The sequence below is a fragment of the Rhinoderma darwinii genome, chromosome 4 (genome assembly GCF_050947455.1).
Source record: "Rhinoderma darwinii isolate aRhiDar2 chromosome 4, aRhiDar2.hap1, whole genome shotgun sequence".
NCBI classification, from domain to species: Eukaryota; Metazoa; Chordata; class Amphibia; order Anura; family Rhinodermatidae; genus Rhinoderma; species Rhinoderma darwinii.
This window is the reverse complement of record NC_134690.1, coordinates 123,687,159-123,831,337: the sequence shown is the minus strand read 5'-3', so window position 1 is coordinate 123,831,337 and position 144,179 is coordinate 123,687,159. Positions and strand designations below refer to the sequence as shown.

The window sequence follows — 144,179 nt, the reverse complement described above, 5'->3', positions numbered from 1 at the left end:
TAGCACCCTGGTAGGTTCAGGCTTCGCACTCCCAATCTGGTATTTTCTTCAAAACCACAACACCAACATGCTCTCTGGCAGTCTTCTTTATTAGTCTCTCTGTGGACACACCTGGACTCCAGGTTCATGTAGATAACACCAGGAATGGAGTGACCTTCCTATACAATATCTTCCGTCACCCCTAAAGCCCGGACCCAAACTCCAGTTACATACACAACTGAGGCAAGATGCCTCAATTACACATATCTGCCATCAACCACTTTGCCCACTGATTATTTACAATATATATATAAATAAATATATACACATATATATATATATATATATATATATATATATATATATATATATATATATATATATATATATATATATATATATACAGCCTGGAGGATATAATAAAGCATTAATGAGCACTTTAGCTGAGAATCCAGCACTGGGGTAAAATATAACTTTTACCATCAGCCTGTGTCTCCTCTCTCTCTCTCTCTCTCTTTCTCTGTCTCTCTTTCTCTGCTCCTCCTCTTGCTACCCCATATTCTCTCCATAGACTTCTGTGGGCAGCAGCGTCTGTGTGTGTGTGTGTGTCTCTCTCTTTCTCTGCTCCCTCCTCCTGCTCTCTCCTCTCTATAGACTTCTATGGGCAGCAACTATGATAAAACTTTAGTGGGATTATTTTTTTTAAACATTTTTATGTTTATGTGGGAAAATTTGTCAGGTTATTTACTAAATTTTGGTGGATGATAATTAAACTTGAATTTTATATCTTTTAACCTCAACGTGTGCTATACTTTTCTTGAAAAATGTCCCTTTTTTCTTTTTTAGTAATATGGGTCCCCACTCAATTAACATTGCCACCATTTTTCCCCTGGTAATAGCACCCCCTTTGTTCACCAGAAAAAAAATAAAACATAATTACCCAGACTGACTGATCCCTCGATGAGTGGGGTGGCTGAAGCCTCTTCTGGCGTCACTGTGCTGCCAGTTCCGGGATACTGACATCCTGTAAGTGATCCTTGCGACTTGTAGACCACAGGCCTACAGTGACCTGAGGCCTACAAGACAGATAATGGCAAGGCAGGGAGCCTATGGTTGTAGGTTTCAACTGTATCCGCATCCTTAGGATGCATCGCCTGGGGATCCGGGCCTGGGCTGTCCACTGACCAGCCAGGTCCACTGGGAATCTGACCGGTTGGGCAGATTACCAGTCCGGGCCTGCTGCTGCTCAGCCTATGGACTTATTGTGTGGGGCAGGCCTGGAGCTGTTGCTCCATCCTCTTCATTATTAATCCGGTCCTGGTCCAAAACTGCATCCAAGCTGCATGTGTCATCCTGGCCTTACGGTGTCCATCCCATATTGTATCCAAATAATTACTGGTCTGCATTAGATGTATGCCTTGTCTCTACTAGCTAGAGCAGATAACTGCTACAAACCACAAAGAAAACCATTGCACGGATGTCCAATTGATTTCAACGGATGCTGAGTAACGTGGTAGAAAGGAACACTGGCAGAATACATTACCTGGCCATAGCATATGATTGCAGCGGTCTTAGCAGAGACCTTAAAGAGGCTCTGTCACCACATTGTGCAACCCCCATCTGCTATTGCAGCAGATAGGCGCTGCAATGTAGATTACAGTAACGTTTTTATTTTTAAAAAACGAGCATTTTTGGCCAAGTTATGACCATTTTTGTAGTTATGCAAATGAGGCTTGCAAAAGTCCAAGTGGGTGTGTTTAAAAGTAAAAGCCCAAGTGGGCGTGTATTATGTGCGTACATCGGGGCGTGTTTACTACTTTTACTAGCTGGGCGTTCTGATGAGAAGTATCATCCACTTCTCTTCAGAACGCCCAGCTTCTGGCAGTGCAGATCTGTGACGTCACTCACAGGTCCTGCATCGTGTCGGCACCAGAGGCTACAGATGATTCTGCAGCAGCATCGGCGTTTGCAGGTAAGTCGATGTAGCTACTTACCTGCAAACGCTGATGCTGCTGCAGAATCAACTGTAGCCTCTGGTGCCGACACGATGCAGGACCTGTGAGTGACGTCACAGATCTGCACTGCTAGAAGCTGGGCGTTCTGAAGAGAAGTGGATGATACTTCTCTTCAGAAAGCCCAGCTAGTAAAAGTAGTAAACACGCCCCGATGTACGCACATAATACACGCCCAGTTGTACTTTTACTTTTCAACACGCCCAGTTGTACTTTTGCAAGCCTCATTTGCATAAATACGAAAATGGTCATAACTTGGCCAAAAATGCTCGTTTTTTAAAAATAAAAACGTTACTGTAATCTACATTGCAGCGCCTATCTGCTGCAATAGCAGATAGGGGTTGCACAATCTGGTGACAGAGCCTCTTTAATATCTCAATTTGCAATAATAGATGATTAATAGAATCAAAAACCATGCTTTTCAGGGTTTAATTACGATTATTTGCAAAGCTAGTTGGCTAGTATTAAACTCTATGAATTCTATGATTAATGCCAGGACTCTATGGCGAAAATAGATCTTCGCGTGTCACCGCAAAATCATGACATTACCGCAAATTGAGCACAATGTTATGTGGAGTTCTAGCCTAAGAGCATGTGTTGCAGAAACATGTATTTGAACTTGTCGTATGGTGTGCATTTTAATGTGATACCTAAATAATTTTTCACATATTTAACTTCTCATCCGAATATACTTAATAATTGAAAACGATCAGATAATAGAGCCGGGAAGCTGCTGGAAAATCATATTAAGTCCTGTCAGACTCTTAGTAGATACATGCAGTTCTATGAAAGCCTGGCAGCCTTCATTCTGCTGCTGGATTTGCAGGTCATCTCCAATTTTTGGATTCCCCCTCCACTGTCCTGTTGTCTTATTGGATTTCTCCTGCTGATAAAAGTATGATTCACATAATAAAATTATATTCAGAAATTGCTATATAAAAATAAAGTGCAAAGTAGTTATCACGCGGTCAGAAATCATTCTGGACTTCCTGTCAGTCAACTTCATTGAAGAACATTACAGTCAGACTCTCTTTGGCATGAAATGGCTGGAAACAGGGAACAATAGTTTATATTTAACTTCACTTATAGAATGTAACTTTTAACCTCTTAATACCATAAATTTTTTTGGACTTTAAATTACACATTCCAGCGTTTTTTTCTTTTTATTATTATTATTATTGCTACCATTTGTACAGTAAGAAAGAGACTTCCGGTTCCGCATTTTAAACAATTAGAGCATACCTTACCCCTTCGCGGGGTTATAGAATGGGACTATACTTTACCTCTATGTACAAGTTTGAGAGGGGATTACTGTGTATCTAACTGAGGGTAGAGAATGGAGAGATTGGTCAATAAACTTGAGGATAACAATGGGAGTGAGTTCTGATTCTTCCAGGTACCATTTGTTTAAGGTAAACTGGGTTTTAGAATAATCAAATGAAGCGTGGAGGTACCTGTAAAATTGTGTGATAAGTCCTTTACGTGATGAGGTAGTTAAGAAAAGGGAACAGAAAGGAGAAGTTTAGTCCAAGTCAGACAGATTACGAAGCACTTTCCCCATTTAACTTTGCGTTTGGAGAAATTAGAAAAAGGGAAAGTGAGATTTAGTGAATTTATCCTGTTGTTCAGAACGTGTGGGGGTTTTAAGAGTGGTTTATCAGTTGGTGTATGAGGACAATTCCTTGTCGTTTCCATATGTGGAATATATGATGGTAGTCACCCTGTTGAAATTGTGGATTATTTGTCAGCGAGAGTAACGTGGAATAGTGTGGATTAAAGTGTTTGAGAGTTTTTATTTTGTGCCATTCTCGCCACGTAGTGATCAGTAGAGGGTTTGAACACACCACTTCAGAAAACAAAGCATAAAACGTGTGTAATAAATTTGGAAACAAGATCCTTGGTAAGAAGATTTGGTCAAGGGTGGCATCAGTATGAAAAGAAGTTAAAGGGTATGTACATCTTTGAAAACATTTTTTTTTATTATTATTTTTAATAAAAATGTGTATCAGTGTGATTGGTGTAACTTTGTAATTACATTTTATTAAAAATTATTTTAACTTTTTAAGATACAGCTGCTTTGTATTCTGTTTAAAGAGCAGCTGTATCTTGCGCTGAGACTGTCAGGGTAGCTTCCTTCTCCCTGATATTTTACACCGAATAACCACCTCCGTAAATTGGAATCTGAGAGCATGCGTGGAAAAAATATACCAGGAGACAAGTTGGTACAGATCCTACCTCAGTGAAGTATGAAGTGAACTGAACTTTTTATTGAACAAAGAAACAGAAAAGTTTTCATCCCTAGAGATGTGGGACGTGCTTAAGCCCCATTGGCTCTATTCAGCTGTAAGTTCTTCTGTACACTCCTCTTGCATTCCAGGGGCGGTGTCTTCCATAGGCGTGTCCCTCATACAGCCTCCATTGTTCCATAGATCCAATCTCTTTGTGTAATATACTGATATATATATATATATGTGTAAGGATAATATTTTTGCAAACAATATACATGGTAATGATCCCTGACAAGACCTGAATCCGTCAGTTCAGCGGCACTGACGGGTTCAGTGATATCGGGTCCTGCATGTCTCTGACATGCAGGATACATCTGTTATTGATCACATCTAAGTTACGAACTTAGATGTGATCGATAACAGGAGGATCACGCAGGACACACTGTCATTGAACCCGTCAGTCATGAACTTAGATGTGATCGATAACAGGTGGATCCCGCGTGTCGGGGACCCGGCTGTCCCGCTGAACTGACGGATACAGGTTTCAGCGCTAGATACATCTGCTCTGTATACAGGATACAAAGCCGCTGTATCTTAAAAAATAAAAATATTTTCTAATAAAATGCCATTACAAATTTGCACCAATTACACTGATACACATCTTTTTTATTTTTATTTTTTTTAAAACACACGTTTTCAAAGGTGTACATAGCCTTTAATTGTATCTACTCTGTAATATAGTGTAATATTGGGTAAGTTAACACCTCCCTAAAATCTGGGTTGTTGGAGTATATGATAGGATATCCTAGCTTGCCTACCCCCCAAATATATGTCCGGCATAGGTGATTAAATCGTTCTTCATCTTGTGGAAAGTAACATATTGATCAGTTACACCATATGACGGGAAAGGTGGAAGACCAATCGGGGTTAGAGGGCCCTTTCAATAATAAGACTTTGCATTTATTCAAATTCATTGTAAAACCTGAGAGGGCGCCTAAGGATTTGATTTTAGATAAAAGACAGTCCAAGTGTTGATTTGGGTTTTTCCATAAATTGTTTATTTTTTCGTTGATGTAGCTGTATGGGGGCTTGTTTTTTGCAGTACGAATTGTATTTATAATGCCATATTTTGAGATACATTTAGTTAATTGATAAGCTTTTTTTTTTTTGCGGGGATGTAAAAACATTAAAACCACCATTTATTTTTTTTACGCTGATTACAAAGCGGTAAAAATATCAAGTTTATGTTATTCCATAGATCGTACAAATCCAGCGATACCAAATAAGTATTGTTTTTTTATGTTTTTAATGTTTATTTTGGAAACAAGTTGTTTTTGTGTTGCTGCATTCTGAGATCCCTATTTTTATATTGTCTTTCTACAAAGTAGCCGTATGAGGGCTTGTTTCATGCAGAAAGGGTGAAAGCTTTTATTGGTTTTATTTTGGAGAACATATAATTTGATTAATTTGGGGGGGGGGGGGTGAAAAAAAAGCCGCAATTCAGCCATTGTTTTTTCGATTTTTTTTCCACTGTTTAGCGCACAGTAAAAATAAGTTAACTTTATTTTACAGGTCATTAACCGGTTCAGGACTTTTGAGCCTTCAGGACCAGACACCGTTTAGACATTTTTAACACGTGTTAGTTAAACGGCTATAACTTTTTTGATTGTTGGGCTAACGACGTGATTTCTGCAATGTTTTTTCTGTACACAACGCAGGTTTTGTTTTTTTTTAATCATTTTTATATACATCCTTTTTGCTATTTTAGAATTTTTAGGCTTAAAGTTTGAAAATAATAGTAAAAAAATAACCTTTTTTACATTTTAGCTATTTATTTCTGGTAATAACATAGTTTTACCCCAAAATAGACCTTTTATTTGTGATCATCATTGTCTACCGTAAATTTTTATATATTAGATGTCTATTTTAGGGTAATTGGCTCAGGGCCAGCGTTACGACAATGATTGGCGGTGGGGAAATTTTTTTGGGGGGGTGGGTATTTTTTGTATATATATATTATACTTTTTTTCACTTTATTTTACTTTTATTTTTTTATTATTATGGTCTGTTTCCTAAAAGGTCAGACTTTATATATTTTTTTTTACTTTCTTCTTTTACACCATGATTACCGGGACCAATAGAGGTATTCATATACACAGCGCTCAGCGAGAGCTGCTTCTATCTTCTCCTCCGTGTCCTCGGGCGTCACTGACTGCCGGAAACCCGACATTCAGCTGCCTGATTGCTCGGGCAGCAAGCTAAAACCCGTGCCGTAAATAGTCTATGGCGCGGCTTTTAACCCCTTAGTGACCAGCCTATTTTAAACCTTGATGACCAAGCTATTTTTTACGTTTTTCCACCGTCGCATTCTATAACTATAGCTATAACTTTTTTATTTTTGCGTCGACATAGCTGTATAAGTACTTTTTTTTACGGGACAAGTTGTATTTTTTAATAGACCATTTTGGGGTACATAAAATTTATTGATTAACTTTTATTAACTTTTTTTGGAGCGTAAAATAAAAAAACAGCAATTTCACCAATTTTTGCGTCTTTAATTTACGCCGTTTACAGTGTGGTATAAATAACATAATACATTTATTCAGTGGGTCGTTACGATTGCGACGATACCAAATTTATATGGTTTTCTTATGTTTTACTACTTTTACACAGTAAAAACACTTTTTTTTTTTTCAAAATTAGGTTTTTGTGTCTCCATATTTGAAGAGCCATAACTTTTTTATTTTCCTGCTGATGCAGCTGTATGAGGGCTTTTTTTGCGAGACGACTTGTAGTTTCTATCAGTACCATATTGGAGTACTTGCGACTTTTTGATCACTTTTTATCACATTTTTTGAAGGCAGGATGAACAAAAAAACAGCAATTCTGGCAATATTTTTTATTTTATTTTTTACAGCATTCGCTGAGCGGCTTAAATAACATAATAGCTTTACAGTTGGGGTCGTTACAGACGCGGTGATATCAAATATGCGCAACTTTTAAACTTTTTCTTTTTTTCATAATAAAGCATTTTGTAAGGGGGAAAAGTGTGTTTTTAATTTTTTTTCACTTATTTATTTATTAATAACTTTATTCAACTTTTTTTTGACTAGTCCCTCTAGGGGAGTTCACTATGCGATTGTCCGGTCGCTTTTATAATACACTGCAATACTTCTGTATTGCAGTGTATTACTGCCTGTCCGTTTTCAACAGACAGGCATCTGCTAGGACATGCCAGAGGCATGGCCTAGCAGGCACCCACTACAGGCAGACCTGGGGGCCTTTATTAGGCCACTGGCCGTTATAGAAGACACTGGCACCCTGTGATCTCATATCAGGGTGCCAGTGGGGTGAGAGAGGGAGCTCCCTCCCTCGCTCCAAAACCACTTAGATGCGGCGCTCGCTATTGAGCGCCGCATCTAAGGGGTTAAATGGGCAATTTCGATGTGCCCGCTCGAGCAACGATGCCCCAAGTTCTCGGCTACCGGAGGTAGCTGAGAACAGGGAGTTTTAACTGCTCCCGGCGCCGCAGATTTATTCTGAGGCAGTGCTGTGAAAAGGCGTATGCATCAGAATAAAGCCCGTTCGTTAGTGGCCACCGTGAAAAGGCGTATTGGCGGTCACTAACGAGATAAGGACCCCGACCGCCGGCTGTAAATACCCAGCCAGCGGTCGGCAACTAGTTAAGATTGCAGCGATACCTAATATATATATATATATATATATATATATATATTTTATTATGGTGAACTATTTAAAAAACAGGAGGTTAATGTCCCTTTAAATTAGGCTTGCACCTTTTCCACCCAATGTGTAAATACACGGGTGTGGTTTTGGGATTGTGACTTCACACGGAGTGGGATTGGCCACTTAGTTTAGGGAGCCTCAGACAGACAATGACTACAGTATAACTTAGACTCTGTTTAGATCTCAATATTTGAATATGTTCGAAATATGCCCAAAACATAGTTGCCAATATTTTTTCCAGGGACACATAGGGTGTGGCATCTTTGGTGGTGTGTGTTATGGGGGCATGGCTTATCTGGTGGGTGTCGCTGGTGGGGCGTGGCTTTATTTCCAGAATTTCTGCATACAATGGACAACAATTCAATTTCTGTTCTCGTTCGGCTGACAACTACTATGGTCGCCGGTATCTCTCTCTGGTTATCCGGTTGTTTACAGGCAGGTGATGTCTCACTTTATCACTAGGGCTTGGCGATATGTGCTGAGCGCTACTGGTAGTGTAAAAACCAGCGTAGATAGTGCCACACTCAGTGCTCCTTGTAGATGGTGGTCCACACCGCCCCTAGTAGATAGTGCCACTCTCTGCTTCCTGTAGATAATGCCACATGGCCCCCTTGTAAATAGTGCCACAGTGCCCCCAGTAGATATTGCCACAGTGCCCTCTGTAGATAGTGCCACAGTGCCCCTTGTAGCTGGTGCCACACAGCCCCAAGTAACTGGTGCCACACAGCCCCCCTGTAGCTGGTGCCACACAGCCCCCCTGTAGCTGGTGTCACATAGCCCCCGGTAGCTGGTGCCACACAGCCCATCCTGTTACTGGTGCCACACAGCCCCCCTTGTGGCTGTGTGACACAGCCCCCCTGTAGCTGGTGCCACATCCTCTCGCCCCTGTAGATGGTGCCCACATCCCTGTAGATAGAGCCATTGTCGCTCCCTCTAGGAGGGGAATCCCCAACCACAGCGTTGCCGACGCTCTAGTCGGGGATTCCTCTCCTGGAGAAGCCCCTGTCGTCACTGTCCATACATGGACAGTGATACCAAGGGCTCCTCCAGTAGTCGGCAATGCTCTGGTCGGGGATTCCGGTGCTCCAGGAGAAGCCCCTGACTCCACTGTCCATATATGGACGGTGACGTCATCAGGGGGTTACCTCTATGAGCGGAATCGGCATCGCTCTGGCCGAGGATTGCACTGCAGGAGGAGCTGCTGTCTTCACTGTCCACATAAGTACAGTAACGTCATCAGGAGTTTGCACTATGAAGTCAGGGGCTTCTCTTGGAGTGCCGGAATACTCGGCCAGAGAGTTGTCGATGCTCTGGCCGGGGATTCCGCTCCAGGAGGAGTGAATGGCAGAGCAGGAAGCAGATAGTTTCCTGCTCTGCCATAGTATTCAATTGTATCTGTGTCTTGAGGAAGCAGATACAATTGAATGTGGCAGTTGCCAGGACATGTCCCGGGACAGTAATTTGTCGGGACTGTCTCTGTAAATTTGGGACAGTCCCGGCAAATTCGGGAGTGTTAGCAGCTATGCAAAAAAGTGTATTTTCTCATGCGCCTGGCTAGTCGGCATACCTTTACTGCATTGGAAAGTGTAGTCTGCTGCACTTTTCTATACAAAAGAATACAGTAAAAAAAAAAAATATGCGGTACACATTCTTTTACAATGTCAATAGGCGACATATGCCACTGAATGCCTAAACAATGGCATACATCACATCCTTCTGTCGGAGGTAACCTCCCGATGTATACATTCAACTGAAGAGAAACGCAAGATGTGAAGAGAAACTGTGAGTTTCTTCCCCTGACCTCCGCTCTTGACTCTAAGGGGCTGCGCAGGCAGACGGTTGGCACATGTGCGGCTGCTGAATGTGAATGTCCCTGGCTGTCTGCTTCCTTGCCTGCTGCAATCTCACACTTGACTTAGTCCTGAGGATGCTGCATTCCTAGGGCTGTGTGGTGAGGCAATGCAGTAGTACCAAATCCAAATAGGCAGTAATTTGTTTTACTTTGCAAAAATACAGGCACTTGCTATTGCATGTAAAAATATGTCAAATTAACTGGCCCCTCAATGTAAATACCTGCTGCAATCTACAATCTTATTATTTCAAGAAGGAAAATATTCCAAGTACAAATGACTATAGCAGTTTGGACACTGCCAGCACTATTGGCTAATAGAAATCCATATAACACCACCTCCCCCACCGCTTAGCTCAAGATGGCCTAAAATAAAAGTGGAAACCCCTTTAAAAAACAAGCTGGATGGGAGCATATGTAATATGTTACCTTTAGACTTAGGGCTCATGCACACGACCGTAGTGGTATGTCCCGTGATTTGCAACTCGGACGACCGCAAAGTCTCACCTGTGTGCCGCCCGCAAATCATGGGCAATGCACCTGGCCGTGTACATTCATTTCAATGAGCATGGACCGCAAAATGCGTCCGTAATGAGACATGTCCTACCTTTTTGCGGTCCGGGCTCCTGGGCAATGCACGGACCGTGGAAACCACGGTCGTGTGCATTGGCCCATAGAAATGAATGGGACCGCAATTCACCCGTAGATTTGCGGTTGAATTGCGGCCACAAAAACACGTAGGCCCCATGCACACGAACGTGTTTTTGCAGCCGCAATTCACAAAAACACCAGCATGCCGTTATGCACCTGGGGTTTCGTTTTCCAAACAGGCCTACCTCTAAAACAGACATTTTGCAAATTCTTAGGCCTCATGCACAGGATCCTAGTCAAGTGCACGGCCGTGATTTTCGGGTCGGATGGCCGCGGAGTGTCACCCGTGGGCCGCTCGCAATTCGCGGACCGTGCACATGGCCGCGTGCATTAATTTCTATGAGCCTGGACCGCAAAACACGGCCGTAATAAGACATGTCCATTCTTTTTGCGGTCCAGGCTCCTGGGCCATGCGCGGACCGTGGAAACCGCGGTCGTGTGCATGGGCCCATTGAAATGAATGGGGCCGCAATTCACTCGCAGATTTGCGGGTGAATTGCGGCCGCAAAAATACGTTAGTGTGCATGGGGCCTTAGTTAATTAAGTTACAACTTACTGAGGCGGAGCCTGGTGCGGCATTAGATGTATGCGCATTGCACACATGAAGCCAAGGACGCAGTGAAGGGAGGTGTACTAACCTGATTTAATGCGCACGATGCTGCCGGATTTCTTACCCAGACTTTTGGTAAGTTCTAACTTACATTACTAACTTTTCCCTAAATGCCAGTTTTAGGGCGGATTCAGACGAACGTGATTTTCGTCCATGCAGCCCGCGTGGTATTCACGCGGGTCGCACGGACCTAAACAAGTCTATGGGGCAGTGCAGACAGTCCGTGAGTTTTGCGTAAAACACACGACATGTTCTATATTTAGGCGTTTTTCGCGCATCACGCACCCATTGAAGTCAATGGGTGCGTGAAAATCACTCACGCCCCACGGAAGCACTTCCGTGAGACAAGCGTTATTCGCGCAACAGCAGTAAAAGAATGAATGTAAACAGAAAAGCACCACGTGCTTTTCTGTTTACAAACATCCAGAGTGTCATCATGATGGCGGCTGCGCGAAAAGCACGCAGCCGCGCATCCATATGAACAGGACACACGGAGCGGACACGCTGCTGCCACGCGCGCAAAACACTCACGTTCGTCTGAATCCGCCCTTAGAGGTATGCATGTTTGGAACATGTATGGATGTATAACGGCATGCTGATGGTTTAGTGGCTACAGACGTACTGACAGGCTCCCTTTAAGGTGACATATATATTAATAAATTTGTACAAAGGAAATTTCTCCAAATAGAATATTTTAATTCTCTGCTTATAATGTTTTAAAACTGTGGCAATCCCAGTTTTATAGCTTCTAAGACATCTCTGTTTGCCCCTTGCCTGGATAATTATGTCAATACGCTTGATATTTCCTTCACAGCTGTGCCCAGGGCCCAGAGTAGATGTTGGATGGAAATTCTATTGCATATGAATGGGATTCTGAAATCATCTTTTTTAAGTCCGATCTCCTTAGGTCAGCGTCCAGGAACTTAAAAGCAGCTTTCTATAAGTCACACTGTACTTGCGTGCAGTCTGCTTGGCTTGTAAATAACAAAAGGAGTCCTGTTTCCACTACTCATGCAATGCTTCCAACCATGACATATTACCCCGCCGTTAAAAACAAGTCAACTTTGCCCTTTTAAATATAGCTTTATGAGTGGTCAATAGTCTTGTTTACTATAGATATCTTGTAATTTGGTTTCGATATAAGGAATTGCAATCTTGCTTTTCATAACAGTAAAATTGCAGATTATGGTTTATAGAAGTTACTTTTTAAAGGGCCATTAAACATTAAGTTTCATGTATGCAGGCGAATACAATATATTGTTTTTGACTCTATGATTACTATTTTATCTCACATACTAGTCCTTCTCAATGAATTAGAATATCATCAAAAGTTTATTTATTTCAGTAATACAATTCAAAAAGTGAAACTCATATTCTATAGATTCATTACACACAGAGTGATCTGTTTCCAGCATTATTTTATTTTAATGTTGATGATTATGGCTAACCGTTAATTAAAACCCAATATGTAGTCTCTCAGAAAATTAGAATATTATATAAGCCCAATTTCAAAAATGATTTTTAATACCGAAATGTAGGCCTACTGAAAAGTATCAATACCTATACCAAACTAGGCCAAAAGAATATATATAATGATCTGCGTATATCAAAGCATAAACACAGTACCTATAGTATATACGTAGACACTACCATATAAAGACTGAAATATACCTTTTAATAGTAACTCGTTTTAAAAACAGGGGTAACACACCACTGTGAAATGAGCCCCACCGTGAAAATTAAAAAATGTATTAAACAAAAAACACTGAGTCATTATGATAAATATATCTCAATGTTTGTAACAATATTTTTCTGGAACCAGCATTTATCCTGGGCACAACAATAGTACAATCCCCAAAAGAAGCACCAGTGTCCGAAATAAATCACCGGATCTCCTAGCGCTGGGTGTAACACAATGCTACTGTCCCCTATGCAGACATTCCATATACAATAAACGACCCTACGCGTTTCAGATACTCATCCTCAGGGGTCCGTATCTTGGTAACTCTGGCCTCATCACCAGCGATAATAATATTCAACAGCAGATATTCTGCTGTGCGTCACGGGAAGATGCTCGTATCGATGTCAACGGCATACTTCATTGCAGGCGCTGGGTTACTATAAACACCAAAACTCCACCCCTCGTATTTGGCGGCGATACATGAACTGACCAATCACAACACCCTCTCGATTCGTGACACCTGCCCATGTGACCCCCCGCCGTCAGCTGACAGCCAGGGGTCATCATCGACCGCATCATGCCGAACGCGCAGGCGCAGTAGAAGCCAAGGACGTGTCGCCCGGACTGCCAAGTTAGAGGAAGGTAAGAGTAAACCGATAATTTATTTTGTAAGTATGTCTTGCGGGACAGTTACCCACCGCAAGTGGACTACCTCACAAAGCAACTCTTAAGTTAATAAACACATATTAGGTGGACAAGATTACTGAGTCCCTCCCATTTGGAAAATCTGACAAAAGATCTCTTTATATGTTTGCTGGCCAATATGGCCATATCGAACATAGTGCACTATGCAAATGGAACCCACCCACCCAAAAAAAAGGCAACCCAAGGTGAATATTAGCCACCTTAAGGGGAATGGTATTGCATATTAAATAAAACACGTATAATTAGTCTGCTCGTTTAAACCCGCTGGTTGTATGCATGCCAGTCTATGGATCCATTGGGCTTCTTTGCGTAGAATTAGGTTGTCCCAGTCACCTCCTCTTTTTGGGGGTCTAATGAGTTCAATTGCTTGAAACTTTAAACATGCTGCATGGCCTTGGTGTTTAGCATGCACATGCTTAGATATTGGGGTGTCCCTAACATGGATAATATCTCCAACATGTTCCCTTATCCGGCGCCGAAATTGTCGTGCTGTTTTGCCCACATAATTTAGGGGGCATGGGCATGTGATAAGGTAAACCACCCCCGCTGTTTTGCAATTGACAAAATCCCGAATGTTGTATTTTTCCTGTGTTGCAACACTGGTGAAGCTATTCCCTTTGAGAATGAAATCACAAGCTTTACAGCTACCACATCTAAAAGTGCCTGGTATTTGTCTATCCAGCCACGTACCCCTAGGTGTAATGGGGTCAAAACAACTGTGCATGACTCTGTCCCTAATGTTTTTCCCTCTCCGATACGTGACAGAAGGCCACTGTGTGATCTGATCTACTAAATCTATATCAGAACTGAGAATACGCCAGTACCTTTTCAGGATCTGCATAATATCATTTTGTTTAGAATCATAGGTGCCTATGAGTCTCGTAACTTGTTCTTCTTTACGTTTTTTAGGAACCAGGAGACATTGCCTGTCTGCCTCCCTTGCTCCCTCATAGGCCTTCCTGATTACACTCTTGGGGAAACCTCTATCCTTCAATCTTGTTTTGAGTTCCTGGGCCTGGCACTCAAAATCACCCATAGAGCTACAATTCCTACGTACTCTCATAAATTGGCCTTTCGGAATGCCACGTTTGAGGGGATAAGGATGACAACTGTTCCATTGCAAGAAACTATTGGTTGCTGTTTCTTTCCGGTGTACCTTGGTACGAATTGTGCATTCTTCTGTTTTTATAATTTTCAAATCCAGAAAAGACAATTCTTTTTCACTGATCTCACATGTGAACTTTAGCCCTACATCATTTGTATTGAGGGCTGCTACAAAACTATGGAAATCCTCTGCTGTAGAGTTCCAGAGAAGCAGCACGTCATCAATATATCTAATCCATAATCCAACGGATGAAGTCCATTTGGCAAAGTTGTCCCCAAAGACAATTGTCTCCTCCCACCAGCCAAGAAATAAATTTGCATAGGTGGGAGCAGCAGGACTCCCCATTGCAGTGCCACATTGCTGATGAAAGATCTTGTCTTCAAAGATAAATATATTTTTTTCAAGAACAAATTGTAATAACTGCAAAACAAATTGGTTATGGGCTGCAAACTGAGTGCCCCTTGATCCAAGGAAGTACTCGATCGCCTTATAACCCAATTTGTGAGGTATGGATGAATACAACGCCTCAACATCCAGGCTAGCCAGGAGTGTGTCTTTCTCCAAAGAAATACCGTCAATCTGTTTCAAGACATCCATAGTGTCACGTACATATGATGTGAGACTCAAGACAAAAGGGCGCAACACCTGATCAACATATGTACTCACATTTTGAGTTAAATTATTAATGCCTGAAACAATGGGTCTGCCACGTAAGGGGGGATACCCTTTGTGGATTTTGGGCAGGCTATAAAAACACGCCATGATGGGAAATTGTGGGAACAGGAACCCAAACTCACTCTCACTAATCAAAGATCTGCTCTTTGCATCACTCAGAATGCCCAGCAACTCTTTCTTGAATAGTGCTGTGGGGTTGTCCTTTAAAATGGTGTAACAGTCAGGGTTGAGTAAAATGTCCTCACACATTTTTTTATAATCATCCCTACTCATGACCACGATGTTCCCACCTTTATCAGATGCCTTTAGAACAATATTTTGTTTTTTCTCTAAAGTGGTCAGAGCTACTCGTTCGGACCAAGACAAGTTGTTATCTATGCCCCTAATGTCCTGACTAAGATTTTTGATCTCATCTCCCACCATCTCCACAAATAAATCCACATTGGTAAAGTCTCCTATAGGTGGCAACTTTCTACTCTTCATTTTAAGATTGGTGAAAGGACCTAGACCTGGGGTTCTACCAGATTCCTCTAGCAACCCCTCTAAGGCCACAAGGCCTTCCATATCAGATTCTTCTAACCCCAATTCCATGCATTTTTTCCTATTATGGTGTTTGAAGAATTTTATCCATTTGAGCTTGCGAGCAAACAAATTAAGATCCTTTATCCAAGAAAATGAGTCAAATTTAACTGTGGGGACAAAAGAAAGTCCCTTTTCTAATAACGTACTCTCTGATGCACTCAAAATGTATTCAGATAGGTTTATGATTTGTAGCCTATCCATATTACTTCCCTTCACTAATCCTTTTGTCCCCTCAGCATGTAGCGGGAAATGGGGGGATTGTTGGCTAAAAAATTATTGCCACTATTAGAAGAGGCTCTAGCACGGCCTCTATTTCTACCTCTAGCTCCTCCCCTATATTTTTGTTTCCCACCACTACCACCAAAGAAAGGGCCCACTCTTTCAGAGTCTGTTGTTTCACTCTCTGATGTGAAAGGGTCAGATTCCCTCGGCCCCCTATTGGTCTGTTGATATTGCTGTTGTTGGGTATTAACAAAGTCGTAAGCTTTTTTCTCCCTAAATTCCTGTAGGTCTCTCTGGAATTGGAAGTGTTTACGTTCCTTCAAATGATTAGTAAACCTTTCTAGAGTTTGTTGTAGGATTTTGTCTTTTTTATCAAAACCAGGGGTATCTACCAAAGACTTAGCTGCCTCAATTTCTTTTTTAAGCTCAGCACTAATGGAGTCAAACTGGACTTTCTCTTCCTCCACTAAAATCTGCATCAGCCTAAGTGAACTCCCTGTGATCTCCTGTTCCCACCTTTCTTTTATATTAGTGGTTTTTAATCTTGATGCTGGAACAATGGGGACCCTAAGGCCTCTGGGAACTATATTGTTCTTTTTTTTTTCATTATCAAGATTTTTATTTTGTAGCAACAAAATTACAGCATATATACATAACACAGTTTTGGCAGAAAAATTTGTATCATGTATAAAATACAGATTATAACAGTTTATAAACATTATGAAGATGCATAAACCCAAATAAGTGGTAACCTCCCACTCATCTAAAGAGCATATGAATTAAAGTACAGTAGAACTAACTGTACCCCATATACAGTAATATAATACCATAGCCAAGAGGACCAGGCCTCAATAAAGTAAACATTGGTACATATAAGTGCCACAGAAAAATTATAACAACAACACAAGACACCAGACAACAAAGGGAAACACAAACACACATAGCGCATAGAGAAAAAGATCACATAATTTGCTCAGAACCTACCATCAAGCCATAGAGGTAGATCAGTACCACCCCGGAATCCAGACCATACTGCCCAAGTTTGGACAAAGAGCACAGACTTGCCCCTGTCTGCTGACAGTAATTCCTCCATTCTCATTATCCCGTTCACCTCTGTCACCCATTCCGTCAAAGAGGGAACCGTATGAGATTTCCAGTGCCTAGGTATCACCGTTCTCGCCGCAGTCAGAAAATGTCGAAAGATACCCCTTTTGAGGTGTGTGAGAGATCCAGGAACCATGGAGAGTAACCCAATAGATGCCGAAGTCGGAACTTCAATGTGCAAGAGCTTCTTGCCCAAATCAAAAATCTTCCCCCAAAAGGTACGTATCCTGGGACAGTCCCACCAAATATGCAACATGGTTCCAGGAGCTTCCCCACACCTCCAACAATCAGCAGACACATCCGGAAATATCTTATGCAGCAAAGCAGGGCAACGATACCACCTAGTGAGTATTTTGTAGTTTTTTTCCTGGGCAAAACAAGACATTGGCAATTTATGGGCTAACAGGAAGGCAGTACCCCATTCCTCTTCAGTATGTTGAACCCCCAACTCTTCGTCCCATGCATTGGTGAAAGACAGTTGAGAAAAAGAACAGCTGGGCAGAAGAACTCCATGCAAATAGGACAAAACATGCGAAGGGGCCGTTGGTAAAGATAAATACTTTTCTAAAGGAGTCTTATCCTGTAATAACACCAGACAGTCCCCCAAAGAAGAGAGATAAGAACGCAGCTGTAAGTATGACCACCAGGTTGATCTTCTCCCCGGGCAAACCTCAGAGACTGCATTCATTGACAACATGACACCTTCAGAAGTAAGGGTCTCAGACAGATATCCACCTTTTCTTCTCTCCCAGCAGAGGAATGTATCCATACCCAACGCTGGAGGGAACGAGGGGTTGTCGAAAAGAGGAGTCATAGGACCCGGCCGATTCACCAGGCACGCAGCACCCATGATACGCTCCCATACCACAAGAAACTGATGTGTGAGGAAAGGCAGAGATAGACTATGGCGCTGTAGGACAGTCAACCACGGCAAAGAGGTCAATGCAAGAGGAGACATATCTCTTTCGATACGCACCCATTGCTTACCTGTTTCCGAGCGGAACCAATCCACTACCCTCATAATCAGTGCGGCTTGATGGTATCTTTTAAAGTCTGGAAGACCCGCGCCCCCGTCTATTTTTGGGCGACTAAGGACAGCAAAACGAATGCGAGGCTTAGAGGAACCCCATACAAATTTGGTTATAGCCCTATGTAAGGTCTTGAAAAAACCCGCTGGTATTACAATAGGGACAGTCTGGAAAAGGTATAAGAATTTGGGCAAAATATCCATTTTGACCGCATTAATTCGCCCAAACCATGACATGCGGTTCCCTCCATATTCTGCCAACTCCTTCAAAGTACGTTGAAGAATAGGTGTGTAATTCAACGCGAACAAATCTGCCTGTTGCGTGGGCACCTGCACCCCCAAGTATTTTAAGGATGTAGATTGCCATTTGAATGGGAAAACCCGAGCGAGATGGGCAGCCATAGAAGCATCCAGAGATATATTCAAGGCCTCCGATTTGGAGTAATTAACTTTAAAATTGCTTAGATGACCAAAACGCTCAAATTCCTCAGTCAGAGATGGCAAAGAGATCATGGGAGTTGTTATAAATACCAGGAGATCGTCTGCATAAAGCGCTAATTTATGATGCTGTGATCCCACCCGTACACCATTAACATCAGGGTTGCCCCGCAGTGCCACTGCCAGGTGTTCCATAACCAGAACATATAATAGAGGCGATAGTGGGCACCCCTGTCTCGTGCCATTAGCAATAGACAAGGAATCAGATAGGAGTCCATTAACACGAACCCGAGCCGTAGGCCTATGGTATAATGCCATTATCCTATCCACCATAGTAGTGCCAAGGCCTACCTGTTTTAGGACACTGCGGAGGAACACCCAATGCACTCTGTCAAAAGCCTTCTCGGCATCAACTGACAGCAAGCACATCGGTATCTTACGGGATTGGCAAAATGAAGTTAAAAGGAGAGTTTTGTTGGTGTTATCCCGTGCCTCCCGACCACATACAAACCCCACCTGATCATCCCGTATCAATCCAGGTAACAACGGTGACAAACGAGATGCAAGCAACTTCGCGAAAAATTTTACATCTACATTAATTAATGAGATGGGTCTGAAGTTAGCGCAAGAGGTTGGGTCCTTGCCAGGCTTTGGTAACAGAGTAATGTGAGCCTCGAGGGACTGGGGTGCAAAGGGACACAAGGAAGACACGGAGTTAAAGACTTTCGTCAAAAAGGGAACCAGTTGAGCCTTAAATGTTTTATAAAATTTGTTGTTAAATCCATCAGGCCCTGGACTCTTGCCCAAGGGTGATTCCTTAATAACATGTTCCACTTCTGATTCCACAAAATCCTCCTCGAGTCCCGAAGCCTCCCCCTCCTCTAAAGGCGGTAAAGCCGTACTATTTACATAATGATCTATTTTGTCCCGCAATGCCCCAGCCTGCATATCGTGAAATTGCCCCTTGATGTTATATAAAGTCGAGTAATACTGTTTAAAGCACTCTGTAAGGGTATGTTCACACGCTGAGAGGCAGTTACGTGTGAAAAGACAGACTGTTAACAGCTGCCTCGTTTCACACGTAAAAGCTCCTCCTCGTAATTTACGAGGCATCTGAGACGCTCGTAAACCTTGAGCCGTGCTTCATTGATTTCAATGAAGAACGGCTCAAATTACGTGGCAAAGAAGTGCCCTGCACTTCTTTGCCGAGGCAGTAAATTTACGGGTCGTCGTTTGACAGCTGTCAAACGACGACTCGTAAATAACAGGTCGTCTGCACAGTACGTCGGCAAACCCATTCAAATGAATGGGCAGATGTTTGCCGACGTATTGTAGCCATATTTTCAGACGTAAAACGAGGCATAATACGCCTCGTATACGTCTGAAATTTGGCCGTGTGAACATACCCTAATACCCACCGGGTCATGAACTTCGCCCCCCGAAGAAGATAGTATTTTAGGGATGTAGGACGCTTGCGTTCGGGGATGTAACATACGCGCTAAAGATCTACCGCACTTGTCTGCAAATTCATATGAGTGTTTTCTCATCCTATCTCTAAACCGGGCGTGTGATTGATCTATAAGAGATCGCAAGGACTCCCTTGCTGTGGTAAGATCTGCAAAAACCTGTGAAGATGGAATTTGTTTATGACATGATTCCAACTCCCTTATCTGAGTCAGGAGACGTGCAATAGAAATCCCTTTCTCTCGCTTCAAACGTGCCCCGTGCTGTATTAGGACTCCTCTAATGACACATTTCAGCGCCTCCCATTGGAGTGGTAAGGAGGTAGGGTCATGCTCATGTACTGCAATAAACCCATCAAGAGCGTCCTTGAGAGCCGACACACATACTGTATCCTTCAATAAATTATCATTAAGTTTCCAAGACCGAAAATTCGGTACCGAGTCAGGAAACGAAAGGGTCAGGAACACTGGGGCATGATCTGACCAGATCATGGGGCCCACATTAGTACTAGGATGCCAGGTAAGCAAATGGTGACTGATCAAAAAAGCATCTATCCGACTGTACATGTTATGCAAGGGGGAAAAGTACATATACTCTCTTACCTGAGGGTGCAGAATCCTCCACACGTCAATCAATTGCATGGAATGCAACATAGCCTTTAGTGCCCCCAACTGTGATTTAGGAACAGCAGACCTGCCCGAGGAGGTATCAAGCCTAGGATCAAAGGTCAAGTTAAGATCTCCACCCACAATTAAGACGCCCTCTGTAAACTCTTCCAATTTCTTCAAGAACACTCGCCCCACTCTAGCCTGATCCTGATTGGGAAGGTACAAGTTAGCCAGTGTAAGAATCTTATTGCGCATAGACAATTTTAGAAAGACATATCGACCTCCCGGGTCAACCAAAACATCAATGATTTTATGAGAAAGTGACTTGTGGATACCTATGCTAGCCCCTTTGGACTTGGATTCCGGGTTGGCACTGTGAAACCAAGACGGGAAGTATCTATTCGTAAATTGTGGCATATGGCCCACCTGAAAGTGAGTCTCCTGTAGGAACAAGATGTGTACTCGTTCTTTATGCATGTTATATAAAATTTGTGAGCGTTTTTCCGGGACATTGAGCCCCCTAGCATTGAAGGTACAGACCTTCAATTGCGCCATCAGAATATTTACCCCGAGGAGCTCAACAAACGAATGCACTAAGGCAGAGGTGAATAGGACAAGACAGACGAGGAGGGGATATACAACAACAAAGACAAACGAACAGGCGAACTAATCGCCCACTCCTTGAGCTACTCAAGGAGAAACACAATAACAGACACCGGAATCAACCAGTGAGTCCCTAAGAGGAGAAGTGTCAGGACACAGACTAGCCAGTGCCCCGCACCCCCCCCCCAACCCAGCAATTATAGTCAAGCAAGTAATAATATATTATTACAGTTAGGAAAACCAAGGCACTTTGCATAACACCCAATAGTAATGAGACAAAAGTATGCAGCATTAATATACACCTAGAAATACCTCAAAGGAGCATATTCCTATATACATTCAATGTTATCAAAAGTGCATATACTTGCAAGAGGTACAAGGGATTTTAGAAAACCTTAAGCATTCACGTCTGAAGAACAATGACATTAATCGAACAATACCAATAGACCCGCAGTGTCCAGCAAAAATAAAATCAGTTGCAACGAGCGGTAACACCAATGTGAGTGGCTATAAGAATACAGACTATATTTGCTTTAAATGAGAAACCTCAGAAATATTGCATTGAACTCTGATAACAGAACACAGAAAAGGATATCAGATCGGTTCAGCTAGGCGCCCCTCATGCCTACGACCAGGAGAAGCAGGAGATCGACCTCGCCTACGCGCCCGTGGACGCGGCGGCGGGAAGGGAACATAAGGCCAATCGGGGATGGAGACTCGAGGCACACGGAGAGCAGCGCAGAAGTCCGGAACATCCCCTGGGTCCCGAACACTCAATAATGACCCATCTCTGCGGACCTGTAGCTGAAAGGGGTGACCCCAAGAATAAGAAATCTCATGCTCCCTCAATACATCCAACAGAGGACGAAGCACTCTGCGCTTATCCAGAGTCATTTTGGACAAATCCGATAGCAGTTGAATCTTGACCCCTTGCAATAAAACTTCCCCTTTATCACGGGCTTTTCTCATTATCTGCTCCTTGAGAGAGAAAAAATGGACACGACATAGCACATCTCTAGGCCTGTCTGGATCCGGGTTCCGAGGACCCAGGGTCCTGTGGGCTCTATCCAACTCAATAGGATCTGCAGCAGGGCGTCCCAGTAAGGTATTAAATAGAGATTGTAAAGTAGGGATAAGTTGACCCGGAGAGATATCCTCAGGAATGCCCCTCAGCCGAATGTTGTTGCGACGATTCCGATTCTCATGATCCTCAGCCAAATTAAATAATGCATGAATCTGATGAGAGTGTTGATCTAAACGGGCGTCCTGAGAAACTTGTTGCTGTGAAATAACTGAGACATCGCTCTCCATACGCTGCACCTGATCTGACAATTGGGATAGGTTAGTGGTGAGAGATTGTATCTCAGACTTGTATGTCGTTTCCAGACGATTAACATAACGCTCCATGTCCTGCTTAGTGGGTAAAGCTGATAACTGACGTCTCAAGCCCTGTAAATCATCCCCAAGGGCAGATGCACCTCCCATTGACGTTGAGGGGTGAAGATCCATATCTATATGAGATGTGGAAGGCAGCAATGCAGGACCCAGCACATGCGGAGGGAACCAGCCCCGATGCACCGGACAATGAAGGAAAGGTACCATCAGTACCTGAAGCAGCAGCGCCGGCCGCAGATGAAATCCCCTCAGGGAGCAAGGACTCGGTGCCATCGCGTCTCTCCTCTGTCGGCGCCATCTTGGAAACTGCTCCTGCCCCGGCGTCGGTCAGAAAACGCTGAATAGACCCAGCTGCAGACATCTGCCGAGTATGATAATGAGTCCCCGAAGAGGCCCTGGACTTCCTAACCATCAGGTTAGTAAATATATGCGCTTTTGATGCTTTTAAATTAGCTTATGATCGGGTTGAAAGGAGTGCAGGCGCGGAGCTCTCAGAAAGCACGTCCGGTCAGCGCCATGTCCAAGCCACGCCCCTCAACTATATTGTTCTTTGAATAGTTTTCCAGACTCTGAATCTCCCACCAGCTTCTAGTGTAATCCTTATGCAATCTATTAAGGTTTTTAAAGGTAGATTTGAGAGATGCACCCTGTGCTGTATACATCAGTTCACATTCAGAAAATACACTTTTTGCCTCACTCATCCACCCTTCTGTGTTTAAATCAGAGAGTGCAAAGGCTGCCATACCCAGATATAGTAAGAATATTAACTGTATGGACTAAATATAAATTCACTGTATAAATTGATATAAATATAATTGTGCTCCCACAATATGAAAAGATTAGAGGTTCACTGAAGTGACAACTGAGTAAAATATACCTTTTAATAGTAACTCGTTTTAAAAATAGGGGTAACACACCACTGTGAAATGAGCCCCACCGTGAAAATTAAAAAATGTATTAAACAAAAAACACTGAGTCATTATGATAGATATATCTCAATGTTTGTAACAATATTTTTCTGGAACCAGCATTTATCCTGGGCACAACAATAGTACAATCCCAAAAAGAAGCACCAGTGTCCGAAATAAATCACCGGATCTCCTAGCGCTGGGTGTAACACAATGCTACTGTCCCCTATGCAGACATTCCATATACAATAAACGACCCTACAACATTCGGGATTTTGTCAATTGCAAAACAGCGGGGGTGGTTTACCTTATCACATGCCCATGCCCCCTAAATTATGTGGGCAAAACAGCACGACAATTTCGGCGCCGGATAAGGGAACATGTTGGAGATATTATCCATGTTAGGGACACCCCAATATCTAAGCATGTGCATGCTAAACACCAAGGCCATGCAGCATGTTTAAAGTTTCAAGCAATTGAACTCATTAGACCCCCAAAAAGAGGAGGTGACTGGGACAACCTAATTCTACGCAAAGAAGCCCAATGGATCCATAGACTGGCATGCATACAACCAGCGGGTTTAAACGAGCAGACTAATTATACGTGTTTTATTTAATATGCAATACCATTCCCCTTAACCCCTTCAAGACACAGCCTGTTTTGGCCTTCAGGACACAGCCAATTTTTTCAAATCTGACATGTTTCACTTTATGTGGTAATAACTTCGGAATGCTTTTACCTATCCAAGCGATTCTGAGATTGTTTTCTCGTGACACATTGGACTTTATGTTACTGGCAAAATTTGCTCGATACATTAAGTATTTAATTGTGAAAAACACCAAAATTTAGCGAAAAATTGCAAAAATTTGCATTTTTCTAAATTTATATGTATCTGCTTGTAAGACAGATAGTTATACCACACAAAATTGTTGCTAATTAACATCACTCATATGTCTACTTTAGATTGGCATCGTTTTTTGAACATCCTTTTATTTTTCTAGGACGTTACAAGGCTTAGAACTTTAGCAGCAATTTCTCACATTTTCAAGAAAATTTCAAAAGGCTATTTTTACAGGGGCCAGTTCAGTTGTGAAGTGGATTTTAGGGCCTTATATATTATAAACCCTCGATAACTCACCCCATTTTAAAAACTTCACCCCTCAAAGTATTCAAAACAGCATTTAGAAAGTTTCTTAACCCTTTAGATGTTTCACAGGAATTAAGGCAAAGTAAATGTGAAATGTTCAAATTTCTTTTTTTTTTTGCAGAAATTCATTTTTCATCAATTTTTTTTGTAACTCAGAAAGTTTTACCAGAGAAACGCAACTCAATATCTATTGCCCAGATTCTGCCGTTTTTAGAAATACCCCACATGTGGCCCTAGTGCACTTATTGACTGAAGCACCGGCCTCAGAAACAAAGGAACACTTAGAGGATTTTGGGGCCTCCTTTTTATTAGAAAATATTTTAGGCTCCATGTCGGGTTTGAAAGGCTCTTGCGGCACCAAAACAGTTGAAATCCCCCAAAAGTGACCCCATTTTGGAAACTATACCCCTTGAGGAAATTATCTAGGGGTATAGTGAGCATTTTGACCCCGCAGGTTTATTGCAGAAATTATTGGAAGTAGGCCGTGAAAATGAAAATCTACATTCTTTCAAAGAAAATGTAGGTTTAGCTTATTTTTTCTAATTTCCACAAGGACTAAAAGGAGAAAATGAACACTACTTTTGTAAAGCAATTTCTCCCGAGTAAAACAATACCCCGCATGTGGTCATAAACGGTTGTTTGGACACATGGCGGTGCTTAGAAGGGAAAGAACGCCATTTGGCTTTTGGAGCTCAAATTTAGCAGGAATGGTTTGCGGAGACCACGTCGCATTTGCAATGCCCCTAAGGGACCAAAACAGTGAAAACACCAAAAAAGTGACTCCATTTAGGAAACTACACCCCTTGAAGAATCCATCTAGGGGTGTAGTGAGCATTTTGAACCCACAGGGGTTTCATAGATTTTATTAGAATTGGGCAGTGAAGATAAAAAAAAATCCTTTTTTTCCAATAAGACGTAGCTTTAGCTCAACATTTTTCATTTTCTCAACAAATAAAAGAATAAAAGAACCCCAACATTTGTAAAGCAACTTCTCTGGAGTACGGCAATACCCCATTTGTGGTCATAAACTGCTGTTTGGGCATACGGCAAGGATCAGAAGAGAAGGAGTGCCGTTTGGCTTTTGGAGCACAGATTTTGCTGGATTGGTTTCTTGACACCATGTCACTTTTGCAAAGCTCCTAAGGTACCAGTACAGTGGAAACTCCCCAAAAGTGACTCGATTCACGAAACTACACCCCTTGAGGAATTCATCTAGGGGTGTAGTGAGCATTTTGACCCCACAGGTGTTTCATAGATTTTATTAGAATTGGGCAGTGAAAATAAAAAAAATCCTTTTTCTTCAATAAGACGTAGTTTTAGCTGAAAATGTTTCATATTCTCAACAAATAAATGAAAAAAAGCACCCCAACACTTGTAAAGCAACTTATCCTGTGTACGGCAATACCACATATGTGGTAATAAACTGCTGTTTAGGCACAGAGTAGGGCTCAGAAGGGAAGGAGCGCCATTTGGCTTTTGGAGTACAGATTTTGCTGGATTGGTTTCTGGTCGCTATGTCGCATTTGCAAAGTCCCTGTGGGACCAAAACAGTGGATCCCCCCCAGAAGTGACCCCATTTTGGAAACTACACCCCTCAAGGTATTCACCTAGGGGTGTAGTGAGCATATTAACCCCACAGGTGATTGGCAGAAATTGGTGTGCACGCGATGTTGCAGAGTGAAAATGGTTTTTCAATAGATATGCCAATATGTGGCGCCCAGCTTGTGCCACTGGAGACACACACCCCAAAAATTGTTAAAAGGGTACTCCCGGGTATGGCGATGCCATATATGTGGAAGTAAACTGCTGTTTGGGCACACTGTAGGGTTCAGAAGGGAGGTAGCGCCATTTGGCTTTTGGAGCGTGGATTTTGCTTGTAGTAGTTTTGTTTGGTGTCTTACTGGTGTTTCCATTTATAATGTGGGGGCACATGTAAGCCGGGCAGAGTATATAAGGGGCATAGTCAGGTGGTATAGTGGGGTAAAAAAAAAACAATAAAATAATCCATAGATGTGTGTTATGCTGTGACACAATCCTTTCTGCACAGGCCGGTGTCGCACTGATAAATGGTCTTTACTTATTCCCCTTTTGGTCCACACTCCGCACCTTTGCAGTTTGGGGGATTCTGCAGGAAAGTGTTGTCCTGGTATAATACGGGCGCCCTCACTTCCAGCAGATATGTTTGAGCCCTACCCTTCCTGGTTCCCTAATTTTAGGGTCTTGATAAATCGCCTCTTGAAACAGAAGAAACGTTCCCCTCGGGCCGGCACAACTGCATATTTTTTATTTCCTGGCTTATTGGTGCCTTGACTAATTTTATTTTTTCATAGACGTAGTGGTATGAGGGCTGTTTTTTTTTTGTGTGACGAGCTGTAGTTATTATTGGTACCATTTTGGGGTACATGCGACTTTTTGATCACTTGATATCCTTTTTTTTTTGGGAGGCAAGGTGACCAAAAAACAGCAATTCTGGCATATTTTTATAGTGCTTTTTATACAGTGTTCAACACGCGATATAAATTACATGTTACCTTCTTTCTGCAGGTCAGTCCGATTCCGGCGATACCTAATTTATAGCACTTTTTATGTTTTACAACTTTTTGCACAATAAAATAACTTTTGCAAAGAGAATGGATTTTTTCTGTCGCCAAGTTGTGAGAGCCATAACGGTTTTAAGTTTTTTGTCGACGGAGCTGTATGAGGGCTTGTTTTTAGCGAGACGAGTTATAGTTTTTATAGGTACCATTGTTAGGTACATGCGACTTTTTGATGACTTTTTATTTCAATTTTTGGAAGACAAAGTGACCAAAAAATAGCAATTATGTCAGTATTTTTTGTTATTTTTTTTACGGCGTTCACTGTGCGGAATAAATAACATAATATTTTTATAGTTCAGGTCGTTACGGTCGCAGCGATACCAAATATGTATGGCTTTATTATTTTTTTTCAATAATAAATGACTTGATAAGGGAAAAAGGGTGATTGTGTTTTGTGTTATTATTTGAAACTTTTATTGTATTTTTTACAACTTTTATTTTTACTTTTTTGACACTTTTTTTTACACTTTTCTTTAGTCCCACTAGGGGACTTGAAGGTCCAACTGTTTTTTTTATGTTGTAATACATTGCACTACATATGTAGTGCAATGTAATAGAACTGTCAGTTGTTCACTGACAGCAAGCCGATCAGGCTCCGCCTCTGGGCGGGGCCTAATCGGCTAACGTAATGGCAGATAGGAAGCCATTGTTAGGCATCCTGTTGCCATAGTAGCAGTCGCCAGCCTTGCCATCGCATGGCAAGGCTGCCGATTGCATACAAACCACTTTGATGCAGCGATTGCATTGAATCGCTGCATTGAAGGGGTTAATGCCAGGAATCGGAGCTAGCTCCGGTTCCTGGCGTTAGATCGGGGTGTCCGCTGTAACATACAGCGAACACCCACTGCTGATGACGCCGGCTCAGCTTCTGAGCCGGAAGCTGAGCCGGCGCCATCTTGCCGATGGTACCGGAAGCCTCCTGGACCCCGCCGACGACGGGGCATAGGAGGATTCCGTTACTGGCGGACCGGGAGGTAAGTATTACCCCTCCGATCGCATTTGCAGCCACCGGCAACCCAGCGATCACGTTGCTGGGGTGCCGGTGGCTATAAACTCCTCACATGCTGCGATCTCTATTGAACACAGCATGTGAGGGGTTAATCGGTCGGATCGGAGGCTAGCTCCGGTCCTGGCCGATACCTCAGGGTGCCAGCTGTAACATACAGCTGTCACCCGGCGGTGATGTCGCTGGCTCAGCTCCTGAGCCAGCTTCATCTCCATCACGTACAGTTACGTGGAGATGCGGGAAAAGGCCATCTCCCATCACGTAACTGTACGTGAAATGGCGGGAAGGGGTTAAGGTGGCTAATATTCACCTTGGGTTGCCTTTTTTTTGGGTGGGTGGGTTCCATTTGCATAGTGCACTATGTTCGATATGGCCATATTGGCCAGCAAACATATAAAGAGATCTTTTGTCAGATTTTCCAAATGGGAGGGACTCAGTAATCTTGTCCACCTAATATGTGTTTATTAACTTAAGAGTTGCTTTGTGAGGTAGTCCACTTGCGGTGGGTAACTGTCCCGCAAGACATACTTACAAAATAAATTATCGGTTTACTCTTACCTTCCTCTAACTTGGCAGTCCGGGCGACACGTCCTTGGCTTCTACTGCGCCTGCGCGTTCGGCATGATGCGGTCGATGATGACCCCTGGCTGTCAGCTGACGGCGGGGGGTCACATGGGCAGGTGTCACGAATCGAGAGGGTGTTGTGATTGGTCAGTTCATGTATCGCCGCCAAATACGAGGGGTGGAGTTTTGGTGTTTATAGTAACCCAGCGCCTGCAATGAAGTATGCCGTTGACATCGATACGAGCATCTTCCCGTGACGCACAGCAGAACATCTGCTGTTGAATATTATTATTGCTGGTGATGAGGCCAGAGTTACCAAGATACGGACCCCTGAGGATGAGTATCTGAAACGCGTAGGGTCGTTTATTGTATATGGAATGTCTGCATAGGGGACAGTAGCATTGTGTTACACCCAGCGCTAGGAGATCCGGTGATTTATTTCGGACACTGGTGCTTCTTTTGGGGATTGTACTATTGTTGTGCCCAGGATAAATGCTGGTTCCAGAAAAATATTGTTACAAACATTGAGATATATCTATCATAATGACTCAGTGTTTTTTGTTGAATACATTTTTTAATTTTCACGGTGGGGCTCATTTCACAGTGGTGTGTTACCCCTGTTTTTAAAACGAGTTACTATTAAAAGGTATATTTTACTCAGTTGTCACTTCAGTGAACCTCTAATCTTTTCATATTGTGGGAGCACAATTATATTTATATCAATTTATACAGTGAATTCATATAAAGACTGAAATAACACAATAGCACACCATAGGTACCATACAACAAACTTTTATTATATTTTAATCAGATATTTAAGAGCAATGGCCATCAAGACCTAAAATAACACACACATTTAAAACCACATTGTGGTGGTGGGAGGGACTACAATACACAGAACAGCATATCACACCAATAATATAACAAGGAAGTACTAGCGTTGTAAATATATCTCATAGAAAGTCACCTGCTATACAAATAAACATAGTTTCAAGAGACAAAAGGTATGCACTCAGTATAATACTGGATATCAGTACTGTCTGCAAGAAAAAAAGCCATTCAAAACATGGATATTTCCAAGGTTGAATACCAACCACTGTACTGCATAATGAGTCCCAAATCACACCAGACCACCACCACAGAACCCCGACGCACAATTCGCCGTCAGCTTTTTCAAGGAGTCAAAAAGTATGTCAAGTATATGCATTCAATACTTGGTCGGGGCTCCTTTTGAATTAATTACTGCATCAATGCGGCGTGGCATGGAGGCGATCAGCCTGTGGCATTGCTGAGATGCTATGGAAGCCCAGATTGCTTTGATGGTGGCCTTCAGCTCGTCTGCATTGTTGGGTCTGGTGTCTCATCTTCCTCTTGACAATACCCCATAGATTCTCTATGGGGTTTAGGTCAGGCGAGTTTCCTGGCCAATCAAGCACAGTGATACTGTGGTCATTAAACCAGGTATTGGTACATTTGGCAGTGTGGGCAGGTGCCAAGTCCTGCTGGAAAATGAAATCAGCATCTCCATAAAGCTTGTCAGCAGAGGGAAGTATGAATTGCCTTAAAATGTCCTGGTAGACGCTGCGTTGACTCTGGACTTGATATAACACAGTGGACCATCACCAACAGATGACATGGCTCCCCAAACCATCAATGACTGTGGAAACTTCACACTGGACCGCAAGCAACTTGGATTGAAGCCTCTCCACTCTTCCTTCAGATGCTGGGACCTTGATTTCCAAATGAAATGCAAAATTTACTTTCATTTGAATACAGGACTTTGGACCACTGAGCAACAGACCAGTCCTTTTTCTCCTTAGCCCAGGTAAGACGCTTCTGACGTTGTCTCAAGGAATGTGACATGCGACAGGAATGTTGTACCCCCATGTCCTGGATATGTCTGTGTGTGGTGGCTCTCGAAGCACTGACTCCAGCCGCAGTCCACTTCTTGTGAATTTCCCCCAGATTCTTGAATGGCCTTTTCTTGACAATCCTTTCAAGGTTGTGGTTATCCCTGTTGCTTGTGCACCTTTTTCTACCACACTTTTTCCTACCTCTCAACTTTCCATTAATATGCTTGGATCCAGAACTCTGTGAACAGCCAGCTTCTTTAGCAATGTCCTTTTGTGGCTTACTCTCCTTGTCAATGACGGTCTTCTGGAGAACTGTCAAGTCAGCAGTCTTCTCCATGACTGTGTAGCCTACTGAACCAGACTGATGGACCATTTAAAGAAACCTTTGCAGGTGTTTTGTGTTGATTAGCTGATTAGAGTGTGACACCATGAGTCTACAATCTTGAACTTTTATCCAATATTCTAATTTTCTGAAAGACCAAATTTTGGGTTTTCATTAACAGTTAGCCATAATCATCAACATTAAAATAAAATAATGCTGGAAATAGATCACTCTGTTTGTAATGAATCTATATAATATATGAGTTTCACTTTTTGAATTGAATTACTGAAATAAATTAAGTTTTTGATGATATTCTAATTCATTGAGAAGGACTAGTATATCCAGTTCTGACAACTTCCAGAAACCTTTACACAGGGCTGGCTCAAGGTTTATGTGGGTCCTTGGGCGACAGACATAGTAGGCCCCTTTGCGGGGGACCTCACGGCAGCAGTAAAATGGCAGAAAACGTCACTTTGTTCCCCAATGTAGACGTTAGGACCTGTTTATGCCCCCATATAGAAGTTAGGCCCCCAGTTTGTACCCCCATAAATTTTGTGCCACACAGCCCCCTCGTCCCAGGTAGTGCCACACAGCCCCCTCAACTAAGGTAGTGCCACACAGACCCCTCCTCCCAGGTAGTGCCATACAGCCCCCTCCTTCTTGGTAGTGCCACACAGCCCCCTCCCTGGTAGTGCCATACAGCCCCCTCCTTCTTGGTAGTGCCACACAGCCCCCTCCCTGGTAGTGCCACACAGCCGCCCTCCCTGGTAGTGCCACACAGCCTCTCTCCCTGGTAGTGCCACACAGCCCCCCTCTCTGTGGGTAGCACCTTTGGGGTTCCCTCTAGGAGTGGAATACCCAGCCAGAGCATTGCCAACGCTCTGGCTGGGGATTCCGCCTCAGGAAAAGCCCCTGACGTCACTGTCCATATATGGACAGTGTTGTCTGGGGCAACCTTGGAGCCATAGTCCCGGGCAGAAAACTAATAGCACTCTGCCTGGGACCAGGGGCATAGCTAAAGGCTCATGGGCCCTGGTGCAAGAATTCCCCTTGGGCCCCCCTACCCCTCCCCAGCACCACCAGACCCCTGCGCAAACCTGCCTTGCCAAACAGACCCCATCAATATAATGCCCCCACAGTTTAATGCCCCCCATAGCTGCCCCCACAGTATAATGCCACCACACAGTATAATGGCCCCCATGGCTGCCCCCATAGCTGCCCCCATGCAGTATAATGCCCCCCATAGCTGCCCCCCACACAGTATAATGCCCCCCATAGCTGACCACCACAGTATAATGCTCCCCATAGCTGACTCCCACTGTATAATGCCCCCATAGCTTCCCCCACCGTACAATGCCCCTATAGCTGATCCACAGTATATTGCCACACATTGCTGCCACATACAGTATAATGCCCCATACAATATAATGCCCCCTAGTTGCCCCATACAGTATACTGCCCCGCATACAGCATAATGCCCCCATAGCTGCCTCATACAATATAATGCCCCATACAGTATAATGCCCCCATAGCTGCCCCATACTTTATAATGCCCCCAAACAGTATAATGCCCCCCATAGCTGCCACATACAGTATAATGCCACCCATAGCTTCCCCATACAGTATAATGCCCCCATACAGTGTAATGCCATCCATAGCTGTCACATACAGTATAATGCCCCCCATACAGTATAATGCCCCCATAGCTGTCCCATACAGTATAATGCCCCCTCAGCAGCTACCATATGAGCCCCCCCCATATGCACTATAATGCCTCCATATGTACCTAATAGAAAAATAATAACATAATTACTTACCTATCCCCCGTTCCCATGACGGGTGGAGGAGATCCTTCTCCTCCTCTGCACTGTGCTGTGCTGAGTGACTCGACACCGACAGGCGCGATGACGTGGCACAGTGAATGCATTGAACCCAACTGAATATGCGTCCTGTGGACGCATATTCAGTTGGAGGGGGGACCAGCTTGGTGTGGCAATGGGGGCTGCAGGCCCCTCAGGCTTAGGGGCCCGGTCACAGTTGCAACCGTTGCGTTTCCTATAGCTACGCCACTGCCTGGGACACTGCGCTGCTCCTGACAACACTGTCCGTATATGGACAGTGATGTCAGGGGCTTTCCCAGAGACGGAGTCCCGGAGCAGAGCCACTTCTAGCGCTCTGCCTGGGACTCCTTCTCTCCTCCTTACATCACTGTCCATATATGGACAGTGATGATGGCAGCACCCGGAGGCCGAGGGGGCCCCCCAAGTGTAGTGAGCCCCGATACTTGCCCGGGTTCGCCGGGTGCTGACACCGGCCCTGCCTTTACATACATATTTGTAAATGCTAGTAGCAGCAATTCATGTAACTCTTACTTTTATATGTTATGCACTTTTAAAGTTAAAATTGACAACATCCGACATGATATTATCTCCCAGTCCCCTAGTAACATCGATCCCCTTCCCCCCCACACTCCCTCTTCTTCACTCTCAGCATTTGACCCAATAACTGAAGAAGAAGTCTCGAGGCTCCTCTCTTCTTCTCGTCCTACTACCTGCCCTAGTGATCCTGTCCCCTCACACCTCCTCCAGTCCCTCTCCCCAGCTGTCACTAGTCACCTCACTAAAATATTTAACCTCTCTCTTTCCTCTGGTATCTTTCCCTCCGCTTTTAAACATGCCATTATAAACCCATTATTGAAAAAACCAACACTTGACCCATCCAGCGCTGCCAACTACCGACCAGTCTCTAATCTGCCCTTCATCTCCAAACTCCTGGAACGCTTGGTCTACTCTCGCCTTATCCGCTATCTCTCTGCTAACTCCATTCTTGACCCCTTACAATCTGGTTTCCGCACTCTACACTCCACAGAAACTGCCCTTACTAAAGTCTCAAATGATCTCTTGGCGGCTAAATCGGACGGTAAATCCTCTCTCCTGATTCTTTTGGATCTCTCTGCAGCCTTTGACACTGTAGACCACAAACTCCTACTTAACATGCTCCACTCTATTGGCCTCAAGGACGCGGCTCTCTCTTGGTTTTCCTCCTATCTCTCTGACCGCTCATTCAGTGTGTCATTTGCTGGTTCCACTTCTTCTCCTCTTCCCCTTGATATCGGGGTTCCTCAGGGATCAGTCCTAGGTCCACTCCTCTTTTCTCTCTACACAGCTCCTATTGGACAAACCATCAGCAGATTTGGCTTCCAGTACCATCTCTACGCTGATGACACCCAATTATATACCTCTTCCCGTGACATCACCCCTGCTCTAATACAGAACACCAGTGATTGTCTGTCCGCTGTCTCTAACACCATGTCCTCTCTCTATCTGAAACTGAATCTTTCTAAAACTGAGCTCCTTGTGTTCCAACCATCTACTAACCTCCCTAAACCTGATGTCTCTATCTCTGTGTGTGGCACTATCATAACTCCTAAGCAGCACGCCCGCTGTCTCGGGGTTATTTTTGACTCAGATCTTTCCTTTACTCCTCACATACAATCACTTTCACGCTCCTGTCATTTTCACCTCAAAAACATCTCCAGAATCCGCTCTTTTCTTACGGAGGAAACTGCCAAAACTCTCATTGTTGCTCTGATTCACTCTCGTCTTGACTACTGTAACTCATTACTAGTCGGTCTTCCCCTCACTAAACTCTCCCCTCTCCAATCTATCTTCAATGCAGCAGCCAGGCTCATCTTTATGACCAACCGCTACACCAACGCCTCTAATCTGTGCCAGTCACTGCACTGGTTGCCCATCCCCTTCCGAATAAAATTCAAACTTATTACTCTCACCCACAAAGCTCTCCACAGTGCTGCACCTCCTTACATCTCCTCCCTCATCTCTGTCTACCACCCTACTCGGGCTCTACGTTCTGCCAACGACCTTAGATTAAAATCCTCCATAATCCGAACCTCCCACTACCGTCTCCAGGATTTCTCTCGTGCTGCACCCGTCCTCTGGAATGTGCTACCCCAGACAATCAGATTAATTCCCAATATCCACAGTTTTAAACGTGCCCTGAAAACACATCTATTTAGACAGGCCTATAAAATTCCCTATTCTGACTCCTTTTCATGGCCCTCCATTTAGATTAGTCATCAGAATAAGATTCCCTCACACTCCTTCTCTTCATGTCCGTCATACACGGATACTGGCTGGTGACCGGCTCATGCAGCTTTATGTTACCACCGCATGTGTATAAAAATGGCCGGACCATTGTACAGAACAAACACTATTACACTTTGTGTCTCCCTTATGTCCTCATAGATTGTAAGCTCTTGCGAGCAGGGTCCTCACTCCCCAGGTTTGAATTGTAAATGAACTTTGTCACTATGTAATGTCTGATATTGTTTTCATGTTCCCTCTACATTGTAAAGTGCTGCGTAATATGTTGGCGCTATATAAATAAAGATTATTATTATTATTATTATTAATCCTTTCCCTGCCTAGGACGCATCTCATAGGTCCTGGCAGGAAGGCACTTCAGTAGACAAGGCCATTTTTGATATGTCCTTGTTATTAACGGCTTTTACTCTGTTTCACTTAGCTTTCTAACAAGACATGGATCGCAGTTCTAGCTGCATCACAGACTGAGTTAGAGCAGGTTGAAGTAGCAGCTGCATATATTGGAGGGGGCGGCGGGGGGATGTGCTGGCTCTGTGCGTGGAGAGGAGGAGACTATGTCATCCTCCTACTGTCCCTGTATGGCTGTAGATGGCCCCAGGAAGAGGGGTAAAATGGCTTTTCTTTATGTTATCAACCCCCTCCCCTATCAATCAGAAAGCATACTTGCTCTCCTATTGGGAGTCTTTTTTTTTATTTTTTAGAAAAAGAGTGAGAAGATAAGCAGCAGCTTATATAATCACCCTTATGCGCCTTATTAGGCCGTTTATTGGCTATACGACAAGGAAGTTAACTACCCCTTGCACAAGCATCAATAAAGCTTGTACATTTTACCTTGTCCCGATCCGTACCCGATCTTTAGTGTAAAATCCGCTGACCGGCACACGCTACAGTCATAGTGTTAATGATTATCACTAGATAGGAATGTCTAAAACATTTCTGATGAATGTAAAAGATCTCCGTCAGACAGAAAATACATTTTTATCCACTGACAGTTGCTATAAACATTAGTTTCCAACAAGTTCCACAAAAAAAAAATCTGTATTAGTTAGTGCATTAAACACCGAAAAAGGCCATACTTACAAATGGACACAGCCAGGTAAGAAACGCTGATGAAGGCGAGTGAGCAGGTGCTTTAAATAATAATAGCCACTCCCACTAGTCTTGAGGGGAGTGGTATGTGGTGCATGGGATGTGTAGTAAGAAATAATAAATGAATAGTGTATTTGCAAGTGTAATAATGTAAGTGAAATATAGGGGGCAGTAATGAGTAAAGTGCCTAAAAAATAAATGAATAATGGGATGCAAGTGTGTGAAACATGGAGGGATAGTGTGTAAGTCATGAGGCGCAACGTGACTAGCCAGGTAGAAGCCTATTTGTGACGCCTTGATAATTCATAGAGCGGGCTACCCTGCTTGCTAGGCCAAACAACAACACACCATGCTCTCCCAGCATCAAAGACCTGGCTGTGTCCAAAAGAAGCGAATATAAGTAATAATGAAAAATACCTGGGGTATTAGTGATCATTTTGGCCAAAAGGACGCAAGCTCGCAATCCACGACAAGGATCCCCAGACTTGCGAGTCCCTAACTGGAGCGAAAAGCTCCTGATGTACAGACAAAACAGATAAAAACAAGGACATTTATGCAAAAACACCGAAAAAGGCCATACTTACAAATGGACACAGCCAGGTCAGAAACGCTGATGAAGGCGAGTGAGCAGGTGCTTTAAATAATAATAGCCACTCCCACTAGTCTTGAGGGGAGTGGTATGTGGTGCATGGGATGTGTAGTAAGAAATAATAAATAGAACCGATAAAAACACAGGGACATATACAAAAACACTGACAAAGGCCATACTTGCAAATGGACACAGCCAGGCCAGAAATGCTGATGAAAGGGCGAGCAGGTGCTTTAAATAATAATAGCCACTCCCACTAGTCTTGAGGGGAGTGGTGTGTGGTGCATGGGATGTGTAGTAAGAAATAATAAATGAATAGTGTGTGTGCAAGTGTAGTACTATAAGTGAAATATAGGGGGCAGTAATAAATGAAGTGCCTCAATAGAAATAAATGGATAATGGGGTGCAAGTGAGTGAAACATGGAGGGATAGTGTGTACGTCATGAGGCACAACGTGTATAGCCAGGTAGAAGCCTATTTGTGACGCCTTGATAATTCATAGAGCGGGCTACCCTGCTTGCTAGGCCAAACAACAACACACCATGCTCTCCCAGCATCAAAGACCTGGCTGTGTCCAAAAGAAGCGAATATAAGTAATAATGAAAAATACCTGGGGTATTAGTGATCATTTTGGCCAAAAGGACGCAAGCTCGCAATCCACGACAAGTTAGTGCATTAGATTAAGTTTAGAGAATTGTGATTACTGTTTAGGATTAGGCAGTGTTCACACGTTGCGGTCAATTAGTTTTTTCTGCCACAATTCTTACAGAATCGCGGCAAAAAGGAGTGGTTTTGCAGATTTTTTATTTTTTTTTAAATTGTGCCCAAAAAATGTGTGAATACAGCTTTAGAGTTGTATAAGAGAATGGAAAATTGCATAAAAAAAATGTGTTGGTGCATTCCTGAAGTTTTGGCATTTTTTAAGCACACAACTCCTCACATCTAATGCTGGATTCACACAAGCATGTTCGGTCCGTAAAGGACGAAACGTATTTCGGCAGCAAGTCCCGGACCGAACACAGTGCAGGTAGCCGAGCTCCTAGCATCATAGTTATGTACGACGCTAGGAGTCCCTGCCTCGCTGCGGGACAACTGCAATCATGTTTTTAGTACGGGACAGTAGTTCCACGGAGAGGCAGGGACTCCTAGCATCATAGATAACTATGATGCTAGGAGCCCAGCTCCCTGCAGTGTGTTCGGTCCGGGACTTGCGGAGAAATCAAAACTTTGAACTCAAAATATATAAGCAGAATGCACAAGTTTTCAGAAAACAACTTGTGTCTACTAAGTGACAGATAGCAGTGGTGTACAGCTAATGGAGACAGACCATGTAGCTGTTATGGGGGGGCCCTGGCTGAGAGGCCCCACCCCACCATGCCCTGTCAATTGGTGATATACTGCATTACTATAGAATTGCATTACTATAGAATTGCTGCAACCTTCCACTAGAGACTGGCAAAATTCCTATCACAGCTGGAGAGTGAACTAGACAATAAGCAGATGGGCTTTACTTATTGGGCAGCTATGTCTTTGGACTTTTGGAGGCCACCCCACCAGCACAGTGGCCTTGCCTCTTCCCTTTGACAATAGCCACTGCAAGCTCAGGACAAGTAAACAGAAGTAAGCCCACTTGGGGTTCTTCAGACTGCAGGAGTAAGTGACTGTTTTTAGACTGTCTTGCTGAAAGCAGTTACAAATGTTTTTGTGTTTGACTTTATTTCGCGAGGGGGGGGGGGGTGTCCCAATTATGACTTTTGCTATGAGATCCTGTGATTTCTATGTTCGCCTCTTCCTGCATATGTTTATCTGTCACATTGCATTGATTTCGTGTCAGATATTGACAAAGCTCAAAGACGTCTTCAAGGTTAAGGGTTGCCCCACCTTTAAATATTATATTCATTGTGTATATCATATTCATTGCATAGATCATAAAAATAAACACCTGTTTTCCATTTATATGCTGTTAAAAATATGATCCAGTGAAGAGTTATGACATGTACTCACGTAGCCACAGCCAGGTTTCTGCATAGTGATCCTCTGTTCACTGCAGAACAGCCAATAGAAATAGCTTTCTGCCCTGCTTGTCAGGGAAGGAGCAGAGCCCTTGTAGTAGCATGGCAGTATAGCTGAGGAGACTCCTCAGCTTGTTAGAACTGTAAAGATCTGCATTCTGCATTTATTGTTTTATTTCATTGTACATTCTTTGGTTTCTAAGGGAGTGCATGCTGTGGATGTTTCACAGTATATGGACCTGTTCACACAGGCTTTTTTGCAGGCAGAAAATTCTGCCTCAAAATTCCATCTTGAATTTTGAGGCAGATTTTGATCTGTCTACACGCCGTTTGCCGCATTTTTCGCCATGTTTTTCGCCCACGTCCAGTGAGTGCCACGGGCAAAAACGCTGCAACAAATGCTTTTTCTGCCTCCCATTGATGTCAATGGGAGGTCAGAGACGTGAACGCCCGTAGATAGGGCATGTCGCTTCTTTTTCCCGCGAGAAGGTTTTTCCACTCGTGGGAAAAAAACGCCTCTGCCTTCCATTGAAATCAATGGGAGGCATTTTCGGCCGTTTTTTGGCGCTTTTTCCAACACGGTTTCCGTGGCAAAAAACGTGGAAAAAAAACTCTGTGTGAACAGGGCCTATATCTTCACTACTCTGGACCCCATGTTACCTATTTTCGGGGAAAGTAAGATCCCCCATTAGCACAGATTAAAAGCAGCACCAAGGGGCATACTGGGAAGCAAAAAAAATAATATATATATATATATATATATATATATATATATATATATATATGCTAGAAACACTGAAAATTACTTTAAAACAGCTATAATAGCAATTCTGGACCGGTAATGGTATGAAAAGGATTTTTGAATAACATCTTTAATGCACCCGCTCTGATAGTTGTTCGTCCCATTAAATATATCATATATATGAAAGAATTGCATGTAACCCAAAATGGCCGCAAAAAAAAAGCCCTCACGTCGCTCAATTGACGGAAAAATCAAAAAGTTATAGTTCTCAGAATATGGTGACACAAAACAATTTTTTTAGCAAATAGTTGTTTTTTTTCGAAAAGTGGTAAAACTTAAAAAAAATTTACATTTGGTATCGCCGTAATCATATCAACCTGCATAATAAGGTGAACGTGTAGTTTTTACTGCTTGATGGATGTCGTAATAACAAAACCCACCCAAAATGTGGCATAATCGATGTTTTTTTGCCCATTTCAAAATATTTTTTTTCCGCATCTCTGTACAATATGCGGTACAATAACTGGTGCCAGGAAAACCGGCAACTTGTCCCGCAAAAAACAAGCCCTCATACGGCTATGTCGACAAAAAAGTTATGGCTTTTGGAAGACGGGGAGCAAAAAACAAAAATGAGAAAACGAAGATTGGCCATGTCATTAAAGGGTTATTGATACTTGTGTCCTACTACAGACAGGGCAGAGGGGAGAGGCTCCTGCAACAGCCAGTTGTCTTACAGTCAGATACGGGATTGTAAGGAAAAGGAAGTGGCTAATCTCCATGAACACATAGAAGAATTCTTTATATACCCTTTAGTTTTAATTGCAATATGAGACAAAATAGGATCAAAGAAAAGAAAGGGATTAAGTGAGCAATTGCTAGGATATTGCTTTATTTTTTGTGCATTTTGTATGTTTAGCGTTCTTTGTAGTCTAGGACATTATGTTTTTATTAGCCTTTATGGTTTTCAACATTTATTTAGTACAGTGTTTCTTTAAGAACTTAATCTTGCAGAGAGATCAGACAGGTCAAGGGAAAGACAGCCTGAAAACTAAACACAATTCACCAGCCGCTCCTGTCTATATTTAGCAGAAATTGTAAAGTTTATGTTACAAATTTAAGTGATGAAAACCAAACAGAAATTCTTGGTAGGCACAGCCGGACACTAAAAGCAAAGTGATTGTTGTTTGATATTTTAAATTGAAGAATGTTCTGTAATGTCTATAAGAGGCCTCGAAATCTAATAAATTCCTATTCAGGTTCTTATGCCCATAAATGGAATCTAAACAAATTTGTAGGATCTCAATTTGATCTGATAAATAATAACAACCATTTCTTCGAAGCTTTAGGCGGGATTCACACGACCGGGTCGTTCCCGAGCCCGAGTGTCGGCCGGTAAAATCGGCCATTTTGCCCGGCCGGTTTGCATAAAGTTATGCATCCGTGCCGGGCCGGGCAGATCCGGACAGTGACATCAGCGGCAGCTCCTGAAGGGGAATCCCCATGTGTTCGGGGATTCCGCTTCAGGAGTTTCCCCTGATGTCACTGCCCAGATATGGACAGAGACATCAAGCGCTCTGTCCAGGAGCGGAATCCCCGAAAACACGGGGATTCCGCTCCTTCAAGGAGCTAAAGTGCGGCTAGCACATAGCAGAGCGGGGAGATACCTCCCTGCTCTGCTATAGTGGCGTCGCTACAGTAGTAGCAGCCGCAGCAGCAGCAGCTGCTGCTACTACTACTACTAGCGGCGCCATCGAAGGTGTCGCCGAGCCAGGGTGCTTTTAACAAGCAGGGGAAGGGAGCCAGCGCAGCGCTCCCTCCACCTGCTGTACACCCCGGCCCTGCAACACAGTGTACAGCGATGCCATTCGTCAGAATGGCATCAACTCCTCCTCCTCACATGCAGTCTGCGCTGTGAGGAGGAGGAGATAGAGCGCAAGCGCCGGGAAACCCGGCCATCACTCGGAACACATTCCGGTGATGGCCGTGTAATACCCGGCCCCATAGACTTCTATGGGAGCCGGGCGGCCGGGTGCCCGGGCAAAGATAGAGCATGTCCTATTTTTTGATGGCCGGATTTTCCGGCCGTCAAAAAATCGGTCGTGTGAATAGCCCCATTAGGGGTCTATCATTCCTAATGCAGCCGGGTGCCGGCCGATTTATGAACGGCCGGCACCCGGCCGGGAAACCCTGCCGTGTGAATGAGGCCTTACAATTCGACTAGCAGTAAACATACAGAATGACTACTGTAGAAAAACATGAACTACATTAAATGCCTTTAATAGGAAAGATAGTGAATGATAAAGTGGGAGTACTGCCAAGGTGCCCTGCCATTTCTTTAGCCATTGCTTAGTACCACTATGACCTGAGTCTTCTCAGAAGCTGGTTACTTGCGGTATGCTGTCTGACAACCTCATTTAAAAGGCTGGAGCTGTATCCATAGCAACCAGTCTGTGTCTCTAGCAACCAATCTGGTTTAAATTATAGCTGTATGGCTCAAAGTTGGATTAGCACAGTGCTGGCAGCAGACAAGGGATAATGCAGTTTGCCATTAAACCTCCAATGTTATTCCTCAACTCAACTCTGTAAATATGGATGTAAGTGTTTAGTGGCATCTACATATATCTGCACTGGCAACACTTAAAGAGGCTCTGTCCCAAGTTTATTAATTCCTTATATCCTAACTAATCTAATAGGCACTTTCCTGCTGATAACTACAGTGTCATTTGTTTTCAAAAAATGTTTATTATTGGCAAAGTTATGAGCATTTTTCCAAAAGGCGACTCTTTCTTTTCACTCTGGGCGGTTTAATGTATTCTGTATGGCGCTGTCCAATTGTCATACAACTTCTCCCCCTTCCCAGCAACACAGCGTGATCCTATAGTATACAGCTTCCATTCCCGACTGTGTTTTCCACTGGTCATATCTCCGGTTGTTTTACAGCTATGATCCTGGTGCCATATGAAAGATTAGCATCTCATCTTTCACAAGACACTGCTATTCTAGGTGATCCACAGCCGGAGATATGGCTGTTTTAAGTGATCCCCCTTCCCCCCAGCTTTAGTCTCACACTGTGTGAAGCAGCTTCGTGCTGATTGGACAGTGTTAGACGCTGCGAGGTAGCTCCACCTCAAGAGAATCGCTGTTGTTACCTCCCACTTGTCTAATAAAGGCTCATTTACATATTTAGAAAAAAGCTCATAACTTTTAAAATAATACACGTTTTAGGACTCAATTTTCACTAGCATTATCAGTATGATAGCGTCTATCAGATTAGCTAGGAAATAAGGCAATTCTAAACTAGTGACAGAGCCTCTTTAAAGTGACTAAGATGATACAATGCTGAAAAAAATTAAAGGGGCTGTCTATTTTATGTTAATAAGAATAATGGACTGCTATGCAACTTTTTTTTATATACGTTCTGTTTGAATTGCTCATCATTTTTTATATCTCTGTTTGCAAACATTGTTATTTGCAAACTTGTTTACGTCCAGAGGCTGAATCCCGTACAGACCACACTGCTGGGGTTTTGCTACAGTTGCATTCAGTCTAGATAATTTCATGTGAGTCAAATACATCAGCCGCACAAATCCCTTTCCTGTCCTGATACTCTACAATAAATGGAAACTAGTGCATCAGGTCACTATATCCCTTTCTCAAATGGTCTCTAAAAAAAATTAGGGCTGAAAACTGATTGGTTGCTATTAGCAACTCCTCCACTTTTCCTTTGTAGTAGTTTTAACCCCTTCTCGCTGCGGCCACTTTTGACCTTCCTTTGTAAATCTGACATATCTCACTTTATGTGGTTATAACTTTGGAATGCTTTTACCTATCCAAGCGATTCTGAGATTGTTTCTTGTGACACATTTGACTTTATGTTACTAGTAGAATTTGGTCAGTACATTCAGTATTTAATTGTGGAAAAACACCAAAAATTTTCAAAAATTTGAATTTTTATCAGTTTAAATGTATCTGCTTGTAAGACAAATAGTTATACCACACAAAAAAAGTTGCTAATTAACATTTCCCATATGTCTACTTTAGATTGCCTTTGTTTTTTGAACATTCTTTTCTTTTTGTAGGACGATAAAAAGCTTAGAACTTAAGCAGGAATTTCTCATATTTTCAAGAAAATGTCAAAAGTCTATTTTTTCAAGGACCAGTTCAGTTGCGAAGTGGCTTTGAGTGGCCCATACAATACAAACCCCCATAAATCACCCCATTTTAAAAACTGCACCCCTCGAAGTATTCAAAACAGCATTTAGAAAGTTTCTTAACCCTTTTAAACATTTCACAAGAATTAAAGCTATAGTAGAGGTGAAATTTACAAATTTAATTTTTTGAAGCACAGGCCTCATATGCAAAGAAGCACCTAGAGGATTTTGGGGCCTTTTTTTTTATTAGATTATATTTTAGGCACCATGTCAGGTTTGAAGCGGTCTTGTGATGCCAAAACAAAGGAAACACCCCAAAAAAGACCCCATTTGGAAACTACACCCCACAGGTGTTTCATAGATTTTATTAGAATTTGGACGTGAAAATAAAAAAAAATTCCAATAAGATGCTGTTTTAGCTAAAAAAAACAAACAAAAACAATTTCAACAAGGAATAAAGAAGAAAAAGCCCACCAATATTTATGAAGCAACTTCTCCAGAGTATGTAAATACCCCATATGTGGTCATAAACTGCTGTTTGGACACACGGCAAGGATCAGAAGAGAAACAGCGCCATTGGGCTTTTGGAGCACAGATTTTGCTGGATTGGTTTCTCGGCACCAACTCCCCAAACGTGACCCCATTTGGCAAACTACACCCTTTGAGGAAGTCATGTAGGGGTGTAGTGAGCATTTTGACCCCACAGGTGTTTCATTAATTTCATTAGAATTGGGCAGTGAAAATAAAAATTGGATTTTTTTTATTCAATAAGATGTGAATTAGCTCAAAATTTTTCATTTTCTCAACAAATAAAAGGAGAAAAAGCACCCCAACATTTGTAAAGCAATATCTACCAAGTACGGCAATACCCCATATGTGGTCATAAACTGCTGTTTGGGTACACAGTAGGGCTAAGAAGTGATAGAGTGCCATTTGGCTTTTGGAGTGCAGATTTTGCTGGATTGGTTTCTGGGAGCTATGTCGCATTTGCAAAGCCCCTGTGGGACCAAAACAGTGGAAACCCCCAGAAGTGACCACATTTTGGAAACTACACCCTTCAAGGTATTCACCTAGCGGTGTAGTGAGCATGTTAACCCCACATGTATTTCCCAGAAATAAGTGCGCACTCGATGTTGCAGAGTGAAAATGGCTATTTTTCCATAGATATGCCAATATGTGGTGCCCAGCTTGTGCCACCATAACAAGACAGCACTCTAATTATTATGCTGCGTTTCCAGGTTTTAGAAACACCTTACATGTTGCCTTAATCTTTTGCCTGGACGACCGACGTGGCCCAGGAGTTAAAGAGTACTAAGCGAAATTGAGGCCTAATTTGGCGACTTAGGGTTTGTCCACACGGAACGTAATTGGTGCAGAAAATTTTGTCAGCAATTCCGTTGAAAGTAGCAGACTTTCCTCTGTGGCAAAAACACACTATTTCCTGCGTTTTCGCCCTAGAAAATGGTGCGTATTTTGCTGCGTTTTTTACAATGCAAAAAACACAGCAATTCTGTCCACTTTCGGCAGCAGAAACGGACTTGCTGTGGTCCAAAAAATATGCACCACAGATGAATTTCTGCTCGGAATTTTTACGCGGCGCGTGGGTGAGATTTGTTAAGGGCTCACCCACTTTGCTGCCATTGTATTTTGCTGCGTATTTTCCATCCGCAATTCTGGACGGAAATTACGCAGCAATTCAGCTACGTGTGGACAAGCCCTTACAAAGTATTGGTTCACAATTGCAGAGGCTCTGAAATAATAAAAGAAACCCTTGAGAAGTGACCCCATTTTGGAAACTGCACCCCTCAAGGCATTTATTAAGGGGTGTAGTGAGCATTCTCACCGCACAGGTATTTTTCATAAATGATTGCGCTGCAGATGGTGCAAAGTACAGATTGCAATTTTTTCCTAAGATATGCCATTTCAGTGGCAAATATGTCGTGCCCAACTTTTGCCACTGGAGACACTCAACCCAAAAGTTGTTAAAAGGCCATGTATGGGGAAGTAAACAGCTGAAGGGGCCGCAACGCCAGTAGTGGATAAAGATAAACGTCTAGAAAAAATGCGACCCATGGTCATAACCCTACATGCCAACACTAATAAACCCAACAAAGACTGTACCTGACGCACCTGTAACTTGGCCTCTGACAGGTGAAACACCATTTCAACTGAATCAATTTAGATGCCCAAAAAACAAATTAAAGTAGACGGGCCCTCGGTCTTCACTTCAGACAAAGGAACCCCAAAACGCTGGCAAACATACCAGAAATAAGTTAGCAAATATTTACAACGAGGAGAGGAACTCGGGCCCACAAACAGAAAATCATCCAGGTAATGAGTCACAGAGCTGCAGCCAGACACGTTGCGCAAATCCCATTCGAGAAATTAACTGAAAACTTCTAAATAAAAACAAGAGTGAGAACAACCCATTGGTAAGCACATGAACTTCCTGTGCTCCTTCTTGGTGACAACACCCAAGGGGGAAACACGAAGGTCGAAAAATGGGCCAGTCATGCAAACTAAGTCAACCTCCTTCACTGCCTCTTCTTGGATGGCTACGGGAAACTCTGTAGCGGATTGCAAATGTAAAAAAAACAGGATCAGAACAATGAGTAAACAAAATTTAAAAAAATAAAAATAAAAAAATGGTTACTAAGTAGGGCGGCCTTATCCAGCTTGGTGTACCGCTCTAGCCAAGGCAGCATCTCTAGGACGCAGACCGGCGTCCTCTGCCCTACCAGGATGCGAAAGGTGGGCAGGGGGCACGATGCGATGGGAGTATCTAATGGAGTGGAGACCCCCCGCAAATAGAGCATTCGTGCCTGAATTTGCACGCCCCATAGAATTTGCAGTGACCCTCGTTGAGGAGCCAACAAGAGCCAGTTCATCACGCACCAGCACCCCCAATGCTGGCCCCCGTTCTGGGAAAAGCGTTAGAGGAGGGGCGATTGACCGAAAGGGCCGCCGAGACATAATCAATCTCGACTACACATCAGTGGCCTTGGTGTCCGAATCAACATCGGGCCTATGCGCCAAACGCCTGCGAATTTCCTCGTCACAGTGCCACCAAGCAGAATCGCCATGAGATTTATATGCACTAAAAATCTCATCTTAGTAGACAAACAATTCATAACAGCAATCAGGACACTTTTGACCCAAAACACAGCTGAAAACCGCGAAAGCATGAATCCAATTATTAAATGTCCTAGCAACCTTGGGCTTAAGCTGGACACCCCGTTTGAACCACCGCTCCTTATCCACAGTCGATGAGTACGTGGATAACAAGGACCAAGTATCTACATATTCATTTTTGCATATCTTATTCCTGGTGTCCTCAGAGAGGTGAGCACCGAGGGGAGCAATACTACAGAAATAAGTTTCCCTGAAAGCGGGTAAAGATGGCGTCGACATGGAGATGGAAGCCTCAACCAGGGACTTCCTGACCACGGACTGTGCCAAGGCCCCCATAGGGGAGGGAGCTGAACCCGCCAATAGGGATCGTACAGCAGTCAACAAAACAACCTCAGAAGAACCCGTATTCCATGCCCGAAGGCAGTCAGACTCACCAGGGACGGATGTGCTCATCGGAACCACAGTAGACAGAACTGGAGGAGGAACGGGTGTTGCGGGAACAGGAATAACCCCCACAGACTTCACACCAGACACTACTTGGGACCTCTGCGACGATCTTGATTGATGTTGACGTCCACCTCGGTATTCCGGGTATTACTGTCGCGACCGGTGGAGCCGGAGTGCGAACTCCCGGTAGATGATCCCAAAGTTATGGATGTCGATGGAGAACGACGAGACCAGCGTCTATGTGAGCGCCTGAAGCGGCCATGATGCGAGCGTGAACGGTACCTACTACCACTAGTCCAGGAAGGGCATGATTGTCCTTCAGACAAAACATATGCCGGACCTAAGGTGGGGCGAACCAGCAGGGCATGCGCCTCGGCAGCGGAGACCGAGGGTTGTAAAGTGGGCTGAGCCTGTTTACATGTAAAAAATTCCTCTGCACTATGGGCAGCAGAGAAATCGTCATCAAATATTGGTGGGGATAGGTCATGCCAGTTCCCATTTGTGCCTGCCTGGGTGCCTGCATACTCTGGGTATCAGTGGACAGCAGCACAGTCACAGCGGGTGTACGGAAGGCTTGGTGGAGGTGGCGCCTCTATGGAGACCCACAGTGTTATCTGCACTGAAGGAGGCCAACACTGTGGTGAGCCGAACGGAGCTCCACACAGCCACTGAACGGGACCTAGCCCTGCTCAGACCAGAGGGAGCGTGAGCGGCAGGTGACGGGGGCACATACTTGCTAGGAACGGACTCCAGCGCCACTCCTGCAGCTGACGCCGAAGCCGGTAGCACAGCATTAACTGCAAAGGGATGGGCGGAGCCAAGAGCGGTCCTAGGCCCAAAGGCCTGACACCGCGTAGTCACCGTCGCAGACAGGGAGAGGCGGTTGGGATAAGCGGGTAGAGTGGCATGCAGGTACGCCGAAAGGGGGAGCTGGCAGTACGGTCTTCTGAATTAGGGACTGTAACCATTCGCTACCCTCATCTTGCAGCCAAAAGCGGATTACTTCGGTAAGCTCTTGCCGGTCCGTGTCAGTGAAATTCACTGCCAAAAGAAGAAGAGCGAAGGAGGTCCTCTGCCTATATGTCCTCCTTAATTAACATAACCCGCCCAATCACCAAAGAGGAAGCTTATAGCATAGAAGAAGTGATTGGCCAGCTATGTAAAGCTACTCCCCTAGCTTAGGAAAAAATATTTTAACCATTCACGCAATAGTCGAAGGCCCAGCGGCTATATCTCTGAGGGCCTACTAGACCTTTCCGTCATGGGAACCCATGAACGGAAAGCCAAATGGAAACCATAGCTTCCGTTTGCATTACCATTGATTTCAATGGTAATGCTTCCATTGCAAATGGTTTCCGTTTGTCTCCGTTTCATAAGGTTTTCAGTTTTTTAAGCAAAAACAATAGCACAGTCGACTACACTATAGTTTCCGCTACAAAAACGGAAGCCCGATGCAGATGTAAACGAGGCCTAATATGTAGCTGAAGAGACATTAATAGGCTTATAAGTACCAAACATTTTATTTGACATGTAACAAACAGCAGGTATTGCATCATTAAAAAAACATAAGAACAAGTACATTCAAGGGAAACAAAATAAAACATTAAAACCTTATACATATAAATCCTAAGGAAGATCTTGACAGGCAAGTACAGAATTATTCCCAAAATATAAAATTTATAAATACATTTCCACTAGACAGATAAATCGATCGATCGATCGTTTATAGATAAAGTTGCCGCCTTGTGATTTGCTATTCAATGTCTATAGTACCAACATATCCACCCTAGCGCTGTACGCTGTTTCCGTTAGTCCCATACAGTGGCAGATTAAGTAGACCAAAGGCCAAGTTTATCGTCAACACCACTTCTCTGTACTACCAAGTTTAAAGAGGGTCTGTCTCCAAGTTTATGCTACCCTATCTGAGGGCAGCATAAAGTAGTCACAGAGACCCTGATTACAGCGTTGTGTCACTTACTTTGAAATACTTTGCGTTTTTTTTTATTTTTATAAAATCCTGTTTTTCTCCTGCAACTTTTTTTCATGAGCTGCGGCTAGCCCTGCCCTCCTGCCACTGATTGACAGCTTGTATGAATAAATTGACAACTGGCTGTTACTATTCCTTTTGTCAAATCGGTATATTGCTGATCGTATCACACTGTGTAGGGACACATCCTATTGACAAGGGGAATGGTAACAGTCAGTTGTTAATTAGGCCGGGTACACACATTGACTTTTTTTAGCGTTACTTGATCAAGAGTAGCTCAATAGTTAATCACTTAGTTGCGTCGCAAAAAGTCTCCACGTAGGCCAGGCCTTATTTATGGATTTTAAGGAAGAATAATGGAGGAACGGTACAACATAGAGTAGATCCTCCAGATTTGTTATCTCATGGGGAATATAAGAATTTCGTTATAACAAGCATGAGGGTGAGGTGACAGCTCCTCTATAAGTCTTGGTTCCCACATAGCGTATCCGCAACAGAATTCTGTGTGGATAATCTGCGGAATTAATAGTAACAGCAAAGTAGATTAGACATGAAGAAATCTCATCCACACGCTGCAGACAAAATCAGCTGAAAAAACTTTTATAAATTGAACTGCGGCACGTTTTTGTTAAACCACAGAATGTGAATGTATCCTGCGATATTGTTGCACTTTTGTTGCGGGTCTTGCAGCAGAAATTCTGCGATTCCGCCTCAAAAAACGCAAATCGGAAAAAAAAAATTTTGTTTACATTTAATTAAAAAATCTATACCTACGCTACTGCCGCTGTCATAGCAATGGCTCCTTTTCTTCTTGGCTGTTTTCTGTGTAACCTGGCCTCCTGAGATGACGTTTTATCCCATGTGACTGTCACATGAGCTGCAGCATCATCACAGGAGGTGATTCTGGACGAAAAATTGCACCACAATTTTCTGCGTTTTTTTTTGGCTTTTTTAAAATTCTCTGTGGGTTATAGGTAGGATACGTTACGTACTTGTAAGCAACGTATCAGACCTGTGGGAACAGACCCTAAATTCAGTGGCTCACAGGTGATGTCTTCTCTCATTAACGTTCTTTGTTTTTCTTCTCCATCTGGTCCAGACCACTATGACCAGTTCTTCCAACCACTGCAGTGTTTGCTGGGGAGACATATTTGGCCCCTCGCTTCTGCAACCATTCTCAGCTTCTATAGCAACACAAATAACTTCAGACCTCAGATCAGACCCCCTAAATTATAATTTAGACCCCAGACCCCTACATTAATTTAGACCTCAGACCAGACAAGAAAAAGGTTTCAGACTTCAGACCATACTTATGTTTACCCTCCTCGCTTTCAGGCTCCTCTTCAGCTCAGGGCACCTCACACATGGTCCTAATGCGGCGGATCTGAAAAGGAGCCTGGGAGCAAGGACGGTAAGTATTATTGGCTGATAATGATTGAATTATTAAAATCGATGATGGTCGATTAAACAAAAATAACAATGTTTTGTCAGAACATGGGGACTTTGGAAGCCTCAAACCGCCCATAAGATAAACCGCTACTGTTACCATAGACAGTTAATGTGGCGGCAGGGAACATGCTCTACCAGAGCTTCACTAACTACTCCAGTGAGGAGAAACTGGGGACTCAGGACCCCTATTCTAGTAATCAGTGGGTGTGGACAGGTGATAAATGTCCATTGCTGCACAATCCTTTTAAGGGCCAAGTACTGGAAACCACCCAACTCTGGGTTAAACATTGCCCAGAGGTGAGGGATGGCCAGAGCCCAACTGCATAGTATGGTACTTTCATTCTCCTGTGATAGATAGATAGATAGATAGATAGATAGATAGATAGATAGATAGATAGATAGATAGATAGATAGATAGATAGATAGATAGATAGATAGATAGATAGATAGATAGATAGATAGATAGATAGTCCACCTTCCAGCAGCACCAGTCAGGAATATAGGTGGGTGCACGTCCCAGGAGCCCGATCACTGCTCCCAGATCCTCAATATTCGTCCAATAAGAGACAGCACTCCAATTTGTGATAGAAAAAACGGCTTTTTATTAGCCCCTGTGCGACGTTTCGGCTCTTAACATGGAGCCTTTCTCAAGCATACAAACAGTGTAAAAGCATGTGCTATATATGGAGACCACACAACTGGTCTCATTAGGCAAGTGATTTAACATGAAACATAAATAAGTACAAAGATACAGTCATGTTGCATCAGTAAAAGTTATAAAATACAAAGAAGTGCCATTGTGTATATATGATGGTCCTCGGATCAATCAGGACCACCAGTTTACTGCAGAAAAATGCTAATTACTGAACAACTTTAAAAAAAAGTGCAGGTGCACATAATATAACAAATTAAAAACATGAGCCTTGTGTTTACCTCGGATCCATGTGTTCGGGTTGTAGTTCCGGCGCCTGAAAAGTGGGGTGGCGACTATCTATGACAGAGTAGTCTCTTGCTACAGTGCACTTTTGTGCATGCGCAGTGCCACTATGAGGCAGGCGGCGGCCATCTTAGTACAGCATACAAGGCCAGCAGCGGCCATGTTTGTATAATCTTATTGTCAAAATGAAAACTTTATTCTAGGAACCATGCACACAGTTGGTTGCGTCCATGTACAGCATAAAGGGAACTTAGAAGATACCAAAAAAATGCAATTTAATGGAGATGACAGGGAATACACCCAGTCACCAATCATAACTGCACTGTGAGATATAGACTAATAACTTTAAGAGTCAAAAATATGTTGCGCTGAAGATGTGCATATAAATGAGAGCAGTTGATAAAGAGACTTAAGGTAGCAATTTATAGATAAAAAACGGCAAAATAAAAGGGAAGCCAGTCATCATACATATCCAGAAAGGATTATGATGATTATGGTAATGTTACCCCTGGGAAGATAGCAAAAAAAATATATATATATTTCGAAAAACGCATGAAAAACGCTGTACAAAACGCATGATGTGCACAATATCCTTAAAAAAAACCACAATTTTCTCCCCAAAAAAAATTAGACTTTTTTTTTTTTTTTTTTTTTCCTTTTGTTTATAACTCCCCAAATTTTTTGGACAGATATATTCATATATAAAGTATTATTTAATGCAATTGAATAAGATACCATAAGAAGCAAATCCTAAGGGGGGATTCACACGAGCGTGTATTCGGTCCGTGCGGGCCGCGTGGTTTTCACGCGGCACGCATGGACCAATACAAGTCTATGGGGCAGTACAGACAGTCCGTGCTTTTTGCGCAGCGTTTGTCTGCTGCGCAAAAAGCGCGACAGGTTCAATAACTCTGCGTATTTCGCGCATCACGCACCCATTGAAGTCAATGGGTGCGTGAAAATCACGCGCACCACACGGAAGCACTTCCGTGGGACGAGCGTGATTCGCGCAACAGCAGTGAAAAGGATGAATGAAAACCGAAAAGCACCACGTGCTTTTCTGTTTCCGAACATCCAAACGGAGTGTCTTTGCGTACCGAACTTCACCGGGTTCGGCCAAACTCGTTTTGGCCGATCCCGGCAAAAAAATTATCGGTACGCGACGTCAGGAGATAGTCACTGTCCATGGTGCTGAAAGAGTTAAACTGTTTCAGCACCATGGACAGTGACTTGCGATCCCAAAATACATTAACCTGTAAAAAAAACCCGAAGTTCTAACTTACCGATTACTCCTGTCTCCTTCCTGCAGTCCGACCTCCCGGGATGACACTTCAGTTCAAGTGACAGCTCCAGCCAATCACAGGCCAAGCACAGGCTGCAGCCAATCACAGGCTGCAGCGGTCACTTGGACTGCTGCGTCATCCAGGGAGGTGGGGCCCGATGTCAAGAGAGGCGCGTCACCAAGGACGCGTCACCAAGGACGCGTCACCAAGGCAACGGCCGGGAAGTTCTCGGTAAGTAGGAACTTTATCTTTTTTTTGTACAGGTTTTTCGCTGTTGTGTTCGGCATTCACTGTCGAGGGTGCTGAAAGATTTAGCTCTTTCAGCACCTTGGACAGTGACGGGCGTTGACAAGCCTCATCTCTATGATGCCGGCTGCGCGAAAATCACGCAGCCGCGCATCAGACACGCATGACACACGCAGCTGTCAAATGGTTTTTGCGCTCGCAAAACGCTGCGTTGTTTGCGCGCGCAAAAACGCAACGTTCGTGTGAATCTCCCCTAACAATGTGATAAAGATGGTCCGATACCCCGAAATTGTGGATCCAAGGTAAAACACAAGTGATACTTGATATTTTCTGTTTATCAGAGATCTGGAAGAAATGAAATAGATAAGGTTACAAATTTGGTAGATTTTACACTGGTTCATATACAGGAAGACCTATGAACAATACATCCCCACGGAGTGTAAGCAGATCCCTAGACTACACCATGCGTTATGAAGTCAACATTGAGACCCCTAGGTCTCAATGTTTGCAATCTCTCAATCCATTGAAGCTCTCTATATTTGAGAGATTTAATACGGTCTCCACCTCTACGTAACATTGGTACATGGTCTATCAAATATACTCGTATATCTTTTTCCGTGTGTCCAGCTTCTATATAATGCTTGGACACAGGAAGGTCCATACGTTTTTTGCGGATCGTGTAGCGGTGTTGATTTAACGGTGTTTTGAATTCGAGCGAAGTTTCTCCAACATAGAGGAGGTGGCATGGACATTCTAGTACATATATGACATGGTCTGAGTTACAATTTAAGTAGAACCTAATATCATATGTTCGTTTCGTCTGGAGATGGATAAATTGTGAGCCCTTTCGAATCAGAGGGCAATTGACACAATTCAGACACGGAAAACAGCCTGTTTTGCTTTTGGTAAAATACGTTTGTCTGTGCGCTCTACCAGGGCCTATATATAATAAATAAAAAATAAAAAAATCTAATTATTTTTTTGAGAAAATTGTTTTTTTTTAAGGATATTGTGCACATCATGCGTTTTGTACAGTGTTTTTCATGCGTTTTTCGAAATATATATATATTTTTTTTGCTATCTTCCCAGGGGTAACATTACCATAATCATCATAATCCTTTCTGGATATGTATGATGACTGGCTTCCCTTTTATTTTGTCGTTTTTTATCTATAAATTGCTACCTTAAGTCTCTTTATCAACTGCTCTCATTCATATGCGCATCTTCAGCGCAACATATTTTTGACTCTTAAAGTTATTAGTCTATATCTCAGGCTGGGTTCACACGACCACATTAACGTCCGTAATGGACGGACGTATTTCGGCCGGAAGTCCCGGACCGAACTCAGTGCAGGGAGCCGGGCTCCTAGCATCATAGTTATGTACGACGCTAGGAGTCCCTGCCTCTCCGTGGAACTACTGTCCCGTACTGAAAACATGATTACAGTACGGGACAGTTGTCCTGCAGCGAGGCAGGGACTCCTAGCATCGTACATAACTATGATGATAGGAGCCCGGCTCCCTGCACTGAGTTCGGTCCGGGACTTCCGGCCGAAATACGTCCGTCCATTACGGACGTTAATGTGGTCGTGTGAACCCAGCCTCACAGTGCAGTTATGATTGGTGACTGGGTGTATTCCCTGTCATCTCCATTAAATTGCATTTTTTTGGTATCTTCTAAGTTCCCTTTGTGCTGTACATGGACGCAACCGACTGTGTGCATGGTTCCTAGAATAAAGTTTTCATTTTGACAATAAGATTATACAAACATGGCCGCTGCTGGCCTTGTATGCTGTACTAAGATGGCCGCCGCCTGCCTCATAGTGGCACTGCGCATGCACAAAAGTGTGCTGTAGCAAGAGACTACTCTGTCATAGATAGTCGCCACCCCACTTTTCAGGCGCCGGAACTACAACCCGAACACATGGATCCGAGGTAAACACAAGGCTCATGTTTTTAATTTGTTATATTATGTGCACCTGCACTTTTTTTTAAAAGTTGTTCACTAATTAGCATTTTTCTGCAGTAAACTGGATGGCCCTGATTGATCCGAGGACCATCATATATACACAATGGCACTTCTTTGTATTTTATAACTTTTACTGATGCAACATGACTGTATCTTTGTACTTATTTATGTTTTATGTTAAATCACTTGCCTAATGAGACCAGTTGTGTGGTCTCCATATATAGCACATGCTTTTACACTGTTTGTATGCTTGAGAAAGGCTCCATGTTAAGAGCCAAAACGTCGCACAGGGGCTAATAAAAAGCCGTTTTTTCCTATCACAAATTGGAGTGCTGTCTCTTATTGGACGAATAGATAGATAGATAGATAGATAGATAGATAGATAGATAGATAGATAGATAGATAGATAGATAGGCTAAATATAAAAAAGAGATGGTGGGGCCCAGGAACGGCTCCCCAGCGGTGGCATGTTCCGGTGTCAACTGTATCTGCATCTTCAGGACACAGATACAGTTCAATCCAATGCTGGAGAAGGGAGCCGTCTGCTCCCTTCTCCAGCATTCACTATGTAACGCTGCCATGAGCGGCTCAGTGCAGACAGGTGCGATGTAGTCACGTCATCGCAACGGTCTGTGCTGAGCCACACACTGCACAGACCAGAGGTGCAGAGGGATCTCCTCCACTTCTCGTGGGAATAGGGTTAGGTGAGTATTTTATTTTTTTAAATAGGCACTATGGGGGCATCTTATTGCATGGGGGAAGCTATGGGTGAATTATACTTTATGGGAGCGGGTATGGGGGCACTATACTGGCTGTGGGGGAATTATACTGGCTGGGGGGGGCTGCTGCGGGGGCATTATGATGGTTGTGGGGGCATTGTATTGAATATTGGGGGCAGCTATGAGGGCATTACACTATGCGGGGACAGCTATGGGGAAACTATACTGTGTGAGGGGCATTATAAGCTCGTTATCCTGTGTGGGGGCACCTATGAGGGAATTTCACTGTGAGGGGGGAACTATAGTGGCATTATATTGTGTGGGTCAGCTTTAAGAGCGTTATTTTTTGTGGGTGTAGCTAAAAAGACATTGTACTGTGTGGGGACAGCTATATGGGAATTATCCTGTGGGGTAAACTATAGTGGCATTATTATACTGTGTGGGGGCCTCTAAGAGGTCATTACACTGTTTAAAGGCAGCCATAGGGGCATTATACTGTGTGGGTCAGCTATGGGGGCATTATTCTGTGTGGGGGCCACAAAGGGGGCATTATACTGTCTGGGATGCACTATTGGGGCATTATACTGTGTGGTGGCAGCAATGGGGGCACTATAGTGTGTGAGGCTACTACAGGGGCATTATACAGTGTGGGGCGGCGATGGTGGCGTTATTCTGTGTGGGGACACTAAGAGGGCATTATACTTTGGGGGCATTATACTCTGTAGGCAGGCACTATATGGGCATTATACTGTGTGGGGACGCACTATAGGGGATTATACTGTGTGAGGAGGCATTATACTGTGAATAGAAGTTACGTAAACAATGTAGCTCGCTATCACTTCTGTGGAAGTTTACAGAAACAGAGTAGCACAGCAAACTACGCTGTTTACGTAAGCCTGACCCCGGATGCGCCTCTGCAGTTGTAAACATGTGTTGGGGGGCCACTGGTTTGGGGCCTACTCAGATGTCACCCCCCCCCCCCCAGTGCTAAACCCCTAGATAAGCCTCTGTTGATATCTAATTATCTTTGAAGTCTGCGCACAAACATTGGCTTTGCATAAAGTCATTGATTAATTCTGAAACAAGTTGTAGATTGTGTTTCATTTTTTGTTCACTTTTACCGGAAATATTGTTTTTAATTTTATTATGTAACTGAACAACCAAGCTATGAATACATTATGTATCCGCACATATCTCATAAACAAGAGAATGTGGGGGTCACTGCCAAGGTGAGATAATATCAGGTCATTAAGAAGTGTTGTTTTTTTTTAGCTGATTTGACAGTATTTTTAGTGTCAAGAATAACTAACATGTGGTAAAATAGATGACAGAATGAATTATTTTGATGTTTGAAATCTATAGCTGGTAATACATATAATGTAGCTGTTAGCTATTTTTTTTATTTTATTTCCCCATAAACATGTCCAATGGGCAAATAGTTGATAATATAATAAAATTATATTATATTATATTGATATATATTATATGATATATATTATTGATTATATTATATTGATATTATAATATAATATAAATATTGTATAATTATAATAATAATTCAGGTGAAAATATACAAATTTGTCACACGTTGTTTTTTCCCATAACTGGACAGATGGGCTGTACCGATACACATTAGATTATCGACAAGATAAAGGCTAACAAGCGCTTTTGTTTTTGGGCTACTTTGCCAAAAATCACTGGTAGCCAAAAAATGTTACAAACAAATTGGAAAACTAAACTCATATACTCATATATCATAGAGATAAGTGATACACGTCTACAGCTCAGATACCAATAGAAACACATCAGCTGCAGTTACTGTGAACTGTAAAATCAGAGGAATTACAATCAGAATAACTTGCACAAGCTTTTCAAGTTTATAAAAAAATGCCCTATTTTTGCAGTCTTTGAATTTATGGATTGTTGGCATCCCTGGCCAATATTCACTGACCAATATCTAATGTGAATGCCCAGATAAAGGGTGCCCATATACAGGCTGGTGTCTCACTGACACTGATAGTTGGTTGCATTCTCCATATCCCTGGATTCTTTATGTGCTCCTGGTAGTTTCAGTTTTAAAAAGGCACTAACTTTTCGACAAACTTTGTATAGTATAGTCAATAGTACAAGCGAATATAAGAAACTTTGTAATACAACCTATTAGAGAAAAATACCTCTTTCCCTCTCAGTCACCAGGGCCTGGGTAAACCTGCTACCTCTGCACCCCCTATAATTACGCCTACATGATAGCAGTTAGGCTCCACCCACTAGCTCAGATTAAGGGGGGATTCACACGAGCGTGTATTCGGTCCGTGCGGGCCGCGTGGTTTTCACGCGGCACGCATGGACCAATACAAGTCTATGGGGCAGTACAGACAGTCCGTGCTTTTTGCGCAGCGTTTGTCTGCTGCGCAAAAAGCGCGACAGGTTCAATAACTGCGTATTTCGCGCATCACGCACCCATTGAAGTCAATGGGTGTGTGAAAACCACGCAGGTTGCACGGAAGCACTTCCGTGCGAACCGACTGAAACAGCGCACCAGCTGTCAAAAGGATGAATGTAAACAGAAAAGCACCACGTGCTTTTCTGTTTCCGAACATCTAAACGGAGTGTCTTTGCGATGAGCGAAGCCGGACAAGCGAACCGAACTTCACCGGGTTCGGCCGAACTCGTTTTGGCCGAACCCGGCAAAAAAATTATCGGTACGCGACGTCAGGAGATAGTCACTGTCCATGGTGCTGAAAGAGTTAAACTGTTTCAGCACCATGGACAGTGACTTCCGATCCCAATATACATGAACCTGTAGAAAAAAAAACGAAGTTCTGACTTACCCATAACTCCCGGCTTCTTCCTCCAGTCTGACCTCCCGGGATGACAATTCAGTCCAAGTGACAGCTCCAGCCAATCACAGGCCAAGCACAGGCTGCAGCGGTCACATGGACTGGCGCGTCATTAAGGGAGGTGGGGCCCGATGTCGAGAGGCGCGTCACCAAGGACGCGTCACCAAGGACGCGTCACCAAGGCAACGGCCGGGAAGTTCTCGGTAAGTACGAACTTTTTCTTTTTTTTCAACAGGTTTTTCGATATTGTGTTCGGCATTCACTGTCGAGGGTGCTGAAAGAGTTAGCTCTTTCAGCACCTTGGACAGTGACGGGCGTCGACTAGCCTCATCTCTATGATGGCGCTGCGCGAAAATCACGCAGCCGCGCATCATACACGGATGACACATGCAGCTGTCAAATGGTTTTTGCGCGCGCAAAAACGCAACGTTCGTCTGTATCTGCCCTAAACCTCAGAATTAGAGATATGGCCTGGAGAGGGGAAAACTGCTAAAACATTCCATATACAAGTGATCTAACGAGAAGGAGATTATTACACAGTCAGAAAATCATGTCATTATCAGTCACTACAAACACTATATCTTCACCTACATGGGCATAACTACCATGGTAGTACGTATTTCAGCTGCTGTGGGGCCGCTCAGATTTGAAATAGAGTTAGTGATCACTGACTGTGGATGATAGAAGGGGAGAGTGGAAGGCACAGTGGAAAATTTTAAGAAGATTGCTGGGAGACTAATGAATGGAGGAAAAAAATACAATTAACAGAATGGGGACCAAAATAATTATAAGCTTGTTATATATTTGGAACTTACTTGATGTGGAAGGTGGTCATGGTAGAATAGAGCCACTTCCAGGTTTTTCTATAGAACTAAAGATGGTGCCTTCTACTGTGTGATGTCCACCAAGGGAACTTTTACACAACTCAATATAATAGTTGTTGAATGGACAAGCATACACTTGCACTTAAAGGGGTTTGCCCATCAGAGACATTTATGGCATATGCACAGGATATGCCATAAATATCCGATAGATGCTATTTTGGCCCATGATTGCGTTAACAGATGCGGCTCCCACCACCGGGACCCGCACCCATCTCTAGAACGGGGTCCCCTAAACCCTGCTCTACCTTTCCAGGTTCCTGCTGCCTCCTGGGCCGCCACCTGATTACATGGTCGGAAATTACAAAAACCGCGTAGCTTGCGGAGCTATTTCGTAACTCCCATAGAAGTGAATGGCAGTTAGGGAAACAGCATAGCTCGCGTGCTTACTGATTACACGATCGGAAATTATGAAGTGGCCCGGGAGGCATCAGGAACCGAGAAAGGTAGAATGACATTTGAATCACAAATAGTTTACGTGATCACCTTCATCACACCCCAAAATTAACTTAGATCCCAGGAACTCTAAATAAATACAGACCTCAGACCAGATCCCCTAAATATTTACAGACCCCAGACCATACCCCAAAATAAGTACAGACACCAAACAAGACCCCTAAAACAAATACACACCCCAGATTCCCGAAACGAATAGAAACCTCAGCCACATGTTTTGTACGGTGTGCAGTAGTTGAAGTCGGAAGCAGATGGCTCCGACCACTGCATAACAGGCGTTCTGCAGAACTGCAGCTCAGCTGCTATTCCGTGACCGGAGCATCTGCTTCTGGCTCCAACTACTGCATACCCTTCAAAACATCTAGTACCTAGGGGCTACTTGAGTGACTGAGCGGTGCGGGGTCCGGTAGTCGGACCCCCACCAATAATATACTGATGACCTATCCTGTAGATAGGTCATCAGTTGTCCGGTCGTGGACAACCCCCTTAAAGCCCAAAAAAGACTGGTCACTAAATTGATAAATTGCTGCCAACCATTCTAACGGTTCTGAAAATGTGAGATTTTTATTAAACGCAAATTCTAAAAATACTAAAAGGGTTTCTATGGCACACTATCTTGCTTTTTACTTCTTTCCTGCTTGTTTGTCAGCCAGTCAGGAAGCATTGCATAATATGACTTCTCCCTCTCACGTATACACCATGGTTGAAGTTTCTCTGAGTCTTCGTGCTTGTACAGAAAAGAGAAAAGTAAAAATTATTCAATTTGAAAACAATGCACTTATAAGTCAATGGAGACTGATAAATAGGCCTTACAGCAGGGATCTCCAGGCCTCATCAGCGGCATGGATTTTTAATAAATCTCTCCCGTCTAATGCTTACTTTTCAAATTCATTAATCGTAATATTGGAAAGATATCTTCAAAGGCGGTGGTCTAAAAACTTTGGTTTTCCAGCTGTTACAAAACTACAATTCCCAGCATTCCCTGACAACCACAATTGTAGCTTTGCAACAGCTGGAGGGCCACAGTTTGGGGACCACTGGTCTAAGGACTATTTTGAGAATGTTGTCATAGAATGTTACAGGAAAAGCTACAGCAGTCAACTATTCATGTTTTAGTGTAACAGAATAAATAAAATGACACAATAGATAATGATTGAACTGTGTCAAGACAATACAGGTCACAAAGACGTCACGTCATAACCTAGAAGAAAATGTATGGCACTGAATTTTAAGAGGGAGAATCATTGAGCAGCGTGGTAATGAGGTAATTAAGATGAAAATTGCTGCCACCGTGACACATAATGAATAACAATATGAGCCACGCAGGGTAACGTACAACAGCTGTATTGTCCACATTACAGAATGTAGGATGGGACCAGCTTGTACTGCTTCTCTCTGAGAACTGCAATATACCAGGGTGGAGAGAACCGCTCTGCTCCATCTCTGTGGGTGCCATTCAGTATATATCCCTTGTTCTGTGCTGCTAGGGCTGTCATCCCAGTGGTGTTCATAAATTAACACTGATGGAAAATATTTAACTATGACACGTTACTTATTCATTTTAAATAGTTTGAACGAATCCCAAATCTGTCCATCATTCTAATAATCGACAAGTATAATATAAAAAGAGAGAGAGAAATTAGAGAGATTACAAAAAAGTCTGCTTTTCTTTTTCAGAAACAGCACCACTCTTGTCCATGGACTGTGCCTGGTGTAGTGTGTGAGGGTGAGCTGCAGTAACAGATGCAACCTTTGGGAAAAAAGTGGAGCTGTTTCTGAAAAATAAAAGGATAACCACTAAGGCTAGGGCAGCATGGAGGGAACTAAATAGCTCTCCAATAAAAAGACTATATAGCAAGTGCAGTTTTAGATTCTTAAATATAAGTTATTTGTAGGTCTACATTTTCGTTGCAGATCTGAAAAAGAAGGCGTTACTGCTTATTTAAGGATAGTGAGTGGAGCCATACAAATTATTCCCTTTTCGTTCCTGGCTAAATATACATCCAGAACCGCTAGTGGACAGCACGTCAGCCTAAGGCCAGATTCACACAAACGTGGGGAAACTTTGACATGAAAAACGTCCGTTTTTCACGTCCGAGGTGCCCCTGTGTGGGTTCCGTTTACATGGATCCCCATAGACTTAAGTCTATGGAGGGATCCGTGAAAATGGAACAAAATTGGACAACCACAAAAAATTTTTTAAAGAGTTTGTCACCACATTATAAGTAATTTTTGAGCAAGTAATGAGCAATTTTAGATTTCCGCTAATTAGTTTCTTAATGCACAACTGGGTGTTTTTTTACTTTTGACCAAGTGGGAGTTGTAAAGTGGAGTGTATGACGCTGACCAATCAGCATCATACACTTCTCTCCATTCATGTTCATTTGTACTCAGCACAGCGTGATCCTGCTAGATCACTTCAGTAAAGTTTGTGTGGGACTTAATCGCTGCACAGTGTGATCTTATGAGATCACGCTATGAATGACAGCACAGCGTGATCTCGCGAGATTAAGTCTCACAGAAACTTTACCGAAGTATCGGGAGTGTGAATTGCGTCCTGGCTGGAGGTGATGTCTATTCACTCTCAAGACACTTCTGTAAAGTTAATGTGGGTGTATGTGACAGCATAGAATGATCTTGCGAGATCACGCTATGCTAAGTACAGATGGACATGAATGGAGAGAAGTTTATGACGCTGATTGGTCACTGATTGGTCAGCGTCATACACTTCTCTTTACAACGCCCACTTGGTCAAAAGTAAAAAAAAGGACAGTTGGGGATTAAGAAAGTAATTAGCATAAATGTAAAATTGCTCATAACTTGCTCAAGAATTATTGTTTTTCAAAATAAAAACCACTGCTGTTATCTACATTACAGCGCTGATCAGATTATGTAGGAGATAGGGCACTTATAATGTGGTGACAGAGCCTCTTTAAATATACTCTATATACCCTTATGCTTAAGGTGATGCCCTGCAATGCTGTACTAATATGAAACGAATAGCTGCTGTAGAGCAGAGGTTGTCCACCTTTGTGCAGTGTTACCTTTACTTTTTTTCTTTGCCTTTAGATAGATATGGTCAGTATTATTACCAAAGCACCAGAACGAGCAATAAAATTAAATAAATCTTCCTGGAAAATAAAACTGTCTGCAAGCAGATGTCTCCATTGGACTCGCCTATGTGTCCTTTGCTCTGGAGAGAATAAAAAGTACAATATACAGTATATGCCAATAACTGCAGAGTCCAACGTTTATGAAAATAACGCAACAATAGGTGGAGCAAGCAGTCCGATTACAGGATTACAGCTGTCATTGAGCGGAAATTACATTAGGGAATTGTATTATTAGCAATTTCCTATAATGTTATTATTGGAACTACTCCCTTTGCAAGCACAAACTATTTGATAATAACCCTACAGGGTAAGTTACATTTTATATGCACTGGCGCTTCCCTGCAGGCGCACTCACCATTTACAGTAACATATATTTTCTCAGTGGTATGGCAATGGCAAGAAAAATTGGAAATTTTCCATTGCCCTGCAAAATGGCTGCACTCTCACTTTTCAAAAGGATAGAACTAGTGCAAATTAAAGGGAAACTCCAGACGGTGACCACTAGAGATGAAATTATAAAAACAAAAAATAACACGTTCAACGATATGCTGAGCTGAGCACTTTATTTTCTAGAACAATAATTGCCTTCTTTAAGACAATAAGGGCCTAAAGACTGTTTGCTATTATATCCTCCATCGTTTAAATGACATAAATACGGCTCGAGATTTCCATGTTCTGCGTGGTGATCACTTTCAATATTACAAGTGCTGGTGATTCTTACTTCTCACATACCACTGGCCCTTCTGCCCCCTGCATTTTGAGGTGAACAAGGCTAATAGTCCCCAGCGCTACAGTCAATAATCTTGGAACATAATCCTAGGCCCAAAGTTGTTTTTTTTTCTCCCTCCCTCGCTGATGATCTTTAGCTGTGGAGGATACTGCCATACTGTGTGAAGTGACAAGTCTGAACAAGCTGCAGGAAGATTCTTTCCCAGTGTGTCTTGACTGTATTACGCTTCCCCCACATATACATTACATCACTGCAATCTTTTCGCTCTTCCCTGCCTCGTACATGTAATAGAAACACGGATGAAAGGATTAATTGTGACACAGCAAAGCTCTGGTTACTTAAGGAAACAGTAGCCTGCTTATTATCTCACAGAGCTGTCCGAATTAACCTGGTGAGATGCAAGGCAGAACTAGATGAGGACAAATTGTTCCTGCACAATGAAACAGAATCCATGTAATGTGGGAATAGAGACGTTCATTAAAAGCACGTTTGTCTCTGCTCAGGGCAACCATCCACTTTATTGTATTTTAGTGACACTTCAGTATTTGTGGTGAGTTAATTCATAATGTTGGTGAGACTGTTGTGTTTACACAATGTAGACGCAGATTCATGAAACTGAATTCTTCTTTCTATTACAAAATTGTTTGGAATTTATAAAATGTCTTTTACCCCTTCCCGCCGCAGTCGATTTTCATTTTCGTTTTTTCCTCCCCACTTTCCAAAAGCCATAACTTTTTATTTTTCCGTCGATATAGTACTATGAGGGCTTGATTTTTGCGGGACGAGCTGTAGTTTTTCGTAGCACCATTTATAGTGCCATATAATGTACTAGGAAACGGGGAAAAAAATATTTGTGGGGTAGAAAATGAAAAAAAACAGCGATTCCTCCATTGTTTTTTTGCGCTTTGTTTTTACAGAATTCACTGTACAATTAAAACAACATGTCAACTTTATTCTGTGGGTCAATACGATTACGGCGATACCAAATATATGTAGTTTTTTCTATATTTATTTTAAGTGTAAAAAATAACATTTATTTTGTGTCGCCAAATTCTGAGAGCCATAACTTTTTTATTTTTCCGTCGATTAAGTGGTATGAGGGCTTATTTTTAGTGGGATAAGCAGTACTTTTTAATGATACCATTTTGGGGTACATGCGACGTTTTGATCACTTATTATTTCATTTTTTGTGGGAGATGAGGTGACCAATAGAGATTCTGGCGTTTACATATTTTTTTTTACGGCGTACACCATGCGGGTTAAATAAGGATATATTGTAATAGTTCAGACTTTTACGGACACGGCGATACCAATTATGTTTATTTATTTATTTTTTTACTATGCTCTAGGGGGAAAATGGGAAAAGGTTTTTTTTTTGAACTTTTAATATTTTTTATTTATTTTACATAAAAAAACAACTTTATTTTACTAATATTTACTTTTTTTATTAGTCCCCCTAGGGGACTTCAACCAGCGATCGTTAGATCGCTTGTACTATATACTGCAATACTAATGTATTGCAGTATATCGTGATTCTGACAGGGTACTATTAAGCCCTGCCGGAGGCAGTGCTTAATAGGTGTACAAAGATGGCGGACCTGGGGGCTTTCATTAGGCCCCCAGGCAGCCATAGCAACCATCGCCACCCTGTGATTGCATTGCGGGGGTGCGATGAGCTGTTAGAGTGGGTTGCCCCACTCTTTCTAACGATTTAAATGCTGCGGTCGCTATTGACCGCGGCATTTAACGAGTTAAACTAGCGGGATCGTGCTCAAACATGATCCCGCTCTTTACTCTGAAGTGTCGGGTGTAGTATACAGCACTTCGTGAGCCCGTTTCATACTTCCCCTACCCGACTTTGGCTTATAGATACATCAAATGTCGGAAAGGGGTTAAATAGGTTTGTTGGTTTCAGAAAGTATTGTCAGAATCAGTGCACTTTTATCTAAACTTTCGCATCTGAGTGAGGGTCACATGATCATTATCAGGGCTGCTTACTGGCTGAAAGAAATCACAGGACAAGGAATCTGTATAAACAAAGGTATCAAAAAAAAATCTGTGAGCGCTAAGACTACCAAAGGCACTGTATTTAGATTATTTTGCATTATTGCTACGTTTACTTACAAATGTTAGGTTGTTAGCGCTCATTTTGATCAAGTTGTGTGAGCCCACCTGCCATGACAAGTCAACCTTTTTTAGGCTAGTTCCCACAGTGCAGATTTGTTGCAGATTTTGCATGTATTTTTAAGTCAAAAACAGGAACGGATTCTAAGCAGAAGAAACATATAGAGACACAGGGGCGGATTAAGGGTACCATGGGCCCCGGGTACTTTTTCAAGTCTGCCCCCCGCCCCCCACGAACTCTGAAGACAGAACTCTGAAGACGCTGTACAGTATATATTTGCAGATTTCTGCTTAGGCGGCCACACATCTGGAACGGTTTTGACTTAGCTGTAAAAGCAGAATGAGCCATACAGAAGAGAAAAAGCAGAATATTTTGAGACAGTGGTCAGGAGCTTTATAACTTTTTTATTTTTACGTCAATGGAGTGGTGTGTGAAGGATTATTTTTTTGTGGGAGGAGTTGTAGTTTTTATTGGCACCATTTAAAGTACTATATAATGGGTGAATTGGAAAAAACTGAGATTCCTCCATGTTTTTGGGGGTTTAGTTCTTACTGTATATACTTACCTTCTCTTAAGGTAAAAGTAGATTTTAACATCTACTTTTACCTTGAGAATGTAAATATATACAGCCCCAGAACCAAGCTCAATACAAATATACAGCCCCAAAACCAAGCTCAGTACATATATACAGCAACAGAATAGAGCTCTGTACATATATACCACACCAGAACCAAGCTCAGTACATATATATATATATACCACACCAGAACCAAGCTCAGTACATATATACAAGCCCCAAAACCAAGCTCAGTACATATATACAGCCCCAGAACCAAGCTCAATACAAATATACGGACCCAGAACCAAGCTCAGTACATATATGCAGCAACAGAACCGAGCTCAGTACATATATACAGTACCAGAACAAATACAGTTCAGTACAGAGATCATTTGCAAATTCAGTTTAACCCCTGCTGTATAAATTTGTACGACATAAAACAACAGCTCCCAGTATAGCCTGAACAACGGTTAGGTTATGCTGGGAGTTGCTATTTAACATAAAAGAATGCTACCATCCGTCATCTCGCTGCAGATCATACAGTGATCCTTCACAGGGAGAATAAACATTTACATTTAGTGACTCACAGGTGATGTCTCAGATTCTTTTTCGTTCTTTTTCGCTTTTTTTCTCCATCCGGTCCAGACTTCTTCCGGGCACGGCCCATTTCTTCAGCTCCTCACTTTTCCAACATTTCCGCACCTATAAATGAAGATTACATTTCTCATGATGCCACACTCTATGCTTCTAAATATAATAGTATCATAAACTGTACCCCTGAATATAATAGTACTATACACTGTACTCCTGAATATAATAGTACTATACACTGTACTCCTGAATATAATAGTACTATACACTGTACTCCTAAATATAATAGTACTATACACTGTACTCCTGAATATAATAGTACTATACACTACGCTCCTGAATATAATAGTATTATACACTGTACTCCTGAATATAATAGTACTATACACTGTACTCCTGAATATAATAGTACTATACACTGCTCTCCTGAATATAATAGTACCATACATTGTGCCCCTGAATATAATAGTACCATACACTGCGCCCCTGAATATAATAGTACTATACACTGCGCCCCTGAATTAAATTGTGTCAAACACTGTAAAGTAAAACACCACACACCCTAACAATGCCACCTGTAGATAGCGACAGTCACAATGCCCCCTGTAGATAGTGCCAGTTACAATGCCCTCTGTAGAAAATGCCCCCTGTAGATAGCGCCAGTTACAATTCCCTTTTTAGATAATGTCCCCCGTAGATAGCGCTAGTTACAATGCCCTCTGTGGTAAGTGACCCCTGTAGATAGTGCCAGTTACAATGCCCTATGTAGAGAACGTCCCCTGTAGATTGTGCTAGTTACAATGCCCTTTGTAGATAATGTCCCCTGTAGATTGTGCCACTTACAATGCCCTATGTAGATAATGTCCCCTGTAGATTGTGCCCCTTACAATGTCCTCCGTAGATAACGCCCCCTGTAGATTGTGCCAGTTACAATGCCCTAAGTAGATAATGACCCCTGTAGATAGCGCCACTTACAATGTCCTCTGTAGATAATGCCCCCTGCATCTTTTACCCCCAATGCTGCCCAGAACAAAAAAGAACATTCTCACCTGTCCCCGTTCACGCTTCTTCCTCCAACGACGCAGGACTGGTCAGAGACCAGAGGGCGTCATCCAGTGTAATGGCGCAGTCGGCGTGATGACGAAAGTTCCCTGTCTCGTCATCGCTACAATAAGCAATTGTATCCGCATCCTAAGGATGCGGATATAATTGGTTGAGGGATCCCGCTTCACTCTGGTTCTTTGTACCGGCCGTAAATTTAACAGCCAGTACAGGAGAACCGGGGCGAACAGGGCCCCCTCCCAGCCTCGGGCCCCGGGCACTTGCCCAGATTGCCCTCATTATAATCCGCCCCTGTAGAGACATATACTGAACAAAATTATACAGTACAGAACAGCAGTTCCGCGGGAAGGCAGGAACTCCTAGCATGATAAAATGTCTATGATGCCAGGAGTCCCGTTCACCTGTACTGTGGTCGGGCTGGGAAATCCAGCCGACACTCAGACCGTTTTTCACGTCCCGATCTCTGTCATGTGTTGTATTAATGTATTGCAGTATATACACCGAGAAATTGAGTAAAGAGGTGCGGTTGGGGAGGATGGCCTTTGTGTCCCCTCCGTTTGTAGACACGGTAGTTTCTCTGTTAGGTGTCATTCCCAAGAAGAAACCTAATAAGTTCAGGTTAATATATCATTTATCGCATCCAAGGGGGGGCTCGGTGAATGATGGGATTGATCCAGTGCTTTGTTCTGTGGTTTATACGTCCTTTGAGTGGGTTAGACAGTATGGGCGGGGGCTCTCATGGCAAAAACGGACATGGAGTCAGCTTTTCGTTTGCTTCCAGTGCACCCCGATAGTGTTTGGTTGTTGGGCTGTTACTGGGAGGGTTCGTATTTTGTGGACAGATGTCTTCCGATGGGCTGCTCCATTTCCTGCGCCTATTTTGAAGCCTTCAGTTCATACTTGGAATGGGTGATTTGTGAGGTGGCGGGAGTTGCCTCCGTCATCCACTACTTGGCTGATTTCCTTTGCGTGCGGGCGGCGGGCTCACACATTTGCGGAAACTTGTTGGCAGCGGCGGAGTGGGTGGCTGGGTGTTTTGGAGTGCCCCTCGCGCCTGAAAAAACGTTGGATCCAAGGTCGGTCCTGGTGATTTTGGGTATCACAATTGATTCCGAGAACATGGAATGCAGGCTCCCCCAGGAGAAATTGGAGAATTTGGAGTCGTTGGTGGGCAGGGCGTGCCATTTGAGGAAGATTAAGTTGCAGGACTTAACAATCTCTCCTGCGGAAGCTTAACTTCGCTTGCCGCATCATGCCGATGGGGAGGGTTTTCTGTAGACTTTTGGCAAGGGCTACGGCGGGAGTGAAGGCCCCACATCATTTTATTAGGTTGGGGGAGGAACATCGGGTCGATCTGAGAGTGTGGTGTGACTTCCTGGGGCAGTATAATGGGAGGTCGATTAGCATGGCCCCGGTGGTGGAGAACGTTGAATGGGAATTATTCACGGATGCTACGGGGAGTGTGGGCTTTGGGGGCCTATTGCGGGGGATAGTGGTGCGTAGGTCAATGGCCTGTTAGCTGGGTGGCGGTGGTCTTGGTACGTAACCTGGCATTTTTGAAGTTGTTTTCTATTGTGGTAGCGGTGGCTGTTTGGGGGGACATGTTTAGGAATAAGAAGGTGCGTTTCCATTGCGATAACATGGGGGTGGTGATGGAAATTAATAATGTTTCGGCGTCATCTCCTCCTGTTTGTTTGTTAAGACATTTGGTCCTCCTTTGTCTTTCCCTGAATGCTTGGGTTACAGCTGTTCACGTCCCGGGAGTCGATAACTCAATTGCGGATTCTCTTTCTCGCCTGCAGTGGGATCGGTTTCGGCAGTTGGTCCCGGAGGCAGATGCGATAGGACCCACATGCCCTCAGCACTTGTGGGAGCTGGTCTAGAGGGAGCAAATCGATTGATCCGGTCTTCATTAGCTCCGGGGACGTGGACCGCTTATGAGGCAGCATGGCGCGAATGGGAGGCTTGGCTGGATGTGTTGGATGGAGTAGTGTCTTATGAGGATCGCGTGGTGGCGTTTTTGGCATTTTTGGGTGATGTGTCTGCTGCAGGCTGGTCAGTTGCGAAGGTTAATTGCTTTGTGGCGGCCCTAGCATTTGGTTTTAAATGGAGAAGTTTAAGGGACGCCACAAAGGAATTTTTGGTAGGCCAGGCCCTGAGGGGGTTTAGAAGGGGACAGGTGGCGCATGATAGGCGGTGCCCGGTATCCTTTGGGCTGTTGGAAAAATTTGGGATTGCGGCTAATGTGGTGTGCATATCGGAGTATGAATTTGTGTTATTTCAGTTGCCATTTTCTTGGGCCTTTTTTTGGGGCGCTGCGGGTAGGGGAATTGGTGTCACCTAGCGGAGTGCGGCCAGGGGGGGGTGGTTGTTGATGGACGATGTGGTGCATTTGGGGAATCAGGTGGAGTTCTGGATTCGTCGTTCCAAAATAGATAAAAGGGGGAGAGGGCGGCGAGTGGTATTGAAGGAGGTCGTGGGCGCGGTTATGTGTCCGTTTCGCTCGTTGGGGGCTTATTTCAGGTATGGCTGGTTTAGGGGTGGGCCTTTGTTATGTCATAAAGATGTAACGTTTTTGTCGAGGTATCAATTCACCATGGTGTTCTGTAAATGTTTGTCATGCGTGGGTCTGGATGAGAAGGCTTTTGCGCTGCATTCGTTTCGGATAGGGGACGACGTGGAGGCGGTAGGGTGGGGTCTTGGGCCAGATGCAGTGCGTCATATAAGGAGGTGGTAGTCCCACTTGTTCAGGCTGTATGTTCGCCCCCATCTTGTTTGATTGCGGGAGAGGGAGGAGTGTCGTTGAGGGGGTTTTATGGTTAGTTAGAATTGCGCGGGACAATTCTTCGGTGTTATAATTACGTATGTATTCACGGTTGCTGATTTTTTCTTTCAGATCCCTCCCCGTGTCTCGTTTGGATTTTTGGGCATTCTTATGTCCATTGGGGTGCGTTGCGGGCCGAAGTTCGTCCAGAGGGGCGGCAGCTGGGGTTTTCCAGGGTGGCGGCTGTCGTGCGTTGGCTTGGTTTCCGTGGTATGTCTTGGGGGAGGGTTCTGCCAGAGTTTCGTCGCTGCGCGATGTTGGACCGTGCTCCGGATGTCTTGGTTCTGCATATTTGGGGGAATGATCTGGGGGTACGGCCGTTCCGGGAGTTGATCCGGTACATAAAGTATGATCTACTGTGGTTGTGGCCGGTTTTCCCTCGGGTAACTGTAGTATGGTCGGAGATGGTGCATCGACAAATGTGGAGATCGGTGAGGTCAGTGGTGGTTATTAACAGGGCTCATGTGAAAGTGAACAGCGCTGTGTCTGCATTTGTGGTGAGGAATGGTGGAGTGAGACATTTTGATTTTGAGGACGGTACAGGCAGTTTTTGGCTGGCAGATGGGTTGCATTTGACTGCGGTGGGAATTGACCTGTGGGCATTACGGATTCAGGAGGGAATCAAAGGTGCCATTTTGTTGAGGGGGAACTTGTATACTTGAGGTGGTATATTAAGGGAGTTGGGAATGTCACACGCAGTTAATGATAAGGGTATGTTCACACGCAGTGTTTTCAGATGTAATTCGGGTCATTTACGCCTCGAATTACGCCTGAAAAAACGGCTCCATTACGCCTACAAACATCTGCCCATTGCTTGCAATGGGTTTTACGGTGTTCTGTTCCCACGAGATGTAATTTTACGCGTCGCTGTCAAAATACGACGCATAAAAAGACGCCCGCGAAAAATAAGTGCATGTCACTTCTTGGGACGTTTTTGGAGCCATTTTTCATTGACTCCATTAAAAAACAGCTCCAATAACGTCTGTAAAATACACCGCAAAAAACGCAAGTTGCTACGAAAACGTCTGAAAATCAGGAGCTGTTTTCGCCTGAAAACAGGTCCGTATTTTCAGACGTTTTTGGTCACTGCGTGTGAATACACCCTAAGGGTTACAGAACCGTACTCTGTTTATCCCACGGTCAAGCTTATTGGCGCAATTTGAGCCAGACTTCGGCTGCATTTTGCTTTGTCAATGTCCCCCTGTGACTTCCTGTTTACCTCCTGTTCTCACATTGTGACATTGTCCCTGTCACATGTAGCCCTGTCCTCACTAACATAATCACATTATGGACAGGTCACTGCCTCATACAAGATTATCATCCTCACAGGACGCACTGTGAATATTCTAGTGGCTGCTGTGAACAAGGGACACTCTGGGTGAGCTGAGAAACTAACTTTCAGCCATACCAGGCTTTCACCCTCAAAATAGCAAGGCTTGGCAAAAATAAATGCCGTCATATGGGCATAATTGGACATACCAGAAAGTTAATTTGGGCTGAAAACTTTATTTAGGACATAAAATAATAATGATAACCAGACCCCTTATTGACCTGTTTATCAGTTTTATGTCTATATGTTTTGTTTGGTGAAATCAGGAAAAGTTCCACAATAACTATCATCTTTGATTCTTTGTTTTACAAGATAGAACCAAGTAGGACAAAAAAGTTTTCTAACCAACTTTATTCTTCATAATAATTAATATACTGTAGGACATGGGACAGACTTTCTCCACCCACCATTTCTCCAGTCCACCATTGCATTGTTATATTCATGCAGTAGCTGGATAGAATCTGAGTAATGTTTTATATTTGCCTCATCCCATAGAGTTCTGTCACCTCTATAGGACAAATGACATGCCTCCAAAATCCCACAACTGGTTTTTAAAACTTCCAGCAGCAGAATTGTGACATTCCAGACATACTTTACAAGTGGATGGGAGTAGAAGCCCAGATTGGTATTGCACACCTGCTTTTGTGAATAGTACACTGAATAGCCATAAAAAAAAAAATTTAAATATCAAGTCAAAGACAGGCTTAATAAACATCTAGCCTATTTACATGTGCCTGGGCATGAAGCTTAAGATTGTGCCATAACATTGTGATCAGTGAGGGTCTGACCTCTAGGACCCTGCCCATCCGGAGAAAAAAGAGGAAGTATCCCTTTTCGACCTTTTCCCTGTACAGCGGCGCAATCAGCATCAGCTGTGCAGGGAACTGCAAAACCGCTCCATATAAGTGAATGGGGCTATGCCGTAGTTCCATGCACAGTGGATGGCTGGCAGCGCTGGTGTGCAGGGAAAAACTATGAAAGAGCCTATATGATCTGAGCAGACGGATTCCCAGTACCCCAAATCAGCAAGTTATGGGATATCCTAATGAATAGGTGGGAAAACCTCTTTCTTCAAGATAAACCAAATTGGATCATCGGGGCTTTTAGATTTGCATTTGGACCATGAAAATTTAAGAGCATTAGTGAATTCTGGAAGCAAACTAAGATTTGGACTATTTTTGTGAGATGTAGTTTTAAAATCTGGGACCGAATTAAAGAAATGTTACTAAATTTAATCATAGACCAACTAAGGGAAACAATGTTGACAGATGTTTTAGAACAGCATGACTTTCAACACAGTGGCTCAGTGGTTGGCACTCTTGCGTTGCAACACTGGGTTCCTGGGTTTAAAAAGCTCAACAGCTGCATGGAGTTTGTATGTTCTGCACATGTTTGCCTGGGTTTCCTCCCACAACTCCAAAACATACTGATAGGTTAATTGACTTAGTGTGTGTGTATGGGGAATTAAAGGTGTTTGCCCATCTTGGACATTTTATCTACAGCAGGGACTTCGCTAGCACCGGGCCTCAGGGACCCAAGCCCCGGATCTTTGGCCCGGATCCCCGGGCAATTGCCGCTACAGGGGTTGCAGCAGTCGCAATTGCGACTGGGCCGCGCCCCCCCCCCCTCCCCTGCATCGCGTCTATAAAATTTACTATAGTAACTGGAGCCTATGTCATAAAATACACGGGCCCCTGTTACTATAGTAATACCACTGTACTTACACTCCTTCCTGAGTGTAGTGGAAGTCCTGACGTCTTCTCGCGTCATGACGTCACGACGCTGTGTGCCGCGCATCATGTCACGAAGCTGGATGGTGTCGGGACATCCGCTGCACCCGGAGCCAAAGAAGAGGGTAAGTGGAACATTACTGCCTGCTAGGGTCCTGTATCTAAGCTTGCCTTGTGGTAGGCTTAGATACAGGTTATAACAGACAGTATTACACATGGACCCTGTATCTAAGCCTACCACATGGTCAGCTTAGGTACATGACAATGTATGATACTGTCTGATGGGCCCTGTATCTAAGCCTACCACATTGTAGGCTTAGATACAGGGCCTCAGCAGACAGTAATCGTATACTGTATAAGATTACTGTCTGCTGGGGCCCTGTATCTAAAACTAACATGTGGTAGGCTTAGATGCAGGGTCCAACAGACAGTATCACACATGGGCCCTGTATCTAAGCCTACCACGTAGTAGGTTTAGATACATGGCCATGTTTGATACTGTCTGATGGGCCCTGTATCTAAGCCTACCACATTATAGGCCTAGATACAGGACCCCAGCAGACAGTACTCTTATACTGTATAAGATTACTGTCTGCTGGGGCCCTGTATCTAAGCCTAACATGTAGTAGGCTTAGATACAGGGCCCAGCAGACAGGATCACACATGGTGTGATCCTGTCTACTGGGCCCTGGATCTAAGCCTACCACATGGTAGGCTTAGATACCTGGCCCATGTGTAATCCTGTCTGATGGGCCCTGTATCTAAGCCTACCACATAGTAGGCTTAGATACAGGGCCCCAGCAGACAGTAATCTTATACAGTATAACATTACTGCCTGCTGGGGTCCTATATCTAAGCCTGCCTTGTGGTAGGCTTAGATACATGGTCTAACAGACAGTATCACACATAGGCCCTGTATCTAAGCCTACCACCTGTTTTACTAATGGGTTTTTTTGTGTTTGTGTTTTTTTACAGGTTCGGTTGTTGGACTACGTCGGATTCGAGGACTACTTCGATAACGGCTTTTTATATTTTAAATAAAATGGTTAATAAGGGTTGTGTGTGGGTTTTTTATTTCAATAAAATATATTTTTTCGACGTCTTTGTATTTTCTTTTAAACTTCATTACTACTGCCTTAGTAATGGCCAATGGCTGATTGACAGCATCCATTACTAAAGCGGGGCTTAGTGTTAGCCGATGCAGAGGCTAACACTAACCCCCCAATATTACCCCAGTAACCACCACTACCAGGGGTACCGGGAAGAGCTGTGTACGATCCAGTACACGACCAACTGTAGTGATGGCCAGGTACTGGGGAGACCGCAGGCTGCTATTATTAGGCTGGGAAAGCCCAAAAACAGTGGACCTCCCCCACCCTGGTAATGCTAGCCTGCTGCTGCTATGTTGTATATGGCTGGTTATCAAAAATGGGGGGGACCCCACGTCATTTTATTATTTTTTTTAAATAAAATAAAAAAAGTGCGGTGCCCAACTCCCCGCCATTTTTCATAACTAGCCAGATGCAACATAGCAGCAGCAGGCTAGCATTACCAAGGTGAGATGACCCACTGTAAAAAAAACGTGCGTAAATCTGTCCGTGTGTGTTGCATGTGGCATATGTTTTTCACGCACTTGCAAGCACTTTTTTTTTTTCAGTGTAATTGATGCGTGAAACACGGACAGCACACAGATGTCATCCGTGCTGTTCATGGTTTTCACGCACCCATTGACATCAATGGGCGCCAAGGTGAAAAACGCACCAATATAGGGCATGCAGTGAGTTTGATGCAACGGACACTCGCTGTGTGAACACTCACGCACAGTGGCGTAACTACCGCCGTAGCAGCTGTAGCGGCTGCTACGGGGTCCGCGGCATGAGGGGGCCCATGTCGCCCGCCGGCACGGGCCCCCACCATGGCCGGAGGCTCCGCTAGCATCCACTATGGCTGCTACAGCGCGACGCCACTGAACACTACGGCAGAGCAGGGAGGTATCGGGCCCCCACCATGGCCGGAGGCTCCGCTAGCATCCGCTATGGCTGCTACAGCGCGACGCCACTGAACACTACAGCAGAGCAGGGAGGTAGCTCCCCGCTCTGCCATTAAACAAAAGACATGTATCCCCTATCCACAGGATAGGGGATACATGTGTGATCGCTGGCATTGATAGGGAGAATGGAGGACTGAAAGTCCCCTGCAGTTCTCCATCACAAACCTCGGACTTCCGGGGTCTGTGTCGACAGCGCCGTAGAAATTAATGGAGCACCGCACTTGCGCTCCTTTCATTTTTATTGAGCTGCGCAGACGCCGGAAGTCAGAGGTTAGTCATGGAGAACTTTGGGGGACTTTCAGTCCCCCGTTCTCCCTATCGCTGCCAGCGATCACACATGTATCCCCTATCCTGTGGATAGGGGATACATGTCTTCTGTAGGACACACTGTAGGTCGGATTTTTTTGGGGGGTTGGGGCTGCATGGCGTTACCTACAGGGGGGATGTATAGCGTTACCTACAGGGGGGGCTGTATAGCGTTACCTACAGTAACCCCTCTGTAGATAACGCCATACAGCCCCCACTGTAGAGAACGCCATACAGCCCCCACTGTAGAGAACGCCATACAGCCCCCGCTGTAGAGAACGCCATACAGCCCCCACTGTAGAGAATGCCATACAGCCCCCCACTGTAGAAAACGCCATACAGCCCCCACTGTAGAGAACGCCATACAGCCCCCACTGTAGAGAACGCCATACAGCCCCCACTGTAGAGAACGCCATACAGCCCCCACTGTAGAGAACGCCATACAGCCCCCTTTGTAGAGAACGCCATACAGCCCCCTCTGTAGATATCTACAAAGGGGGCTGTATGGCATTATCTACAGGGGTCTGTATGGCGTTATCTACAGGGGGGTCTGTATGGCGTTATCTACAGGGGGGTCTGTATGGCGTTATCTACAGGGGGATGTATGACGCTATCTACAGAGGGGGCTGTATGGCGTTATCTACAGGGGGCTGTATGGCGTTATCTACAGTGGGGCTGTATGGCGTTATCTACAGGGGGGGCTGTAAAAAAGACTCTATCTACAAGGGGGGGTTGTGTGACACTCAGGGGAGGGGGGCCCCAGTCCATAGTTTGTTATGGGGCCCAGTCTTTCCTAGTTACGCCCCTGCTCACGCACGTGTGAATAGCCCCATTGATATCAATGGGGCTGTGTGCTGTGCAATGTTTCTGTTTCAATATGTCTTTATTAAACAGTTGAGACATTGGAAAATATATGTGAACAGTTCTACTCGCAGGTAGAAGTAAATAGTTAGTCTCAAATAATAATTAAATTCTTAATTCCTATGAGTTTTAACATTTTGAGAAAATGAGATTCAAAATAATATGGATAATAAAAGAAAGGTAAATAAAATAAATGTTGTGAAGAACGTATACAGGTCATCATAAAGAAAAAATAAAATGTATACAACAGGCAACTTATGAGCTCCCACTAGAAAGGGAGAGGTACGGCATATACAGAATTATTCCAGCACCTCCGATCTCTACAGAACCGGTCATGTCTTTGTATGCTACAGGCATAAATATATTCATATTGATAGTTTGTATTGACTTTTTTAATGATGTCTGTGATGGTCGGGACGTTACATGTTTTCCATCTGAACGCTACAGCTGATGTGGCAGATATTAAAATATGACATATTACAATTTGGAATTGTTTGGGAATAACATCAATTCCAAGCCGTAGTAACCCAAGTTCCGGCGTGAGGTTAATATTTTGAGTTGTAATCTCATTTAGTAGTGCGCTAATTGATTGCCAAAAGGTTAATAATAAAGGACATTCCCAAAATATGTGAAGTATGGATCCCAAATGGTTACAGCCTCTCCAACATTGGGGCGATGCATCACTATATATTCTGGAAAGTTTATATGGAGTGAGATACCATCTATAGAATATTTTATAATAGAATTTTTGATGATTAGTACAGGAAGAGGATTTAAGAGAGATGGAGAATGCTCTTAACCACTGGTCTCTTGAAAATTGGCCGTTCAGATCTCTATGCCATTTAGATATATGTGTTTGATTTTCAAAGGTGAGTGATTGGGAACCAATCTGATAAAACGTGTGAATACCTTTAATTGGTTATTTAAGTACGTAGAAGCCGGCATAGGTAGGGAGAGTAATGGATATGGAGTCTCTCTCATAATAGTTCTTATCTGGAGAAATTTGTAGAATTGAGTTTTATCTAGTTTGTATCTGAATGATAAGTCAGAAAAGCAACAGAGATTATTTTCCACATATAGATCATCTATATTTGTTAAGCCTACGTTTATCCAGCTGTTTATGTCTAGCTCTGGAAGAAAGTCATTCAAGATTTGGAATGGGATTTTCTCTATTTTGGTAGGCATATCAAGATGTTTATATTTAGTAAAATTGTTCCAAATTTGTAAAGTAGCGCGTACTGTAGATGTGGAGCCGTGTTCTGGCCTATATTTAATGGCTTTTGAGTACAATATATTTTTTAAGTTATCTACTCCTAGGGAAGCTTTTTCTATGTCTACCCATTTCTTATCAGAATGAGGGAGCCACCATTCTTTGAGTTGGTCTAGTATGGCAGCATGGTGATATAACTTCAGATTCGGAACACTAAAACCTCCATCAGATTTATGTTGTGACATCGTTTTTAAAGCTATCCTTGGTTTTTTGTCCGACCAGATAAAGTTAAACATTTGTTTATGTAGTTGGTTTATTATATGGAGGGGGATAAGAATGGGAATTGTTCGCAATTTACATAGTATAACAGGTAAGGTCATCATTTTATATAACGCAATTCTACCACACCAGGATGGTTCAGATTTACTCATATGATCTAAATCTTTCTGAAGTTGAACAATTAGAGGTTTAAAGTTCTTATCAATCAAGGCCTTGATTGACGAGGTTAGTTCTATACCTAGATATGGGATAGATTGATCGTGCCATTTAAATGGAAAGGAATGGGTTATAATGTCCATCATTTGCGGTTGTATGTTTAAACCTAGAAGTAATGATTTATTATCATTGACTTTGTAGTAAGAGATGGAGTTAAATATCTTGATTGTTTCTGATACAGTTTGGAGGGAAGATAATGGATTTCTCAGGGCTATTATAATGTCAACTGCAAATAAGCCTACTTTATGAGTAGAATTATTAATTTGTACACCTTGTATTTGAGTGTGTGATCTTATGAGTTCTGCAAAGGGTTCTATTACTAATACAAATATTAAAAGGGAAAGAGGGCATCCTTGTCTTGTGCCATTGGATATGTCAAATGGTTTGGATAACATTCCATTTGTGAGTACCCTAGCTGAGGGGTTAGAGTATAGTGCTTTGATTGCTTGTAAGATCAGGCCATCAAACCCAAACCTTTCTAGAGTCTGAAAAGTATATGTCCAGTTTATTCTATCAAACGCCTTCTCTGCATCTAAAGATAAGAGCAGAGAGGGCGTTCCATTCCTCTCCACCCAATCTATTATGTCAATAAATCGCCTTGTAGCATCAGAGGCTTGTCTGTTTTTAATGAAGCCTACTTGGTCTGGGTTTATCAGACCAGGCAGTATAGTTTCCAATCTATGTGATAGAATTTTTGCATAGAGTTTAATGTCTCCATTTAGCAGAGAGATGGGTCTATAATTGGTGGTTAAAGTTGGGTCTTTATTAGGTTTAAGTATGGTTGTAATTGTAGCTAAAAGCATTTCTTTAGGAAATGATCCTGACTGCATTGCTTTATTAAAGAGGCTCTGTCACCAGATTTTGCAACCCCCTATCTGCTATTGCAGCAGATAGGCGCTGCAATGTAGATTACAGTAACGTTTTTATTTTTAAAAAACGAGCATTTTTGGCCAAGTTATGACCATTTTTGTAGTTATGCAAATGAGGCTTGCAAAAGTCCAAGTGGGTGTGTTTAAAAGTAAAAGTCCAAGTGGGCGTGTATTGTGCGTACATCGGGGCGTTTTTAAAACTTTTACTAGCTGGGCGTTCTGATGAGAAGTATCATCCACTTCTCTTCAGAACGCCCAGCTTCTGGCAGTGCAGACACAGCGTGTTCTCGAGAGATCACGCTGTGTCGTCACTCACAGGTCCTGCATCGTGTCAGACGAGCGAGGACACCGGCACCAGAGGCTTCAGTTGATTCTGCAGCAGCATCGGCGTTAGCAGGTAAGTCGATGTAGCTACTTACCTGCAAACGCTGATGCTGCTGCAGAATCAACTGTAGCCTCTGGTGCCGATGTGTCCTCGCTCGTCTGACACGATGCAGGACCTGTGAGTGATGTCACAGATCTGCACTGTCAGAAGCTGGGTGTTCTGAAGAGAAGTGGATGATACTTCTCATCAGAACGCCCAGCTAGTAAAAGTATTAAAAACGCCCCGATGTATGCACATAATACACGCCCACTTGGACTTTTACTTTTAAACACACCCACTTGGACTTTTGAAAGCCTCATTTGCATAACTACAAAAATGGTCATAACTTGGCCAAAAATGCTCGTTTTTTAAAAATAAAAACGTTACTGTAATCTACATTGCAGCGCCTATCTGCTGCAATAGCAGATAGTGGTTGCAAAATCTGGTGACAGAGCCTCTTTAAACAAGGTTTCCATGTGAGGGGAAAGGATGTCTTTGAAGGTCGTATAGTATTCATTTGTACAGCCATCTGGGCCTGGGGCTTTAGATCTTTTGAGTGTTGTGACAGCTCTAAGAATTTCTACGTTTGTGATTGGTTTGTTTAGGTTATTCAGTTGATCGTTGGATAAAGTAGGAACATTGACTTTGTCAAGAAATTTTTGAATATTTTCAGTAGCTGGTTGTGAAATTGTAGGGTCAGATTTTGAGTTATATAATGATGAGTAATACTCGCCAAAATTATCTGCTATTTCTTTTGGATTACGAATTTTCTTAGATGTGGTCAGATGGGCAATTTTATTTTTCATCTGTATATTTTTAACTCTTTTGGCCATGAAAGCATTGGCTTTATTGTTTAGGCTATAGTATTTCATACGGAGTTTAGTTAAGGTATGTTCATATTTGTATAGTAGTAAGGGTCTGAGTTTGTCTCTGGTATGAGTTAATTTTCGGTGGGTAAGAAATGATGGGTTATTTTTTTTGTTGTGCTTCTAGACTTCTCAGTTCTGTGGTAATGTCATCCAATTGTGTTTTCCTCTTTTTATTGTGGAATGCTGATATTTTAATAAAAATACCTCGTATGTACGCCTTATGAGTGTAAAGGATCTGCCAGGCACAGCTTCGGGGTTAACTCCCATAGGTAATCAGTCGGCACCTGAGTCTATGTCTCTGAGACTGACTCCAGCTTCCACCACTCAGGCTGGCAGGCTTAGGAGTGGGAGAGCCTATCGCAGCCTGGCCAGACTCAGCTAGCTCCCGCCCTCGGTCTATTTATACCTGCCTTTCCTGTTCCTCCTTTGCTTGTGATTCTTCTCGTGTGGTTTCCTGGCCTTGCTACAGCTTCTGACTATTTGATCCTGCTCCATACTGACCCTGGCTTACTGACTACTCTCCTGCTCTGCGTTTGGTACCTCGTACACTCCTGGTTTGACTTGGCTCGTTCACCTCTCTTGTTGCTCACGGTGTTGCCGTGGGCAACTGCCCCATTTCCCTTAGCTTTGTGTACCCTTGTCTGTTTGTCTCGTGCACTTACTGAGCGTAGGGACCGCTGCTCAGTTGTACCCCGTCGCCTAGGGCGGGTCGTTGCAAGTAGGCAGGGAAAGAGTGGCGGGTAGATTAGGGCTCACTTGTCCGTTTCCCTACCCCTATCATTACAATGAGCGTTCCAAAGAGTAAATACACTGATTTCAGGTGTGGCATTGAGGTTGAAGAAGTCCTTGATCTCTTTATGAAAGAGTTTCTGGGTTTCGGTATGTGCTAGTAGAAAGTTGTTTAGTCGCCATACATTCTCTATTTGAGGAATATGATGTTCATTAATTTTTATAACTGAAGGTGAATGATCAGACCAAGTTATGTCACCTATTTTGACCTCAGCACATAGCTGCAGAGAATTTTTATCTGTGAGACAATAGTCTATTCTTGTGTATGTTCTATGTGGAGAAGAATAATATGTGTAGTCCTTTTTGTTGGCATGAAGACATCGCCAAGTATCATACAAGTCGTTACTATGTAACCATGACAATAATGTTGAGGGCGGTCTCTTGTGCTTAGCTGTTGTATCCATTAATGGATCTGAAATTAGATTTAAAACACCGAATAGAATTAAACTGCCTTTTTGTATTTTTTTAATTTTCCTAATTAAGAAAATTGATGTGCTTGCTGTTAGGAGCATATACATTACAAATTGTGTATATTCTGTTATTTGGTTTGCATACCAGCACAAGGAATCTCCCTTTTGGGTCAGCTAATACATTTAATTCTCCAAATATTAAAGTATGTTTAAAAGCAATCAATACTCCTGCCTTTTTCTGTGAGGTATGGGCATGGTATATATGTGGGAAATTGATATGTTTGATTCTGTGGGCATCTGCTTCTAAAAGATGAGTCTCTTGAGTGCATATAATGTCAACATTTTCTAACTTGCTTTCAGACCAAAGCGAGGATCTTTTGAAGGGGTGATTAAGACCCTTCGTGTTGAGTGATAAGATTTTAATAGTCATTTGTTTGGGAATACTTGACAGCTTTGTGTAGTGTAATATACTTGCAGTTTAGATGAGCTGTGCGATGTTTCAACGTACAGCACATGGACGAGAATCGCGCTTGTCTGAATGAGCCCTAAGGCCTCATGCACACGACCGTAAAAACTCCCGTTATTACGGGTCGTAATTACGACCCGTAATAACGGGCTCATAGACTTCTATTGGCGACGGGTGCCTTCCCGTTTTCTCACGGGAAGGTGCCCGTGCCGTTGAAAAAGATAGAACATGTCCTATTTCAGGCCATAATAACGGCACGGACAGTCCATAGAAGTCTATGGAGCTCTCGTAATGACGGGTGGCTACATGTGTGCACCCGTCATTACGGCAGCGTTGCTAAGCGACGTCAGTAAATAGTCACTGTCCAGGGAGCTGAAAGAGTTAACTGATCGGCAGTAACTCTTTCAGCACCCTGGACAGTGACTACCGATCAGTATAAACCTGTAAAAAATAAAAATAAAAGACGTTCATACTTACCGAGAACTTCCTGCTTCCTCCAGTCCGGTCTCCCGCCCGTTGCCTTGGTGACGCGTCCCTCTCGACATCCGGCCCGACGTCCTGGATGACGTTTCAGGCCATGTGACCGCTGCAGCCAATCACAGGTCAATCACAGGCTGCAGCGGTCACATGGACTGCCGCGTCATCCAGGGATGTCGGGCTGGATGTGAAGAGAGGGACGCGTCACTAAGACAACGGCCGGGTAAGTATGAATTTCTTTAACTTTTATTACAGAAAGGGCTGTCCCTTCTCTCTATCCTGCACTGATAGAGAGAAGGGGCTGCCGATTAGTGCAGTGCTATTTTGCCGCCAAAAACGTGCCCGTAAATACGGGTGGAATACGGGTGACACCGGACCCATATTTACGGGCACTGGTTCGTAAATACTGGTGCAAAACGGGTCGAATACGTGTGACACCGGACCCGTATTTACGCCAGTATTTACGGGTGGGAAAAAATACGGTCGTGTGCATGAGGCCTAAGTCTGTCATGTGTGATACTGTCTGCTGGGGCCATGTATCTAAGCCTATCATGTGTGATACGCTCTCTCACTTTTCAGCTTTGAAGATCAGTCTTCTGTCGAACTGGCAAGGGGGCGTGTCACTGCTACGGACAGTGTAAGAGCTGTGGAGAGGAGAGGGCACATGCGCGCGCTCATCTCTTCAGCTCTTGTGAGAGATCAGTCTTGTACTTTGTCTGCCGAACTGGCAAGGGGGCGTGTCACTGCTACGGACAGTGTTAAAAGAGCTGGGGAGCGCTTACACTGTCCAAATCAGAGACACGCCCCCTTGCCAGTTCGGCAGAAGACTGATCTTCAAAGCTGAAGAGTGAGAGAGCGTGCGCGTGGGCGCGCACACTCTCCTCGCTTTTGATGTAACACTGTCCATATCTGATTGGACAGTGTCACAGCCATAGTAACATGCCCCCTTGACAGTACACGCCCCGTTGACTGTTCAGGGGGTTATTTAAATATCGGGCGCCAAATATAACGGCACCGATATCTAAATAACGGAGCGAGGTAGAAAAAAAATGTAAAGTGCCCCAGAGTTTGTGCAGCCCTGACCATTACATGCTGCACTCAGCTGCACATGTATGGGGAGGTGAAAGGTTCTCTTTAATATTTGGAAAATGCACATAATGCATAATTTTGCTTTGGTCAGCCAAATCAGAGATGCCTTATGGAAGTCAAATTTCAGTAACTTCCAAGTGTGCTCCCTACATCAACAAGATGTAGACTTTTTTTTTTTATAACGGTCTGTACCCTGCATTCCATAGTCACATTACAGACCACTGTTATCAGTAGTCTATAGGTGGCTGAAGGGCAACCACAGAGAATTTGATTTTGTTACCTTTGCCCTATTATAGATTTAGGCCTTATTCACATGAACGTGTGTCAAGTTGGGCGTGAAAAAACAGCCGTTTTTCACTGCTGATTTGCATCCGTGCGGGACCAGATCCCTCATAGACTTGAGTCTATTAAGGGATCTGTGAAAATGGGCAAAAAAAGGACGTCCTATTTTTTCATGGGCCCTTCACGCAGTCCATTACAAAAAGGCCGCGTAAATAGCCCCATAGAAATACATTGATTTTTATGCAGCCATGTGACGGCCGTTAAAAAATGACAGTCACATGGCCTTTTTCACCGTTCATGTGAATAAGATCCCATTCACATCGCGTTTGTGCTATCCGCCGATCGTATACGTTTTTAAACACTAAAAAAGTATTGAAACGTACAGCTCAGCATATGCATAGACTATAATGGGTCAAACATAGACCAAAATAGCATCCGTTTGGTCTATTTGTCATGGTTTACGTTGGGATACTGATTTTTGAAAGTACTGAAAAGCGTAGACTGCTACGCTATTCTGTACTTCAAAGAAAGGTATATGCGACGTAACATTTTTTTTTAGCATTGATCTGAATGGACAACCTATGAAAACATAATGCTATACGTTTCTATCCATTCACATACAGTAAAATTATCCGTTTTTTATTTTTGTTTTTTCTTCTATCAGTGTTCACTTTAAAAAAAACGTATACTTTTTTTTTAGGTAAAAGCGGACAGAATTGTATACCGACGTATGAGCATACGCTAAACGTACACGCTATAAAAAACACAGACGTAAACAGAAAATGGTACACAGACACCATTTGTAAGTATGGCCTTTTTTGGTGTCTTTGTATATGTCCCCTTGTTTTTATCGGTTCTGTTTGTGCATCAGGAACGTTCTGTTCCAGTTTAGGAGTTAGGGACTCGCAAGTTTGGGGATCCTTGTCGTGGATTGCGAGCTTGCGTCCTTTTGGCCAAAATGATTACCAATACCCCAGGTATTTTTCATTATTATGTATATTCGCTTCTCTTGGACACAGCCGGGTCTTTGATGCTGGGAGAGCATGGTGTGTTGTTGTTTGGCATAGCAAGCAGGGTAGCCCGCTCTATGAATTATCAAGGCGTCACAAATAGGCTTCTACCTGGCTATACACGTTGTGCCTCATGACGTACACACTATCCCTCCATGTTTCACTCACTTGCACCCCATTATCCATTTATTTCTATTGAGGCACTTCACTCATTACTGCCCCCTATATTTCACTTATAGTATTACACTGGCACACACACTATTCATTTATTATTTCTTACTACACATCCCATGCACCACACACACCACTCCCCTCAAGACTAGTGGGAGTGGCTATTATTATTTAAAGCACCTGCTCGCCCTTTCATCAGCGTTTCTGACCTGGCTGTGTCCATTTGTAAGTATGGCCTTTTTCGGTGTCTTTGTATATGTCCCCTTGTTTTTATCGGTTCAGAAAATGGTACACGTTTGTATACGTTTTCAATGGTCCATGTTTTTATAAAGTAACGTATACGCTCAGCGGATATGGAAAACGCTATGTGAATGGGGCCTATGGCCTTAGATCACACCCTTGCTTATGGCAGGAACAATTCTGGTAATAGCTGATCAGATAATCCCCTATCCCAGGTAATGCCTATATGGAGTTACACTGTAATGTCATCTATTTCTGGGTTACATTGTAAATCATAAATCATAGATTAGGAACCCTTCCTCTACATCAACTAGTACAGTTTTATATTTTAGTTTTTTTTAATCTGGCTTCAACCCATGAAGATAACATTTGCAAATATCAGCTTTGATTAAGCCATTTCCATTAATTTTGTGCTTACCAAAGACATCATTAAGTTCCCAGCTAGAAGTCCACTCTCTTAGCGGACGATCACTGAGATACACAATGGTTACCTTTCTTGGCTTAATACCCCATTAAAGCTCCTACAGCATTCCCGGAAATGTGACTTTCTCAGTCTTTTTGTGCCTTTGAGAAAGAAAATTGATAGTGTTTTCACTGCACAGTTTTTTGGCAGAGTAGATAATTATTGTAGGGATTTTTTTTATTAAGCATTTTTGTATTTTTGGGGCCTACTTTGTACTTTTATTTTACATAATTATTATTTCTTTCATTGCTGCTCTTATACATTATACATTTCCTTAAACACACTTAAATCAGTCAAAGCAAGTAAAAGTCAATAAGAAATGACTCTAGACACAGTGATTAAATAGAAAGCAGGATATTAACCGCTGTCTTGGGTGAAGCTTTAAATCCAGACTTGTACAGTTTGATCCCTTTTTAGGGAAGCATAGTTCAGCTGGGTGGAACACAATTCAGCAGGATGTCTTTCTGCGATGAACAATGCGGTGCTCACAGCAGCTGCAATGGTGTTGGAACATGAATACAAATGAACACAATTTGTTCTACTTGCTTTCCTAAAACATTCTTATAGATGAGGCACTCACCAGTCAGGGCTGTTGCCCGAGCATTGTACAGGCCACGCCAATGAAAACTCAGCACTCCACGTGACTCATGGATCAGAACAGCTTGTTCTGTGACACACTTGTGGAACTGGATTCAGATTGCAAGCAGCAGTCTTAAAGATATTCCAAGTCAGCACTGGAAGTAACCACATTCACAGCTTGATGCACCTGGAACCAGTTCATATTTTTGCTCGTGTACTTTGTTTCTCTCAGGACAAGTCAGATCTATTACTTTAATAAGGCAGAGAGGCGGTAATAAAAGGCAGGTTCGACACATGCACACGCACATGCACACACACACACACACACACACACACTTTTCCATTTAGACTTTTTGTTTGTTTTTGGGCATTCTTTCTCTTTTCAGTTAAAAAACACAACATCATGATGTCAGCTGTTCTAGAGGTTCTATGAGACTTAAACACTCATGGCCAATCCTTCAGCACAATGAAGGGTCTTCAATGTGGCCCATGATCACACAGACACAACAGGTCGTTCATACATGCGCCTTTGTCTGATTCTACAGCTTAGTCCTATACAAGTTAAAGGGACTGAGATGTAGTACCAGGCACAGCCATATTTGTATGTGCCTATGTAAACACTAAAGGGGCTAGGGCGCCGATCATCTAGTTGTGGCCCTGGCATTCTGCCCTTCGACACCCACCGATCAAACATTGAAAATAGCGTAATCTTTGCATCACATGATCTTTAAATCCTATGATTTGCAATGTGAGAAACACCACCTAAAAAAACGCCACCATAAATGGCATAAAAAACGCATGTACCATTTTGTTAAAAAATGTGAGTATCTACAAACTGCAAAACAAGTCAACCATGCAACTGCAGTTTTTGGTCTAGTTTTTATCACAATTGAGGTCTGTCGTTGAAAAACATCCTCAGAAACTGGCCTAGAGCACGCTATGTTATGGGGAAAAACTCTTATTGTGCCCTAAAGCACCATAAAACAAACATAAGCACATGGAGACCATTTATCAATGTTTAATTTTTGTTAATTTTTTGCAATATTATTAATTAATTTTTATTTTATTAATTTTTTTGCATTTGCATTTTTTATTTGAACCCTTTCAGGACCAGACTAATTTTAGTTTTTATGCTTTTGTTTTTTCCTTCCTTCTAAATGTCATAACTTTATTTTTTCGTTGACACGGGACAAATTGTACTTTCTGATGGTACTATTTAATATTATGTGTGATGTACTGGGAAACTAAAAAAAAAATACAGAATGGGGTGGAATTGGAAAAAAACAGCAGTTATGCCATTTTCTTATGTGTACAAGGGAGGGGGCTGTGTGGCTCTATATGCTTTTATTGTGTCGAGCACTGAGGGATCATTATTATCATCTGGGTGCACTGTAGATTACGAGTTTGTTTAGAGGATGGGGTTTAGGTGTGGAGGGTGCTGGAAAAGCAAGAATCCAACATGTCTGTGTGTCAAATTCTGCAGAGAGGAGTCGTGGCTGGAATAAATTGTCACAGTGGTCTGGGCCGGATGGAACAAAAAAAGGGAAAGTGAACAACTCTAATCAGAGAAAACATCACCTGTGAGTCACTGTATATAAATGTGCTGTAATCACTTATATGGTCTGCCGAGCTCATGTATATAACTGGCATCTACCACTATATGATCACTATATGGTGGTAATATTGGTATTTGTATAGTGTTTTTTTATAACAGTATGGGGGTATTATTCATTAACAGTATGGGGGTTTTATTCAGTCACTGTGGTTATGGTGTGCCGGTATTATATGGACCTTATTGTTAAGGATCTGCCAGGCACAGCTTTTGTATCCACGCCCATAGGTAATCAGTCTGCACCTGCTTCTATGTCTGTGAGACTGACTCCATCTTCCACCACTCAGGATGGCAGGCTTAGGAGTGGGAGAGCCTATCACAGCCTGGCCAGACGGAGCTAGCTCCCGCCCTCTGTCTATTTATACCTGCCTTTCCTGTTCCTCCTTGCTTGTGACTCTTCTCTGTTGGTTTCCTGGCCCTGCTGCAGCTACTTTAACTACTTATCCCTGCTTCGTATTGACCCTGGCTTACTGACTACTCTTCTGCTCTGCGTTTGGTACCTCGTACACTCCTGGTTTGACTCGGCTTGTTCACTACTCTCCTGCTCTACGTTTGGCACCTCGTACTCTCCTGGTTTGACTCGGCTCGTTTACTACTCTTGTTGCTCACGGTGTTGCCGTGGGCAACTGCCCCGTTTCCCTTTGTTGTCTGTCGTGCACTTATTGCGTGTAGGGACCGTCGCCCAGTTGTACCCCGTCGCCTAGGGCGGGTCGTTGCAAGTAGGCAGGGACTGAGTGGTGGGTAGATTAGGGCTCACTTGTCTGTTTCCCTATCCCTGTCATTACACTTATATTGTATTATTATTGGTAATGTTGGTCTTATAAAAGTGAGTTGTGTTCAGTGACAGTATGCAGGTAATATTTAATCTGGTATAGTGGTATAATTTACTAACTGAATATAGGTAATTCTTTGTGCGAGAGGGGGGACATATGCTTTGGGGCTTGAAACACTTCTGGACGCGCTAGTAATCAGCGATGCAGTTCTCTGCACACCGCCTTCTGAATTGACTGCATTATTGATACAGTAATTCAGCATTTGGGGCCCCACTTTTAACTTTGCCCAGGGCCACACTTTGTCTAAAACCGGCCCTGTCTGCACCCATATGGCCTGGAAGAGATGCAGCGTTCAGTGGTCGAATTTTGCACATGGGTCCACACCCTGGAATTATCTTTCTCCTCACTTGAGTCCCGAGTTAATGAAGTGATCAGTAGGCAGGACTCACAAGAATCCATGCTTCATACTGCAATTTTATACCTTGACGACAATAAAAATCAGAAGCAACCCATCAGGAAGACTTATAGGTTTATTCCCATTTAAGAAATATACGGCATATCCTAATATCTTAGAGATTCGGGTCCTACAGATGTAGCCGTCTTTACTTTGACTTTAAACGCATTAAATAAACAATGGCTAGATCTCTTATCTTGAATTTTTCAATGACTTTTCAATGGCTTTTATTTTGTGATATCACTCTGCAGCAAGTTATCAGAATCAAGTTAAAGATGGCTACATCTGCAGCTCTTGGACCCGCACATATCTTGAGATCAGAAGTTCCCCAATTCCGTCCCTGCTTGGTGAAACAGTTGCTGGCCACCGCATCCGGGCAGAAAATTGATGCAGGGGGGAATGGGCGTTAAGAAAACAGCGAAAAGACATGCCGTGACCCGCATCTATCAGACATTTCTGGCATACCCTATGGATATGCTATAAAGGTCAGAGATGTTAATACCCCTTCAAAGGCTACAGTGATAGCCCTCTTCAACTTTCTAGTTGGCTGTAATGACGGGGTAGGGAGACAGACAGGTGAGCCCTAATCTGCCCGTCTACTTGCACGGCCCGTCCTAGGCGACGGCGTACAACTGGGCGATGGTCCCTACGCTCAATATGTGTACGACAGACAAACAGACAAGGGTACACAGAAGCTAAGGGAAATGGGGCAGTTGCCCACGGCAAGACCGTGAGCAACAAGAGTAGTGAACGAGCCGAGTCAAACCAGGAGTGTACGAGGTACCAAACGCAGAGCAGGAGCGTAGTCAGTAAAGCCAGGGTCAAAATGAAGCAAGGTCAATAATGAAAGCAGGAGCAGCAGAGCCAGGAAACAGGAAATAATCACAGGCAGAGACAAGCAGGAAATGAAGGTATAAATAGACCGAGGGCGGGAGCTAGAACCGTCTGGCCAGGCTGTGATAGGTTCTCCCACTCCTGAGCCTACCAGCCTGAGAGGTAGCAGATCGAGTCACTCTATTAGACTTAGGGTATGTGCACACACACTAATTACGTCCGTAATTGACGGACGTATTTCGGCCGCAAGTCCCGGACCGAACACAGTGCAAGGAGCCGGGCTCCTAGCATCATACTTATGTACGACGCTAGGAGTCCCTGCCTTGCTGCAGGACAACTGTCCCGTAGTATAATCATGTTTACAGTACGGGACAGTTGTCCTGCAGCGAGGCAGGGACTTCTAGCATCGTACATAAGTATGATGCTAGGAGCCCGGCTCCTTGCACTGTGTTTGGTCCGGGACTTGCGGCCGAAATACGTCCGTCAATTACGGACGTAATTAGTGTGTGTGCACATACCCTTAGAAGCAGGTGCAGACTGATTAACCACGGGCGTCGACACAGAACCTGTGTCTGGCAGATCCTTTACATTGGTAGAGCCTGACTGTAGACATTGAACTAGACAGGGTCCATACTGTCCTGAGGAATTCCACCCATGAGAAATTATTTGCCAGGTGCACTACTTTACTATTTAAGAACCTGATCATGAGGAGAGCATGGGATAAAGGTCTCTTTGATTTTGAAAAAAAACAAAACACATTATTGACGAGAAGACAATTGTGCCTACTTGACAAGATATTGGCTGTGGGGGCCCCTGCAACACTTGGGGTCACTCTTTCCAGCGTAAATCTCAAAGAGACCATCTACTCGGTTTATACCCCACTGGATCTACATAAACTTTATGATCTCCTCCATATTGCTCCACTGGATGTTCTAGATTAGATCCAAGCTGTGCTGCATTTTCACCACTTTAGTCTAGACCCAACCAAATAGGCCTTCATTTCTCCAGATCACTTCACCCTCCATCTTCATCCTGAGGATCCTTACTGTCGCCCATGATTGTACCGTACTCCTAATATGACCAGGGCGTGAGATTTAAATTGGCGCACGCACAGCAATCTCAAAAGATACTTTCCCAAATATGTCGGTTAGATACCTCACACAAACATAATCCTTGCGAAATCAAAGGGGTTGTCCAGGGGAAATAAAATTAATCACCTATCCTCATAATATTTAGGATGAAAAAGGTAGAATGGGGTTTAGGGGGCCCCCATTCTAGAGATAGGTGCGGGTCCCAGAGGTCCCATCTATCTGACATTAATGACATATTTTGTGGCTATGTCATAAATGTCTCGCATGAGAAGACCCCTTTAATGTATTGATATTAATTTGGTATACTCATGCCAAACTATTTGTTTGTATGTTTCCAGGCTACCACAGGTTAATCCTGACTCTGAGGTTGAGCTAAAATGTGGAAATTTCTGCTGTGCAAAAAGCCTGCACTGCTGTGGAGACGAGATAACGCCTTATCTGATTCCTATTAAGTTAACTAAATATCTCATGCACATGACAGAATCTTATTGAGATATTGGAACCTTGACTGTTATATAAAATATAACTAGATCATAAAGAGAATATATATTTTTTTCTGTTGCCAAATGGCAGGGCTGACATACACCGCACAATATAGAGCATAATTAACCATGTGATACTGTGGTAGATGTGAGAAGTTATGTCTGTTAAAATTTCCTTTGTACCGTTACTTGTCTGTTTTTAATGGTGTTAAAGGCAATGTATCACCTATATATTTTTTGTACTCATTAAAACTGGATCATGAAACATTCTTTTTTGTCTAATCTGGTTTTATTTTTCGATTGTAGATTTTCTATTCCATTTCCTGCATGTGATTATGGGGGCAGCCATCTTGCCCGAGCTGCTGTAAACAGAATTTAGATATATGCTTTACAGCAGCCACATGGACCATAGGAAACAATAGTCTGGAGATAACTCATTGATTTCTATTGGATATTTTTTCTAGGCATGCTCTGTGACCTGTGCAGAGGTCATTGTGCAGGAAGAGATAGGAGGGGAGCTGTGTCCATCACCTATCGTCAATGGTGGATCCCTGTGTTATCTACATAGAGGTGTTATCTTTCATTGTAATCCTACCTGTGATGATAATGAGATTTCTGCTGAGAAGTGATCTCTACAGAACCGGAAGTTGCAAAAGAAAAATGGGTTTGAAACCAGCACAGCAATCCTTTCTGTTAAAGAGACTCTGTCACCACATTATAAGTGCCCTATCTCCTACATAAGGAGATGGGCGCTATAATGTAGGTGACAGCAGTGCTTTTTATTAAAAAAAAACGATCTATTTTCACCAGATTATTAGCGATTTTAGATTTATGCTAATGAGTTGCTTAATGCCCAAGAGGGCGTGTTTTTACTTTAGACCAAGTGGGCGTTGTACAGAGGAGTGTATGACACTGACCAATCAGCATCATGCACTCCTCTCCATTCATTTAGTCAGCGCAAAGGGATCCTTTTAGATCGCTATGTGCTGTCTTATACTAACACATTAACAATACTGAAGTGTTTAGACAGTGAATAGACATTCCACGGGATATATATATTCACAATCTCTGCACTTCCTTACTCTGTCTGTGGTAGTTACAGCAGAGGAAGCGTAATCTGGCGAGATTACGCGGTAAATGACAGGTTACAACGAGATTACGCTACCTCTGCTGTAACTACCACAGAAACATTAACGAAGTGCAGAGATTGTGAATAGACATCCCGTGGAATGTCTATTCACTGTCTAAACACTTCAGTATTGTTGATGTGTTAGTATAAGACAGCACATAAGGATCTAGCAGGATCCCTATGCGCTGCCTAAATTAATGGAGAGGAGTGCATGACACTGATTGGTCAGCGTCATACACTCCTCTGTACAACGCCCACTTGGTCTAAAGTAAAAACACGACCACTTGGGCATTAAGAAACTCATTAGCATAAATCTAAAATCGCTAATAAAGTGGTGAAAACAGATCGTTTTATTAAATAAAAAGCACTGCTGTCACCTACATTATAGCGCTGATCTAATTATGTAGGAGATAGGGCACTTATAATGTGGTGACAGAGTCTCTTTAAGACATAAAGTCTGTCCTAGATGGATCAGTCTCAGTCCGTCATCATATATCCACAGGGAAATCACGGCCGCAGTAGAAACGGCTATCGGATAATATGGAGAATCAGGGTCTCTCTTAAGTCTGGTTATACATATAAAGTTTAGTATTCCACATTCTTATATGGAGAGGAAAGCCTTCCACTGTACAATTTGTATAAAGTACATTAGAACTAATATATTTTCTACATGTAGTAATACTTTTATGGTATCTAAGTTGTCAACGTCACTGTAAATCAGGGTTGTATATACATAATTATTATGTTTGTCGAAACTGACCCCATATAAGAATGTGTAATACAAAAAAGTATGACCAGGCTTGGTAGAGACCCCCATTCTCCATATAAATTGTTCTAGTGCGGCCGTGATTGCCTTGTGTTTATAGACGTGGAGCGTTCAGGGATAAGAACTACCCCGACGCATTGGCGTCCATCCCGTCACCTAGGTAATAAGGGTGGAGACCAGTAACGTGAGCTAGACTTGGGTACCAATAGGAAAGAAATGGGTGTGGCAAAAAAGTCTGTGTCTATGCTTATCCTGCTATATGCAGGAGGAATCAATGCTATATAGATCTATTGGTTCGGTCTGTTCATATTTTTATGGATTGACCAGTTCCCCCGGTATGTACGTCATACAGTACTGACTTACGATTGGATACTAAAAAAGACACGTGCATTGGAATCAGAGGAAAGCTGACTTGCCAAAATGAAAGAGTTCACGTGGAGGGTGCTTCCCATCACCTGTCTACTACCTGGAGTATGAAGTCAGCTAATTGTTCTACACGTGGTTTGAGGTGTATGTGTCCTATAGGTGTTTTAACATATGTTGATATAATCACTTGATTGATTCATGTTTGACATGCCCCTTTGTGCTATATATACTTGATATTATGAACACTACTGTCAATTGAAAAAGGTTTCTGCATAAGCGCAAAACGTCGTTCATAGTGATAAACTACTTTGCCTGATTAAATACTTTTAAGGATATTCTGATGTCCACTTTTTGGTCACTACAGAACAGGAAGTGTCAGTCTATTAAGCTCATTAGCCAGAATGAAAACAAGATTTTAGGATTTTCTTTTTAGATAACAACATAAGAAATTACCAAAAACACCATCAAAAGTTCTTAAAAATATGTTTAACACAAAAACTTGATTTAAACAAACGGTCATTTTCTGACAACACACTGACTTTAACTAAAAAGAAGAGTGACCGCTCATAAGAAAATCATCTTCACCCCCTCACTGTTCATGCCTTTGACTCTGGTGTGGTTATATAGTCACTTGTTATAAAACATAAATACCATACTAAAAAAACAACCCTCAAGGATGGCTATTGTTGTTCTTACTTTACACTCAGCAGGATAGCTGATAAATGTTAGATCCCAGGGGGTCTGACAGCTCGAAACCCCCACCAATGGCTAGAACAAGGGACCCCTGCCCTTCCCCATTGAACTTTACTGATCTAACATTTATCTCTATCACATGGATAGGTAATAATGGTATGGCTGAAATACCCCTTTAAAAACACGCACGCGCGCACGCACGCACACACATATATAAGAAATTGCAGTTTCTACGAGTCACAGCAATCACAGTTTTTCATAGGGCAGGTCTAAGAACATTTACTAAAACTGCTGAAACTATGACCATTGACCACGGCAAATGCACAAGATTGTATGTACTACTCGCACTTTTGCCGCCTTCTCTGTGCCCGATAGCTATATATTAATAGGGCTCAAATAACAGAGCAGATGTGGTATTCACGCTTTTAACAGGCAGTGTTTACATTTGGAACCCTGAGCAGTGCTGTCGGGATTAGGACTGTTTATATATATATATATATATATATATATATATATATATATATATATATATACTCCTGCCCGTACAGGTGGCAGCGGTACATATAAGATAAGTTCATTGCCCTTTATGGACATTATACCAGGTATCTCATTCACAGAGACCACCTACCTGGACGCAAGCAAATAATCAATCCCCCGTGGTTCTGGCAATCAGCACCCAGTGACCAAATATTAGTATAGTACATATTAGCAAGTGTAAGCACTGCAGGACATTTCAGCTCCATTTACATTTTGTTGTGTGGTGGGCGTTTTTTTTTTTGCGTGCATTGTTTGGAAAATATAACCAATAATTTTACCGTTTATTTTAATTCATGTCCTGTGTTGCTGACGCATAAATAGTATTTGAGGAACAGATGCTCAGCTGCCCTCCTTGGAGAACCTTCCTTTTTGCATAATGGAGATGAACAATTATTTACATACAAGCTTACTCATCTAGTAAATAACCTTATTAAACAATTGCAACTATGGATGCAGCTGACTTACACCGTTAATCAATAGGCCATAACGCATATTTTCAACAATCCAACCATAAATGGAAATCATTAAAGAGGCTCTGTCACCAGATTTTGCAACCCCTATCTGCTATTGCAGCAGATCGGCGCTGAAATGTAGATTACAGTAACGTTTTTATTTTTAAAAAACGAGCATTTTTGGCCAAGTTATGACCATTTTTGTAGTTATGCAAATGAGGCTTGCAAAAGTCCAAGTGGGCGTGTTTAAAGTAAAAGTCCAACTGGGCGTGTATTATGTGCGTACATCGGGGCGTTTTTAATACTTTTACTAGCTGGGCGTTCTGACGAGAAGTATCATCCACTTCTCTTCAGAACGCCCAGCTTCTGCCAGATCACGCTGTGACGTCACTCACAGGTCCTGCATCGTGTCAGACGAGCGAGGACACATTGGCACCAGAGGCTACAGTTGATTCTGCAGCAGCCTCGGCGTTTGCAGGTAAATCGTTGTAGCTACTTACCTGCAAACGCTGATGCTGCTGCAGAATCAACTGTAGCCTCTGGTGTCGATGTGTCCTCGCTCGTCTGACACGATGCAGGACCTGTGAGTGACGTCACAGCGTGATCTGGCAGAAGCTGGGCGTTCTGAAGAGAAGTGGATGATACTTCTCGTCAGAACGCCCAGCTAGTAAAAGTAGTAAAAACGCCCCGATGTACGCACATAATACACGCCCACTTGGACTTTTACTTTTAAACACGTCCACTTGGACTTTTGCAAGCCTCATTTGCATAACTACAAAAATGGTCATAACTTGGCCAAAAATGCTCGTTTTTTAAAAATAAAAACGTTACTGTAATCTACATTGCAGCGCCTATCTGCTGCAATAGCAGATAGGGGTTGCAAAATCTGGTGACAGAGCCTCTTTAAAGGGGATGTCTCATCATGAGACTCCTGACAAGATCAGCTTTTCCCCTCCATCAGCCGCTACAGGGGAAATGTAGTATTACATGCAGCCATTCAAATGCCTCATAGAAGAGGGGCCCGAGCAAAGGACTCTAAAAGGGCATATTAAAAGGGGGCTGTCAAGATGAAACAACCTCTTTAACAGTAACTGCTGCATGGACGATCAATCATAATTGTTTTTACACTTTTGATGATAGTTGGTTATTTTTTAAGCTTTACGTCTATTTAAGTGTCATTAAATGGGTTGTGCAGGATTAGGGTATGTGCACACACACTAATTACGTCCGTAATTGACGGACGTATTTCGGCCGCAAGTACCAGACCGAACACAGTGCAGGGAGCCGGGCTCCTAGCATCATACTTATGTACGATGCTAGGAGTCCCTGCCTCTCTGCAGGACAACTGTCCCGTACTGTAATCATGTTTTCAGTACGGGACAGTAGTTCCACGGAGAGGCAGGGACTCCTAGTGTCGTACATAAGTATGATGCTAGGAGCCCGGCTACCTGCACTGTGTTCGGTCCGGAACTTGCGGCCGAAATACGTCCGTCAATTACAGACGTAATTAGTGTGTGTGCACATACCCTTAGAAAACAAGGTCAGTTTTTTTTCTGAAACAGCGCTACTTTTGTCCATGGGCTGTGTCTGATATTGCAGCTAAATTCCATTCACTTGTTAATTTTGTTAATGGGACAATTGGTTAATGTCTGTTTTAGTAAATACTTACATTTCAGATAAAATAACTATTCTGGAGCATCTTTCCTAAGCTACATTAACATGACAGTGAAAAAAAAATGGCCATTAAAAACTGATCAACTGTCAGTTTTTCATAGCGTTTTGCATCAGTGTGTCTCTAAATTTACATCTATTTCCAGTCCGTCCGTTTTTAATTGGCGTTTGTCATCCGTTAAAAAAACCAAAAAGAATGGATTTCATCTGTCAGGTTCTTTTTTTGTCCCAACCCCCTGAAAACACCACAATGTCCATGTAGATAGTACCGCAGTGCCAACATATAACGTGCCAGTGCCCATTGTAGACAGTGCCACATATAAAGTGACATAGTGCCCACATAGATAGCGCCACCCCCCCCTATAGATAGCACCCACCCTTGCAGATAGCACCATACCCCTCCCCTGTAGATAGCGCCACTGTAGGAGTGGATTCCATCTGGCCGGGGATTCCACTCATAGACGGAGCCCCTGACGTCTTTCCATATATGGACAGTGACGTCAGGAGAGCGGAATGCCCTGCCAGAGAATCGGCAGCGCTCTGGTCGGGGATTCCATTTCAGTAGTAGCCCCTGACATCACTGTCCATACATGGATAGTGACGCCAGGGGCTTCTCCAGGAGCAGAATGCCCGGCCAGAGCGGGGTCTGACCACTGGGGTTTCCCTTTTACTTGGAGCTAGTGGCACTATCTACGGGGGATAGGGGTTGCTATCTACATGTGTGTGTGTGTGTGTGTGGGGGGGGGGGGGGGGTTACTATCTACAAGACAGGAGTCCCCAGCCAGAGATTTTGCAATGCGCTGTGTGTGGGGAGTCCTCGGCCTAGGATCAGTTTTTACCGGCTATTACAAGGATTGATTCCTGAAAAGCAGCCGGTAAAAACTGATCCATTGAGTTCTGTGGGAGCCGGCTGGCCGTTAAAACAGCCAAAAATAGGACATGTCTTATTTTTTAAAGAGGCTCTGTCACCACATTATAAGTGCCCTATCTTCTACATAAGCAAGATCGGCGCTGTAATGTAGGTGGCAGCAGTGCCTTTTATTTTAAAAAACAATCTATTTTCACCACTTTATTAGCGATTTTAGATTTATGCTAATGAGTTTCTTAATGCCCAAGTGGGCGTGTTTTTACCTTAGACCAAGTGGGCGTTGTACAGGGGAGTGTATGACGCTGACCAATCAGCGTCATGCACTCCTCTCCATTCATTTAGTCAGCGCATAGGGATCCTTTTAGATCAGTATGTGCTGTCTTATACTAACACATTAACAATACTGAAGTGGTTAGACAGTGAATAGACATTCCACAGGATGTCTATTCACAATCCCTGCACTTCGTTACTGTTTCTGTGGTAGTTACAGCAGAGCAAAGCGTAATCTCGTTGTAACCTGTCATCTACAACGTAATCTCGCGAGATTACGCTTGCTCTGCTGTAAGTACCACAGAAAGAGTAACGAAGTGCAGAGATTGTGAATAGACATCCCGAAGAATGTCTATTCACTGTCTAAACACTTCAGTATTGTTAATGTGTTAGTATAAGACAGCACATAGTGATCTAAAAGGATCCCTATGCGCTGACTAAATGAATGGAGGAGGGCATGAGGCTGATTGGTCACTGATTGGTCTGCGTCATACACTCTCTGTACAACGCCCACTTGGGCATTAAGAAACTCATTAGCATAAATCTAAAATCGCTAATAAAGTGGTGAAAATAGATAGCTTTTTTTAAAATAAAAAGCATTACTGTCACCTACATTACAGCGCCGATCTCCTTATATAGCAGATAGGGCACTTATAATATGATGACAGAGCCTCTTTAACCCTTTCACGCCGCAGCCCTTTTTCAGATTTTCATTTTCGTTTTTCCCTCCCCACCTTCCAAAGGCCATAACGTCTTTATTTTTCCGTCGATATAGTACTATGAGGGCTTGATTTTTGCGGGACAAGTTGTAGTTTTTCGTAGCACCATTTATTTTGCTGTATAATGTACTAGGAAACGGGAAAAAAATTATTTGTGGGGTAGAAAATGAAAAAAAACAGCGATTCCTCATTGGTTTTTTGCGCGTCATTTTTACGGAATTCACTGTACAATTAAAACATGTTATTTTATTCTATGGGTCAATACGATTACGCCGATACCAAATATATATAGTTTTTTCTATATTTTACAAGTAAAAACCTAAGTGTAAAAAAGAAAATGTATTTTGTTTCGCCAAATTCCGAGAGCCGTAACTTCTTTATTTTTCAGTCAATTAAGTGGTATGAGGGCTTATTTTTTGAGGGATAAGCTGTCGTTTTTAATAATACCATTTTGGTGTAAATGTGACGGTTTGATCACTTTTTATTAAATTTTTTGTGGGAGATTAGGTGAACAAAAAATAGAGATTCTGGCGTTTACAATTTTATTTATTTTTTACGGCGTTCATCGTGCGGGTTAAATGATATATTGTGATCAGACTTTTATGGACGCGGCAATACCAATTATGTTTATTTATTTAATTTTTTACTATGCTCTAGGGGGGAAATGGAAAAAGGGTTTTTTTTTTTAACTTTAAATTTTTTAATTTTTTTTTACACAAAAAAAAACAAAACTTTATTTAACTAATTTTTACATTTTTTATTAGTCCCCCTAGGGGACTTCAACCAGCGATCGTTAGATCACTTGCACGATATACTGCAATACTAATGTATTGGAGGCAGAGCTTCATAGGAGTACCAAGATGGCGGACCTGGGGGACTTCTTCAGACCCCCAGGCAGCCGTGTGAACCAACGGCTCCCCCCGATCTCGCCGCGGGGGGGCCGTTGAGACGTTACAGGAGGTCGCCCCCCTGTTTTTAGTAATTTAAATGCCGCGATCTCTATTGAACGCAGCATTTAATGGGTTAAACAAGCGGGATCGCGCTCGTAATGCCGGAAGTGTCGGCTGTAACACACAGCCGACACACTCGCTCTATGGAGCGGACTCAGCCCGTGAGCCCGCTCCATATTCCCCCACCCGGCGTGCGCCGTATATATACGGCGGATGTCGGGAAGGGGTTAACGGCCGGTATTCACAGGCCGTTAAAAAAACGTACATGTGTATACACCCATAGAACTTCATTGTTCTGAAAACGGCGTAGAGACACACTATATTGACAAGGGGAACAGTAACACTAAGTTGTCAATGTATTCATACATTTGCAGGAGGAATAACAGAGGAACAGCACACAGCAAGAAAAGATTCTTCAGAATTGATATTCTTTGGAGAATGCATATATTTTCTAAAACAGACAGGTCCTTTTTAAAAACGATCCAAACAATACTGGATATTTTATCCATTTGAAATCAAAGTAGTTACGTCTGTGTCCAGCTTTATCCTGGACTTGGCCTGATGTGTGATAAGTCTCCTACATAAAGCATCCAGAACAAATTTCTATTTCAGCACATGGATATTTACTCACATAAATAAAACATTTTTATTAACAAAAAGGCACACAATTAGACAGTCAACGTTGAAAAATATTTACAATATGCACATAAATTATTAACAAGTGCACTGTTGGTCTTTATCACAGAGCTTGGAAGTTTCAGGGTTTTATTAGTCTCTTTGTCAAATTAAATAAGGACTCCTAGGCCTGACTGTAGCAGCATCCTTTCATTTAGATGGAAACAGTGTTACTAACTTCTTCATACTGGATAATAAAATAGGGGTAGCTCTGGTCATCGTTAAATATAACAAAGATCTGAGGTTCAAAGAAATTGTCCACACAGGAATCGTAAAGGTCACTAGTTATGTCTCCTGGGTTGAGCGGAGGAGGCCTCCTCATGGTGTGATTCCCTACAACGTATCTTCCGGTTAATACTTTTGCCAGGAACATGTAGTGAACTCCTTTCGTTGACCTCTTGGAGAAATTGTGAGAATAACTTGCTTTCCTGGCAAAGTAACTGCCCTGTCCAAACATGGTGGCATGTTTCCCACAGACTCGGGGGTCAAAGTTATGTTTGCAAATCCCATCAACAACATCCTGGGAGGTCCCGTGAAACAGATGTCTCTCATTCATAATCCTGTCCAGTCCTGTCATCTTCCTGGCCATGAATTCTTTTTTCCTAGGAGAGTGATGATAACGTAAGTTAAAATTGTGCTTCTTCATTGTTTTACTATGTCTGTAGTAATGGTCTTAAATCGGCATTACATTATAACCCCTTAGGTAAATCGACTTTATTGCAAACAATTAGGTTGCGGATTTCAAAAGGTATCTGGAATATAAGAACAGGAACCGGATTTGTTTGAATGGGAAACACCTCTGACTTTCCCTGTACAGCTTTGACTTTACAGATGTTCATCTAAAGTCCCAAGTAATGCCATAACTACAGATATAAGCTGTAAAGTCACAATGTATGATCTTCCCAGAGCAGCCCAGTAAAAAGAAATATGTAATCTATCCCGTTATCGACCTTCAAGATCCCATTAATCATCTATTCACTGGATAGGTGAGAAATGTTAGATTGGTGGGGGTTCAACAACTGGGACCCTAACGGTAACTAGAAAGGAGCAACTTGGTCCCCCAGCCGCTCGCTCGAGGAAGTTTGAATGGAGCAGCGGTTAAAGAGGCTCTGTCACCAGATTTTGCAACCCCTATCTGCTATTGCAGCAGATCGGCGCTGCAATGTAGATTACAGTAACGTTTTTATTTTTAAAAAAACAAGCATTTTTGGCCAAGTTATGACCATTTTTGTAGTTATGCAAATGAGGCTTGCAAAAGTCCAAGTGGGTGTGTTTAAAAGTAAAAGTCCAAGTGGGCGTGTATTATGTGCGTACATCGGGGCGTTTTTAATACTTTTACTAGCTGGGCGCTCTGACGAGAAGTATCATCCACTTCTCTTCAGAACGCCCAGCTTCTGCCAGATCACGCTGTGACGTCACTCACAGGTCCTGCATCGTGTCAGACGAGCGAGGACACCGGCACCAGAGGCTACAGTTGATTCTGCAGCAGCATCAGCGTTTGCAGGTAAATCGATGTAGCTACTTACCTGCAAACGCTGATGCTGCTGCAGAATCAACTGTAGCCTCTGGTGTCGATGAGTCCTCGCTCGTCTGACACGATGCAGGACCTGTGAGTGACGTCACAGCGTGATCTGGCAGAAGCTGGGCGTTCTGAAGAGAAGTGGATGATACTTCTCGTCAGAGCGCCCAGCTAGTAAAAGTAGTAAAAACGCCCCGATGTACGCACATAATACACGCCCACTTGGACTTTTACTTTTAAACACACCCACTTGGACTTTTGCAAGCCTCATTTGCATAACTACAAAAATGGTCATAACTTGGCCAAAAATGCTCGTTTTTTAAAAATAAAAACGTTACTCTTATCTACATTGCAGCGCCTATCTGCTGCAATAGCAGATAGGGGTTGCAAAATCTGGTGACAGAGCCTCTTTAAGCGTGCGTGCTGCTGCTGCTCCATTCAAAGTCTAGAGAACTGATGAAAACAGCCGAGTGCTGCAAGCAATACATTTCTGTACGTTTCCTATCACACCCTCCACATGACATACAAACAGACGTTTACCTTTTATATTTTTCCCACAGGAAGAGGTTCTGAACTCGCATTATTTTTAATATTCGGAACTTGGTCTCGGGCACAGTTTTGTGAAATAAAGTATAAACTGTTCTGTAACTTTTATCTTCCTTTGGCATAGGCACTTGTATAAACTCCTGAGATGAGTCCATGGGAATCCAGGTTTCAGGGTAAAAGTTTGGGGCTGTAATAGCAACAGGTGATAAGACTTGCAGAGATGCCGACTCGGCTATTGCAGGGGAAACCGGGGATACACCGCTCAGTGTCCTAGGGTGAGACAAAGGATGAAATAGTTCATGTGGAATTTCTGACATTTGAACATTACATGCATCAACGATCACATATAAACCCTCATGACATGGCTCCGTGGTGCGGCGCACATAAAATAAGGGTTAGAACATCTTCCATTACACATAAGTAGCTTTCCATCCAAAGTATTCCTCTGAATTTACAGCTGGGAAGCAGAATGCAGATCATGTACTTGTACAGCAATATAGCTTCTATAATAATTGTCACCCAGCTTTTCTACAGTCCTGAAAGGCAACAAATGATGCAGTAATATGGGAGTGGGGCATGTAACGCTGCATTTCTAGCCATACAGGAGGCCTCTGTAGAAGCTGCAATGTTATTCATGTTGATTATTTATACAAGAGGAAAAAAGCCTTTTAGATAATCCCAAAATACAGCCAATTTATTACAGGTAAATTAGAATCAGAGAGAAGATGAAAGCCATCATAAATGGAACCTTTTAGAGCAGACAAAATACATTGTGTAGGAGAATTGATTTCAAGCTGAACCAACACTATAATTGTAAACCCATTTATTCTCAAATGGCTCGGCAATGGTACGGGTAGTGCAGTCAGACTTGTGCGCCGCGGTGTCCCCGCAAAGCTAAATGACCGAGTAGTGTACCAATAACAGCTTTCTCAGCACAGGCTTAATGTAACACATTCACCTCATAATACCAGGAGGACCCACCAAATGACGGGCACCTCTGTGTGGAACATTATGTGGAGATTTCACTGCATTTTCTTATAATAATACAATCATGTGAACAGCGGAGTTATAAAAAGGGTTATCAACTGATATAAGTGAGTGGACAGTACGAAATATGTGGTAAATTCTATGTAAAAATATCTTATACCCATTTCATGATGGCTGCTTGGTATTTGCAATAGCATTATCTATTATAGAGTCAATATATGATTCATCTCATTGCTTTCTTCATACGAAGAAGGTGTAATGGGGTAATAAACCCTATACTTAGGAGAGACACTTAGGCCTTCTTTACACAACATATTTCGGAGCTTAAAACGCTGGCTTTACGCTCCAAAACACACTTGAAATACGCCTGTAAACGGCTTATCATTCATTTCAATGGAAAATACGCTGTGTTGTTCAAACAAGGCATACGTTTACACTGCTGAATTAAAAAAAGTGCCCTATAAAAAGAAGTTTTGTATAAAAAAAAAAGTGACACGTCCCTTCTTGAAGCGTTTTACAAGCTGGTTTTTCCCAATTCCCATTGACACTTGCTTAGAAAATACGCTTCAAAAACGCTTGCGAAAATAAAAAACGCTGCAAAAACACCTGGATTTCCAAGCCTTTTTTCCCCCCTTAAAATCAGCCTCATATTCTTCTGCCTGAACATAAGCCGTGTGAACATGGCCTTACAAATAGTGATGGTGGGGGAGCACTGAAGCTAAATTACAAAGATATAAGAGCGGAAACATGGAAATGTTTCTGAAAATAGTACGCTGCGTTATTCTGCTCCATGTAAAGCGATCAGTGAGCCATTTTCCCATATACAGGACCAAAGTACATTAGCGGTCAGTCACTAGCTTTACAATATTGTGTGGCATATTTCAAGGGGATTGTCTGGTACGGATAACCGCTTAGCGCAACACAGGTCCCTCAACAAACACGTAAGGAAAACCATCAGAGGAATCTGAAAGCCACTGTAAGGGCATGTTCAGACGTGGCAGAATTCTGCAGACCCTGTCCGCATCAATGCCGCACATAATCTGCGTTGCAGATTCCGTTGCGCCTTTGCCTAAAATGTGCAGTAAATTGCTGCGGATTAGTCGTTGGGGATTGAGGTGAAGAGTACTTCCTGCTCTCTTTTAAAACATTCCATCTCAGTCTGGGTATAGACCTCGAAACACATAGGTCCAGCCAGAATGATGAAATATAATGTTCGTGAAAGCAATACGCAACGCAACACACATAACATCTGCGGATTTCATTGCGGAATTTTGCAACTCCATTGAAGTCAATAGAGAAATTCCGCCACAAGTCCGCAACAGCCAGTGTATGCTGCGGACACCAAATTCCGCACCGCAGCCTATGGTCCGCAGCGGAGTTGTCCGCCAACGTCTGCACAAAGATAACCAAAAAGGTGTGGAAACCAATGGACAGACTGTCTGCTGCGGATTTCTAGTGCGGACTGTCTGCAGCGGAATTCCACAGCAATCCCGCCACATTTGAACGTGCCCTAAGGCTGAGCTCACACGTCGCAAATTTGACGTGGATCTGAAACATCTGCATTGAAAATCTGTGACAAATCTGAAGCCTGTGAACACAACCTAAATGGTCATGGTCAAGAGTAATAAGTATAACTCATAGCTGCCAACATAGGCCTAAGTAATCACACTAAGCTAGGGAAAAGAACAAAAACAGGAAGATAAAAGCAATGTTCTCCATAACCAGCACAACAAGCTGTACCATTTATGACCCCGTGTAATGAATCATGAGTTTCCTCCTAGCAGGGTGTCCAGTCGTCAATACAAACAAAATACTGTGTCACATCGTGCGGCATAACATTCAGCTCCGCTGCTCCAGCTTGCCACCTGTCCTTGTGTAGCTACAGTACATCTGATCCACTACCTCAGCACAATAACAGGGACCTACACAGGTGTATTATACAGGGATTCACCAACTTTATATGGCAGTGAACTGAATTTCCTGAAAGGTTGGTTTAATATGAACACAAATTCCTGTACTTCGCTGCAAATACTGACGGGGATCAGAACAACAACTCTGCTGCTTTCACGCCATTACCTCTCTGTAGCCGGAGGTGATCAAGCCTAAACATGTCAGACTATGGAATAAACCTCCAAACGCTAAAAATAGCAGACAAAACATTTTCGTTTTTTTTGCCTTTCATTTAACTCCTACGTGCAGCTCGCTGCCGCAACTATGGCGAGTCTATAACCTCTGTGATGATGTATAACTGCTCATACAGGCTTTTTCTGTTACGTGCGGCTCCTACTAGATCATGCATGTCAGGCCTGCAGGCTTTCAGCTTTTCGCCATGCCTCGAGAGGACAGTGTGTTCCTAAATACGGGACTGTGCAATCCTGCCTCCAGCTGTGCATGAGATGCCATAAACAGCTTATATACAGCTTCAAATCAAAACCGATTAAGCTGCGGGACTTGCCAAATAAACGTACGCATCCACTCAAGTCATCACTGCCGTGGAACATGACAAATATTCTGACAAGGTTTACATTGCAGAATGGCAGTGGGGATTGCTGTAGACCCAGATGAGTTTGTGTAAAACCTTTGTTGTGCGAGAAGCTAAGAGAACAGAGAACAGCAGTCATACTCCTGTGCACTACCATAATATGACTGTGCTTAGGTAATGTGACCAGATAAAGTACACCTCGGTAATGTGTAGAGACAGAGGAGTACACCTAGGTAATGTGTAGAGATAGAGGAGTACACCTAGGTAATGTGTAGAGATAGAGGAGTACACCTAGGTAATGTGTAGAGATAGAGGAGTACACCTAGATAATGTGTAGAGATAGAGGAGTACACCTAGATAATGTGTAGAGATAGAGGAGTACACCTAGGTGATGTGTAGAGACAGAGGAGTACACCTAGGTAACGTGTAGAGATAGAGGAGTACACCTAGGTAATGTGTAGAGATAGAGGAGTACACCTAGGTGATGTGTAGAGATAGAGGAGTACACCTAGGTAATGTGTAGAGATAGAGGAGTACACCTAGGTAATGTGTAGAGATAGAGGAGTACACCTAGGTAACGTGTAGAGACAGAGGAGTACACCTAGGTAATGTGTAGAGACAGAGGAGTACACCTAGGTAATGTGTAGAGATAGAGGATTACACCTAGGTGATGTGTAGAGACAGAGGAGTACACCTAGGTAACGTGTAGAGATAGAGGAGTACACCTAGGTAATGTGTAGAGATAGTGGAGTTCACCTAGGTAATGTGTAGAGATAGAGGAGTACACCTAGATAATGTGTAGAGATAGAGGAGTACACCTAGGTGATGTGTAGAGATAGAGGAGTACACCTAGGTAACGTGTAGAGACAGAGGAGTACACCTAGGTAATGTGTAGAGATAGAGGAGTACACCTAGGTAATGTGTAGAGATAGTGGAGTTCACCTAGGTAATGTGTAGAGATAGAGGAGTACACCTAGATAATGTGTAGAGATAGAGGAGTACACCTAGATAATGTGTAGAGATAGAGGAGTACACCTAGATAATGTGTAGAGATAGAGGAGTACACCTAGGTAATGTGTAGAGACAGAGGAGTACACCTAGGTAATGTGTAGAGATAGAGGAGTACACCTAGATAATGTGTAGAGATAGAGGAGTACACCTAGATAATGTGTAGAGAAACGTGTAGAGATAGAGGAGTACACCTAGGTAATGTGTAGAGATAGAGGAGTACACCTAGATAATGTGTAGAGATAGAGGAGTACACCTAGATAATGTGTAGAGAAACGTGTAGAGATAGAGGAGTACACCTAGGTAATGTGTAGAGACAGAGGAGTACACCTAGGTAACGTGTAGAGACAGAGGAGTACACCTAGATAATGTGTAGAGATAGAGGAGTACACCTAGATAATGTGTAGAGATAGAGGAGTACACCTAGATAATGTGTAGAGAAACGTGTAGAGATAGAGGAGTTCACCTAGGTAATGTGTAGAGATAGAGGAGTACACCTAGGTAACGTGTAGAGACAGAGGAGTACACCTAGGTAATGTGTAGAGCCAGAGGAGTACACCTAGGTAATGTGTAGAGATAGAGGAGTACACCTAGGTAACGTGTAGAGACAGAGGAGTACACCTAGGTAATGTGTAGAGATAGAGGAGTACACCTAGATAATGTGTAGAGAAACGTGTAGAGACAGAGGAGTACACCTAGGTAATGTGTAGAGATAGAGGAGTACACCTAGATAATGTGTAGAGATAGAGGAGTACACCTAGGTGATGTGTAGAGATAGAGGAGTACACCTAGGTAACGTGTAGAGACAGAGGAGTACACCTAGGTAATGTGTAGAGATAGAGGAGTACACCTAGGTAATGTGTAGAGATAGTGGAGTTCACCTAGGTAATGTGTAGAGATAGAGGAGTACACCTAGATAATGTGTAGAGAAACGTGTAGAGATAGAGGAGTACACCTAGGTAATGTGTAGAGACAGAGGAGTACACCTAGGTAACGTGTAGAGACAGAGGAGTACACCTAGATAATGTGTAGAGATAGAGGAGTACACCTAGATAATGTGTAGAGATAGAGGAGTACACCTAGATAATGTGTAGAGAAACGTGTAGAGATAGAGGAGTACACCTAGGTAACGTGTAGAGACAGAGGAGTTCACCTAGGTAATGTGTAGAGACAGAGGAGTACACCTAGGTAATGTGTAGAGATAGAGGAGTACACCTAGGTAATGTGTAGAGATAGAGGAGCACACCTAGGTAATGTGTAGAGATAGAGGAGTACACCTAGGTAACGTGTAGAGACAGAGGAGTACACCTAGGTAATGTGTAGAGCCAGAGGAGTACACCTAGGTAATGTGTAGAGATAGAGGAGTACACCTAGGTAACGTGTAGAGACAGAGGAGTACACCTAGGTAATGTGTAGAGATAGAGGAGTACACCTAGATAATGTGTAGAGAAACGTGTAGAGACAGAGGAGTACACCTAGGTAATGTGTAGAGATAGAGGAGTACACCTAGATAATGTGTAGAGATAGAGGAGTACACCTAGGTGATGTGTAGAGATAGAGGAGTACACCTAGGTAACGTGTAGAGACAGAGGAGTACACCTAGGTAATGTGTAGAGATAGAAGAGTACACCTAGGTAATGTGTAGAGATAGTGGAGTTCACCTAGGTAATGTGTAGAGATAGAGGAGTACACCTAGATAATGTGTAGAGATAGAGGAGTACACCTAGATAATGTGTAGAGATAGAGGAGTACACCTAGATAATGTGTAGAGATAGAGGAGTACACCTAGGTAATGTGTAGAGACAGAGGAGTACACCTAGGTAATGTGTAGAGACAGAGGAGTACACCTAGATAATGTGTAGAGATAGAGGAGTACACCTAGATAATGTGTAGAGAAACGTGTAGAGATAGAGGAGTACACCTAGGTAATGTGTAGAGACAGAGGAGTACACCTAGGTGATGTGTAGAGATAGAGGAGTACACCTAGGTGATGTGTAGAGACAGAGGAGTACACCTAGGTAATGTGTAGAGACAGAGGAGTACACCTAGGTAATGTGTAGAGATAGAGGATTACACCTAGATAACGTGTAGAGACAGAGGAGTACACCTAGGTAACGTGTAGAGATAGAGGAGTACACCTAGGTAACGTGTAGAGACAGAGGAGTACACCTAGGTAATGTGTAGAGACAGAGGAGTACACCTAGGTAACGTGTAGAGATAGAGGAGTACACCTAGGTGATGTGTAGAGATAGAGGAGTACACCTAGGTAACGTGTAGAGACAGAGGAGTACACCTAGGTAATGTGTAGAGATAGAGGAGTACACCTAGGTAATGTGTAGAGATAGTGGAGTTCACCTAGGTAATGTGTAGAGATAGAGGAGTACACCTAGGTAATGTGTAGAGGTAATTTTAGTTAAGGACAGACTGCTGCTATATACAGGAAGCACCTAACTAACACAACACGAGTGAAAACTATGTCCATATACTATGTGCGTAAAAAAACCGCAACAGAACGGCAGCATTACAGAGACAAAAAACGCATGCAGTTGACTGCATGCGGTTTTCAAATGCAACAAAAGCGCAACAACGACGCACCGTGTGGCCTTAGGTGTACCCTAAGTTATTTTTGGGCATTAGAGTGACATTCCTCTTTTCGCAATACCAAAATGTAAAGGGGTTGTACACGTTCAGCAAATCAATGTTATTTTTTTATACAATATAAAGTTACACAATTTTCCAATATACTTTCTGTATTAATTCCACACGGTTTTCAAGATCTCTGCTTGTTGTTATACAGTAGGAAAATTAATTGTTTAATTCCTAACTTTTAATTATACAAAAAACTAACATTAATTTGTTGAAACCGGACAACTCTTTTAAATAGTGGGTGATCGTGGGATATGACCGCTGACAATAATTGAAAGGCCATAAAATTTAAATGTAGGGCCCCAGCAATCTTTAAAGTGTTCAAATCGTATAGGAGCGGAATCCTGTTCCTATAGTTCAGCACTTTACATATTTACTAGCAATGGACAAGAGGCAACATTATTTTTACTTACTGAAGATGTGGCAATAACATCACTGAGGACCGGAACAAGGGCCTTCTTTTGATTTCCTTCCTGAAGCAAGCGTTCTGCTGGAAGCCATCTTTAATATTCAGTATATATTGGTTGTGCCATGTAACGAAACGGACTTCCTTCAGTCCACGGCAGTTGGCTTCCTCTATCAGCTTCACCACAGGCTGTTATACAAAAAACACGATCACCAACAATGAAACAAAGGCATTGTAGACATTTCACGATATAGTGTGTACTGCTTTTTACAATAATGCTTTATTAGATTGATTAGAAGTAAGATGTTTACCTCAGAGTACTCTCGCCACCCAAAGTGATCTCTGCAATAGTATTTCCAAACTGTGTGGTAATTCGAGGCAGGGCCGGAGGTAGAAGAAGTAGACAGTCGTCGGATTTGGTCAAATTCAAGACTTTCATAAATAGTCATGGAGTCCAAGTTTACTAAAAAATCATGTCCCCTAAAAACAAAAATGTAATTCATTATTAAATGACACGTTTGAAGCCATTCAAGGTTACACTATATGAAGAAAATATAACCGGTTAAGTGACATTACTTATCACTACTATGTAAATCTGCATGCCATATATACAAAAGCGATTGCATATTCACAAATCAATTGGGCAACCAGAACTCACTCTCCTGGATCCAATTCTGGGTATGGCTTTAAAAATACATACAAAATCCACATCAAATCTGCACAGTGTGAACAAGGCCTTAGGGTTCAGTCACACGTGGCGGATTTTGTTCTAGAAATCTCTGCGACTGTAAATCAGTTTTATTCACGTGTGTGGAAATCCAAGCACATGCTGCAAAAACAACCCCATTCACGTGTATGGAATTGATATTCATTCGCAGAAATTTCTGCAACAAATCTGCCTGGTGTGAATATACAATACAATGTATCCACAGTGTGCACGTAAGAGACCCCGGGGTGATCATACAAGTCTAGATCGCCTCATTTTGTAGTTGTGTTTTTTTAGATAATTGAAACCTGACTGAATAAATCGCTGAACAGTTTCCAAATCACTGGCTAAACTGATGCCATATAAAAACAAGGTTTGCTATCGGAGTTTCATGTGCGATTTAAGCCTATCCGTGAATGAAAAGCGAGGAATGAATGACTTAAATGGGATCATCTGTTCTACAGCTGGAAGCAGAAACGTGAACGAAAAATGAAACTGGGCAGCGCTCCTAAACACAAGTCTGTTTTTGGAGAACTGAAAATGCTCAGCCCTCTTGTGCGCTATTCGTGCATGTCTAACACAAACAGCCCAACTTGTTAACCTTCAAACACATCTCCAAGGCAACACGACGTACCCCAAACCCCTTGTTATTATTAACCAATAATGACTGAGCACGACCTGAAGGAAAATATCGCACAAACAACGTGAAAACACTAAAACAAAGAATAAAGCAGGAAGGCATACAATAAATATACAGTATATGAGGGACACTATCCCCGTAAGAAGTGTCAGTCCCTATGCAGCCGTGTATGTATAGAATATGTGCATGCTGGGAAGGAATTTCTGGCTTCAGAGTAACTGGGAAGACGACTGCTATCTAAATATGTGCTTAGCACGACTATAAATAATCATTTGCATGAGGAAGACAGTGGTTGATACAGTTTCTCTCACGCTATCTCGCTAAGGCTGGACATTTTGCAATACAGAGACTTCTTAGATTAGGTATCATTAACCATGACGTGGAAAACTATTTACTTCATAGCCTCTCGTCAACATCTTGGTAAATTATGTTTCAGTCAGGTTCCGTTGCTTTTTGACAGCAAGAATAGGGTAGTCTGGTGCGCAATTCTTGCTGCCAAAGACAAAGAGGAATACCAAAGGACATATTACTAGTGAATGTGATCCTTTTTACACAGGATCTGTGGAAAGTGCATGGCTCCAGGAATAACAGAGTTAATACCAGAGTAAGACAGGTCGCTTTCTCTATGGGTCATGCACTGTTCTGGACGGAGCACAGTTCTCCGTGTCTGGACACCCCAACGTAGTGTTTGGAATGGAGTTCAGAATGTCAGACGTATTATACTGCTGGGTCTGGACAACAGGATGGCGTCAGGATCCTGTTGTTGAACAGGACAGAAAAATGTGACAGTCCCTGTTGTCTGTCTTGTTGAAAAAATGGATCCTAACGGAAATGGTCAGACAGAGATAAACGCACACTCTTAACCATGACGGAAGCCCCATTGACAAACTATGGCTACGTTAACGGATCAGTTTGAAAGAAAAATAATATATGAAAAAAAATCGAACAGAACTTTAAAACGTATAGCCAAACGTGGTGTGAAACTTGCTGAAAAATGGTCTGGATAGTGAATCAATACACACATTATACCATACAGGGGTTTCTCTTTCCATACCAAATAGTGCACAGATGGAATGTTACGTGACTATCAAAACGCTGTCAGCGGCACCGAAAACAGCCCCAATCGTCAGGCTGATCTCTGCGACAGGAAGCCTGACATGTTTACATCCCAAGATGTGGTCACAGAACTGTTAAAAGTGATGGTAATCTCTAGACACCTTCATATAAACACTCCGCTCACATATCTTATCAACACGTCCCCTGTTTAGTAGGTTTCTAGTTTAGTCATCTGTTTTTCAAGAGTCACATCTGTCACAACTGCGTTCTTTAACAGACTTGGCTTCCCAGTAAACTTGGATCATGAATTTACCCTTCGTTTGCTGCAGTATTATTTAGCCATACACCCCTAATACCGTGCACAGTACAATGTGTTCCTACCAGGCGCTCGTAGGTAGCTCTGACTGTTCTGTAACATCACGTTACACCTGCTGGTTGTACTCAGCACAGGGGTATACTTACTAAAAGGTGAAGATGGCTACAGAGGTAAGACAAACATTAGTCTTCAGGCACGGATAGGTAAAATAAAAGTGCTTTGCAGAAACCTGTGTTTTATAAAAAATAAATAAAATAACTTTACTCGACTGGATTACACTTTCGATGGTGCATGGCGCAGGGTGATGAGTCTCGGTCGTTGCAGCATTGAGCGACACAACGTGAGCGACGTAGCTGCAACATGACGGCTGCCAAAAGTTGCAGCTTGTTCCAATGTGCACAATAGTTTTATGCAATGTTAGTGCTCGGGGTTAAATCACTTGAGTCATGTGTCCCTTCACATGGCAGAAGCCCTGGCACATAGGTATTTCACAATGTCGGCTTACTGTCACGACTTGTTTAGGTTATAAGAATTCCCTCTGTACCTCAGCCAGTAAGACATAATCAAAACAGATTTTCAGCCTCTGGATTTAACCACGAATGTTGCTATTCACTGACAGCAATCAGATTGAATACACAAAGTATAAGAATGTTGCATAACTTTCCCTCATTCAATGTTTAAAGTATACCTCCAATTATATACAAAAACGATTATAGTGCAGGATCTAGCAAAATAATATATTTTTTCTATATAACTTGTATAGTGGATTGGGCCAGGCGCGGTCTGTGCGGCTCATAACCGCACAGTGGGAGACAGCATCCTGCTCCGTCTCCTAGGCACCTGTCTCCAGTAAGGGAGTGTAGAATGTAATGGGATCCTACAGTGCTGGAGACGGGAGCCTAGAAGACAGAACAGTCCGCCGCCGATCCGTGCTACTATTAGAATCCACTTAAGCAAGTTATATAGAAAAAACAAAATCCTGAACTATAATTCTCTTTCTATATAAATGGAGGTACAATTTTAGCTATTTTTACATAAAACCAAATCAAAAAAGGTATTCTGTCATCTTGTGATACTGCACGGACGGGCCGCCGAGTGTCACCCACATTTGCGGCCCGTGCTCATAGTAATAAGTATAGGAGCACAGCCCAGACAGAGACCCGTAAATATACGGGAAGGTGTCCGTGGCCGATAGAAATGAATGGGTCAGTATTTTATCCGCAATTATGGATCCGTAATTGTGGATAAAAGATACGGTCGTGTCCTTGAGGCCAAATGTAGTGATATATCAATGTATAACTGGGCAAATTTGTCATCCAGGGGTCTGAGACATCGCGGTAAAACCCCCATAGTATCTGCAATGGTGCTCATTTTGGTTGTATCCCAGCTTGTCAAGAAACAGGTCTGACTAAGACACGGCTGTATTGGATTTTTAACATTCCAGTTATAGTAGGCGACCTGCTAGATCTTCCCAGTTAATTAGTGGTTTACTCCTCCTTTGTACTTTTTTACATATCATTTCTCTTGGCTGTATCCCTGGTGCGAGGCCGGTATTATTGCGGAGGTGCTCCATGACTGGATAATTAGAACGGATATTATAGCGCAGCTTTTAATCACGGCACAGCGCACTTACACCCACAGATCACATTCAGATCCTCAGCCCATAATTACTCAGGCTGCTGCGTGAGATACAAAAGGACAGATGAATTTTAAGCAGGCGGCGAGGGTGTGGAAAAGTGGGGGTCACTGATTGAACTTTAATAGATTGTCATGTTCCTTGTACCAATTCTACACTTGCTCTTCAGATTTCCAGAGAAAGGAAAGCTTTGTGTAATTAGGTTACATTATTCCTAGACATGACACGGAGATGTGGAGGCCAATGAGGAAACCTATTTTATCTTCTGCCTCTCATGCCCCATAACTAAATGTTTATCAACAGATCTCACCAACAATCTAATGTCTATAGGGCTGCCAGACCCTCACCCAAAACGGAGGTTAGTGGAAAAATAAATAGAAAAAAAAATGAATTTTGCCCCTCAAATCCATTTGCAAAAGGTGACATTTACCAATCGCCGCATGTTAAGCTGCAGGAGTTTTCTTACTTTTCACTAGAATGTACTATTAATGTGACTGATGCGACCCTCGATGATAAAGAAAACAAAGGGGCTGCTTATTTTTCAAACCAAGATTTTCATACAATGAGGAAAGTTACCAGGTACCAAAATAGGTCCAATGTAAAAAAAAGTGTCCTTGTTGCCCATAGCACCCAGTTAAAACATAACCGTTTCTGCCATTAAGTCATTGTTGGGAGGGTCTTTAAACGGAGAAGTTGACACTTCCACCAACTGCTGGAACGGAGGGGCTGTGAGTGTCACGTTTGGCAAGTTTCTTCAATCTCTAATGAAATCTGGCATCTGATTGGTTGCTGTAGGATACTGCTCAACTTTTTGTTCTACAACACTTTTTATTCATGGTGCTCAATGTCTCATGTCCTGAGGCAAAAACGAATGTCACTTAGGCTATGTTCACATCTGCGTCGGTGTTTTCCGTTGTTCTGCTCCGTCAGAGGAGCTGAAAAACCGGAAACTACGGTTCCTTTGCACAATGGATACCGCCAGCGGCCAATGGAACCCATTGACAAGGTGTCCTTGATTTTACCGGAAACAATAGCACAGCCCCTAATGGAGCCTCCAGTGCAGATGTGAACGAGGCATAAGCTCTAAGAGAAACAGTTCTCCAGTTACATAATGTCCATGTTGTGTAATAAACCATGAATAAAATGCAAAAAAAAAAAGTGTAACAAAAACAAAACAAATATATAAATAAAAATAGACTAATACGGGCAGGTAGTCTGGATTAAGGGATTATTCAGGACAGCATGTAAGAGGACTGATACACGCAATGTGCTTCTTTCATGGCTTGTAGGACAAAGTATTTCTACATCAAACCTGAACCCGGATGTGATCTTATTGTGAAGAGAATGAAATCAAGCAGCACTATTTTATTACAGCAAGTGTCACGAGGCTCCTCATGCCCTGGTGACATGTACAAAAAGGACACATGATACACCAAAGTCATTCCAACTGCTGAGCTTTAATATAAATAAGTTCTGTGAAACATGATGTGCTCATTAATTAACATTAAACAAACTCTAGTTGTAATATTCAAGTCTCTGTTAGGGGAGATTCACACGAACGTTGCGTTTTTGCGCGCGCAAACAACGCAGCGTTTTGCGAGCGCAAAAACCATTTGACAGCTGCGTGTGTCATGCGTGTCTGATGCGCGGCTGCGTGATTTTCGCGCAGCCGGCATCATAGAGATGAGGCTTGTCAACGCCCGTCACTGTCCAAGGTGCTGAAAGAGCTAAATCTTTCAGCACCCTCGACAGTGAATGCCGAACACAACAGCGAAAAACCTGTAAAAAAAAAAGATAAAGTTCCTACTTACCGAGAACTTCCCGGCCGTTGCCTTGGTGACGCGTCCTTGGTGACGCGTCCTTGGTGACGCGCCTCTCTTGACATCGGGCCCCACCTCCCTGGATGACGCAGCAGTCCAAGTGACCGCTGCAGCCTGTGATTGGCTGCAGCCTGTGCTTGGCCTGTGATTGGCTGGAGCTGTCACTTGAACTGAAGTGTCATCCCGGGAGGTCGGACTGCAGGAAGGAGACAGGAGTAATCGGTAAGTTAGAACTTCGTTTTTTTTTTACAGGTTAATGTATTTTGGGATCGCAAGTCACTGTCCATGGTGCTGAAACAGTTTAACTCTTTCAGCACCATGGACAGTGACTATCTCCTGACGTCGCGTACCGATAATTTTTTTGCCGGGATCGGCCAAAACGAGTTTGGCCGAACCCGGTGAAGTTCGGTTCGCTTGTCCGGCTTCGCTCATCGCAAAGACACTCCGTTTGGATGTTCGGAAACAGAAAAGCACGTGGTGCTTTTCGGTTTTCATTCATCCTTTTCACTGCTGTTGCGCGAATCACGCTCGTCCCACGGAAGTGCTTCCGTGTGGTGCGCGTGATTTTCACGCACCCATTGACTTCAATGGGTGCGTGATGCGCGAAATACGCAGAGTTATTGAACCTGTCGCGCTTTTTGCGCAGCAGACAAACGCTGCGCAAAAAGCACGGACTGTCTGTACTGCCCCATAGACTTGTATTGGTCCATGCGTGCCGCGTGAAAACCACGCGGCCCGCACGGACCGAATACACGCTCGTGTGAATCCCCCCTTAGGCTGGGTTCACACGAGCATGTTCGGTCCGTAAAGGCTGGGTGGCAACTAATATGAAGACGTTTGGGCTACCTTGTCGTGGATAGGTGTGTGTAAACAGTGGAGGTTTTCAGTTCCTGAATTCTGTTTTTCACTTCTCAGTGCACATGAGTTTCTGGACCCAAGACATTGAATACTTCCTTTCTATACTACAGCACTAGTTTTTGCAATTTTTTTGGAGCTTCAGATGGGAACATGTAAATAATAATCTTTATTTAATCTTTATTGATATAGCGCCAACATATTCCGAGGCACTTTACAATTTAGGCTTCGATCACATCTGCGTCAGGGGAACCCATTAAGGGAACCCTGACTGAAACAAACGGAAACCATAGGTTTCCGTTTGCATCACCATTGATTTCAATGGTGACGGATCCGGTGCAAATGGTTTCCGTTTGTCTTCATTGTGCAAGGGTTCTGTCGTTTTGATGGAAGCAATACCGTAGTTAATTGTTTCAGTCAGGGTTAGGTTCACCCCTGACGCAGATGTGAACAAAGCCCTAGAGGTACCATGTACAGACAATATCAGACATTACATAGTGACAAACTAATCCACAATTCATACAAGAGAAGCCTGTCCTGCTCGAAACATATGGTGCCTTTGCCTGGAGTGGATTACATCCGAACACTGAATACACAGTTAGGCCTTATTCACACGAGCGTATTTCACGTCTGTATTACGCGCGTTAAAACAACGGACGTCACACAGACCTATGCAATTCAATGGGGCCATTCAGACATTCAGTGCTTTTCACGCAACGTGTGTCCGCTGCGTGAAACTCACTGCAGGTCCTATTCTTGTGTTTTTTTTAAATCAATGGGTGCGTGAAAATCACGTACAGCACACGGACTCATATCCGTGTGCTGTCCGTGATTCACGCAACTGTTGGTAAAGAAATGATGAGAAAAAGAAAAACACTTATTTTTTATTTTTTTGCTGACATAATAAACGCGTGAGATACGGATGACGCGTGTAAAAACTGCAGACGCACACCGTACACGGATGTCACACGGAACTGCAACGCAGGAAAAACTCTGCATTCTTTATGCGCGCAAAACGGACACGTTGGTGTGAATAAGGCCTTAGCCAATATGGCTACCAATGATCTGAGTTCAACTCACCATGGTCTGTCTACAGGTGTGGTCTTTGTGAATAGGAAAGATCAATTGTCGCAGGGAATAATGATTATAAGACAAGTGTAACACCCATAACCCAGAGTGCATTGTTAAAGAGCACCCTGAAATACAACGCCATCCACACATGGCTGAAAAGAGTTCAAAGAAGACCTCCAGTAACACAACTTTCCATGTCTGCATCCCCCACCTGACTGTAAACCACACTCTACACTTCTTTTATGTATCCTCTAGTTACTTTTTGAACTGCTGCCTTGTCTGTGCTTTAAAAAAGCCTCCATCTTGATTCAGAGGTTTCCCCAGCTTTCTCTTCCTCTCTGCTTTGCTCTCAATCCCATGATGCTTTAGCACAGCATCACATGATCAGCTAAAGACCATCTCATTTCTGCATGCTGGTGGACACTGATTATCATTCGCTCTATATTCTCCTAAATAAGCTGAGAAACCATAAGTATACAGACAGGGAGGCTGCACTATATTCTTCTACATTATACCTGTGTGACAGGAACCTGTCTGAGTATCACTGGTAGATGACGATAGAAGTTTCTGTCCACCCTGTGCAAAACTAGTGTGGTACAGGAACTGCTGAAGCCTGCGATGGGTGACACCTAGATCTCAATAGACTCAAGTAGAGAAAGCGTGTCACCGAGTCTGATTCACACTGCTGCTAAGCAACCATCCCAGTCTGATATGTAGAGATAGAAGCAGCCAGAAAAATAACAGGGGAGAGACTGACACATGGAATACCATAATGGTACACATGGGAAAGTTTAGTTTTGGGGTCCCTTTAAAGAGGAATTTCCAGAATCACACTTACAACCTATCCACAGGATAGGTGATAAGTGTCTGATCACTGGGGGCCCCACAGCTGGGACCCCTGATGATCACTAGTATGGGGGACCCAAGCCCTCCATTCCACCTCACTGCCAGTTAGGATAACTTTGAATGGAGCGGCGGATGAGCATGCATGGCGCGGCTTCATTCAAAATCTATGAGACTGACAGACACAGCAGAGTACAGTACTTGCCTATTTCAGTCAGTCTCATAGACAATGAATGAAGCAGTGGGCGCATGCTCATCCTCTGCTCCAGTTAAGTTCCTCCTCACTGCCGGCGGTGCACCTATCCTGTGTATAAGTGATAAATGTTGATTCTGGGAATACCCCTTTAAGCCAACATTGGTGGTCCATAGGATAAATTGTCGCAGGGAATATGATGTAAGAAAGCTCTAATGCCCGTTACCTACACTTAAAGAGGCTCTGTCACCAGATTTTGCAACCCCTATCTGCTATTGCAGCAGATAGGCGCTGCAATGTAGATTACAGTAACGTTTTTATTTTTAAAAAACGAGCATTTTTGGCCAAGTTATGACCATTTTTGTAATTATGCAAATGAGGCTTGCAAAAGTCCAAGTGGGTGTGTTTAAAAGTAAAAGTCCAAGTGGGCGTGTATTAGGTGCGTACATCGGGGCGTTTTTAATACTTTTAGGCTATGTTCACACGGGGTCTTTTGCCGAGTTTATTGACGCGGAAACCGCGTCGCAAAACTCGGCAGAAACGGCCCGAGAACGCCTCCCATTGATTTCAATGGGAGGCGTCGGCGTCTTTTTCCCGCGAGCAGTAAATCTGCCTCGCGGGAAAAAGAAGCGACATGCCCTATCTTCGGGCGCTTCCGCGTCCGACCTCCCATTGACTTCAATGGGAGGCAGGAGAAAGCGTGTTTTATGCCCGCGGCGCTCAATGGCCGCGGGCGAAAAACGGCGCGATAATTGCTATTCACACGGAGTGTTTTGGGGGAGGAATATCTGCCTCAAAATTCCGTTTGGAGCTTTGAGGCAGATATTCCTCCCCCAAAATACTCCGTGTGAACATAGCCTAACTAGCTGGGCGCTGTGAAGAGAAGTAACATCCTCTTCTCTTCAGAACGCCCAGCTTCTGACAGTGCTGATCTGTGACGTCACTCACAGGTCCTGCATCGTGACGGCCACATCGGCAGCAGAGGCTACAGTTGATTCTGCAGCAGCATCAGCGTTTGCAGGTAAGATCGACTTACCTGCAAACGCTGATGCTGCTGCAGAATCAACTGTAGCCTCTGGTGCCGATGTGGCCGTCACGATGCAGGACCTGTGAGTGACGTCACAGATCAGCACTGTCAGAAGCTGGGCGTTCTGAAGAGAAGAGGATGTTACTTCTCTTCACAGCGCCCAGCTAGTAAAAGTATTAAAAACGCCCCGATGTACGCACCTAATACACGCCCACTTGGACTTTTACTTTTAAACACACCCACTTGGACTTTTGCAAGCCTCATTTGCATAATTACAAAAATGGTCATAACTTGGCCAAAAATGCTCGTTTTTTAAAAATAAAAACGTTACTGTAATCTACATTGCAGCGCCGATCTGCTGCAATAGCAGATAGGGGTTGCAAAATCTGGTGACAGAGCCTCTTTAATGCATTCTTTAAAATGAACCCATATGGACGTTTCCCCTTCTACTTTTTTCAGACTGAACTCATATTACACACATACAATAGTTCACTATATTTTTGTTTTTAAAGTATAGGCAACCCTAGATTCACCAACAACACTAAGCAATTACGCAATAATAGGTAAATCTATAGGGCTATTGTAAAGGATCTGCCAGGCACAGCTTTTGTGTCAACGCCCATAGGTAATCAGTCTGCACCTGCTTCTATGTCTGTGAGACTGACTCCATCTTCCACCACTCTGGATGGCAGGCTTAGGAGTGGGAGAGCCTATCACAGCCTGGTCAGACGGAGCTAGCTCCCGCCCTCTGTCTATTTATACCTGCCTTTCCTGTTCCTCCTTGCTTGTGATTCTTCTCATTTGGTTTCCTGGCCCTGCTGCAGCTTCTTGAACTATTTGTCCCTGCTTCATACTGACCCTGGCTTACTGACTACTCTCCTGTTCTGCGTTTGGTACTTCGTACACTCCTGGTTTGACTCGGCTTGTTCACTACTCTCCTGCTCTGCGTTTGGTACCTCGTACACTCCTGGTTTGACTCGGCTTGTTCACTACTCTCCTGCTCTGCGTTTGGTACCTCGTACACTCCTGGGTTGACTCGGCTCGTTCACCTCTCTTGTTGCTCACGGTGTTGCCGTGGGCAACTGCCCCATTTACCTTAGCTTCTGTGTACCCTTGTCTGTTTGTCTGTCGTGCACTTATTGAGCGTAGGGACCGTCGCCCAGTTGTACCCCGTCGCCTAGGGCGGGTCGTTGCAAGTAGGCAGGGACTGAGTGGCGGGTAGATTAGGGCTCACCTGTCTGTTCCCCTACCCCCATCATTACAGATATAACATTTTTGTTAATATACATGGGCAGCTTAAAGAGGCTCTGTCACCAGATTTTGCAACCCCTATCTGCTATTGCAGCAGATAGGCGCTGCAATGTAGATTACAGTAACGTTTTTATTTTTAAAAAACGAGCATTTTTGGCCAAGTTATGACCATTTTTGTAGTTATGCAAATGAGGCTTGCAATAGTCCAAGTGGGTGTGTTTAAAAGTAAAAGTCCAAGTGGGCGTGTATTATGTGCGTACATCGGGGCGTTTTTAATACTTTTACTAGCTGGGCGTTCTGATGAGAAGTATCATCCACTTCTCTTCAGAACGCCCAGCTTCTGGCAGTGCAGACACAGCCGTGTTCTCGAGAGATCACGCTGTGTCGTTGTTAGGGATCTGCCAGGTACTTCATCTAGCTATACTCCTGGGATTAATCAATCCACACCTGAGGCCAGACCTGTTCGACTGACACCATCTCCCACCAACCAGGGTGGCAGGCTCAGGAGTGGGAGAGCCTATCGCGGCCTGGTCTCTCGGAGTTAGCTCCGCCCCCTGCCCTTTATTACCTGCCCTGTGCTCTCCCTCAGTGCTTGTAATTCTTTTGGATTCCTGGCCCCACTGCTGCTTGCTCCAGCCTGCTTCTGCCGTGCTTCTGCCTTGCTGCAGTTCTGCTTGACCTGCTTTGCTTGCCCTGGCTTGCTTCTGTCTCCGTGCCCGCTCGGGTGTACTCACTTCGTCCTGGTCCTGACTGTTCGTTCGCCGCCCCGTTTCCTCGTGGCGTTCCGTGGCTACTGCCCCTTCCCTTGCGTGTTCCCTGTTTGTCTTCCAGTGCACTTAGCCAGCGTAGGGACCGCCGCCCAGTTGTACCTCGTCGCCTAGGGCGGGTCGTTGCAAGTAGGCAGGGACAGGGCGGTGGGTAGATTAGGGCTCACTTTCCCTTCACCTCCTTCCTGCCATTACAGTCGTCACTCACAGGTCCTGCATCGTGTCAGACGAGCGAGGACACATCGGCACCAGAGGCTTCAGTTGATTCTGCAGCAGCATCAGCGTTTGAAGGTAAGTAGCTACATCGACTTACCTGCTAACGCCGATGCTGCTGCAGAATCAACTGAAGCCTCTGGTGCCGGTGTCCTCGCTCGTCTGACACGATGCAGGACCTGTGAGTGACGACACAGCGTGATCTCTCGAGAACACGGCTGTGTCTGCACTGCCAGAAGCTGGGCGTTCTGAAGAGAAGTGGATGATACTTCTCATCAGAACGCCCAGCTAGTAAAAGTATTAAAAACGCCCCGATGTACGCACATAATACACGCCCACTTGGACTTTTACTTTTAAACACACCCACTTGGACTTTTGCAAGCCGCATTTGCATAAGTACAAAAATGGTCATAACTTGGCCAAAAATGCTCGTTTTTTAAAAATAAAAACGTTACTGTAATCTACATTGCAGCGCCTATCTGCTGCAATAGCAGATAGGGGTTGCAAAATCTGGTGACAGAGCCTCTTTAAGGATGTAATTCAATGAAAAAAATAAATTTTTATATATATATATATATTAGGGATGCATGATGCATCGAAACTTTGATACTGTTTCGATATTGTGCATCCCCAAACGATTCGATACTGTTGTTTCATGTATTTCGATACATGCACAGCTCAGTATAGTAACACATGAATGTATGAGAGTGGGGCTGCGGCTGAGTAATACAGTCATTGCCCCGCTCCTGAGTCCTGACAAGTGCGCGGGGTCAGGATGATGCGATGCGGCCGGCGCTGCACTAATGAGCGATGGCACTGAAGACAGAACATGGCGGGCGCGCTGCAAAACACCCCCATGTTCTGTCTCCAGTGCCTGCGCCGCCGCTCATTAGTGCAGCGCCGACCGCATCTCTTTATGCTGACCGCGCACGCACTTATTGTCAGAAGCGGGGCTATGGCTGTATTACACAACCGCAGCCCCACTCTATAACGGCGGAGATCAGAGAAACCTCTCATCTCCACCGCTATTCCCCTGAATGCTGCGATCAAAGCTGACTGCAGCATTCAGGAGAAAATGAGAAGGGGGGATGCCCCTGGATCGCATCACAGGGAATTCCTGTGACGCGATTGAGGGCCATACCATATATGGGCAGACAGCCCAGGGTCCATTGAAGGACCCCAGGGCTGTCTTATCATATTTCCTGTTAGGGCATACTTAGGTATGTCCTAACAACTGCCTGTGTGCTATCCGTGCACAGGCTAATGTACTGGCATATATCTGATATATGCGAGTACATTAAAGTTTAAAAGTAAAAGTAAAAACATAAAAGTAATATTAAATTTAAAAAAATACACATACACCTTTTTTTTTTACAATAAACATTAAAATAAGTCTCAATACATTAAATATACACATATTGGGTATTGGTGCGGCCGTAATAACCTGCACAACTATTTTTTTGCGTCACTTATATGATGTGTACGCTGTAAAAAAAAACAAAAACATTTCTTTCACTTATTGTGAGGCGCGAGGTGCGATGAATTTAACCTCCATGTGCCTCATATTAATAGTAATTAACCCCATCATGTACCTCACACATTAACCCATTATGTCTGAGAAACATGATGGGGTTAATTACTATTAATGTGAGGCACATGGAGGTTAAATTCAGCATCCCACCACGTGCCTCACAACAGAAAATGGAAGACCTTTTTTTTTTTTATTACTGTTGGCAAAGTATCGTTTTGGTATCGAAATTGCAATACTACACAAAGTATCGGTATCGAAGTCCGAATTCTGGTATCGTGACATCCCTAATTATATATATATATATATATACACACACACACAGACACACACACACGAGTAATATATTTTTAAAGAAAATACTAAGTTATTACAAGTGTACATGTGAGACGCAATGCACATCTACATCCTGCAGCGTAACTGGCTTATACAAGCTTCATGATCTCATAGAAGACAATCCAATCAAGAAATTAGAGTAATATACTTGATCGAGGGTAAACAGCCCTTAAATGAACCGCTTAGTCTATGGCTCTATGCTTCTGTACAGTGACAACTGGCGAGGTTTATACAGTATATGCCCTGCCCTGCAATATAACAATTTGTCCATGTTACTTCGGTAACGTCGGTGCGGCACTACAGTAAAAGTTTGGTCAGTGGGAAGTGAGGAGTTCAGTTCCCGTAAAGTTGCTTTTATTTTACATCCTGCTATGCTGATAAGAACTTTTTGATAAGCAAAGTAAAGCCCATTAGTAAAGATTATTGTTAGCAAATAAAAAAAACTTTGTGAAACAGTTAAATGGACCAAAGAGCAAAGTCATGAGCTGCCGACAAAAACCCGTACATAATGCCCTGTGAGATGAAGCCATGGGGGCTTGGTAAGATCAGAGTGAGCATCAACACGTAGCACTTGACTGGAGAGGTAACCTACATACAGTAAGTCTCTTATGTAAAATGCAGGTCAGCCGCAGTGCGTGCCATCTGCAGATGAGGTGCTCGGCACTCTAGTTATGAGTCCTAAACGCATTAGAATAATCAGTTTTTCGTTTCCTCTTCATGACCTATCCTCCTAGAAGCCTGCGACTATGTATTGTGCGAATGGTGGCCACGCACATTGAAAACTGCTCCAAGTCTTCTCTGGAAGTATTCAGATTTATACACCACGGCTACTATAACAATTTCCTGTATATATTTATAAATAACATAAAGGGGTTATTTAGTTTGGTCAAACGTTTCAGACCGCAGGTCTCCAGGAGAAAATGTGAGCTGAGCTGCAATATCAGACAACACCCATGGACAGATGTGGTGCTGTTCTAGCAAGAAAGCAGCCAGTTTTTCTAATTTTAGACAACCCCTTTACATAGTCTAGAACTTGAAACAAAAAACTTAGTAATAAGTAGTTTTTATAATCCCCTATGTCCCCACTGGGATTGGCAATGTAATTTACTCTATGACAACACATATTATAGCAAAGCTATGATCAAAAATGCTCCACTTGAAACGCATAAGCATTTGCTTGTTTAGACAAGAGTTCTGGATTGCTCCAAGATTCCGATGGTTAGTTTTATGTCAGTACAGAAGTCCGAGTGCGGAAGGGAAGCCTGACATAAGTTATTTCCCTGCTGTGGCATTGGTGAGCTGGTCGCACCTTCTCTTGGTTTCTCCACACATTCTAGGGTAAGTTACATAGGAATCCAAAACAATTCTAAGTGTGTGAGAGGGAATCCTAGTACGTGAAGGAAACCCACATGAACACAAGAACACACTATCTGCATGGGGAGTTTTGAAGTGGTCAAGTTCCAACTCATGTCCAAAAATGGTGTAAGGCAGAAGTTACCACGCCTTGAAAACATCTTGGGAAAAACATCTTCAGCCTTAAAACATTCTATAGCAATATAGTAAACTTGGTGTTAGAGGATAGGGAACAATGGTTTATATCTCCAAGAGGACCATAAAAAGAGCCATGGTCAGGTAAAGTAACTGCTCCTGTAACCCATTTACTACCAATGTGTGAATCATTTCTCACCATCCACAATTATAACATACATGGGCATCTTGTATTTACAGCTGAGATAATGGGTCAGTGGGCATATTGCAGAGGTTGTTTGAGTCCATAATCAAAATTCTCCAGGGAATCTAGCTCAATACACTGGGGAAGAAGCTATTTTCTTTGGTTACAGGGATCTGAAAAACATCTCAGTAACCTCCTGTGTTTCCAGAAGACATTCTCTCCTGCTTTACGTTATCATATGAGTGGACATAATGAAGGAGCATTTTGCCCATGGAAGATCATTAATGTGTCATCGGCCTGATAACTCTCATCTTCTGTAATCTGCTGGAATGAATGATTAAGCTGCTTTGTAGAAGCCCATAAAGTGTGCTGAACGCAGGAATGTTATCTTGTACCACCCTCAGTAAACACACCACAAGAGCGCTCCTTATTTTGCTTTATACAGCATTATACATTTGGCATAGGTCAAATATGAAAATCCCACTGAAATATTTAACACATGACGGAGTCAGTTTAAAGCAGATTCACTCGCATCATGATACAGACAGGAACAAAAAACAAACAAACTGCAGATTCTAGGCAAGGCAAAAAAAACAAAAAAAAACATCAGACAGTCCAATGGTGTGCCGTACAGGAAAGGAGCGCTTTGCTGGGCTTGTTAACACTGTACTACATCACATATACACAGGCGGAGGAAGTAGAAGTACTTGTTCATGAATGGGTAGCCCTCTTGGGAAATAAACAGAAAAAGATGCTGTGTGGTCAACAAAAACACACAAAATGTTATGCCATCAGTGGTAAGCAAGGGGTGAAATAACCATAGAGCGTGAGCCCGGGTGATGTACAGGTGACAGATGCTTCTAAAAGTGTAAATTGGTTATTCCATGAAACAAATGCTTTTGTGATTGCGGAATCTCCAGGACGACACTTCAAAGAGCCCCAGCTTCTTAGAAAGTCGGTGAAGAAACCAATTAGTTTTATTTCATATGGAAACGGGAAAACATGCAGCTGATGGTACCCAGACTGCTCAAAGCGGGTATTGAAAGCCCATTTGACATTCCCAGTACACTGTGGCTTTGTCATTCGTGTTGCCAAGTCCTGGAGAGCTTCAAGTTAATTAAACATAGAACTCCAACATCCTGTAGTCTGCGAGATAGAGAGATAGAGAGCGAGATAGAGAGATAGAGAGCGAGATAGAGAGATAGATCTTTATTTATCCCTGGGGGGAAATTATTGTGTTTTTCACAACTCCCAATATTTCACAATCAAAAACAAACAAAACAAATATAGTTATTTTACAGTCATAAACAAACAACATACATAGATACAGGTTTCTGGACAATTCTAGCTAATGCAACCCAAAGACATGTAGAAGACGGAGCACACTACTTGTGGAGACATACAACATCAATATCACAGTAAGGACACGTCATTCTCCAGTTTTCAGACAAAAGCTCACCACCCAGAATGCCCTATTTTAGTAGGGCCCAGATGCAACCCACAATTATGTTTATTACTTCTAACTTTACATGCCAGACATTATCTAAGAAAAACAAAAAAAAAACAGAGATTGTGTATTTTTTGTTAGAAACTATTTAAGCCTAACTTCACACTTGCGTTGTATAATCCGTTACTCTGACATTTTTTTTAAATCAGATCAGTGAAAAATTTGAATGAATGCGTTAACATCCATTATGCTAGTTGTCCGGTTTTTTTTGGGCAGATAAAAGTGCAAAGTACAGGACTTTTTTCTCCGTTCAAAAAACAAAAACAAAAACAGATGGGTTATTTTATCATTGGTGTCATAGTAAAACGGATACAAACAAATTGCATTTCGTTTGCATCCGTTATTTTGATACCATCCGTTAAAAAAAACCGGATCATATTGAAACGGATTATACAACGCACTTGTGAACGCCTAAACATCTATGGTGCCTGCTGTGATAGTTGTGTAGAGCAGCGTAGAACAGAATACTGTGGACTGTTGGAGCCAGTTACACCCCTCTGGGAATCAACATGACTTTTATAGTTGCCTGAAAAGAAGAACACTCATCAATAAAAAACACACTGACTACCTGGCTCCTGTGACTTGCCCTACCCCAATATAGTGAAACTACAACATTGCAACACCATACAATACATCATAAAGTTCTACAAAGCCATGTGGTACGGAAGTATAAGCAGGTCTCTATAAGGTGCTCATTAAGGGTTAAAATAGTGGGTGCTAAGAGCTACACACCTTCCAGAACCACAACTGGGGTGGGGGCTGCATACTGTAACTGGCATCCAACTGAAAGGGACATTTGAGAGAAGCATCGTGCTGCCATCAGTCAGCGGCTCTCATCCAATTAGCAAGAATGAGAGAGTGTTCTCAGCAATGTTGATTGGCCAGCTGGCAGTCACTCCCAAATGTCCATTTCAGTCGAATTCCGACATAATCTGGTTCAGAGAGCTGTATAGAGTAGGCTCTTAGCCCCACTAGTTTAAAGAAGCAAACTCAAATGACATAAAAAGGGAAAATGGAGGGGGAAAAAAATAATTTGTGTGCATAGAATGTAAAAAAAGTGAACAGATACCCCATCAAATATGTATCTTTGTGTTCTATACAATAGCGATTTGACAGGCAGGGGACTGTTGATTGTCAACAAGCAAGCCAATCATAGTTTACTGGGGACTGGATTGGGATTTATAAACATTAAACTACCACATATGCATGTATATGGTGTGTATATCATGACTGACGTTTATTAAAGAGACAGTAGACCCGACATAGATCCTCACCAAAATTCGCTGTGCAGTTGAGCATAGTGTAGTGTTACCTTTAAGACTGTAGGGTATTTGTACTGGACTTGTACCTGTCACTATGTCTATCCCCATGTAACATATCTCCAGTTCTAAGAACCTCCAGAAACATTGACATAAATAAGTGTGAAGGATGATAGCAGCTCACTTATAAAGCACATAGCTTGTAGAAGTAAAGTATATGTGTACTGCCCCTTTAAGACCGAAGAATAAAATCAATGCTGCGGATCTCTGGCACACTGAAGGGTTCTAAGGTCACATTGTGCACGTGTGCATTCCTTCCAGCGGGAATAATCAATTAAGTAGCAGTTTGTGATTACAGCGAATAAACATCTTTCCCCTCTACATTTCAGTATTATAAATAGGATGGAATGGAAAAAACAGGTTTGTTTTGTAAGATTTCACCAACGTCACCATTGTATTTAATGAGAAGGTAATAAATATAGAAATATTCAACACTCCTTAACTAAATTACAGTTCACAGCCAGACAAGCGGCTCGTCATTTGGAACTCAGCTTTGTCGAGGGAGGAATAGTACAAAACATGGCGGTGCAGTGTATGTATAGGAAATGATGGCAAATACTGGAAGTAGCAAATCTTCATATGCATTAAACACTGCCCAAAAGAAATAACCAAAATAACAAAAACCACTCACTTGGAAACATTTTGCTTACAATTTCCCTTTAGTGAAGGTGACTGGATTTCTATATTCCTACTAATCGGACAACTATCGTAAAGCGGATCTGTCAGCGGAATATATTGCCCTTACCTACACTAGCATATTCTGCTGACAGATTCACTTTTAAGGCTTTATTCACACGACCGGGTGTCAAATCGGCCGTGTAAAATGGCCGTTTTTCACCCGTGCGGGACCTGTTTTCACGGACCCTCATAGACTTGAGTCTATTGAACCTAGAGGAAAAGTGAGAAAATACCATGGCGCCACATGGTGCAGATCACAAGCGAAAATGAGGAAACACAATGGTGAAACTGTTGCTCACCTTTAAGAGTTGTGCAAGTAGTAGGAACAACTCTACTGTAAGCAGGTAGTAATGTAAATGGGTGATATAGCTGCAGCTAGGTCCAAGCCGGTGGTCCACAGACAACCGCACAAAGAGACATTTGAGGAGAAAAATTGAGGACCAAGACTTGGCCTGATGAAGACGCTAGTCCAGCATTGAAACGCGTAGCCTATCTAATTGCCAATTTGTTATTTTTTAAACACAATAAATCCCATTTATCACCTTTCTGTCTGGACTCCAATTTGATGTTAGCAGAGCTGTACTTTGGGCCTCAATTTTTCTCCTCAAATGTCTCATGACTCTATTGAGGGATCCGGGAAAACGGGCAAAAATAGGACATGTCCTATTTTTCCCCGGGCCGTTCACACTTGCCAATAAAAAAATGCCTTTGTGAATAGCCCCATAGAAAAGCATTAATTTCAATGCAGCCGTGCGACGGCTGTTAAAAAAGTACGTCTGTCACTCGGCCGAGTTTCCCGGTCATCTAAATAGGGCTTTAGGAGATTAGAAATAAAGGTCTCGTTTTTCCCCAGGAACAGCGCTACTCTTGCCATTGGCGGTGTCTGGTATTGCAGCCCCATTTAATGGGACAAAAAAAAGCCTTCTTTCTAATGCCATACAACCCCTTTAAAGTGACAGTACAAATAGAAAGCGAAAAGTGCTAAAGCATAATGAAATTACCATTGATACTTGTTGCAGATCTAACTGACGGACATGATGTTTTTTGGGATTAAAGAAAGAGCAGAGTAGAAGGGTTCGTCTTCTACTAAAAAATGTAGCGAGGGTATTAGCGATCCGCAGTTATCGACAGGAGCGCTACAATGTAATTGCTCAGAAAACAAAGCATGACGCGGTTCTCAGCGGAATCAATGGGCATGTGTCATTCTTAGTCCAAGTATCCAAAGCGGAGATCCATACTGGACGTGCTAGAGAAGGTCAGTACTATCCTAATGAAGGGATAACTGGTGTGTAAAACAAATGTTCCACCTCAATATAAAGCCAGCGCAAGGGGGATTATTGATCAATATAGTGCAAATAGTAGCAACCGAGCAATAAAAAGATTTCGATATTCTAATGCAAATGAGATGGTTTGATATGGACTCCACAACCCATATAACACCCGTGTCTTGCTGTGTGCCTGATTTATTCAGTATGTACATTCCTGCCTACTTGGACAATGCAAAGTTTATCTCAGGTCGCGTTTCTAGGTGCCTCGATAAAATAAATGATTACTAAATTGTAAAAACAGAATAAAGCAGTGGTGACGAACCTGGAGGCTGTTTCTAGAAGTTGACGACACAGAACAATGGGCAGTGTTATGGATGACGGGGCACTACTTTCTTGGAGTGCCAAGGAAACCGTGTTTAAAAAAACAGAAACAAGAGGGACAAACATGGACTAGCCATTGGTTACTAGTGAAGCCGTCTCATATTTGGCCTCTCTTGACCAAGTAAAGCGCTGAGCAGACACTTCCTGGCTCTGTACATTCTGAGCCCGTCCGACCACAAGAGATTAAGAGTTCTGGCCAAGTAATGTGGTAACAATGCAAATCATGTGCAGCACTGGCTTGTTTGGGAGCTTCTCAGGAAGGATCAGCACTCAATTATTTGTGTCCTGTTGCCAGGCAACTCAACATAACCTTGAAAGAACTTGGAGACAGAGGTTGAGGTGACCAGGGAATCTATTGATCGACATTAGTGAGCTCGCAAGAATTTGTGTGGTAACACATTACAACAGTTTTGGAAGTTTTTTTTTGAAAACTTGTTCCCTACATGGCAGCAGTAAGAACTCTAAATCAATAGAAAACAACTCAAAAAGTTCCCTGGCTCCTGTGATCATGCCTGACCACATTACAGGTTTAAAGAGACTCTGTCACCTCCGAAACGACAATAAGCAGTATATAGCTTAACAGACACGCATTTCATATATGTAATGTTTATCGCTCTACTCACTTGCATTCCCTCGCTGCATGCTGATGACTAGAGGACTACTAAGTGCAGCGATATAATGGAGAGGACTCCTAGGACTCGTCACCAGCACGCAGCACAGGGCCCGTTTGCGGGTTTACAGCGAGGAAACGCAAGTATAATGCCAGTATAAAAGTTAAAACGTACAGATTGGGAATGAGCGTATTTTAAGCTATTTACTGATTCATTTCAAAGTGTTATTCCCCTCCTAGAAAATGATGGAATATCGCTAATGGTGGTCTTAAGTGGGCTGTGAAAATGACTGGCGGTCAACGAGACAGCGGGTTGATCGGCGCTCGTTTGCTCCTTTCACAAGGCGCTAGCATGGAGACGAGCGCTTGTTACTCCGATCACTTGTCCTCATATATTTCTAGCATGTCAGCAGCGCGTCTCTCTGTTTACACAGGGAGATCTGCTGCCGACAACGATCATATTTTCGGCATTTAAACCGATACAACCAGCTGATGAACGCGACGGTTGATCTTTGCCCTGTCTACACAGGGCGATGATGGGGAACAAACGTTCTGTAGATGTTCGCTTGCCAAATAATTGGCCCTGAATATGCTTTTCACTTTCTGATAGATGGGGTCCAACTGCTGGGACCCCCACCAATCCTAATAATGAGGACTGTTTTTCCCTGCACAGGCTATCATTGGCATGGCTTAGTTATACTGCTGCATCATTAGTTAGAACAGATTTCATCTTTTCAAGATTTACTAATTATCAAAAATAAATAAATGACCCCAAGGTAAGACTTCCGCCACCGTTCCGCTTCACATTAATACTTGTTCAGTTGCTTTATTTGCTAGACGGCTGATTTTCAGAACGGCTGCTGAGCCACAATAGCGGCTTTGTGAGTTAAGTAGGGTTATGTGATTTAGCAAATCACATCAAATAAAGTGTTTTGAAATATTCTAAGTATCTAAGCCAACACGATCCCTTCCTAAAAGCTGCTGCTGGAGTTATCAGAATACAAAGAATCATAATACATTTTTAGGAAGACACTGTTATATCTCATGTGCAACACTACAATAAAAAAAGTGAAGTAATAAAAATAAAAAAGACTCCAGAGGGGGCCACATAAAAAAAGACTCCAGAGGGGCCACATTCTTCTTACTAGAGCTGCAAATACCCTACATCGTTGGGAAGGCCACAGATGGAGACAAACTCTACTATTAATAATCAAATACAGTAAATGAAATATACTTCAATGGATGAAATACTTACTGATATCGCATTTTGATCCGGTCGCTATCTGGGCTACAGTACAGTCTTTCCATATGTTCTTGGGAATCGTCATTTACACTTTGCCATACGCCTGTGGCTCTCCTCCTAACTTGCCAATGGTAGGGCAATACAGTGTGATGTTTTTGGCAATCTTTACCATAAAAACACAACCCTTGTAAAAAGTCCACACAAATGTCGACCCCCTCTTTTTGATGGACGTGGTATTGCAGCTGATTTAAAAGTTCAAACACAAGAAGTAGAGACGCTTCCTCAGTTTTGTCCTCAAATATCCCAGCATTGGAATTATTTTTTTGGCTCACATTGTATTGGTCCAGACAGCTGGTATCCTGAAATAACCCGGATGAGTAACTTTCCAACATCTTGTCCAAGGAGATGGAGTTGGTGGAATCGCTAGAATTTGTTTGTAATAGAGGATCCTGGAAGGAACTGTTAGCAGTGGCAGGGACAGTTCCGCTAGTGCTTTCTGAAGGAAATGTTGGTTCTGCGCTCCCTAATACACGGGACTGGTCTTCATCAAGATCTTGGGTTGTGTGTACAGATGGAGTATCCGTCACCGGCCTAAGACTGGAATTCCCAGATATTAGTGCATTATTCTGAGGGCAATGTTGGTCAATGTCTAGCGCCTTTTTAACAAGGGGTTCACATAAGTTACTAGAGTTCCCAGCCTGATCATTGGATACAAATATTCCATTAAGAGTCCCAGATCCTAAAAAACTAGTAAAGATTGGCCGCAGAGCTTGAAGGGTTTCAGGGTTTAAGATTTTTTGGGCCGGTTTCTTTTTGAAACATGGCTTGACTGGAGGAATTTTATTAGAATGTCTAGAACAATCCACACTTGACACTTCCGGAATCTTTAACGAACAGTCTTTATTCATTTCTGCATCCAATAGTTGCAATGAGCCATCCATAGTGCTCATCATCGTCTCCAGTCTGTCCTATATATAGAGCGAGAAAGACAAAATATAAACTACACCGAAAGACGTATGTTTAATGCTGGCACAGTTAAGACTCCTTAAAGTACACAACCGTAAGCGAGCGAATGTAGAGATGACGCCACCATCCATTATCATCCGTATACATGAAAGAATGTATGCTCCACATTGCAGTGCTTTACTTCTTGGTATTTAAAGCCACAAATACCTTGAGCTCATCACTACATGAGATTTTTGCACACGTCTTACCTTTTATTTACACTACAGTGGAACAGTGAAAAAAAAGCACACAATGTATCACAAACAGGCCGAGCAAAACAGACCAAGCGCACCGCCTTAAGGTCACATGCGCACGCACACACCCTGTCTCTCTCACTATCTTGCGCTCTGACACACCCAGTCTGACACATTCACATGGCCAGTTCTTCATTCCCAAGTGCAAGACTTGTTCAGCCTTAAGGTGGCACACACACCCAGAATCACACATCAGCTCAATAACGCTGCTTTATTTCTGGAGTCTTAGCAGGAACCACAATTAGTCACACTGGAAGCAATTACTCTATTCATTCCCAGTCGTCACCTTAAGGTATGATCAGATGTGGAAATTAATATGAATCTGTTCCTTATGTTTCATCTAGGGCTCAGAGAGAAAAGAAAAAATTAATTTTTGGGAAAACTTTTTAAACCGGTTTCACACCAGAAGAGCACATATGTCACAATGGTCGAAAAGGATCAGGTCATTGCAAGAGCAGGACGGGGGTGTTGGGAAATCTCGTGGGCCATACTGTGGTTATTAAGTCATCAGAATTGCTCCTAATATACAATGGCATTATAGTCTGATAGTGCGGTCTGCCCATAAAATGGCCAACATTGCCAGCAGTGTGCCACCCGTCAGGTGTGGTGGTTTGGGAACAGTACATGCTTATTCTACACCACAGACCAATACATGAATGTTATATCTTTCTAGATCCCATTATCTCTGTATTTTGCCACTCTACTGGATGTAATTCCACCTGCTACCACTATGTGACATAAATCGGTTATAAAAAGTTACAAATGACTATGAGAACAATCATCAGCGGCCGATAAGAATTAGCAGAAGGATTTCAGGAGAATTTTTGTTCACAGATTCTGATCTTTCAGGTCCACAAAGGTCCAGTATTGATCTCATTCGGTCAACCAGGTCACATTTCTCTGTCTTCCTCGCCTTATTGAAAACAATGTCCAAAACGGACGTGAAGTTGACACAATTAAAAAAGACTTTGTCTTCCCTCAATGTCCCTGAAGCACAGAGAGGCTCGTGCAGCCTACATGGCTGATAACAGCAGGCAATAACCTCAGTAATACACGTGGTCAGGTTCTGTTTTAGTAACTTTTACAACTGATCGATCTCGTGTTCCGTATATAGAAGCCCTTTACATCCACATATAAAACAATACACACAGGACATATTAGGGGAGATTTATAAATGCAATTATAGCCCACCGCCATCTTTACGGACATAGGAGGTGGTAAAAGGGGTCAGGCGTCCCAAATGGGTGACGGATTTGGGAAGGTGTTGGTGGACAACAGCGGGTGCTATCTGGCAATGATCACCGGAGTCCGTATTCTCACAGGCATGCACCTGGTGGGGGGAATATGGCTCCCACTACAGTGGTACAGCTATACCGGATTTGTAAATCTTCCGCATTGTATCTGTTTAAAGGGCCACTAACCCTAAAGAACAAAACTTGTATAAGCCTTAGTGGCTACCACATTTACACCGATGTATGTAAAGGTTTCTGAATGTTCTCAAAACCGGAGATAAGTGAGATAAAGTAGTGATCTCAATGGAAAAAAAATTCTCAAGCCTGAAATGGCAGCTTACAGGGAACAATAGATTGTATTGAGCTGCACCGCAAGTGGCAATAACAGACGTTCGGCGGAGTGTCCCTTTAAATCTAAACATACAAGATTGAGGAAACAACAGGGTGCAGTAATATTACGACTTCTGTTCCCTTTAACACATTTCCTGAAATGATGTCAAGTACTGAAAGGTGTATAAATGTGAATAATACAATGTATATAATAAGATGACGGCGCCTCCTTCACCACCGCACACTATTAGGAAAAGAATTTGTTTTTATAATGCGATGAGTGTGTTCGATTAATGAGGCAATATTTCGATCAGAATTACACCATCTACAATGCCCGCCGTATTACAGAAGGGGCTTCTAGGAGAAACAGGCAGGAGGTCATTCCGGATGTTTTTTTCATGGCAACTTATGGGAATTGCATCAAGAAAATAAAAACACATAATGAGAGTTCATTTAGGCATTACGAGGGAGTCCCATGAGCATTACCGACGCCCCCTACAATGGGTGCTCCCATTACATTACTTGGTGAGAAAAGGGGACAATAGAAATGAACCCCAAAATGCCAATATGTGTTACCGGGTCTCAGCCCGAACAGTATAAGAATGTGCATAGACGGTGTTGTAGAGTTCAGCAGGAACATATATACTCATTATTATCCTGGGTCAACATAAAAGTTGAGAAGAATGAATCATTTCATGGTGGATACAGAAATCTCTGAGACTGAAGTTCCAAATTCCACGGTAACGTGATAAAATAATGGTGAACCTTTGTCTATTGTCCTCCTATCTCCAGCCGCTGCCTTGTAGAGAGACACATTCTTTTACAAAGTACACAGCACTCACATCCTGTGCACCGGACTGGTCGCACTCTGCCATCCCCAGTACATTCAGCAATGACAAGCTACAAATATATATATATAGTCATCTGGCTTATTCACATAATAAAGGACGTATCAACTGCGACAATGTGAACCGCTCTGTACACACCGCAGTAATACAGGTCTCAAAGGTATGATCATGAGCAACAATTAAAGAAGATGATAAAACTTTCCAATACAATATCAGATCATTTTATTAACGCAGGTGCAGCAATTATTACATAGAAAATTGTCACTTTTATAGTCCCTGTATGGGACATTTACAGCATATGTGGCTGTATGCCATAAGCACTGCAGACTGGAGCAGACACCGCCTGCAGCACACTGGTGGTCTACAGCTTCACCCACCTGGTGCCAGTCATTCCCTGCAGAGAGGTAACCCATAGATCTATGTGGCACTAACTTTACACTGTGTGTGCTTCAATGATACAAGTTCTGGGTCCCATTGTGAAGAGTCCTTACAGGATAACATTAGGGAAAGGCAAGAGTCTGTAAAGTCTGGGGCTCACTGTGCACGCCAAGATGCAGTGCAGAACCCCCAAATCTTCAGGAGGACCCTGTAATAACACTACAAGTACACACACACACACACACACACACACACACACACACACACACACACACACACACACAGGTGGCTTGTATACATATACACACACACAAACACAAACACACGAGGCATGTACACACACACACACACACACACACACACACACACACACACACACACACACACACACACACACACACACACACACACACACACACACACACACACTTCTATCAGCAGGAAACTCCCCAGTCCCCCGGCCCCACACTACGTGATCCCAGGATAATCCTTTGTTCTGTCCAACTTCACCCCGCAATAACTGGCACCTCTAGTGCCAACTCCGCAGTCACAGAAAGTTGTAGATCCAGGGATAAGTCCAGGACAGGGCGCCAGGCTCCGGCAGGATCACTTACCTGCCCGAGGAGAAGAACAGGAGGGTCGCCCCAAAGCTGGAGGAGGAACAGGAGTAGCAGCCGCAGCAGCAGCCTGGTATCCGCCGGCTGAGCCTGTGTATGAAGAGGTGGGAAGGTTTCCAGCTCCTACCCGGCTCTCTCCTCAGTACGTGACAGTCGCCCCATCCCCGCTGTGTACAGTGTGCGCTGCCGCCCGCGTCCTCACGTGTTACATTAAATATCGCTTTCTGTGGCCCCGCCCACCGCTGCTGTGCACGACTCAGGGCGGAGCGTCGTCTGCTGAGGATCCCTCTCATCATAGTAATTATAAAACTTACAGTAGAGGCTTCTAGCGCCACCTGGTGGACACGGCAGCGTACAGTGCCTCATCTCAGAGGGTCATGCTTCCAGCACTTAGAAGTAGTAGTATAAAATCTATCTTTTCATAGCAACATGGAGGACAGTGTGTCACATGAAAGGAAATAAAATAAATTTAAAAAGGTGAAGTTATAGATATACCACAAAAGCAGAATTACATGCTATTTACATGCGTAAAAGATACAGCGTATTTCTTGCATTTGTCAATGTCCGTCTGCCATCAGTGTGCGTTGCGTATGGCATCAGTATGCTTTGCGTGTGGCATGCGTTTTTCACATTCATGTAAGCACTTTTTTTTTTTTTACATTTCTTTGCATTGAATGCATGAAACAAGGACAGCACATGAATGTCGTCTGTGTGCTGTCTGTGCTTTTCACGGAACCCTAGACTTCAATGGGTGACAAGGTTTGAAAAAATGCACCAATATCGGACATGCAGTGAATTTCACACAACGGACGCTCGCTGTGTGAAAACTCACGCATGTCTGAATTGAAACGAATGGGTCCATGTGCTGTCAGTTATTTCAACAGACAGCCCACGGACGAGGATTACGCTCATCTGAATGAGCCCTTAGTGATATAACACTATAAACCCTCTTTGTGCTACAACAATTTTGTAATTTAGAACATACACAAATGAAACCTGAATTCTATAATATAAAAAAATCATATTTTACCCCCATACCCATGGTCTGAAAGTAGACACCTTACACATTGTAAAAATGCCCCCCAGTTCTTCACTCATGGGCACCTTCATGCAATTTTGTATCAGAGCATAATATGATGTAAACAATGCATAAAAAGTCATGTTTATGGCTAAAAGTGTAGCCAAAGCAGAGCCTGAGACACACAACACCTCTTAAAAACAGAAGTGGAAGATGTGCAGGGTTGATACATGCCACTCATGCCTATGTCTTCATGGGTATATCTTCACATAATCACCAGAACTGAAGAGACCAAAAATGCCAGTGATCCAGACGCCAGTAAACATCCAGAGTCAGTCAGTCAGTCAGTCAGTCAACAAATGGACTGATTAGGTGCAGGGGGTGGTAGAATTTCTCATCTCACCCCTGTAGTAGAACACCAAAAGACCCCCCCTCCCCCGATGATGTGACAGACAGATACTGATAGGTAAGAGGGGGCTATAACATAGAGAAAAGTTACCTTATCCCCTCCCCCCGGACACTGGAAGGCTGTACAGGAGGAGAGGTGACAGTATTAGGATGATCTTTCTTCTTCGTATCATTTAAAAGCTAAGATTCTGGGCTTTAATCCAATTCTATTCACGGCAAAAGTCACAATGTATTACATATATTCTTGGCAGTGAAAGGATTAAAGCAATTTTGTAATCTAAATGTATGATTTTTTTTCCCCAAATGACTAATACATCATGCACTGCATTAAATTGCACGTAAGGCCAAATGCCTGCATGTAGCTATCCTGTCCATGTCCTCCATAAATATGTTTGCTCAGATCTGCTGAGTGTGCAAGTTTATTTTAATAGAGAAAAGGCAAAAATGGTTGTCAGACACCCCAAGTGACACTAAAAATTTAACCTCTCCTATACTTCTCCCCCACTTCAGAGAAAAAGTCAGGTGATTATCAGTCAGGCACCATAGACTTATTGACAGTTCTCGCTGAGATTGGTTAAGATTTGCTGATAAAAATCTCACGCCTATGGTCAGTTTAACAGGAAAAGCCATGGAGAGAAAATAGATAGAAGAGCAAGTAAAAAGCATGGTCCACTCATTTCTGTGAGGAGCCTGTGACCTTGTGACAGAATTATAGCCCCATAGCTGCTAAAATGGGTGCTGTAACTTCTGAAAATATCGACCTTTTTATTTTAGATCTTAGGTGGGATCCCATTTTTAACCTGTTGGACCTGGGAGCTGTCCATGTAGACACTGTCAACCAATACTTTCATACTTTTCAGGTGATTCTATGCATGAAATAATGTATTAGTTACTTCCATTTCTGAATCATTAGCCTTACAGTTTATGTCCATGTATGGAATCTATATATAAAGAATTACAAGTCTAGTATATACAAATTAGTTCTCCTTTCTGTACATGTTGTCACCATGCATTTGACAAGTGTGCGGAATCCTGACATTTCCTTCCGCATGTATGCACACAGAGAATGTTCTTCTTAAACACACCTAGGTGCACTGTGATCTACACCAGAATGCAAAAACAAGATTTCTAAAGTACAGAGAGTAGTGGACACCCACCGCTGGATCCATCAGGAACATGCAAAAGAGTGAAAACCCCTGAATCTACAGTGTGTACCGTGGTTGCTTACACGCAGCACGGTCCTTGTTACTAATCACTAGTGCACTTTATAATCACTGATCCTTATTGTTTATTTGTATTTTTCCGCTTTATCTTTATGACTAATTAGTGTATTTAAAGTGAATGTACTTCTCAATGCACAAATCTATTATCTCACATGTGATCGATACACGTCAGAAGATAGAATTGCTGGGGGGCTAATACTCCCTCCACTCACTTGAATGAAGGGGCTCCAGTATTTATCAGAGCACTGCACCCCCCCCCTCCCCCGGCTCTTGACAGGCTCTTTTGACTTCACTTGAGATAGATGCTGTCGGGCCATTATAATCCGCATATTCACATGAATACTTCTGTATCATACAAAAGAAGAATACATTATATTTAGGAATAAACATATCTGCTACGCCCTGCCCATAGTGGCATGTCAGATGTCATCAGTGGGGGTCCTGGTGCTGTGACCTATATCAGTTGCTACAATGAAGGGTTTACACTGTGGCCCTTTGCTTAATAGATTCTCTTGGGAAAGACGAAGACGGACAATAGACTATAATGCATTCTAGTGGCCTGTCTGTCTCTCTAATGGTAGTTGATGGGGCACGTGCTATTACAACCTTTATTCAAGTGATCGGTGGGGGTCCCATAAAGTCCTACTGATGGCATTCTCAGACATATCTCTATGACACTTCAGAAGTTAGCTATAACAGGAGGTACACTAATACATTGTCCAGAAATGAGTTCTACACCTCTGTGCCTCTTGTCTATTGTTTGTTCTCTTCAGACCTTGCACAATCTGTGGTTAGAGGCTGGCATAACATACTGTAATATGTAGTTCTGTTATAGCCGTTTTAGCTGTTAATAAAGTGGGCACACTTTCCTGGGATCTCCTCACGCCGTCCCTGGAGGTCATCACGCGGCACCTTCCAAAAGCTGTGCTGCTGTAAAGTTAGTGCATTGCTCCAGTGTATCCAGGAAACCATTCAATATTGAACAAAACTGGTGGACCCAAGAGCTCAAGGCCCGACGCTTCAAAGCCGAGTCTGCTATTCACATACACTGACTGCAGACTGGCTGCCTGTTATATGTCACTTTCTAATGCATCTGTTCAAAACACAAGACTTTAAAAGTTCTAGTCATGGTGTCTCAACGTGTGGCTCCTTATAGTTCATTTATATGCACATCCCTGCCAATGGCTTCCTTACATAAGGTAGAAAAGTTCTTCCAAAGGGGCATTACATATATGTTATAGGGTAGACACGTAAATGGTCCCATGGAAGCAGTTTTCTTCCCTTTGAACCTGATATTTGCACTTTATATTACCGGCGTATTCCATTTAAACATGCATACATCTTTAAATAAATAAAGGTTGAAGAGAACCTTTCACCTCCCCATACATGTGCAGCTGAGTGCACCATGTAATGGGCAGGGCTGCACAATCCCTGGGGCACTTTACATTTTTTCCCTATCTTTCCTAAATAACCACCTGAACTGTCAATGGGACGTGTAATGGCAAGGGGGCGTGTAACATCGCTGTGACACTGTCCAATCAGCTACGGACAGTGCCACAGCACGAGCTGGAGATTGGAGAGCGTGTGCGCGCGCACCCGCAGCTCGGAGCTATGCACACGAGAGATCACACAGTCTTGTCCTTGACTGCCCAGTGCTGAAGAGTGAGTGAGAGCGTGAGAGGGTTTATGCAGCCTTGCCCATTACATGCCATTACTTGCCCATCCCTAATCTGACTCCTTTCCATGGCCCTCCTTCTAGATTAGTCATCAGAATAAGATTCCCTCACACTCCTTCTCTTCATGTCCGTCATACACGGATACTGGCTGGTGACCGGCTCATGCAGCTTTATGTTACCACCCCATGTGTATAAAAATGGCTGGACTCTTGTACAGAACAAACACTGTTACACTTTGTGTCTCCTTTATTTCCTCATAGATTGTAAGCTCTTGCGAGCAGGGTCCTCACTCCTCAGGTTTGAATTGTAAATTAACTTTGTCACTATGTAATGTCTGATATTGTTTGTTTCATGTTCCCTCTAAATTGTAAAGTGCTGCGTAATATGTTGGCGCTATATAAATAAAGATTATTATTATTATTATTATTATTATTATTATTATTATTATTATTATTAGATGCTGCACTCAGCTGCACATGTATGGGCAGGTGAAAGGTTCACTTTGCTAGGTTTTATCTACAGTATTTTATATTGTTACCTACATTTTTTACCTACACATTCTGTTATTGTTACATAGAAAAGCATGTGACATAAACTGTATAACCTTATGTAACCCACATAAATTCATCAGTTGACTGGACAGTACAATGCACTGTAATGTCAGTAGGTATAATCAGGGCTGATTCTAGCTTCCCTGCTGTCTGAGGCAAAAATTTAAATGGCGCCCCCAAAAGATCTTGATTGACTTCTTCCTGGCTGTTCTACATCACTACCAACCTCCTCCAACTCTTGCAGATGCGCCATTGCCTTGTATACCTCTGGCATGCACGGTGCAGCGATGAAGCCAGGCACTGTACACCTCACTGCACAGTGCATGCCCATGGAGTATAAGGCAATGGCGTATCCGAGAAAGTTGGAGGAGACTGGTAGTGATGTATAACAGCCATGCCATGAGGATGTCAGTCAAGCAAGGAAAGGTGAGTTTGGAGGCAGGACTATGTGACTCTTCAGGATAGCGGCACCGCCCCATGACCCTTTAATGAGTAATTAGCATATAGCGTGCGCCGATTTAAAAGTTGATTTTATAGATTTTGCTGCATCCGAAAAAAACATACAAGGG

At 43.0% G+C, this 144,179-nt stretch overlaps 1 protein-coding gene and 1 long non-coding RNA gene across 2 annotated transcripts; one reads left to right on the top strand and one right to left on the bottom strand.

The window, feature by feature from the left end:
* The first annotated feature begins 55,125 nt into the window (after positions 1 to 55,125).
* On the top strand, positions 55,126 to 92,591 carry LOC142760839 (uncharacterized). The gene is made up of 3 exons (XR_012883421.1): positions 55,126 to 55,204; positions 85,436 to 85,537; positions 92,301 to 92,591. It is a non-coding gene; the product is annotated as an uncharacterized LOC142760839 (long non-coding RNA).
* Positions 92,592 to 101,361: 8,770 nt separating this feature from the next.
* Positions 101,362 to 138,939, bottom strand: TIPARP (TCDD inducible poly(ADP-ribose) polymerase). The gene is made up of 6 exons (XM_075864016.1): positions 138,732 to 138,939; positions 134,083 to 135,038; positions 111,446 to 111,614; positions 111,142 to 111,323; positions 103,600 to 103,875; positions 101,362 to 102,142 (listed from the first exon to the last, which is right to left on the bottom strand). Exons 2-6 carry the CDS (start codon positions 135,021 to 135,023, stop codon positions 101,695 to 101,697), a joined length of 2,016 nt encoding a protein of 671 aa, XP_075720131.1. The 5' UTR covers positions 135,024 to 135,038; positions 138,732 to 138,939; the 3' UTR covers positions 101,362 to 101,694.
* Positions 138,940 to 144,179: the final 5,240 nt, after the last annotated feature.

Coding starts and splice junctions, on each gene's coding strand:
- TIPARP (XM_075864016.1), bottom strand. CDS start 135,023: ATGATGAGCACTATGGATGGCTCATTGCAACTATTGGATGCAGAAATG. Junction 111,324..111,445: donor GGTGGCGAGAGTACTCTGAG/GTAAACATCTTA, acceptor TTTGTATAACAG/CCTGTGGTGAAGCTGATAGA. Junction 102,143..103,599: donor CTGTGGGAAAAATATAAAAG/GTAAACGTCTGT, acceptor TCACTCTCCTAG/GAAAAAAGAATTCATGGCCA.